This window comes from Pinus tabuliformis, chromosome 7, assembly GCF_031772625.1.
Source record: "Pinus tabuliformis cultivar Carrire ecotype Pingquan chromosome 7, CPIR1, whole genome shotgun sequence".
Classification (NCBI taxonomy): domain Eukaryota; kingdom Viridiplantae; phylum Streptophyta; class Pinopsida; order Pinales; family Pinaceae; genus Pinus; species Pinus tabuliformis.
The window spans coordinates 389,933,382-390,077,560 of record NC_142293.1 but is presented as its reverse complement, the minus strand read 5'-3'; the positions used below and the strand labels follow the sequence as shown (position 1 = coordinate 390,077,560).

The 144,179-nt window shown below is 36.9% G+C and overlaps 1 protein-coding gene across 2 annotated transcripts; it reads left to right on the top strand.

The window, feature by feature from the left end:
* The first annotated feature begins 29,638 nt into the window (after positions 1–29,638).
* Positions 29,639–126,032, top strand: LOC149247635 (bifunctional nuclease 2-like). 2 transcript variants are annotated; one of them, XM_089458255.1, is made up of 10 exons: positions 29,642–30,509; positions 33,266–33,436; positions 75,737–75,786; positions 75,950–76,006; positions 76,131–76,196; positions 76,295–76,369; positions 124,824–124,945; positions 125,033–125,124; positions 125,210–125,268; positions 125,436–126,032. In XM_089458255.1, the coding sequence occupies exons 1-10, from the start codon at positions 30,215–30,217 to the stop codon at positions 125,439–125,441; spliced, it is 993 nt and encodes a 330-aa protein (XP_089314381.1). In that variant the 5' UTR covers positions 29,642–30,214; the 3' UTR covers positions 125,442–126,032. The 2 variants fall into 2 exon arrangements, with proteins under 2 accessions (XP_089314382.1, XP_089314381.1); XM_089458256.1 differs by lacking the exon at positions 125,436–126,032 and having other exon boundaries at positions 29,639–30,509; positions 125,210–125,274.
* The last annotated feature ends 18,147 nt before the right edge of the window (positions 126,033–144,179 follow it).

The following is a 144,179-nucleotide window of genomic DNA, read 5'->3' as shown; positions in this document are numbered from 1 at the left end:
CTTGCACGCATGAAAACACTACTTCAATGCTCAATTGCAACTTCACATTTCACTCCTTCACAGCTTTACATAGATTCATCTCAACAACAACCACACAATTCGATATAGGGACTCATATGGACTTAAAATCTCGCTATGCTCAACTCACATAATGAGTTTGTCTTTGCTTAAAAAAATTGTGATTCAAACTCAAAAAGATCTTGCTTGTTCACCATTGTGGTCTGTCATAGACTCCCTTTTCTATTCATCAAGTTCTTCTTATCCAATCCACTACACATTAACCTCTTCAAGCAAAATGTATATATATTTGGTTGAATGAGTGAGGAGAAGGGTCATGCCACTTCCTATGGCATTCCAAGTTTACTTATTAGAATCGACATTGCCAGTTTGATTATAACACCCTATGAATCAATAACATCAATTCTTCTGCATTGGTTTCTTCAATGTTGACGTGGTTTTCTGCAAATTTTGTGCATGTGTTTGATCATATGCTTCAAAGGGTTACTATGATCGAGTTGATCTCTTTATCACAACGATGCAATGAAGTGCCATGGTCGTGATTTTCACCATTGTAGCTTCATATGACTTGCTTACCTTTATCACGGAGATGCGATGAAGTGCCTTGGTGTAATTTTTAGCGTTGTAGCTTCTAAGCTTGATCATTTTTTATTGGTCGACCTGGTACAAAATTAACCAATCATGGAATACACACTCTACATTTGTCCTTTTTCATTTGTCATCTCACTATTTCCAAAACATCCTGGCATAGAATTATGAGGTTCCTCGCAAAGTTGTGGCAAATAACCATGTTTTTCCCATTGACATTATTGAGGAGTAGTGCGTGCAATGTTTTCCAACCAGTGAGACGATACTAAAAGTTATAAGGTGGATCCTAAAGGTGTATTGTTAAAATGGAATTTGAAATCAACTAAGGATAGGTTACATTTAGAACCTTGGGTATAAAGCTAGGATGACATGATAGTGCCTCTTACATCTCACTATAGATAAGTAATCTAACAACATTTTAATTTGACCATGGTTGGTTGCTTTGACATCAATGACAACATCTCAACATCTTTAAGAGTGGTTTTGATTATTTCCATCCACAATATATTCTATAATATATTCAAAACATATTATAATGTTATGTTGTATAACATATTGTAATGTTATGTGTTATTAATGCAAAATTATTCAAATCTAATATATTTTTCATAATTCCATGCAATAATGTTATGGGTGATTGTTTAAAAAAAAGGAAACAAAATTTCATTACATAAAACATGTATGTGTCTGGGGGTTCATTTTATGATATAAACATTTATTTCAAAGTTTTTTTTCTTGTCATATTAATTATATATTTAAAAAAATATATATATTATTATTGTTGTTATTATTATTATTTTAAAGTATAACTAGGGAATTTTATTAATGAAAATTTATGGCTAAGGCATGCAACATGATTGCATCTTTGAACAGACTATAACTATGACTTGATCTTCACTACTTTAGACAAAGATAATGCGTTAGGAACAAAAAAAAAACTAGGTCTTTGTGTATTGAAAGCTTCTTATATAGTAAATACGATAAAAGGCTCTGAAAATGACAGACATTAAACAACATTGATATTATCGTTGAGAAAATGTAATGACTTGCCCCGAATCATGGGCATCATAGGAATATTAGCATGCATATGATAGCTACATATGCATACACTGCACTAGTATACATTATAAATTGACTATAAATGTTCAATAACATAACACTCCTTCAAATAGAAGTTACACCCTTACCTATCACCACACATATTGCGTATTTTGTCATAATTAATAAGCAATACTCTAAAAATAATCTCAATGATATAAATTTAAAGTATAAAGTAAATATGTTTATAAATATAAATATATAATTTAAAGCCAATTATAAATGTGGTATATATATATATATATATATATATGTATAAGTCAAATAACAAATTAAACTAAAGTGCAATACATAATATGGGCCAAGGGCATTTATATAAAAATAAACACTAATACTAAAAGTAAACCTAGCACACTTGTAGACATACAAATTACCATAAGAAAAATGTGGTAATGCATTACATAGATGATTTTAGGTGTCAGTGTGTAATGCAAAAGCGAATTTAGCTGGTAAAGAAAGCAATGACCGCCATGGGGTGAATGTAGAAATTTTGAATAATTTAACACATATTCAATGGAGATTATCTTGATCGTGTACTATTGCAGAATACATACAAAATACATAAGCTCCTCTACGTTGATCATCAATTTAGCAGCATCAATAACAATAAAACATCAAGAGCATTCACACATTAACACAGTATGTAACCCGGGGAAAGCATCTCGCTAAAAACCCCAACTATCTGTATATTAATGATTGAGACCATGTAACATTACAAAGTACAATGCTTATCATAAGCAATCCAGTACTAGCTCCACCTGTTACACACAATACAGCTAAGATCTGATCTCCAAATCTATTCCACTGCTTGGCTGCCTCCACTGCTCAATACCTGCTCAAGAATGAATAAGAATGGTTTACCAAACTCGTATTTCACCTCCAAAGAATCACTCACATTGTGTAAGACGTGAGCAGAGGCTATAATACTGGGAAAATACATGAGCAAACTCATTGGCATACTCAATCCCTTGATTGTGCAAATCCTCATGCACAACTATAGTCACAACTGATAGGAATCTGATCCTCTAACACCTGTCCCTGTTGAACTGAACATGCACTGACATGCAACTGAGTTAACTGATGTATTCTATAGTTGTATTATGAGTGAATAATTAGTTTAACAACTCATCATTAGTCTATTTGCAGTTAGACTAATTACAACTAGTTTAACCAAGTCAAACTGAACACAACTCCATCAACTCCACCAAACTCAACTGATTGAGTTCTAACTGAAGTCATGCATGCAAAAACTCAACCGACTCATAAGAAAAGCGTACTTCCTTCTGATAGTTGCATGGGCCACATCTGTAGCTCAAACTGAAGTGCTCCAAGAGAATAAGATCAAGTTTATAGTCCAAATATTATTATGAGACAATAATATTTGACTTTTCTATTTTGGACAGCCAGTCTAAAAATAGACTTTGATCACTCCTGCTGTGATCACTCTTGCTGTGATCACTCCTGCTGTGGTCACTCCTACTGTGATCACTCCTGCTGTGGTCACTCCTGCTGTGATCATCCATGTTGTGGTCCAAAAATAGAACTTGCGCCATAATTTGCCTGCAGGCCCACTTAGTGAAGGCGACTCTTTTCACTAAGCTCCATCATCTTGTTGCAATCTCAACAGTGAATATACAAAGGCAGAGGGGAGCACGAAAGGGGGAGAATTTTGCGGGTAACATTTTCATTATTTCCAAAGGGAAATGAAATAAAAGAAGAGTCGATTCTGATGGTGGACTTATTAGAGAGATTGAGATTTGAGCATTGTTCTTGGGGTTTTGGGCACGTGGGCCAGAAAACCTCAATTTTGAAGTCTTCTAGATCTGGGAACCAGATAGGTTGATCCTAGATAAGCTGGGAGGAATCGATTGGTCTGGTAGTGAAAGAGAGAGTAACAATAGTCCAGAATCAACTTCAAACAGAATATCCAGGTATGTATCTTCAATTAAATAGGTAAATTTAGGTTAAATTTACTGCCTAGTCAATGGGAAAAATTCAGGGCATTAAAGAAAAAAACCATTAACTCTGTGAGAAGCATATTGCTTTTATACCTAAGTTGCATTGTTCAAGTCTAGAAGGATTGGGGTTGTTTGTGCCTATTGAGGATAAACAAGGAAAATATAGGAAGAAGAGGATTAGGGAATTGGGTAATTATGTAGCTTAACCTCTTCAAATTGGTTATAATATATTTGTATTCATCCTCAAGTTGCTAGAAGTGCTAGTGATGTTGAACTGGTATGTCCATGGATGTTGCTATTTGGGTCATGAGTTGCTTAATATGAATTTGCATGCAACATAAGGAATTTTGAATATTATCTAGTTCAATTTTGAAGGCCAATGAGGTGTTTTTTCCCTTCCAATGATGTATGTGTGTCATTTCTTTATGGGGGTGGGGAAAGGACCAAGCAGGAAATGCCTAGAGAATGAATTGGAAAGATTGCAATGATGGGCAAGAGACTCCCACAATAGCCATAAGGAAGTATGAACACCTTGGATCCTTAGACATGGGGAGCCCCATGATGTCATTCTTAGTGCAACTATGAATGATATTGAACCAATACCTATTACGGGCATTGGGGGAAAACATAGAACTATTGCTATAATAATTATGTTCCTATATCTGATTTTTGTTATGCATGTCAACCACTATGAGCCAGACATTATCACTCACCACCTATGGCCTCTAGTGAATGAGGAGTGTTAACATGAGCTTCATCGTGGTATGGTTAGTTGCATGAGTAAGCATTGATGCAAATGGTGCCCTTGGGAATATGAACCGCTTGGTTAGCTAAGGCATCGACCAACCAATTTATGTGCCTCAACACATGTGAAAAAATACACCTTCGAGAGAGAAGAAAGGGCCAACTAAACTTTCTTGAAGATTTAACTAAGCTTGGGACCTCCAAGAGAAGAACCAGCTCCTAAATGCCTAAATGTAGTATTTGAATTTCCGAGGATGATCGCAGAGTGAGTATTTAGAGAGACAAACTCATTCACCCTTTGAAGCAAGGAATATGATTATGCTTAGTTACTAGTGGCTTGCCCCAAGCTTTAGGTGAATGAAAAAATGCATTTTCGTTCGAGGCGAAGAATAACATCCCCCTCAGCCTTGCCACTCTAGGGTTCTACTTTGATGCCCTATCAACACAGAGGACATAAAATTCTTGCTTTGTTATCCATATTTGGAAGTTTTAGTTGACAAAGAGAGTTTCCAATGAGGATTGATTCTAGAGGGAACTATCATTTTGAGATTCCATTAAATTCCATTGAACCAAACCTCCTCCATAGGATTTAACAATTTCTTATATATAATCTTAGGTTGTCTTGTGAAGAGATGTTTTGCTAATAATGTCCTTTCCCTTATGGCGACTTCTATCAGATGACTATTAAGGTCCTCAAATATTACTTTATTTCATGCTAGCTAAACTTTCCAACAAAAGTATATTTTGGAATTGCAACCATATCCTCCTAAAAATTGGCTCACCAAAGAAAGAACCTCAATAAAGCTTTGGCCAAGAACCAAAGAGTTAGTTTACAAAATTAGGCTAGTGAACCTAGGAAGACAAGACTTCAAGGATGTGATCCAAAATTGATTATGAAAACTAGCATTCAACAAAAAGGTGAGTGGATGATTTAGAATGAAGCATACATAGTGCATAGATTGAGGGACCTTGGATGTTCCTTCTACTTAGATTTTATGTTGTAAGGATCTTTTTATGAGCTAAGGTCTAATAGAAAATATGTTGATCTTCAGTAGGCCATCAAGATGTTAGATATTGGACCAAATACCTGATTTAGGTGGAGTTCCATTAAGATATGACTAGCAATTTTATCCTTGAATGACAATGTATTCAATGTCCTGCTAACCTTTGGAGTCTTATTCCAACTTGTGACTTGGAGCACAACCTTTCAACAATGATAGGAGAGTTGTGAAAGTAGGTTCAAGATAGGTTGGAATGTTTCTGAAGTTCCAACCCATCCAAGGACTGGAACTTAACCATTTTCAAATATCAAAGAGGTCATTCTTGTCTTCATTAGATAGTCGTTGTCACCGAGGGAGAATTCTCGGGTTGGAGACTAGGTGGGTTTCCTCATAATATTGTCTTCCCAAAAGTTGATTTCTTGGCCATAACCTAAGATCCAAGAGAGTTGATCATGTATTAGAGGACGCGAAGAAATTTCCATATTTGAGAGCCCCATTTGATAGATGGGACTTGATCTAGGAAACATAAGTGATTAACCTCAAAAAAAAATTGTGGTTGGATTTCTTCCACTAGTATTTTCCTTAGAGAAGCCTCCATAATAGTTTAGCTCCTAAGGCCATATTCATAAGGGATTAGTCCCTGACACCTAGTCCTCCAGGAATATAGGGGTGCAAACTATGACCCAATTTACTAAATGATAATGCTTAGAATTTTCTTCCCCCCCTTGCCACAGAGACTTGCAAAGCTCTTGTGCTATAGATTAATACATACCAAAATGGGCTAAGAGGCCCAAGAGTTGGAGGAAAGGTAGGGAAGAAAGGGCATAACGAAGAAGGACAACACAAACAATGGTATTTAACCATTAAGTACCCCATTGTGAGAATTTTTCCTTTGGCTTCTGAAGAATATGGAACCACAATGGATTGGAGGGAGAGTGTAAGCAAAGAGAGATGCCTAGATATTAGAAAGATTGTTAACCTTTATACACTAGGATTTGAAAAATACTAAAGATGGATTCCATGGTTCCTTTACCTGTGCTCTAGGGGTAAATTGGCTTTTGGCCTTGTTAATCAATCCCCCCGAATTGTATATGAAGCAATCGAGGGCCTCTTTGAACCTGGAGGCAATCATGGAAAAGGAATCTCCCAACAAGAGAATTTCATTCGCAAAGTGTGGGTGATTAATGGGTTTGACTACCCTTACAATTTAGAGACTTAGTAGGTTGCCACTTATTCTTTAATGCTTGAATTTCCCATTGAGTGAATCTGCCATGAGCATGTAGAGTAGGGGAGAAAATGGGTAGCCTTGACATAACCCTCTTGTAGTCATGAAAAATTGTGTGGATCTCCATTAACCTGATGAAATATCCAAGGGTTACTAATACCAAATGATATTCAAGCAATAAAATCCAAGTATAACCTAAATCTTTATAAGAATTAAATAAAAAAACTAAGACAAACATAGTCAAATGCATTAGCCATGTCCAATTTAATGATTATACCTTTTTTTATTTATGGAGCAACTCAAGTAGATTGCTTCCTAGACTAGGATTATTGTCTACAATCTAATGTTCTCTAACAAAGCCCCCTTTAGAAATGGTCCTTGAGAGGATATGTTTAAGGTGGTTTACAATAATTTTAGAAATCATTGTTAGTTTTTGTAGCATCAGATAATGTTCTAGTCTCAAACTTTGTGGAGAGGCTAAAACATATGAGTTCTCCAAAACCCAAAAATCGTTTCTTGAAATTCCACCTAGAGATACCTCAATTAAATTAATTGACCATCATTTAAATTTTTCCTAAGTCTAACTTAGGAAGACTCGCTAATTAATATCAATTAATTGAGAAATGTGAGAATTATTTAGAAACTCACTCTGATTGACATGGAGATGATCTCAACCATCGATTAATTTTTAATCTTAGTTGTTGAAGTATCAACTAGAGATTATAAGAAGAGGACGATGGGTAGATGGAGAACACATAGTGTAGATACTTAGTGATCTAGAAAGTTCAATTTTCCAATGCAAGTGATTCAACAAGAGAGATCGAGTAGCAAGTGGCACAGGAGTGAGACAATATTCCAGTTGAATTTTCCAATGCTGGAAGAGTCAGTTTTAGGGAGTACAAATTTTCCTAGATAGAGACTCGCATGCAACATGCAGAACCAATTCGATCTATCCAGAGGAGGGTTCAATTCAATTGCAGAAGGCCAGGAATCAATCCAAAAGGTCTATTGAAACATCTTCAAAGGCAGAGACAACAACAGTAGCAACAATCAACAGTTACCAGAGGCAGAACAAAAGGGCCCGCATAGAGGCTAATGCAAGGACTAAGAGGATGGCTTGTAGATCGAGTTTTCGGAGTTGATTTCTATCGTGGGGTGAGGAAAATTCCTAACAAGAATTTTGCTAGTGATTCTCTCATATTGGATTACTAGTTTGGCATCCAAATTATTGAACTTGGATTTATTGTTGCGTAATAATAATGAAACCCTCATTTGTTTCATTGGTTTTCCCGCATTGGGTTTTTCGGGTGAAATTTATCCAAAAATAACGGTGTCATTATTTTGTGTGTATGTTAGCATTCCTCAGTTTCTAGCATTTTATTTTCCACCACGTTTTTATGGTGAAAATTGTAGTTGTGATTTTATTCATTGTTTGTCGTAGCAAATAAACTACATAATTAAATTTACAGTTAAAAGAATAATTTGTAGTTGCTACAATAGTTGAAATTCTCACATGGTATCAAAGCACAGTTGATAAAAAGGAGGCTCATGTAGAAATTACCACTGTACATCAACAGATTATGCAATATACTAAAGCAAAATACAATATCTACTTCTACAACAAACTTTGCGGAAGCTTAATCGAATATGAGCAAGATCAATTAGAACACATATAACTGAGAATGAGAATTCAATCACACATAACACAGAAGAAATAACCCGGGGAAAGCCTCAGCCTAAAACCCCAATCTCTGTATCATCATACAAGTGGAAATATGTTCAAGTTACAAAAAGAATCAGCTCTCAAGCTATCTTGCTCTCTCTACAATCAAACAATGTTGCTCATAAACAGTCAAAGGCTCTCATAACCTTCTCCTATGCCGTCCAAGCCTCCTATTTCCTTGCGCAATTTTTTCTAGGGTCCAGTGCTTCCACTTGTGTGAATTCCCACCTCACACTGCTCACTTGGCTCAGAAATAATTGCACAAACCTGAAGGAGATAATTCCTTATGCATGGATGAGTTTCCTATATAGGAAAAATCCTCCAATTGATAGTACACTGTCCCTTCCTCTGATCTCAACTAGGTCTCTGACTGAACTGACATGCATGAGTTATTTATGAGAGAATATTCAATTATCTGGAGAGCAGCAGTTACATGCATGCAAGCATTAACTAATTGAACTCACAATTAATTCAACAAACTATTGGAACTAATCTAACTGGACTTAACTCAGTTAACTGAGCTAACTAATTACAACTCAAATACAACTCATCCTTATCTCCTTAATTAAGGGATAATTTCCTCAATCAAAGGGATAACTCTTGCATGTCTTCACATAGATTTCATGTTTGATTTTCTCCAACTAATTAACTCAAGATGAATTAATTAATTATTTTTCAAACAACTGTTGAGACCAAATTCGAATTTTAATTCAGGGACTAATTAAAATTGGAATCTATCCTGAAATTTTATTTATAGCAATGCTATTTTTTTCTATTTCCAACAGAGTTGGAGTATATCCTGAAATGCTATTTATAACAATGTTATTTTTAGCATTTCTTGTTGCTATTTTCAACAGCTCAAACATGAAGAGGAGAATTCCATGGCTTATAGAGAGCAACAACACAAATTTTACAGGGGTTGCGCATTGCCTAGCCAGGCAGTGCAAATTGTTGGATAAGGGTTTGATTTTCCAGTTGTAGGTAGCAGGAAGGGTTGATTTGTTCGGGATGTGATTCAAGCAGGTAGAGGTGAGCAACTTAGTATTTTTACACAAATATTGACTTCACAAGGTTCTGTGTGAAGGAAGGCAATAGAATAGAGTGGAAAACTCCTTATGATCCACAACAGAATGAGGTAGCAGAGTGAAAGAACAAATCTATAGTTGCGGTTGCAAAGGAAATGTTATATGACCATGATTTTCCTAGGATCTTATGGGCAGAGGCATGTGACACGTGTATAAATTTCTTATAGATTCAAATTGCTAATTATAATTTACTAAAACAATAGACTTGAATCTACTCTACTCATCAACAGAAACAATTAAACGATCGCGAAATTACGAAGCATACAAGAGAAAGAATTTAATCAACACATTACACAATGATTTTTTAGGGAAAGGCACAACTAAAAACCCCTGCTATCTGTATATTTCATTAGTTAGAAAATATGAGAAGATTACAATGCTTTGCTCAAGCCCGAGCAACCTCTACACTATCTATATTTGTCTCACAACTTCCTAGACAAGTTTAGGCCAATACTTAACCAATTTTATGCTTGCCCAAGTCCCTATTTCCTTGTGCGTGTTCCTTGGGAATTAGCCCCCTATTAATTAAGGAAATTGCTCAATTGGAATTGCGCAATCCTCATAGGCCTTCCTCTCACTACATGCACCACTTGTACAAATCATATGATTATACAACTGATAGTACATTGTCCCTGAACTCCAATCTCAACTGGGCAACCCTTAGGTCTGACATGCATGAGTTATTTATGAGTGAATCATCATTTATCTGGTTGATCATTGTAGGTAGCATCACACAACTAGACATCCCACTAGTTCCTCCAAGAGTTGGAACTAGTTTAACTGATTTTATCTCAGTTAAACTGAATTAATTAATTACAACTCAAAATAAACTCAATCGGGGCTCCTATAATGTAGGAGACGCTCTACATGACTCAAATAAGACCTTCAACTCGAAATAACTGAGCCAACTAAGTCAAATTAACTTAGTTAACTAATACAAGTTGTCATGAGATGTGGAATTACAATTTTATTCCTAATTTAATTCAAGGACAAAATTAAATTAGGATTTTCTTGTTGCATTTTCAACACTCCCTCTCAATAAGAAAGGGATTATCTGCTACCCCAATCCTACCTCTATGAAACTCGAATTTGCATCTTGACAATGCCTTTGTCAAAATATCTTCATCTTGTTCTTTTGTAGGAAAGCACTCTGGCAACATGATTCTCCTTTTCACACAATCTCGTAGATGGTGACACCGTATGTCGATATGCTTTGACCGATCATGAAAAAATGGATTCTTAGAGAGTTTGATACAACTCTGGTTGTCAAAGTAAATCACTATAGGATCCAAATAACCCAACAAGGATGTTCCTCATCAAAATAGCCTTACAAGTTGCTTGAATAGCAACCATGTAATCTGTGTTTGCCAAACTCGGTGTAATTGATCTCTTCTTCCTGTTGTACCAAGAAACTGTTACTGACCCAATATTGAATATTCCCCCTGATGTGATCTTCCTGTCCGATGGACTCCCTGCCCAATCTGCATTGTGAAGCCTTGAAGATTCACTCCCTATGTCCGTCTGTACCAAATACCAAATTGAGTGGTGCCTCTGGGGTATCTCAACACATGTTTAGTTGCCTTCCAATAAATTTTGGTTGGCTTAACCATAGCTTGACTAAGTTGGTTAACTGCAAAACATACGTTTGGTCACGTGTTCACCAAATACATAAGTGAACCCACAAGTTTCCTATAAATAGTAGCCTCCGCTACTTCACTTGAAGTAGCATCTTCCTTCCTCCAATTCCCTGCTAGAGGAGCCTCCATGGGTTTGTTACTCTCCATGTGGAACTTCTTCAGTATCTCATTGGCATACTTGCCTTGAGAGACAAACAAATCCTCATCTCCTTGACATACTTCCATACTAGGGAAATAATGCATGAGCCCCAGGTTCTTCATCTTGAATTCTCTTGCAAGATCCTCTTTGTAAGAATTTACCAGCTTTTCATCACTAGAATTAAATCGTCGATATATAATAATATAATCAACAATTTACCTTCAACCACAATATGCTAAAGGTTCGCATCTGCTTCAATTTTGATGAAGCCCAACCTGGTGAAATAATTGTCATTCTTGGTGTACCAAGCATGGGGTGATTGTTTCAATCCATAAAATGCTTGCTTGAGTCTGCACACATGCGACTCTTTGTTGAAGGTCTCAAATCCTTTCGGCTGCTCAATGTACACCTCTTCCTCAATCACACCATTGAGGAATGTTGTCTTCGCATCAATTTGATGTATCTTCCATCCCATCTACACTGAAAGTGATAGAATAGATCTGATTGAAGAGTACCTTGCTACTAGAGAAAATGTCTACTCGTAATTAATTCCCTCCACCTAAGAGAACCCTATGGCCACAAATTTGGTCTTATGTTTCTTCGCACTCCTATCTGCTGCTTGATTTACCTTGTAAACCCACCTGTAACTCACCACTGACTTGTCTGCTGGTCTTGGGACCAATTCCCAAACATTTTTTTTGATAATGGAGTCATACTCCTCAACCATGTCATCAACCCATGATGGTTGTTGCATTTCTTCCTCGAATGAGGATGGATCAATCTCTACACTCTCGCTCATCAGAGGCATGTAGACAGTGTACCAAAATGGTGACCTCCTCTGCTTGCGATGTGATGTGGGTGCTCCCAAATTCTCTCTAGCATCATGCATCAATCTTTCAGCCTCTATAGTGCACTTCCTTCCATCTCTGGAAGTCTCTGCATGAGTGGGTGCTTCCATTCTCTACGCCTCTGCATGTGGTTGCTCCACATCATCCCAAGGTTCCTCCTTTGGAGCTTAAAGCTCCTCATCTTCATGTAATTGAGGATCCCTCTCAAGTGAACATCTCATGGCCTTCGCTTCATCGAACTTTACATCTCTACGAACCACGGTCATCCTGTGAGATGGCAGGTACACCTAATAGTTGTGAGGTGTATCAGTGTACCCCACAAATATGTCCAACTCAGCCGTTGGTTCTAGATTTTTCCTTGCATCCTTGGTAACATGATAGTAAACTGCTGAACCATAGATCCTGAAGTGTGTCATATCTAGTTTGTTACCTGAAAAAGCTTCTTTTGGTTTACTCGTCCCAAGAATTCGATGAGGACTTTGGTTCTGCACATATACAGTTGTGTTGCATGCTTCAGCCCATAAGTGCAACGGTAGGCCCCGATCATGTATCATTGCTCGTGCAACTCCCACAATACTTTTGTTCTTCCTTTTAGCCACCCTATTATGTTGTGGTTTATGGGGTTCTATTAACTCCCCTTGAATGCCTTCTGATGCACATAAGTTCTTGAATTCATTCGACACATATCCTCTACCGTCATCACTACTGAGAACCTTCACTTTCCTTCTAGTGTCTTTCTTAACAAGTGTTTTAAATTCAAAAAATTTAGCGAGCATCTGATCTTTCTTCTGCATGAAGAAAATCCAGCATTTATGTGAAAAAACTTCTACAAATATTACATAATACCTGTGCTTGGCCGTGGAGGCTGTCGAGAATAGTCCACACACATCTGAGTGAACTCTTTCAAGGATCTCTTGTGCTCAACTGTCCTTATCATGAAAGGTGGATTTGGTGTACTTCCCCAATGTACACCCCTTTGCATGTATCTCTCCGCTCTAGTGTACCCTTGGGAAGTCTTGTAGAAATTTGTTGCATGATCTTGAAATCTCTATGGTGCAAGTGACCCAATATTCTATGCCACAACTCATCGATGTCTCAGATTTACACCTTCTCTACTTTTGTGCTTAAAGAAGCCCAATCTTCTACATCCAATTTGTAGAGGTTCTTCACCCAAACCCCAATCCACTTCATTTGTCCTGAGGCTATGTGACGAAGGAAAGCCTTTCCCTCGCTAAATATCATATTGTAGCCATGGTCCTCCAACATAGCAATTGAAACCAAATTCTTCTTCAGAATTGTAACATACATGACATCTTTTAATGTGAGAGGAGAACTAGACTCCATATGAAAAGTAATAGTATCGATGCCGATCGCATTATTCCTTCCATCATTTCCCATTTCTGTGTTTATTTGGAGGTCCTTCTCCTCTAAGTCACTAAAGAATACTTTGTTGTCGTTCATATGGAATGAGGCTCCATTATCTAGATATCACACACTATCCATCACTGATGTCACCATGCAAGCGATGAGGGTGAAATATAGCTCGAATTATGAAGTAAGACCTTCACCTATCGCTCCCCTTGAGGGATTCTAGTTGAATTTCTTGTGCGGGCACTTCGTGGCATAGTGTCCAAGCTCATGAAAGTGAAAACATTTAATATTCGATATGTCCTTCTTGTTGCCCTGACTAGAATCTGATTTGGAATGGGATGACTTCCTTTTCCCTTTCTTTGCCTTTCCAGCCAAGCCACAATTCTCCTCATCACCATGCTTGGACGAGGATCCATCTCTAGTGTTCCACTAAATCTCTTCTTGCACAAAGTAATACCATAAATGCTCCCACTCTGGTACCTTCTACCTCCAATTTACTTAGCCTTGGTAGTTGCGCTAACTCTTGGGAAGGCATAAAAGTGCTAGGTTGACCAAATCATCTTTAGAAACTGTAACCCGACATTGGGTGAACTTGGTCAAGTACGTTGGTATTGTGTCGCCCTTCTCCATATTGATTTTTTTGAGCTTGTCCTATAGCGCGAGCTTCTTCTGGTCAATGTTGTTTTGAAACAGGTCTATCAAGGTCTTCCACTTTGCATATGGAGTCTCCTTACCATGGAGGTTCAAGACAATATGATCTCGAACTCCTTCTAGGATAATCCTTCTCGCCTTTGCAACACATTTTCCCCACTTTTCCAAATATTGAGCATCAACTACTGGAGGCTTAGGAATATCTTTGTCTATGAATTACTTAAGCCCGTTGTCTTCCAAAACTACCTCCATCCTGTCCTTCCAAGCAATATAGTTCGAACTACCCTCAAGATCATATTCGAGACTCAATCCGTAGAACAACATCCTGTTAGCTTTGAAGTATGATACTGCAAATTTGATTTCACCTGCAAAAGACAAACTTGTATTATCCTCTTCTAGAGTGATTTATGCTCTGATACCATGTAGAAATTCCTTATAGATTCAAACTACTAATTGTAATTTACTAAAACAATAGACTTGAATCTACTCTACTCATCAGCGAAAATAATTAAACGATCGTGAAATCACGAAGCATACAAGAGAAATAATTCAATAAACACATTACACAATGATTTCTTGGGGAAAGCCACAGCTAAAAACCCTTGCTATCTGTATATTGCATTAATCAGAAAATATGATAAGATTACAGTGCTTTTCTCAAGCCTGAGTAACCTCTGCATTATCTCTATCTGTCTCACAGCTTCCTAGACAAACCTAGGTCAATACTTAACCAATTTCCTGCTTGCCTAGGTCCCTATTTCCTTACGTTGGTTCCTTGGGAATTACCCCCTATTAATTAGGGAAATTCTTCAATTGGAAATGCGCAGTCCTCATAGGCCTTCTTCTGACTACATGCACCACCTGTACAATTCAGATGATTATACCAGTGATAGTACACTATCCCTGAACTCCAATCTCAATTGTGTAACTCTCAGATTTGACATACATGAGTTATTTATGAGTGAATCATCAACTATCTGGTTGATTACTGCATGCAGCACCACACTACTAGACCTCCCACTAGTTCCTTTTGGAACTAGCTTAATTGATTTTAACTCAGTTAAACTTAATTGATTAATTACAACTCAAAATAAACTCAACCAGGGCTCCTATATTGTAGGAGACACTCTACATGACTCAAGTTAGACCCTCAACTCGAATTAATTGAGGCAACTAAGTCAAATTAACTTAGTTAACTAATATAAGTTGTCACGAGATGTGGAATTACAATTTTATTCCTAATTTAATTCAAGAACAGAATTAAATTAGGATTTTCTTGTTGCATTTTCAACAACATGTTTGTGTATATTTAGAACTAGGTTGCTCACAAGGCGTTGGGGAAGATAACACTAGAAGAAGTCTTCTCAGGGAAGAAGCCAAGAGTTAGTAACTTCAGGATCTTTGGTAGCATAGATTATTGTCATGTACTAGATGAGAAGCACACCAAGTTGGATCAGACTATAGAAAGAGGTTATTTCATTGGGTTTAGTGAAACCTATAAGGCATACAAGATCTATATTCCTAGTAAAAGGAAGATCATAGTGAGATGGGGTGTGAAGTTTATGGAGGACGAAGCCTTTAAGAAGTCTCGTAAAATGCCAACCGATGATTAGAGTGAACCAGCAGAAGCTCCATTGGTCCAACAACAGGGGCAACCAGTGGGACCACCAATAGGATAGTCAGAGGGATCCAGTACAATTACCAATAATAGCATATCCTCAGGTGCAAGAAATCCAGTGAGTTCACAGCAGACAGAGAAATAGAGGCAAGATGAGGAGCTGGTTGAACCTCCCACCACTAGTGGTCGAACTAACAAGGAAGTTCGCCATACATTGAGAGATGCAAAGGAGTTCATTGGAGCTCCTAGGATGAACAAAAGAGAGCGCAGACAACCTGACATATACTAAGCATTGGTGGAATAGGTTGAAGAACCTTCTAGCTATCAAGAGGTTGCATAACATCAGGTTTGGGTAGATGCCATGGTAGGGGAGTACATCTCTACCATGATGAACGATGTTTGGGAGTTGGTGTCGAGGCATGAGGACAAGTCAATTATAGTTTCTCGATGGATCTACAAGATCGAATACATTGTAGATGATAACGTGGATAAGTACAAGGCTAGGTTCATGGAAAAGGGGTATGTGTAGAAGGAAGGTATATATTACGAGGAGACCTACCACCCAATTGCTAGATACACTTCTATTCGATCAATTATATCCCTAGCAGCACAGATGGGATGGTAGATTCACTAGATGGATGTCTAAGACAACATTCTTGAACAGGGTGATAGAAGAGGAAATGTACATAAAACGACCATAGGGCTTCAAGATACATGAGAGGTGCACACATGTGTGCAGACTGAAGAAATCTCTATGCATACTCAAGTAGTCTCCCAAGGCGTGGTATGGTCGAATTGACAACTACTTGCAGCAGATGGGGCTTGTCAAGAGTGACGCAAGTCCCAACCTTTACTACTTGATGGTAGAGGATCAACCACTCATCCTAGTATTGCATGTGGATGACCTCTTCTTGATAGGGTCATCAAGGCTCATAGAGGGCTACAAGAGGCGCATGACAATTGAGTTTAATATGAAGGATTTAGGGTTGATGCATTATTTCCTAGGTTTGGAAGTGTGGTAGAAGGATAGGGATATCTTCCTTGGTCAAGGGAGATATGCTACAGAGATTTTGAAAAGATTCAAGATGTAGGATTGTAGACCCATGTCTACGCCCATGATCACCAACTGGAGAAAGATAGATGCATCAAAGGACAAGGATGTTGACCCCACCTTGTATAGACATCTCATCGGTTCTTTCATGTATCTAGTCAATACTAAGCGAGATATTTGGTTTGCGGTCAACACTCTCAGCTAGTTTATGTTGGAGCCGAAGAGAGTGCATTAGACAACAATGAGGCACATTCTAAGGCATTTGCACACCACAATAGAGTATGGGTTGAAATATACCTGATGGGATGATGTCAGATTATGTGGATTCACAGAAGCAGATGGGGCAAGCAGTTTAGTGGACAGGAAAAGTATCTCTAGGTACTACTTCAACGTTGGATCAAGGATGGTTCTTGGTGCAGCAGGAAGAAAAAGTTAGTAGCACTAAGCTTTGCAGAGGCAGAGTACATGTCAGCTAGTGCAACCACATGCAAATTTATATGGCTTTGAAAGCTATTGGTGAGCTTCTTTAGGCAAAGGATGGAAGCGACTAATGTCTACTGTGATAATCGGAGTTGCATCCAACTCTCTAAAAATACAACATTTCATGAAATGTCAAAACACATAGATATTCAATGTCATTTCATTAGAGACTATGTGCAACGTGGAGCAGTCTAGCTATAGTATGTTCCCACAGAAAAGCAAGTTGCAGATATACTCACGAAATCTCTAGGATGAAACAAGTTCGTCTATTTTAGAGAACATATGGGTATAGTGGAGAACTCATTTTAGTGGCAGGGACACAATATTTTGGATGCTTCTTAGTTGTAGTAGCAACAACAATAGTGAGAGGGAGTGTTAGTCGGGTTGCAGAGCAGATGCAAAGTTGGCAGCATTACAGGATGTACAATGCAGTGTCAACAACAACACAAATGCAACATGGTTCAACTACATTCAGTGGTAGATGAATCAGAGTTAGCACAATGGTTGATGGACAATGGCAAGCAACTACAATTGTCAGACATCAACAACGTTTACGGAGGGTGATGTCGAGATAGGGTGTTGTAGCAGTGCAATGCTAGAGAACACCTTCATCGCTAAGAGGGAGTGTTAGTTTTTGTAACATCAGATGACATTATAGTATCAAACTTTGTGGAGAGGCTAAAACACATAAGTTATCCAGAATCCATAAATTGTTACTGGAAATCCCACCTAGAGATAACTCAATTAAATTAATTGACCATTATTTAATTTCTTTCCTAAGTCTATCTTAGGAAAATTGGTTAATTAATAGCAATTAATTGAGAAAGGTGATAATTCTCTAGAAACTCACTCATATCAACATGGAGATGATCTCAACCATCGATTAAGTTTTAATCTTTGTCGTTGAAGTCACAACTGGAGATTAGAAGAAGAGGTCAATGGGTAGATGGAGAACACACAATGCATATACTCAGTGATCTAGATAGTTCAATTTTATAGTGCAGGTGATTCAACAAGAGAGATCAAGTAGCAGGTGTTAGAGGAGTGAGGCAGTATTCCAGTGGAGGTTTCCAGTGTCGAAAAGTCAGTTTAAGGAGTGCGAATTTAGCCACAAAGAGATTGTGCATGTAACACATAAGGGCAATTTGATCTAGATTGAGGAGGGTTCGATTTAGTTTCAAAGGTTGGGAATCATTCCAAAAGGTCTAGAAAATCACCTCCAGAGGTAGAAACAACAACAACAATAAAAAATTATCGGAGGCAGAGCAGAAGGGCCTGCGCAAGGCTTGCGTAGAGGCTGATGCAGGGGTTGGGAGGACGACCTATAGAGCCAGTTTTGGGAGTTGATTTCTATCGCAGGGTGAGAAAAATTCCTCGCAGGAATTTTGCTAGTGATTATCTTAGATTGGATTTCTAGTTTGGCATCCAAATCATTGTACGCAAATTTACAACTGCATAATAATAATAAAACCCTCATCTATTGCATTGTGTTTTTCCAGGGACATTTGTCCAAAAATAGCCGTGTCATTATTTTTGAGTGTGCTAGCATTTCTCAGTTTTTGGTATTTTATTTTCCGTAGCGTTTTTATGGTGAAAATTGCAGTTGTGATTTTATTCGTTGCTTGCCGTAACAAATAAACTACATAATTAAATTTATAATTAGAAGAATAGTTTCGAGTTGCTGCAATAGTTGAAATTCTCACAATCATCTTATAGGAAATGTTACATAGAGAAGTGGGCCTGAATCACATGAATGAAGAAGGATTTACCTTTTTCATAAGCAAAGCAAGAAAGACTAAGTTGATGTCTCTCCCCATCCATGAAGATTTGTGGACACATTGAATTATTCAAATTAGGTCAAACTTGATTGTGTGCCAAATTCATGGACCAAAGGATTTAGTGATGGCTCATATTTCCTCTTTTGAGATGGGGAGCATGAGATCGTCATTTTCATCTTTGTTGATAAGAGATAGGATATATTCCAACATTTTTTTCACTTCCTCATTATTCAAATTGCCTTCCTCGGTGTATAGATAAAAAAAATGGTGAAATGTTGCATCTTTGATCTTGTCACAAGTATTGAGTTGCTCTCCCTCAAAGGTTGTGATGACTTTACATTGTTACACCAAAGATGTGAAATGACTTATCGGTCAAAAATTTTGGTGTTTCTATCTCCTATTGGGAGCGATAGGTATCTTGAATTTAAATGTTGCTTTTCTTCTTTCGCCCTTAATGCCACTTGAAGGTGAGAAAAGACTTTATTTTCCTCAAAACATAGGCTAGCTAAGACTTCTCCTCGTTCCATTCTACTTTGAATTTTTCCCAAGTGATCTTGGAGATTTCCAATTTCCTTTTATGTGGGTTGAAAATTTTCCTTTTCCCATGCTTTCAAGGCCATTTTTGTGTTCTTGGTTTTTTTTCTCCCATATATACATGGGGAAGCTCACTATCTAAGGGCCTCAAGATTTACAAAACACTTCGAAAAAGGATGGATTATGGGTCCAAAGTGTTTGAAGTGGAATGGAAGAGGCGCGTAATCTTCTTGATCTAAGAGGAGAAGAGAGACAGGGTGATGATAAAATCCACTCCGAGCCAAAATGAGGGAGGAGAGGAAGATAAAGTCTTCTAGGAATGAGCTATGAAACATTAACTAGTCTAGACATGTTGCGATATGCCTTAGACCCATTCTTCTATTTTTCCATGCATATTTGTCCTTGGCTTAATGAATGTCTATCAAATCATGCTAAAAATGAGATCCCCCATTCACTTACAAAAGGGATCATGAACCACATAAACTCTTTTTTTTCCCTATGAACCAGGTGTGATGTTGAAATCTCCAACAAATATATTGCTTGTACCAAAGGGTGACACCTTCAAGGTGTCAAAAATGTTCCAACATTCTTCTTTCTCTGAGTAAATGTTGGGCATGTAAACATTAATAATGTTACATTTTTTTCTCGAAGGAATGTGGGTTAGGGAAATCACTAACTAGTGAGGTGAAGACTGTCAGAGATAAATTGAAGATTTGCAATGTAAAATGTATTTTTATATTATATTGAATTGAATGAATGGTGATTACATGCCTTCGTGGTGGTTGCCTATATAGGCATCGACTAGCTACAAAGGTGAATGACCATTTTATTTTACCTTGACCCTTAATAAATAACAAACTAATTAATTATATTATATTATTTACTTATTAATTTTTTTCATAACATTGCCACCTTCTTAGAGATGCTTTGTCCTCAAAGCATAAGCGGGGTTTTCTCTAGTTGAACATGTTGTTATGGAATGACTTCTATTTGCTTTTATGAATGTGACTTTGTTTGCGCCTTGTGTGTTGGTGAAGTTCTAGTATGTATTTGCACCTTCTTTGAAGTTGGGAGTGCCAACATCCTATAATTAATAGTGTTGACCTTTCCAATTAAACTCCATGAATTGCTCTTCAAGGTTTGTAGTATAGTTCCCTAACTGCATTAACCATTCTGCATCTAGCACTATATCCATTTCTTTCAGCAGTAGGGCATATAATTTTGTTCGTAGTTCTAGTTCTTGTATATGGATTGGAACCTTATGACATTCTCTTGTCTCTTCGAACTTTTGCCCAATAGCGACAATCATGGTCAGGTCCTTGATTGGGTACACACAAAGATTAAGTTGTTTAGCAAGATCAATCTTTATACAACTATGAGTACTGCCAGAATCTACAAGTATATTAACATTTCTAATTCTTATGATCCCTTTAAGATTCAGGGTTTTAGGGCGTAATCTCCTCGTCATGTTTGTTGGTGGCATTGTAAGCTTAGTGTTATTTCTTCTTGGAGACTAGGTTCTTTGCTTTTAAAGGTGTGGTGGAACGTATTTTGTAGTCGCTCGTTGTTTTTGATCTTTTGAAAAAATTGCTTTCTTCACACTGATTTGGCCAGGCACACGAGATTGCAACTAACGATGCTTCTTGTGATGTTTCCTTAGGGTCTGAATATGCATTGTGTGTTATAGTGATTACTTCACTTGGTTCTTGTACTTCATCTTGCCTTCCATCTACTATTTTATAGTAGCGTAAGGACATGTCTTCACATTTATTTCCTGGTGTCCGATCTTCTCCACACTTGTGACAATTTTTTTTCTTCTTTATCCTTTTCTCTGACTCATTACTCGAAGTGTTTGATTTTTTCTCAACTTCATAAATATATAATTTCTTGTTAAGGCATTTGTGTCCCAATGACCAATTGTATCCACAATATTTGCATTTGTTTTTCTCTTTCTTATCTAAGTATTGTTGTTGGTTTTCATATTCCTTGATGAACGATGGCTTGTTGGACTTTTTTTTTCATTCAATATGCCTCGTTGCATGCCTAGCTTCATCAATAGTATTGGCCTTGCATAGTTTCAATTCAACATGAATATAGTATTTTAGTCCACAAATATACATCTTCAATAGTTGATCCGCAATAAATTTGTTGTGTTGTATTGCCAAGACTTCCCATTCGTGGGTATAATAAATTACCCTTTTGTTTGAGATATATAAATTTGTTATATATATCGTCATTGTCTTTGTCATGAAATCAATTTAATAATGCTATAATGAAACCTTGCCAATAAAAAGAATGAACATCACACTCTTTTGTCTACCAAAGGAACCAATCATATGCTTCGCCCTCTAAGTTATTTGATGTAGTCATTATATTCTTTCTTTCACCTAATGGTGGATTTGATCCAAAAATTCTGTACATTTTGTTGACCCAGACAATTGCTCCTCTATGGTATTTTCCATCATATTTTGGTAACTCATTTTTAATTTGTTGATGATTTCTTTATAGAATTTTGGTCTCGTATTGGATTCCTAAAAAGTATATTTCAGCCTGCTTTGGTTGCTTAAGTTCACTTGCTTTGTGTGGGCTATTCATCGACTCTTGATAGGGAGAACACTGTGACATCAACGTGTCTACCATCTCTATTAGTTTATTAATCTATTCACCATGTTGATTGAGTTTTTTGATAATCTCGTCGATTCTGAGGTCTCCCTGTAGTATTTGCTCCATCATCGACACCGACTTCTTTTGTCCTTCATTAAATTTTGGTTGCGTTTTTTCTAAGTCACCAAGATGATATCGCATGTTATTGACTTCATCCATATAGCGGTCAACGTCAGCTTGTAACTCCTCGTTGCTCACCATCTTGTCCTTGTTTTTCTTGGCGGAACCCACTTTATAAATAAATAAATAAATAAATAAATAAATAAATAAATAAATAAATAAATATATATATATATATATATATATATATATATATATATATATATATATATATATATATATAAACTTTACTACATTAAAATTAAAATTATATATACTAAGTCTATATAATATATACTATAATCTATATTATATATATTATAAACAATATAAGTTTTAATACTACATATGTCTGCCAAGGCAGGGAAATATGACGACGGACAATCTGACAACTGATAGACTTAGTCGGAGGATGGTCGAAAGGGTTTGTTGGAGCGATGTGATCGGTGGAATGGACGCATTGTGCATGGAATGTCGACATAGTCGGTGAATACACAACAGTGCCTATCAATGAAAGTGACAGGGCAGTGGTTGGATGTAGAGACAGGATGGCGGTGACGGATGGCATTGAACAACAAGCACAATGATGATCTGAGCAAACACGTTCAGTCGAGCGATGAGCTAGGGGATAATGGACAATAAGTCCAACGACAACAAAAATGGCTACAGGGATTTGTTGAAGGGATGAGACACATACTATGAGTGCAAAACAATGTAAACTTTGAAACAGAACTATAAAATCAAAACGGGAACTCTGGCCAAAAAACCCCGAAAAAACATCAAAACAGAGCTAAAAACGAAAAGTGTTGATGTTGGAATAACACCTTTTTTTTTTAGAGTAAATTTTCAACATGTTTTAAAAATGGCGGTGAAAACCAATTTTTTGTGCAAAAATTGTCCAAAAAACACCCTCAAAACGAAGTGTTGATGTTCGAATAACATTTTTTTTTCTTCAATGGTAAATTTTGTGCAAAAAACACCCTCAAAACGAAAAGTGTTGATGTTGGGATAACAAATTTTTTTCAAGGGTAAAATTTCAACATTTCGAAATAATAGCGTAAAATATTTTTCATGACCTCAAAAACATTAAAATTCAAAAAATAAAATAAAAATTAAAACAATGAAAAAACAAAAAACAAAACAAAACATAAATAAAAATATATACTAAAAACAAAGCATAAAATAAAAATAAAAACAAAAAAAAAATCAATCATAAAAATGTAAGAAAAAAAACAAAACAAAACAAAATTAACCTATATAAAAAAAGAATTAAAAAACTAGAAAAAAATTACAAATTATAAACAAATAAATAGTATATAAAAAAAAACCAAATATATAAACCATAAAAAAATTGGGAAAAGAAAAAAACACACATTAAAAAAAACTATAAAATTAAGTAGGTAAAAATAGAAAATTAAAAAAAACATCAATAAAAAACTAAAAAAAATTGAAAATTAAAAACAAACTAGATTTAAAAAAAGAAGAAGGAAAATTAACCAAAAAAATTAAAAACTAGTGAAATTAAGATCAAACTGATGATTACTTAAAAAAATAAATGTAAAAATATATATATAAAAGACAAAAAATAAATAAAAAATGTTTCATAAACCATAAAATAATTTGGAAAAGGAAGAAAATATATATATATATATAATTAAGTAAGTAAAAATAGAAAGATTAAAAAAGTCATTAACAAAAACTAGCAAAAATAAAAATAAAAACAGTCTAGATTAAACAAAAATAGAAAATTAACCAAAAAATATATAAATTAAAAACTAGTAAAATTAATATTAAAAACATTTAGAAAAAACTAAAAAAACAAAAATAAGCTTAAATTAATATATATATATTTTAAAAATCTACATATTTTCCAACTAAAAATAAAAATAAAAATTTAAAAAACATTTTAAACTTAGAAAAAAATTTGTGTTTTTGATTTATAAATAAATAAATAAATTTTCATTATTTATTTAAAAACAAATATATATATATATATATATATATATATATATATATTAAACGATTTTATTTATTTATTTATTTTTTAAATTTTAATTTATTAAACAGTTTTAATAAAAATTATATTTTAAACAATTTTAATAAAAATTAAATTATTAAAAAATTGTATTAAACAATTCTAATAAAAAATATTATTATTATTTATTTATTTTTATAGAAATAATAATAATAATAATTTGGCCCCATTGGGCGGCGGGAGCGCTGGAATCGCCCCACGGCCCGTCCGCCTCCCGGTGGTGGCGCGACCGGGGGCCGAACTCCTTTTTTTTTTTTAAAAAAAAAAAATTTAAAAAAAAAAAATTAAAATTTAATTTTCATTAAAATGGTTTAATAATTTTTTTTAATAATTTATTTTTTATTAAATTTAATAACTTTTATTAAAATTGTTTATATATATATATATATATATATTATTACTATTATTATTATTTATTTTTTAATAAATATTTAATAAAAACATTTTTAATAAACATATTTATAATTAAAAAAGAAAATTGTTTAATTTGGGCGGAGGGCTACCAAATTTTTTGAAACTAGCATTAACTTTTAATTTTTTTTAATAATTTTTTAAATTTTAAATTAAAAAATTAAATTTGTTTTAAGAAAATTAAAATACTTTTTATGATTTGTATTTTTAAATAAATAAATAAATGGTTTAAAAAAATTTATAATATTTTTTTTAATAAAAGAAAGATGGTTTAAAAAAATGTATTTTTTTTAATATAAAATGTAAGTTTAATTAATTAATTAATTTTTTTAATATAAAATATAAGTTTAATAAATTGTATTTTTAAATTAAAAAAATAATAATACTAAAAATTGTTTAAATATTTATTTATTTTTAAATAAAATATGTATGTTTAATAAAAAAATAGTTGCATGTTTTTTTTTTTTTTTTTAATAGGAAATAGGTTTTTTTTTTTTTTAATTTAAATTTATTTTTGTTTTTTTTTTTAATATTAATTTTATCAGTTTTTTAATTTTTTTTGTTAATTTTCTATTTAGTTATTTTTTTCCCCATTTTTTGCTAATTTTATTTATTTATTTTTCTCTATTTTTACTTAATTATATATATATTTCTCTATTTTACTTATTTAATTATATATATATATATATATTTTATTTTATTTATTTATTTTTTAATCGTTTGTGAGATAATTTTTTTTTACATTTTTTGTTTTGTTTTTTTCTTAATATTAATTTTACTAATTTTTTTAATTTTTTTTTTGTTTTTTTTTAAACTAGTTTGTTTTTAAATTTTATTTTATTTTTTTCCTAGTTTTTGCTATTTTTTTTAAATTTCTCAATATTTACTTTTATATATATATATATATATATATATATATATATATATATTTATTTATTTATTTATTTTTTAATTTTGTTTTTTTGTTTTTTCCAAATTCCTTTATGGTTTATGAGATTTTTTTTTTAACATTTTTTATTTTTTATTTTTGTCTTTTATATATATATATATATTTATATTTGTTTTTTAGAGACAATTATTTCATGTGGATTGAAAATTTAATTAACGATGTATAAATATGTAGAATATTGAAAATGCAAAATATCGACCTTTTGGTTTAAATATGCAAATCAATAAAAACCCCACTACAAAAAAATAAAAATAAATATAAAAACTAGAAAATATGAAGAATAAAACCACTTCCAAAATTACTAAATTTAGGAAATAATTATTTACATTTCATACATTAGAAAATTTAAAGTCAAAAAATAGGTCTTTTAAAAAAAGGGTCTGATGCAGAATAACCACTTTTTTAAATCAGCATGAAAATCACTATCATTCTAAAACGCAATGTACATAAAAACATTAAAGTGCCAAAAACTATGCTCTAAAAAAAACATGTGTGTTTCGCATCACCCCTTTTCAAAATCGGGTCACTTTTTTGCTATCTCTACAAAACGGGTAACAGTATCAGTTCCCGTTTCAAAGTTTACATTGTTGCAGGTAGATAGGAGGAGTCTGTGTAGTTGATGCGAAGCTAGAATCATGTGGATCTGATACCATTATCAGAGGTAAAATGAGGATCTGTATTTTTGTGTAATGTAAGATGTATTTTATATTATATTGAATTGAATGAATGGTGATTACATGCCTTCGTGGTAGTTTCCTGTATAGGAATTTACTGGCCACGAAGGTGAATGATCATGTTATTTGACCTTGACCTTCCATAACTGATTAATTAATTAATTATATTTATTATTATTATTTATTTACTTATTACTTTATTCATAACAAAGACCTCACCCAAGAAAGACTAAAGAGAGATGAGTTCCAAAGGGTGCACAAACCTTCAGAAGCACCGCGATAACTAATTGCTTTTCCTGATTCATTTTGCCATATGCTTTTACACTTTTGAAGAGTGTTTTGCTCTTTCAATTTTGAATCCTGAAGAAAAAAGATTTGGGGATTTTCATGTTTGATTAAATCTTGGACTAGAGTTGTTTTTTGGTGCTACCCAATCCCCTACAATTCTAAGAGATCAACTTCATTATTTATTGGTATCCTTAAAATTTCCTTCCCGGGGAGGAACATATCCACCTTGATTTCTTAAATTTATGGATCTTCTGTTGTATATTCCCTCAATTATAAATTGGGTATTTGTTCCTCTCGTTTTTCTTGGTTGGGCTTGCAACCAACCTTTCTGAGTGACATGTTTGCTATTGATTCATTTTCTGTTTCCCAATCAGATCTGTTATTTGTTGAGCCTCGGTCGTGAAAGGAGGGTTAACTTGATGAATAAATAACTTTAGTAGGGGAGAGGTAAACCTCGTCATTAATATTTGGCTCTAGGATGATATCAAAGGAGAGGGGAATAAAAGTGTGTAGGGGGGCATTTTATAGGGCTTCTCCCCCATTTTGATCAATGGGTCATCCACCATGATAAGATTGGGTAAGTGTGAATTTCATATCTGTTAGTGGAGGAAGAGTTTTCTCTACTTGCTCCTGGAGTGAGATGAGGAGCCCGAAGGAGGAGAGGAATCAGAGGGATCTTGTTGGGAAGGATCGAGAAGCCATGGGGGACTTCTCGGTAGGGATTGTTTTTTTCCTTTTTAGGCCATTTCCACTAATTGTCCCTCTTAGGATATTTTTGAATAAGTGTAGATTTGGGGCAGTTTTTTTGAAGTGGTTCCATTTAAATGAGAGGTGGTCATAATCCACAAGTTGGGATGAATTTCTAATTGTCTAGGGTAAGTTGCACCACCTTTAACAAATATTTCTCTAGAGCCACCTCTACATAGATGCATGTAGATGCAAAGAGGCCATCTCATGACTTAGAATGATCAATGTATTTCCCTCTAGAGTTACCAATGTTTTTGACTATTTCCTCATTCCAACAATATAGGGGGAGGTGAGGGAGATTCAACCATACAGGAGTTGTACATGGAATATCATTTAAAAAATTGAAGTCAAGAGTCCAACGATTCAAATACATACATTGAGATCCATAAAATATTGTTTGCATTAGAAGATTAGGCCTTTATCCTCCTTTTCCTCAAACAAGAAGGCAAAAAACTCTTTCCGTAGAAAGATAATGAAAGCTTCCCTTTTATTAAGGGTTACCAGTTTTTATCCATCCACATTACCACATGGCAAGTAGAGGGATGATCATAACTTATTCAACAAGATAGAGGGCCATGGAGTGTGATTGTTTGGTGTGAACAAGGAACTTGAGGATTTCCTTAAGGAACTTGAGAAATTGCAATGGATATTGCTTCATTGAGTGAGAGAGAGGAAACTAGAGCTTGAAAGGCAATAATGTTGAGGAAGGAGGGGAGGATGCCCCTCTAGCTACTGTAGCCATGGGAGCTAGGAGGGTGGCAAAATTTATGCAAAGTGGTTAGGGTTTCTATATAGCTTATAGGCACTTGACACACACACACACATATATAAAGTTCAGTTGGTAAACCATGTCTAAGGGGATTGAACTTCTGGTCACTTGGATACACAAGGTCCTGTCAACATGCTTTTTGCCAATTGTGCCACCACCAACAAACAACATCAATTTATATATTATTATGTACAACTAGGTTCTAAAATGTTTGAGATCCTTGAGTCTACAAGAATTTACTTCCTTTCTTTTCAAAATTCATAAAGTTATTGTCAATTAGAAAGTGAAAGTAAAAAACCATTATGAAAATAGTAAATGGATTAATAATTTTAATTACATTATCTTTATCTTTACTATATAATTAAGATATTAATACTTTTATTTTTATTTTTAATTTATTTTGTTAATCTAGTCATCACTCACTAGACTAATGTATGGTATAAGAAAGTACATTCCCACAACATCTAAATCTTCAAAAATTACAATATTTTTAAAATTGTTATTGTTATTAATAATATTAAATATAAATATATAAATCATCCTTTCATTACATTAACATCCCATTTGTTCGTTTAAAAAGTATGATAGTTGCACACTTTTTTAATAATACAAAAGAAATATCAACATTAAAGAACATTAAAATATTACATTGAGGAATTCAACCCTACATGTTATCTACAACAAAAAGAGTTCATTGGAGCTGGCACTTTGTGGAGGGCAAAGGTTCTTATTGCTCAATTAAGGACCAACTCACATCAATTTTGGTGTGAAACAAGGTGGTGGAAAAGCCCTAAAGAAGCTTGGGAAGAACAAGTGTGTACATTTTGCATGTCTAGGGCTGTGGAATCGGGAAAACATTTCATTTTGGAATGTGATGCATTCTAAGACATCAGAAAAAGTTATGAGAACATGGTAGCATCAGTTTCTTGGCATTGTCTTTTTAGCTAGGAGATTGTTGAAAGATTGGGTCAACTCATCATCAATTTGAATCTAAAAAAATTGAATTACAAAAAACAAAAAAACAAAAAATTAATAATCTCATAAACTATTTTTAATCTCAAATTTTAAAATATACGACTTTTAAAACGCATTATTACATATAATATATAATCCACTCCTCCATTTTAACCCCAAAAAAAAACCTGTAACATGCAGTAGATAATCCACTCCTCCATTTTGACAAAAGCCTCAATTACTGCGGGGAAGTTGAAAAGAGAACCGAAATTGAGAAGGAAGCATTTCTATGATTGTGATAATATCAACGTTTGCATGGGAAAAACCCATTTTGGATAAGCCTCTCCGCATTAAAAAATACCAAAAAATCCGCGGATATTCCCACCAATAGCAAGCAACTCCCCCCGCCGGACCGCAAAAATCCGTGGAGGCTCAATTATCCACTCTGGTGGGTCTCACCAGTTCATCGTGTAATCTGACGAGTGATTCGGCGACTGCTCTTGGCCCAGGCGTCGAAGTTAAATTTATTCATATATGCGCCGCGGTTATAAAAAAACAGTATCTTGAGCCTGCGGAAGGGCTTCACCTGCTTGTAGGCAAATCACGGGATCCGTGCATACCCATTTCTTTATGCCTGACCCATTTAAAGATCACATTTCGGACCAGTTCCTTCGATTCCTGGTCAGAGCGTGGAGAGCTCGATCCCCGCTTCAAGGCTGCGGAAATAGACGCAGAAATCTTTCGATTTAACCCTGATTTGGTCCAATTTGAACCTGATTTGGCCCAATTCGACCCAGTTTTCAGTTCTCTGTCCCTGTAAATTGTTTTGTATATTATAGACATCCAAGATATCTGAGTCTTTTATTTTTGGGTACTTTGTATGATATTTTAACCTCTAGAATCTCCGTACACAGTCCTGTTGTTTATTAATACCAGAAGAGTTTGTATAATTGTATGAAATTTTGTGTATATTGTCTGTAATTTTGCTACCATCAAGAATCCACGAAGATTTTCCGATTTTGAAGTGTCCTGTGTTCGATTCTTGTAAAGAAATATCGAAGCCAAGAAATATTCCCAATGGGTGCTTTGCAGGGGCCTGTAATATGTCCAACCGTGTCCGTCAAGAATGAAATAATTGTTTCTGTGTTTCCTTTGACTGTTGCCCCGGCCAAACGATCCAGTTATTTGAGAAGCAGGTTTTGGGGTTTCAATAAAAGGAACTGCAAGGCAAGAATTTGTTCAGAGAACTTGTCGAAATCCCCTTACAGCGGTGTTCAATGCAGCTCAAGCATGTCCTCTAACAATGGGAGCATGGCCGACAGCTTCAGCGAAAACGACGAGGATTATGTTAATTCGAGTGTTATCGAAGCAGGTACTTCTGTATAAATTGTTTCGTTTTTCGTGAAATTGAGCCTTCAACGATGGCCAGAAAAAAGCTGGGCTTCTTTCCATAGATTTTGTTTCTGAAAATTCGATGAACTGGTTTTTGGCACAGGTTTTGAAGTATTACACCTGGACTGTGTGCTTTTTGTCCCTTTTTTCCCGATATATTCGATGTGCCGATATACCATCTTAACCCCAAATCTTATTATGTACCAAGAGCGATTAAATTCCTGTAAATAACATTTAGTGTTTTTGCTCCTACTTGGTTATGTGCCAAGAGGGATTAAATTTCCGGAAAGAACATTTACTGTTTTTGCATCTAACCTGGTTATGTGCCAAGAGGGATTAAATTCCTCGAAAGAACATTTAGTGTTTTTGCGCCTACTTGGTGTGATTGACTGACCTTTAAGAGATTGTGGGTGCCGAAACATTGATTTACACCTCGAGAATTAGATGCCACCAGGACCACATTTTGTAATTTTAGGTTGCTGTAATTCGAAGATTTGTCAGGGAATTTTTCCGATTAACTGCATGGAAATATGCAATTCGATGGTTTAGGTTGTCTAATTGTAGCCCATTGTCAGGAAAGATAGATACACAGAGAAAACTAGGTGAAACTTGCTGACTGGCTAGTTGAAGTTTCACCTAGTTTTATATGTTTATCCATCTTTGCTGATAATGGAACGCAATTGGCCAGCCCATAATGGCAAGTCGCATATTTACTGCACACTGGATCCAGAAAAAATTTCAACAGATTCACAGTTAAAAGACGGATATATGTTAGTGCAATGCTTAAAACGTACTTTTCTCTTGGATATGTTTTCGCGGTGCCCAGTTTGAAATAGAATGCCATTTAATACCTGATTTTCTTGTAGAATTAAAAAGCTGCAGGGATTGGGAGCATCAGAAGAGACCGATCTGGATCCATTTTATACCTCGTACTTATAGTATGTAAACAGCTTACACATTATCTTATATAAATACCATTTAAACAATTTGGGCTAATGGTAAGTGTCTCACGCACATGTGTACAGACACACAAAGTGTTGATGGAAAACTACTAGAACCCAATGTTTTGTTCTTAATGGAAAATTTCATAAAGATTGAAAACTCTGCAAAAATAAGATAAATAATTTTCCTCAGCTGTTGAAACATTATTTTAGAACTGTTGAATTTTTTTATTATCTAAAATTACAATTACCCTTGCGTAATAGACAAAACGCATCCTAATCTGTCAAGATTTAGGTTTCTTTTCTTTTGCAAATTTCCAAAACCGTTGAATTTTTTTCTTTATTGCTTCAAAGGCTATTCAAGTCCACCATTGGACATTTTTTTGGCAACAGTTTTTTCTTGGGATTGTTTTCGTCATTTGGCTGGCATACAAAGAAGATACAAGCTTTGATAACAAGTTTCCCGGAACTTGAAAATAATTAAAAAATATGTTTTCTGGAAATAACCTATTGCAACTTCTTAAAGTGGCGATATATGTTTTCTGCTTCAGTAACGATCCAATTGTTACGCAGGCATTCGAGATTTCAGTGCTACTTCTAAGTTTTAGTCAATCAGTTTTTTGCTGAATCCCCCCATAAATGGATTCAACATTAAGCGAAACCCCTAAATGCGTGCGTGAATTGAGCTATAATCATAGTAGCAAAAACGTTCGGCTATATTGGCCTTTGCTGCAGAGAGATTCGTCTGTATTACGAAATTCAGCAAATTTCAGTTAGTCTGGGTACGGTAGGGTTAATTTTTTTTTGAATCTCTTTGATAAAATACGTTATGTCTTCGATACCCGTTCACTCATTAACCCCCCAAGTAAAGGCTCAAACCATTTTTTAAATTATCACTAAAAGACCTATAGATATAAAGTTAATCCTTAAATTTTCAAGGAATGAATTATTTATGTTTTATTTAGTGCATTCTCATGAGGTTGAAATTATTCTAAAATTTGGAAAAAAATGCATATTTTATTATTTTCGTATATATGAGATGTATATAATAAAGTTAATCCTTAAATTTTCAAGGAATGAATAATTATTTTATTTTAGTGCATTCTCATGAGGTTGAAATTATTCTAAAATTTTGGAAAAAAATGCATATTTTATTATTTTCGTATATATGAGATGTATACTTCTGTATTGAAGATGTACTGGATTTCGTTTGCTGTATATTTTCTCTGTAGTAAATCGTATTGGAATCATTTGACAATGACTACAATATGATAAAATTGTATAAATCAACATGTTCCTGTTATGCATAAGCAGACATCTTAAAGCTTTCCTACATGACAGTTTGCATAGCTATTATTGGCTTTTCCAATCAATGATTTTTTGTTTTTTGATAATTTTTTTTGTGTTAAAACTTAATCCCAAGTCATGTAGATCTTTTCCGTTATTTGCTGGCATTGTATAATTTCTATATTATTGGGTTGTATTGTTTCCCAGTATTCTAAAAATACACTTTTACTTGAACAGATTGATATCATCCTTAAATAATTGGATTTACTGGTTATTAGAAACATTTATTTTTAGATCTTAGAGGTTGAAGATGTATACACATTATCTGTGTTGAATGTGAGTATGTACTTCTAAGTTTTCCCCAAGGCTGAAGAATCCAAAAGTCCACTGCAAATATCAAAGTTTTCACTATATTATGCTTGTGGCAGAAGTTTGAACTATTTCCATATTTGTTCGTTATTCCTTTTTATTGAAGTTTGATGTCACTTCATCGAATTTGACTCTGCAGTTGAAGTGAAAAGCGGCGCAGAAGGTTTCTTAATTAAGATGAGAGATGGCAGGAATGTAAGATGTGTGCATAATAATCCTGAAGGTGGCCATCTCCCAGATTATGCTCCACAACCTGCGATTGTTCTCAAGATGGAGGATGGAAGCGATCTTCTTCTTCCTATAATTGTCTGTAAGTTTGTTTTCAGAGAGTTTGCTATCAATCACTTCATGTTTCTGCCCAAATTATGGCAGCTAAAGGCTTAAATGGGCAATAGTTTGTGTGGGCAAGAAATAACATTTTGAATTTGTTAAAAGCATTAAACGAATTACAGGAATACCATTTAATTAGAAAGCACAGGTGAAAAACTTTAAACAATCTGCCAGAGTGTCATTTAATAAAGAAAAAGATAGGTAGAAGACAATCAATTGTCAAATGGATTATTAGTGGCTAAGAATCGTGCTCATATAATCTGTTTCATAGCTAAAATATGGCTCTGAGAGGAATATGATGAAGGGATGTGGTAGACTTCAAGGTCTCACACGCATTCTGTTGTTTAATTCTGAATATTGTTGATGCATAGTTTATTTTTTTTGAATTTTCGATTTTTTTATTATCTACATTGAATAAGAGAAATGTAATCATTTTTATTTTCCAGTTTAAAGCATTCATCTTTCAAGTTCTTTCTAGTGGGCTTGATAGATCATATTAACTGACAACCGCTCATAAGGACATTTTTACTTTTGCTGTACCAAAGTCCAACCCTAGAAACTATAGCTTGCATGCACTTTTAATCTATAGTTTTGACAATAGTTATTATTAAGATCTCATTGCGGAGTTCATTTTTTAACAAAGTGGACAAGCTACAGAATTATAACAATATACTGCTGAATCCCATAGCTCATTTTAATTTCAATCTGGGATCATACAAATTTCAGAGGCACTGCGCACTGGATATGCAAAGCATAAGGATATTGATATGTATGATGTCGAAGAGTTCTTGAGGCTCTTAATCTATGATGCAATTGTGAAACAGGTAACCATTTATGTCTAAGAGATTAATATTAATAATTTCATTGAATTAGCAGAAAACACAGCAAGGCTAACTTATCTGAACTACTGCCTGTTCATTCAATCGCTGAAATTGGACAGTGCTAATGATTATGGTTATAAGTAATCAAAATGAAGAAATACAAGGAAGCTATATTGCTAACAACAAAATCATACTAACACTGCTGTAAGCAAAGGAATTCATCAGTTACCTCCTTTAAGTGTCCCTTTAAAGGAGACTGATGAATACTTGGATGAACTCTAAATTAGCACTACTGTTATAACAGAGTTACCATGAATAAAAAAACTGAAATTACAGAACGGTTTGATGGCCTGAATTCCTTTGTCAGAATCTGATCAGGAAGAGAAAATAAGTTTATTTGAGCAATGTGATCTAGTTAAATACAGGGGAGTCCTTGTATTCCCTGTAATGAATCCAAGAGGGGTCCTGAGACTTAACCCAACTAGTACCTAAGAATATGAAAAATGTTCTCTCAAGTAGAAGTCACTCTCACTTGTTCATGAGTCATGGAGCTTCGAACTCCAGTTTAACTATTTTGGCTGCTTCATGAGCCACTTCACATCATATTAGATAGTGCCATGAAATGGGTTCCATAATTCTTGAAAATGCTTCTTGTCCTGCTAGGGTTGAAAGATTCTGCAGCATAATATTAGTGAGGTTATCTTGTGAAGGGTTCCCATTTCCTTTATAGTGTTTTTGTATGGAGAAAATGCTAATTCTTGAGCATCATAACCTAGACCCACAATGGTAAATACGTTCTAACAATTTCTTACTGCGGCATAATGAATAACACATTTAAATCAAGGACTTAAGTAACTTCAAGCATTCCAATGTTGAGCAGTCATAAGAGGCAAGATTGATAGGAAAAGATGAGCAAAAAGGGATGATTCTGGGGTTCATCAAATGGTACAGTTCTTATATTTCAAAGCTGCAAGCAGCTACATTGCACTCTGCAAGAGAACATTTAATTCGTAGGTGCTGATAAATTACGATTTATTGGAGTTTTTAGGATGTCATTATCTCAGGTCCTTGAAACCTACAGAATGTTTACATTAGTTCCTTGAAAAATTGAAACCTATCACGCACTATTACAACAAAATCTAGCATCCCCATATGGTTTAAAATTCCAAGCATCAAAGAACTAGTTTGTTCATACGAGGAAGGTTAACCACTGTCATCTCGGTACCTCTTTCTCTCTCTTTAGATTGGCTCTTCTCCAACTCAAGTGGGGCTTTCCTAAAAGGTAGGATTTCTAGGCTTCACAAGAATTGATCAACAACCTCTTCATATGCTCCAAAATCGTAAGGAAGAATAACAAGATGTGGGCACAAAGCCTTTGCATCCCTAATGAATATTCCTGCCCTGATGCCATAGCCCCGAACAGGATAGTTCACAGAAGAGATTTCAGGATTACCAGAGTGGCATACAACTACAGGTTTCCCATCTAGTTCCGGATGATTCTTGGTCACAACTGATACAAAGAAGCAATCCATATCAATGTGGACAATAACACGACTACCAGGAACAAATGTGGTATCAACTCCAGAACATTGGGGTATGTCCCCAAATGATTTTCTTACAAATCATTTACGATACCTATTCTTCCAGGTGCCTATGAAGTGCAACCTTGAATTCTTGAATATTTTTTCAACAATATTGCCATCTTCCATCGGTGAATGTGAGGTATGATTACTTCTTGAGGGCCATGGTTGTTATATTTCCTTGCAGGCCTTGTTTAGTGAATTATTGGTACTCCAGCTTCAAAATATGGCATCGTGATCAGTTAGATGGCACTCCTCCAAATTCAATGAACAAGGCTTTTGGTGTGCACTATTTAACATTTGGGAACTTTCTTCAATGCAATTTTCTTCACGAGCATGCATCTCTTGTGCACCATATAATGCACTTGAGTTTTCTTGAAAAAACTGTGCCTGTGGCATGCAGTCATAATTCTTTTTTCTTTCAACCATTTCTTTAGGCCCATTCAACGAGGACTCTTGATTGCAGGATATGGAAGCAGACATGTTTTCCATCCCCATGTCGCCATCAGGGAGAGGATTAGACTTGACAGTAAAAAGATAGAAAGCCTTTGCTGTTGTGGATAGTCATTTGCAAGACGTTCAAGCTGGTAGGTTGCCATAGGTAAAATTTTGTTGGCAGCAATACTATCAACTATCCATTGTGGTTTCACAACCGATAGTCCCCTGCTGAAAGACCTTAAATTTTTTATCTTGCTGTCAGGAAGATTGCTACAAATAATGTGTGTAACCCAATCTCTGGAAAAGTAATTCTCAAATCCTCCTCCATATTCTATCATATAATTACGTAGCTCCTGATTCAAAGGTATGTTGAAGCCATCAACAAATATAGAAATGCCACTGAACAAGCCATTGGGATTTTTAAAACCAAAAGCATTCCTGGATACAACAATTAAATCAACCTTCACCTCCTTGAGTAAACTGTTTTCTGCATCGTCACTCTCATCTGAACTGTCCTCTTCATTACTCTTTTAATTAATGAATGAAAAGGCATGTCCCTCTCCGCCTTTCTTGTTTTCCATTAAGAATTGTCATTCTTGATGCATGGGTTTCATGCTCAAGGTTATTTTTATAGGTTAAGCACCCATTGAGTGCTTCTAGGGCTTGTCATTAAGTCAACAAGTCAATAGAGTTATTGTCATGTATGGAAGACCCTTTTGGGCATGTTGTATATTGTAAAGAAAATTTATTTGAGTAAAAATTAGAGTTAAAGACCCTCCAAGACCTTGTCAATGTGCAAGCAACAAGTCGGCCTATCAAACAGTGAAGTCAACCTCCTTGATATGGCATGTCAGCCTAATAAGGCTTTATAGAAGCCTATATATAAGAGGGAAGTCAACCACATTTGAGGTCATCCATGAAGCTCACAAGAAGTTCAATTAAGTGAAGCTAAGGAGACCTAGAACCAATGAAGGAGGAGAAGATTCCAAGGAAGAAGAATCTGAGTTTTTGGAACTGTTTTTTGATCATCATTCTCACAGATGCGAAGGAGAACTAGGGCACTTTGGAGTTGTAGCAAGTTCAGATTGCAGTCATCATTAAGAGCTGAATTTTGGATTAAAAGAAGTTTCCTTTGCAAGCTGAATTTCTAAGAAGAATAAGTCATCTCAAGCGAAGAGAGAGGAGGGAAAAATCACCATAAAAATTTCATACGTGCCATCTAGGGTTTCTGCAACAGGGGCTGCGAATTGCAGGTCGAAGTTGCAGGTTTGAAGTCTAGGTTGAAGGAGAAATTGCAGTTGCTACAAGGCAAGGTTGATGTGGTTTGACTTTGCAAGAAGAGGAGAAGTTTGACTTGGTCTTGGAGGAGTCTTGGTCAAGGGTCATAGGTCTTGGAATTCGTCATTTGAAGTTCTATAAGAAGAGAAGAGTTCTTGTGGGTTTTCCTCTCAAGAGGAGATGTTTTGGCCCTTGCTTATAGCCTATATGTTGTGTCTTCTTGTCTCATTATTCTTCATTGTTTGATAGCTGTTTGATGATCAAGAACAATAATAATAAAACAAGTGACAGAAGAAGCTCATCAAGTTAATTAAAACACATCACAAGCAATTATCAAAGAAAGAGAAATCACCCTAATCTAGTTGCCCTAGATTTCTCAACATAAAGCATAATCACTAAAGTAATTTACTTTAGCCCAATCAGCCAACATAATACCTATGCGCTTTTTCTAAGTCTAACTTAAGCTAAGTTACAAAAACAACTTATGCACATTAGAGCAAGTATCTAAGGAGAATGTGGGCGACTTCTGCATGCGTAAACATTTATCCCTGTGCAGAAGCACTTGCCTGAGCTACAAACATCAATACTCCCTCTTAGCGAGGGAGCTACTTCTGCAACCTGGAATTGACTTTGGTCTTGGAATTGCATTTGTTTCCTTGGTTGCTCCCTTTGAACTAGAAGCCTTCATTGTCATCTAGTCTGGAAACATCCTGGAAATCTTGCTATCTTTGGCCTGTTTCTTAGAGGCCTCCTGCTCTTGAACATCTTGTAAGGTCATCTCATACCAAGAGACCTTCATGACAAATTGGGAGGAATCTGTCGACTGCTCCTCCCCTCTTGAATATGACGGTTGACTCCCTCTGAGCTGCTCAACCTTTCGAGCTACTTGCTCCTTGTTCTCTGTCACAACTCTGCGTTGTGCCTTCGCTTGAATAGGTTGGCCCTTCAACCTATACATGTTTCTCTCTCTAACTCGTATGACATGCCCCTCATTAGAGCTAGATCTGTTGGGTCTGATCATCACCTTCCCATCTTGGAAAGCAACACAAAACTCTTCCTTCTCCATCGTGGAGACTACGAGTAAAATCCACCCTAGTTTCAACATCTATGACACGTCCTTCACTTCCATCTTGCCTTCTGATTCAAGTTGTAATATCATTGTTCCAATGCCACTCGACTAGGCTGCTAAACTGATTCCATGCTCTTGTCATATACCTTGTGGCTTTGCTATCTAGCGTCCACACACCCATTGGTAAGGTGCCTATAGTAAGGTACGAAACAAGCATGAATTCCATCTTGAACTTCCTGGCAAACTCCTTCTGAGCTTCTACTGACAAAACTGTAGTTGGCCGTGTGCCCTTTCCCCCTTTCTTCCTCTCTAGACATTGTCAAGCATAGTGTCCCATCTTATGATAGGGGAAACACTTGACTTTAGTCAAGTCCTTCTTCTTCAACTGTGAGGCTGACTTCTCACTGTTGCTTGAACTCTTTCCTTTTCCCTTTGCTATTAGATATAGGGTCTCATCATCTTCCTGTTTGTTGATTTTACCTGTTGCCTATAACCTGATTTTTTCTTGTATGCAGTCATTCCTGAGCCTATCAAATGTGGGTAGTTTACCTCGAGCACATACTCCTCTGATGAATGCATATCCCATGCCTTTGAGAATCTATTCAACTCCACATTCACTAATTCAGAGTCTTCTAAATTTTCTCTCATGGTTGCAAGCTGATCATGAATATGCACAATCCTCATTAGATAACTCATCACTGAGTTAGAACTTATACTTGGTCAGCTACATAATCCAAAGCATATCGTTCAATATCATCTTTCTATTTATTGTCTTGCTCTGGTATAATCCTACCAAGGCTTCAAACATCTCCTTGGATGTCTGCTTCTTGGTTAAGTGAGGGACCAATTGATCCTTCATGGCACCCATGAGTACCCTCCGCACCTTTATCTCCTTCTTTGATAGGAAGACCTTTTGTTGAGGATCTGATGGCTCTGGGATCTCTGTCTCAACAATCTCTCAGAGATCGTTTTCCTTGAGTACCAAGGTGACCCTAGCCTTCCAAGCTAGGAAGTTTGACGCTCCGTCTTATCTATCTTCGTACCGAAGAGCTACTACAGTCATTTTGCCAAATCTCGTTGAATATTTTTTGAAGAATTTTATGCTAGGTCCTTTGGGCACCCAAATTTGCTACTGCTGTAACTCCCATACACGCTATGCAACTTTTGTACGTGTCCTTGGGTTGCTATGTGGCACTATACGAATTGTACAACCACACCCCCACACTTGTTTGCACACTTACTGTTGTTGTTTCCGTTACCTCTTAGCCTATGACTAGCCTGACTAGTCCCCAACAAGTTCTACAACCAACCACTGCACACAACACTGCTTTGTCAGTTGTCTCAAATCCTCATACTTGTGGATACTTGCTTCTGCAGCCTGCAACCTGCATGTTGTGGGCATGTGGTTGGATCCTTGGCAGTTGTTGTCCCGTGGGCAACCCACTGCAGTGAGTTGTAGCCTAGTGCTTTATTGCTGATGGTGTGTTGCCTCTTGTTATCCCCGCGACCTTCACCACTCATGCAATGGCTGGTTGTACAAACAATGGTTCTTGGCGGCTCTATCCCTCCACAAGTTACAACGGCTCGTGTCCTTGGTTTGTTGTTCCTACTCGCAGTGGATCACTTGAACACTTGCAATCCCTAACTTGTTGGTTGAAAATTGCCCCCCCGTTTGCACCTAGTCTCTTGTCAACAATTTTTTCTAGCAGTGGTTCGGTGGCCCACTTGCCCTTGCAACCTTCTCCACTTGCACGATTGCCCGTGTCCCTTGTTGGTTGAGTGCTCCTCACCAACTTATTTCTACTGTTGTCAGTGGCTACGACCAACCCTTGTTTGTGGTTCCATTTGTGCATGGCTTGTCGGCCTTCATTGAATCCACATCGCGACCTCCTGTCATAGCCCTGAGCTGCCCATGTCGTGTTTTGTCAATACCCTCGTTGCTTGACTCAGTTGCTATTGGTTTGTTATGGCGACTGCAAAATCTACACATGACTGAGCTTTTCAGTCATGGGTTGCCTTTCCTCATGCAATGAATTTCCTTTGACATCGTCGACAACTGCTGACAGCTTAGCTGTTGGCCATTAACAAAGTTTATATATTTATTTCAACAGTTGGCGTCATATGCACCATATGACCTTTCTTGCATACAAACCTCCCCTTTTTCTTTGTCTTCAACGCGAGCCCAATTGGGCCTGTTAGCGCTCTATTTTATTTAGCCTTCAGCCCCACTTGTATGGCCCTGAAAGTTTTCTCTTCTACTGTAATTATGTACGACCTTTGTACAAGATCACTAGTTGAACTTGGCCCCTACGAGTCCTGTACAAACTTGGTGCTTTGTGTGATTCAAAGATTTATCCCTCGAAGTTTTGACTTTGGTACCATGTTAATTTTTCTTACCCTAGGAAACCAACAATTAGTTCGAAGCAAATTTACTTCTACTGAATAAAAGCATTAGCTAGGGTATTAACAACATAAATTTAGCGGAAAGCAAATTTACTAATCTCAATCACAAAAGTCACATAGTTTTGAACTTCTTTGGGCTTCTTTCCTGGGAAAATGGCCCAACTGAGGAATTACATACAACACTGGATTTGATCTAGTTGATCAAACCTTTTTTGGTTGATCTGGATCTCTTTGCTGCCCCTTCCTTGGAACCATCACACTAGAGTATCATGCTCTTCAATGAGATGCCTCTCTCAATCTTGTGTTGTTGTATTGTATCTTCTTCTTCTCCCTAGCCTTGCTTTTATAAGTTTACATTGAGCTAAACCCCTAACCCTAATTGCCAAAGTGATTGATTGTTGAGATTAAATCTTGCCTCACTTGAAATCAAGGGTTGATATTAAAACATGATCATTAAAGTAATTTACTTTACTTTTCCTATGTTTACTTTAGTTCAATCAGTTTATTTATTATTATTTTTTTTTTGAAGAAAATATCGTAATTTTATTCATCCTGAAAACAAGGAACAAAATTACATTCTATAGATGCTCTTAAGCATTCGATCATGTTAGCCTTTTGGCTGACGAGCAATTAAAAAAACGATAAAAAATTAGATAAATTGTATTGGGGTTAAGTGTGATAAAAATCGGCCAACTTGCCCCCTTTTTCCTCTTTTTTTTTTGTTGGTTTCTCTAAAACTTTTTCCACACCCCATTGTTGGGTTCAAATGTTACTATTGCCATTTCATTTCCATCTAATGGACTTCTTTATCGAGACAAAGCTATGAGATATATGAATTCTCTTTGTACCCCCCATGTCTATTTCATTGAGTGTTTCCTCTTTCTTTTGCTCTGTTGCTTTATTCTCTACCAATTCAATACTCCTCTACACGTGGGTCGTGGTTCTTGATTGGTCCACGCACCTCCCTCGGCATGGGTGTACCCTATTGCACCTATGCTTATTTTTTTGGATCGTATTCCCATGTTCACTTCTTCTTCATCTTCTTTAGAAAGGAAAGGGTCAGATATTTTCCATCCCTTAGGCTTATGTGCCTACCTCTTTTTCTTTTTTTTTGGGTTCTTCTTCACCCGCGGGCAAGTGTTATGCAAGTGTCCCGTTTCAAAACACATTTATGATTTGACATCTAAATGTTGTGTTCTCATAATCTAAAACTTGAGTCCACTAAATTATTTTATGTTTTAGATAGATGCGATCAGGTAGACCTTTACTGAGGTCTATCTTTACACAAATTCTGACAAAACTAAAGTTACCTTTTTCTGGTTTTTCAAGGTCCATGTTTTTGAATTTACCTAGAGTATTTCCAATATCTTCAAGGACTTGATGGTGCCAAAAAGGAAGAGAGAGATTTGGTAATCTCACCCAAACCGACATTGTTGTGACCAACATGCTTGTGGCATTAAAATTTGGGAACCATGGGGTAATGAAGAGCCCTGCCTCGCCCCAAAACCATGGCCCCTCATTTAGGATGTTCTCTAGATCTTTTTGTGTATCAAATTGAACTATGAAGAAGCCTTTGGAACATAAGTATATGTCATAGTTGGGTGTCCAAGAAGAAAAAACCCACTGATGTAAATCTTTAGATCTCGGCCAAAATCCATTAAACCTACAGATTATAGCCTTGGATTGAAGATCGGGAAAAAGCGAGTAACTTTGTGTTTTTAACTTCCATGGCTAGAGCTTGTTCCATTTGTTCAACAATGTAGGGTTGTGGCATATTTTGGATCTAGTCTACAGCAATGGAAGCCTTCCCTTTCACCACATCCTTGAATGAGACTAATTTGCTAGGGTTTTTGAAGCCTGAAGATTCACCCATGGGGTTTCTGGATCCACCAACTTCCTTATAAGATGCTGAGGCCTCTGGTTTTCTAGTACCCGTAGCTCCACCACAGATCCTCACAACCATGACAATCACGTAGTTCCTTGAAACACCATAGCTGTGCAACAAAGAAAAATCCATTAACTGCTTCCCTTCATGTAATAATAGGCGTTTCAAGTTTTCAACGACGCAGGAATATTGGTTTGATGCTTTTTCTATAGTTTTACATCCACAACACAGTCAATTCCAAAAACCTAAAAAAGGATCGTGTTCCCATTTAGGGTTTTAACAAGATTTGAAATCCCTCCTTCAGATCCGGTTTGTCTTTTTGAGATCCTTTGATTTGAGGGAAGAAAGGCTGTGGGAAACTACATCGATTACAAAAACACCTTTATCGGATATAATAAGACCCTGACAGAAAGCATTCACTCTAAGGGGGCCACCTTGCTGTAACAACTAACAGATCCCATAAAATTATGTAAGCAGGGAATCCCCATTTTGGTGGATGCAGGGATATGAAAAACGACCCTGAAAATCTAACTCAACCTCACCAACCTTGATAGACTTCGCTGCCATCCACAATACATGTTAGGAAAAACCATTCATTATCTTTTGGATTATGGAGGAACCAATGGCATGTTATATTTGTATGATGCTTGTGATTTGAATCAAAACAATTTCGTGATTCCCCCATCACTCTTCTTCCACATGGATAAAAAAGACTGTCATTGCATTGTTTGATGTCTGAGAGGATCCAAGAGTCTTCGCCTTCACTCCACACTAGGCATTTGAGCAATTTTGCAACCTCTGGATCGACAACGGTGCCCGGGACAAATGTGGAGGTAGGAAAAACCCTAGCATTGCTTGCGTACTCCATTTGCTCGTTCCATATTTACCTCTTTAGCTCAATAAGCTAACATAATACTTGTGTGCTTTTACTAAGTCTAACTTAGGCTAAGTTACAAAAACAACTTACTTACAATAGAGCAAGGGTCTAAGGAGAGACTCTGACTTTTGCATGACTAGACACTTAGGCCTGTGCAAAAGTAATTGGCCGAGCTACAAACATCAACACAACCTCCTCCAAAAATAGCAAGAAGTCCACAAGATGCTCCTAAGGCTCCTAAGGCAATCAACTCCATGGATGAATGTGCAAGATCCCAAGTAAATGGAGTGCTCTCTCTCTCTCTCTCAAACAATAATGGGACCAATTAAATGCATGCAAAATCCACACATGTGGCCCTCCAAGTATGCCACATGTCCCTCCATAAAACTCCTCCATAACCACCTTCAATAAAATAATATATAATGCCAAGTCGAAGAGGTGAGGGTGTTCTCCAATGAAAGTCGAATGATGACAATTTTTGTTGAATATCCATGTAATAAAGATGAGAGAGCATTTAGGAGAGGTGCACCCTTGAAAACTATGCCTTGTAACTACCTCAACCACACACAAATAATAAAATGCTCTTTGGTGAAGTGTGCCCTAGGAGAATATGCCAAGGTCGTTAGAACTTGTTAATAACACATTCTTCCATATGCCATGTCATAAAGATGTCCAACCAACCTAACAAAATGCACCTTAAACCTAAAGAAGTGCACAACCTCTCAAAAAAACAAATAAAATATTGCATCATTTGGAAATAGTGCCCAAGAGGGGTGCATACCATAGAAAGCTTGAACCAACTCCAACTAACCCCTTCAAAGGTGAAAAAGAGGATAATAAGGTAGGGCGTATTGAAATCTTAAAGTCCTCTTCCTTTTCATCAGAAGACATCACTGATCCCATGGAAAGAAGAGACTTGGAAGCATCATTTTGAACCCCAAGCCTTTAGGAAGTTAGAGAATCTCAAAGAAAAAGTGAATGAGGAAGTTGGAAAAGTATATGCCAATTAGACTCTTAACCCTCTTTCAAATCAAATCCCTATGAGCAAAAGACCAAAAAGAAAAGGTATATGGTCAAAAGGAAACTTGATCACATGTCATATAGTTTTCAAATTGGAGACCTTTTGTTGGTAGGGGACGACCCTTTCATTTATAAGATTAATGGAAAAGTTGGCTTTGATTATTTTTATTTGGCCAACCTTGATTGTGTTAAGTTTCACTTAACATTAAATGGTAAGCTTCTTGCATTGTATATTGGAACTTGATTCTTTAGTTTAGATAGTTTAGAGTAGGCAGTGTTGAAATTATGTAGCTACGATCAATTTAAGTCAACAAAGTAAAAAAGAAATAAAATATCACTTTGTAGTTCATGTCGGCCCCACCTCTAGAAGGGGTTTGACACCTGCTCAAAATCCACATGATAAGACAGATATAAATTGACATTTTGATCTCCTCATTTTGATATATCATCACCATTTTCGGATTTGCTTAAGAAGGTTTCTGTTCACACACGCAAAGGAGGAAGACACTTTGACCAATGAAGTTTGACCAATTTTTTCATTTGTTTGTACATCGTCGACTTTGGCCAGTTTTCTAGGTTGCATAGACCGAATCTTTGACTGGTTTATTGGAGCGAATATTTTGGCATCTTTGACTGAAGGTTGATCTATTTTTTGGACATAAATTTTGGCATTGACTTTTTTGTTTTGACTAGCTTTGACCACAGGTCAAACTGGGCAGTTTGGTTGAATCTTTATGTGGAGCGGCATGACCAAAATTTGGCCAGGAGCAGTGGAAGGTCGAATTTCAGCCTCTTTGACCAGATTTGACTTGTGAGCAAAAGTTTGATTTTCTCTCTCTTTTGACTTGGTTTGACTTAGAATATAGTATGGTCAATGGGATGATATTTTCACTGAAAATCAGATGTACATTTTGATTGAATTGGACAATTTCTCCTAAGAAAAGATTTGCTGGGTTTTTCCCTGGTTTGGGTTTTCTCAGGATAAATTTTTGTGTCTCTTGTGCATCATTGTTTTATTATGATCTCTACTGCCCTACTGTATTTATGGTTGAATTTTTTTGAAGTGTAATTGCTTTATGATTTGGAATGTGCTAAAGAAGTAATTGTATCATTGGAAGTAATGATCTAAAAAAAATTGTGCTTGTTTTAATTGCACTATAAAATCAACAGGTTGGATTGTGTGCCTTGCATTCTTGATTTGCCTCCTTCCTTGCTTTCTTCATGCTAATTTTCTTACATAATTACATAATTTTATTATCTTTTCACATTTTAGTTGAAATTACGACTTTCCCATATCACAGGGTGACAATTAGCAGCCTTCCCTTTTATTTCTAATAGTTTCTTTAGAGTGATACAAATGATGGGTCTGTGAGCACTGGGGATTATTGTGATTCTTATGCACTTTTTGTTTGAGCACATGGATCATGTGTTCTACGGTGAGCACATGCCCCCAAGTTGGAGTCAAATGTTACCCACCCTAGTGGGTAACCGCCTAGGAGAAAAGTTTTCTCTTATTTGTTTAGGTTGCTAACCGACAACCCTATGATGATCTACATATAGCTAGCCTCAAAGGCCTTCCATCCATGCTCCAGTCAGTGCTTTATTTCATCTAGCTTACTATGCAAATGAAGGTGGCCATCTATTGCAAGGTACCCCAACCATTTTTTGTCAAGTGCTTACATTTAATGTTTAAGGGCATTCTAGTATGGATCGTAGGTTCAATTGGACGATAGACCACTTTTGGTTGTGTTCTTGTTCCTATGTTTCACCTTGGTGGTTATCCCTTCCCCCTAGTCTAGTTTGACCTTCCTTGAAGCCTTTCTTTCCATTGTCTAAGAAGGACACATATAGGAGGCACTGATTTATGTTACGTGTCCATGGTAATCCATACTTAACACGTTCCATCTGCCCCCAATATCCACATCCCATCTTTGCATTGATTGCTATCTATCACTAGTGTTGGTTCCCTGTTTTTCTCATTGTCGAATAAGGGCACGAAAACTTTACCCTAAGAGGTTGATGCAACAAAAAGAAAGGAAAGAGCATGAACCATGATGTTAAAATGCAAAATAATGGCTAGGATATAATAAAGTGCGTGGACAAATGCCTACCCTGAGCTCTACCCCTTTGTTAGCTCTCACCTAGTTCCCAGCGAATGCATTAGAAATCAAAATGAAAAGAACTTTGAGTATCCCTACCCCAATGAACAATACACTGTTTCATCTTTAAGGGGTAAATGATTCGTAAATGAAAGCTTGCAACCTAAGTTACACAAGAAAAAAATCAATGAAGAAAAAGGTGCATAAGAGGGTTGGTAAAAATCAATGTTTTAGAAGTTGGACTCGGAATTGATCGAGGGTCAACTCCGACTTGGTATTGAGTTGGACTAGTTGATTCCAATGACTCGGTCTTTGTAAAAAGTACATTAAATATTTATTTTTTAATGAAAAAACATATTTTTAAGATTTTTATTCACGTTTCGAAACTCAAACCATGAGAATAATAGAGAGAAGACAACGTATGATCAAAGTATGCTCATGATATATCTATTATATCAAAATGGCACGTAGTGCATTGTCCAATACATGTAATATATAGAAATCAGAACAAAAACACATAACCAAGGAGGCTCTAAATGGCCTCTACAACAAAACAATACAATTGTAGGACTACAAGTCACTAGTATACATAATACTATCTAGTGATCACGAGTCATTACTACTAGACATGGCAACATCATCTGACTCATAATTTGAATCAGAGTTAGACGAGGAAACCCATGGCTCCTCCTCCTGTTCGTCAAGATCTCCAACTGCAATTGTAGTAGTAGCACTAGCACTAGCTGCACGTTGAGATAAACGAGCTATGTGCCTGTGTTGTGGTTGAGTAGAGGAAGTGCCTGCAGTTGGAGGACTTGGGGTTGGTACTAGTGGATCTGCATCTAACCGAACAATACCTAATGCATCCAATTCCAAATCAACATCAACATCAACATCAATATCCTCATCCAGGTCAAACTATGTTGGTTGAGTCTCCACTACCCAATCTGGGGTTTGATCAATATCTTCCAACACAATGGGATTTGTATCAGGGCTTTTGTTCAACAATTGGTTGCATCTTAGCCAGAGGTTGTATTGGATGAAGACTAGATCATTTATTTGTTTTTGTTCCTAACGATTTATCTTCGTGTGAATCCCTCTCAAAGACAGACCGATTGTGTTCACACCCAGAAGCACTACAAGTTTGAGTTGAAATGTAGATTGCAAACTTCTGCAATTGAGGCATTGGCTAGCAAATGCCTCCCACCAGATTGCTGCAAAAGACATAGTTGTATAATGAGTTAGTTCAACAAATTATATCCAACTTTTAAATTATAAACAATTTAACAAAATAAGAATTTAAAAATTGAAATTGTTTACCTGGCTCATCTGCTTCCCTTGCAATCCTTGTTAGGTTTTTGCCAAAGGTACCTGTGGCAGTACTAAAACAAGTGATCTATCAGTGTATCTCCAGCTGCTCACTCTCATTAGGGACCATGCGCTCAAGGCACTCATACGATCCATCTTCCACTTCCTGAGTTAAATCTTCTCTTAGATGAGCTTTATAATGATACTTGGGGTTCAGGAAATACCCAATTGCATGTATAGGGCAATGGAGTTGATTGTTCCATCTTTGATCAATGATTTCCCAAATGGGCCCATACTTAGCCATTCTATGCTTGTATGTTGCCTTTATTTGCTCCTTTGCCTGATCCATAGCCTCATAAATGAAACCCATAGCCAATTTATCCTCATCCACCAACCGCGACAACTTAACTAGCGGCTCAACGGTTTTCACAATCTTTGTTGCCTTTTTCCAAATGTGTCATCATTAACTTTCTTTCTTATGTCTTTGCCATCTTGTTTGCGGGCCCATTGGCACCCATTCCATTCATCACTGGAAAACATCTTCTGCAAGTTTTTATGTTGGGAAAGCATAAATTGCAATGTCAAAAAGTGAGTTGCAACTCTAGTGATGGCAGGCTCTACTAAAAAAACTCTAGTGATGGCAAGCCTAACAAGATCCTTGCCCCCGTGTTATTCCTCATTAGGTTCAAAATCCACGAGTGATTGTAGATATACTTTGTTATGCTTTTGGCATGCTCTAGAGTGTTCTTGATCCAATATATTTTACCAATATCCTCAAGCATGAGGTCTATGCAATGTGCAACACATGGGTCCAAAAGATGGTTTTGTATTTTTCCGCTAACATTTTCCCAACAAGAACATAGTTAGATAATTTGTGATGATCTAAACAACATTAGCCACCCCCATCTTTTCAACAACCTCATCCAAATGTTGAAACAACAAGTGTGCATCTTTAACGTTATCAGATGCTATTAGAAAATGCAATGTGGCCTGTATTAATTCCAATTTTCCTTAATCTTAATACTTGCTTGTGAACTTTATTATTCTTCTTATGTTTCTTTATTAGATCTTCTTCATCAAACAAATATCAAGAGCGCAATAATAAAGACAATGGACATAGAAGTTAGGTTCCAAGTGAGGGCTAAACCCCTCCAAGGGGAAAACCCAAAAACTCTTCTCTTCTTATAGAATTTGCTTCAAATGAGGCAAAAAAGACCCAAACCTTAGACCAAGTCCTCCTCCAATTACCAAGTCAGCCCTTTACTTTATCACAATTCAATCTTGCACCAACCAACTTCTAGCTGCAACTTCGACCCTGTAATTTTATCCTCCAAGTTTGTCCTGTACCTTTGACCAATAACTTCGATCTGCAGAAACCCTAATCCACCAATGAAACAATTATTCAAGTGACCTTCCTTTGAGCAATACAATATCTTCCAAGGTCAACGAAGTCAAAATAAGATACGCTCTTCCAGCAACTAGTTGTTGCAACTTGATCTTTTTGCAATTCAGACCTGTAGTTTTAGCCTCTTTTGGAGCTGCAAAAACCCTAGTTTTTCGCACATGTGAAAGAGATGGAGCCCAAAAGCAAGTTTTTCCCTTCTTGCCTTCTAAACCTTTGCTCCTCCTTCCTTGCTTCTTTTAGCCTTAGATTGAGCCTTTTCTTGATAGATCGAACTTGTTGATGAGTGAGTACCAAATGAGGTCGAATTGCTCCTTTATATAGCCTTTCCAAGGGGTTGAATTCTCTTCTTCAGGCCGACTTGTACTTTGGAGGTTTCCAAGATTTTCTAGACTCAAAATAAATTCTTGTTTCCAAGATTTTCTAGACTCAAAATAAATTCTTTCACAAGATATATTTTGCCTGGAAGGGTCTTATAAACATGATGTTGACTCTCTTGACTCATGACAATATATCCTATGACCTAACAAACCCTAGAAGCATGAATAACATGCTTTTACCTAGAAGACCATCAATGAAGAGCATGAAACCCATGCTTTAAAATAATAACTTTTTCTTTTCTTCTTTTGTTTGTTACATAAGATGCTTATTGAAATGAGTAAAACACAATAATGAAGACCGAAACCAGTTACATTTCCAACAGATGCATTAACTGATTTTAGAAACATGGTTCCCTATGGGCAAAAGATAAGAAAATCTATGATGGTATGGTTCTTTTGATCAGTCCATCCATTTAACATGATGGTGCATCTTGTTTTCACCCATGAGCTTTTGAAATCTTTGAAATATTCCTCAATGGACATAACCTCTTTATGCAAAAGAGATCCCCTTAATTCATGCATAGTAGGGCCTTTGAAGCCTTACCAACAACAATGATGGCATCAAACATTAGTTCATAATACAATAAATGGGCAACATTGAAGGGGATATCAACATCATACCACCATTTAGCTATGTAATCACAGGCAATTTCTATCAATTCCTTCTTCCAATGGTCATCTAAAGCAGACTGGATTTGACTTCGATTAGCTTGAGGACCATGTGCACTATCAGAGGGAGAGGAGGGTGAGAAATAACTTTTGATACCACCCTTCTTTTTACCCTTACCTTTTTCTTGAATAGACTCCAAAGAGGGGAACAAAGTGAAAGGGGTTGGATGCATCAATACAAGGGACACGTGAAGAACCCTCATAATCAAAATTTTGGCTGGCAGCCATCATTTGTTTTAGACTCCTCTTCCTCCCTATTTCAGCCTCTATTGCTTTTTGCCTAGCTTTGTCTTCCTCAAACTTCTCAACATTTTCTATTAACTTCTTTCTAATTTCCCCAATCTGTTCTAGTGGTGCTACGCATGGGACAATTTGGCCTCTAATACCAGCCAAGTGTTGTTTCAGCTTGTGAATGCCCCCTCCGCCTCCCATAATTTTTTAGTGACAAAATTTGCAATACATTTGATTGTCAATAATCTCAGCATATGCCCAAGCAACGCCTTTCACTCTAGGAGCCATTTTCTAATAATTGGAATTGGAAATGAAAGGGCAAAAGTTTGAAAATGAAAAAGAAAAAAAAAACAACTCACAATTTTTTCTAGAATATTTATTCATTTCAATTTCTAAATCTTAAAAAAAAGAAAACAAGGGCAAATTTGAGAAGTGAAAAAAACATACTTGTGGCCTCCTCAATGATGCTCCAAAAACCAACTCCGTAATGGAAATGTTGCTCCAAAAACCAACTCCTTAATTCTACTCCAAAGATCGCCCAAGAACCTCCTCAATGTTGCTAAAAAAACCAACTCCAACTGTTCACAAACTCCTCACAAATGCTCACACAAATGCAATGAGATAGCTGTAAGGAAATATTATGTTGAAAAGTGTAACTAGGTTCGGTCTTCATAATGACATGTAATTGTGACTTTTGTAAATGATGTAATGAAGAAAAGTGTTCTTAGCCCCTAAGGGGAAAGATAACTCCCTGGTACATCCCTCAATCAATAGGTTTCATGTGAATAATGATGGAACAGAGGGGACAAGGGGTCTCAGGGCCATATGCCATGGTCAAAGGGATAAAAATGATGAGGAATTCCACACTCTGGGCATAGAAATGCAAGGAGGGAGCAATTGTGGATGCATGAGTTACCTTGACCTTTGTTTCTCCACTCCTCTGATTATCTTTTGCCTTTTCTTGATATTTCTTTGTATTACTGCCAGAAGCTCTAGGAAATGAGAGCATGCTTTGAATGGCGTGTAGTAATGATCACCCCCTTAGTGGTGGGGCGATTCATTGCCCACCAGGGTTTGGGACATGCAAGGGTTCCTTTTATGATGCGACGAGGCAACATTGGTCCTAGGAACCGGGTGACGACCATAATGATAAGGGTAGAGCTCATGCTTGGCTCTTTCCCACATGCTATTGTTAATGTCCTGACCATCTTTTGCATTTTTTTAATTTTCTTTCTTTTGTTCCTTGCTTGTGGCCATGATATGATTTTTACTTTTCTTTTCGCTGCATCAACCTCCTGGGGCAAAGTTTCCAGGCTCGACACAGATATGTGAATAAGGGGAGGGGGTGTGCTAGAACCCAGTGGACCCATGGTCATGTGGACCTAGAGGTGGGAGGTGGAGTATAGGGCTCGTAATGTATGGAGGGAAGTGACAAGTACAGAATGGGGAAAATGGGACCACGCTATCTCAATCAAGATTTCCCAAGTAGTTCCCTTCCTAAATCCATGCACCATTAGGGGAGGTCCCACTAGACTAAGATTGAAGATTAACCCCCCATTTAAGGTGAGGGAACAAAACCACGGTCAAAACCCTTCCTTTTTCCAAGTCACCCAATAATCCATGCCAAATGCCCAAATGAAAAACAAGCATAAGCACCCGATTGCACAATGAATAACATACCTTTTGGATTGGATTTCCCACCTTCTAACATGTGCTCTTGACAAATGGGCGAGGAAACATATGGCTGATGCAGGTGGCGGAGATAAAATGGCACATCACATTGGCTACAAGGTGGTTGTCAGGGGCTGCTGGTTAGAAGAAGATGATTAGGAGAAAAATTCTCCTAGGGGTACCCCACTCTTGGTGGGTTACAACGCCTAAGTGGTGTAAAATCCGAATCTAAAATTTGTTCCGTTAGAAAGTGCACATTCTGATATTTTTTTGTTATATTAAACATTGTAAGTTCTTGAAAATTGTCAAAGTTATGATATGTTGAATCCACCCTTTTGTTTTTTTGTCAAATATTTAATTTGGGTTTCTGAAATGGGGGTTGCAAGATTGAAGGACTCGCAATTCTCATTTTAGGACACAATGGACCAAATATATTTGAAGGAACCACAACTTTTAGCAATGGGACTTGTAAAGACCCCATAGCGATCCATTTGTGGGACTCGCAAAGACCTAAATCCCCTAGTTTGTAGAACCCAAGAGGCCTATAGCGTGTAAAGAACTTCCAAGTTTCAATTGTAAGAATCGAAAATCCTTGCAATCCTCATTTTTGGGACGTGCAAAGCCATGGACAGGGCAAATCTCATCTGTAGGTTGAAAAGGCACACAATGTTCATTTGTAGGACTCACAAAATGTAAAACTCTTTTGTTGGTTACAATTTGGAAGAAGTTTGGAAGATTCAATCTCAGGGAATTAATTGACTTCTAGTTAAATCAACATAAATTCAAAAGGCCTACAATGTTCACCTATAGGACTCACAAAATGGAAAACCCTTTTGTGAGCTGCAATTTGGAAGAGATTTGAATGATGTTCATGTAGGGAATTAATGAACTTATAGGAAAATCAACATAAATTTGTTCATCAAATCAAGTTCTTATACTACCTTTTTTGCTTGAAACTAGATTAAAAAGCATATAATGGAATTGGTTACAAGTTAAAATTTTGGAAACAATTGGGAGCAATTTGGCTTGAAAGTTTTAATTGATTAACTTGCATCAAAGGGAGAATCGACTTATAGTACTAAAATGGCTATATCTTCCTCATCCAATCATTGGTATGACTCATTAGTGACAATGTTGTTTGGTGCACTAGGGAGCTCTCAAGAAGCCTAATACAAAGGAAAAAATTGCAAATGGAGAATGTCTTGTTTTAGTGTTCTAGATTGAACATACATTGGTTTTGGTGAGAGTTTTTCGATTTTTTGGTAAATAGTTTTGACATATTGCAAGTTATTAACAAGACACTTGTATATAGTTATGAATATAATAATATAAGCTTATAGCTTGTAAAGCACTTCCAAGTTTCAATTGTAAGAATCGAAAATCCTTGCAATCCTCATTTTTGGAACATGCAAAGCCATGCATAGGGCAAACCCCATTTGTAGGTTGAAAAGGCCCGCAATGTTCATTTATAGGACTCACAAAATGTAAAAACTCTTTTGTTAGTTATAATTTGGAAGAAGTTTGGAAGATTTTGTCATGGGTAATTAATTGACTTCTAGTTAAATCAACATAAATTCAAAAGGCCTACAATGTTCACCTATAGGACTCACAAAATGCAAAACCTTTTTGTGAGCTGCAATTTGGAAGAGATTTGAATGATGTTCTTGTAGGGAATTAATGAACTTATAGTAAAATCAACATAAATTTGTTCATTAAATCAAGTTCTCATGCTACCTTTTTTGCTTGAAACTAGATTAAAAAGCATATAATGGAATTGGTTACAAGTTAAAAATTTGGAAACAATTGGGAGCAATTTGGCTTGAAAGTTTTAATTGATTAACTTGCATCAAATGGAGAATCGACTTATAGTACTAAAATGGTTATATCTTCGTCATCCAATCATTGGTATTACTCATTAGTGACAATGTTGTTTGGTGCACTAGAGAGCTCTTAGGAAGCCTAATACAAAGGAAAATATTGCAAATGGAGAATGTATTGTTTAGTGTTCTAGATTGAACATACATTGGTTTTGGTGAGAGTTTTTCAATTTTTTGGTAAATAGTTTGACATACTGCAAGCTCTTAACGAGACACTAGTATATAATTATGAATATAATAATATAAATAGTATAAATAAGAATAGTGGTTAATTAAATAATATATATATATATATATATATATATAGTTTTAATTATATTTTTATTTATATGGGGAACCATCCTCCCCAGATATATGATATATGCAACATCTTGCAAGCCACATATATCAGAAACTCATAGTTCAGCTTAGGACTGAGACCTCTGGAGACCACCAGAAACTAGAGTCGGGATCCTAGACACCAACATGACGACTATCCTTTCAGACTTACTATGACGGGCCATGTTGCCGGAGACTTGAACCCGGGTGGATGGGATGGAAAACCACCATCTCAAACACTCGAGCTGAGAACCATTGACAAATAATTAAATAATAACTAGTTATTGAAGAGACATGTCTCTAAGGACATGCCCATTCATGGAGGGGCATGAAGGGGCACTTGCCTAGGTATATAAGTGGGCCCTCATTTGTAACGATATCATATTATATCTCTTGTACATTCTTTTATATAATATTACTTATCCTATTATGGATATTTACATATTCCAGATATTCTAAATATTTCGCTAAGTATACACTCTATTCATTACATTGGTATTAGAGCTATTCGACCCTCTAATTGCTCAACCGCTGTAAAGAGCTAGTAATTTGGCCTTTGGTCATCAATTCTTCGTCAAGTTTGTTGTCGTTGAATTGAGGCTTTTAGCCAAACAAAGATTTTTGGAGGTTCTCCATCCTGCCATTGGGCCTTTGACCATTACAAAAAATAATAATTTTTTTTTACATATATATTTCTATTTTTTTCTATGCGGAAAGTCAGGTTAGGCCACCCGAAGGGACCACACCCCCAGCCAAAGCACTGCTGTGTATATTGACTTCAAGAGGCAACGTGGATTAGGAGAGACTCTCCTAGGTGGACTGCTACCCTTGAAGGGTTGAGTTGTCTGATAGCATGTAAGATTACATGACTTCTTCTTGTGCCCTATCTAAAATTGCAGGAGCAAGCAATCAGAAGTACATTGCAAAAACATTGATGATCAACCAAAAAGGATATGTTATAGTACTCTTCATGAGTGTTTGAAGTGTGTCGGTGCTGCATCCTAGAATAGTCATCATTATTAGAATGATGGACTTACTACTGTTTTCATACAATATTTGATTTTTATATTTGTACTATCTCTCTCTCTCTACTGAACTATTGAAGAATATAAGAAGAATTGATCAAGGGTTTCCCCACATTGGGGTTTGTCCGTGGCTGGTGCCACATCTTGTGTCCTCTTGCCTTGGCTTGTCTTCTACTGTTTATGTTTATGTTCTATTTGCACTTTACTATCATGCTGATGTGATTGCTAATTTGAATATTGTCATTAGGCTAATATGAAAAATTGAAGTAATTTGCTCTAAGCATAAAACATACCTAAAATTAACAATTTGCCTCTGAGACTTTGATTCTGTCCTCCTAATCTCACACCCCGACTTTCGGCTTCAGAAATGGACCTCTCCGACAAAAATACGAATCTCCTCAAGGCTCTGCATTGCCTTTGCATTAGCCTACGCTACCCAACGTAGCCTCTGCGTTGCCTCTCCCAGATCTCTCTCTGTGTCCTCTACTGAGTATTCCCGAATCACGAGAAATCTCCAACCAGAACTATCCCTGCCGCTCACTGCAAGAAATCACTTCGAACTTCTCTCTGACAACTGCTGCGCTGCTCTCTTCAGAAATTCAATCTCTGATTTCTCACTTGATGTGTTTTCCAAATGCCCATCAGGCCTCCTCTTATAATTCTTGAGTTGAGAACCAACGACCCAGATTAGATTTTAATTAATGGCTTAGATTATTTTGGCTTGATCCTCGTCTTGTTCTAGAAGTTTCACCCATAGTTTGATTATTACCCTTTAATTATTTTAATTTCCTAAGTTTAGACTTAGGCACCCATTAAAAATAATTAATTATTTTAATAAAACTGTCTCAGGGTGGAATTTGCCAAAAAGATTTCTGGGTATTGTGGAATACATGTGTCCAAGCTTCCCTGGATATTTTGAGGCTTAGAGCACATCTGATGTTAACAAAAATCAACATTCTATAGTGCCCAAGTTCTTGACATCCATAGCATCTTACCTTAGCCATGTTTTTCCTTTTCTTTAGAGGACCAAACTTTCCAAATTTCCCTTTTCTTTTTGCCATAGTAGCATATGCTTGATTCGGCTCATTTGGTCCAACATCAACTTTTGCCTTCAATCTTGTTTCTTTGATCTTACAGAGTGACCATAGATCTTGAAATGGAGTAGTCTTTTTCTTCCCATATAAACTTGAAGTGAAGTTACCCCATTCTTGCGGTAGTGCATTTAGTACCACTGTGGTCATCTCTTTATCAGACATGACTTCTCCCAGTCCTTGTAGTTGATCTCGAATTTCTGATATCCTCATAAAGTATGAGGCTATTCTATCTTCCTTAGATATCTTCAGTTTGTAGAGATCTTGCCTTAATGAGATTACTTCTTCTGCAGTACTTACAGAAAACAACTCTACCAATTTGTCATATATAGCTTTTGCAGTGTCCAACTTTGATACATATGGGATTAGAGTCTTTTATAGGTTCTATAAGAATCCTCTGGGCTCTTACTTCTCCCTTCATGAATCTAGCATGTGCTTGAGTATTTTCTTTTGGAGGCTGAGTTATCGATCCCTTGATGTGATCCATGACCTCATTCTTAATAAGATTTAGGTCGGTCCTTTTCTTCCATGCAAGGAAAATTTGCAGCCCGAACCAATTTATTGCTTTCCTTGCAAAAAGGCATTTTGTTATTATTAGATATAATCATAGACTTAATTGAGAGATTGATGCTTGCTTCCTCAATCTTGATGTTTATACATGATTTTCTTCTTGAGAGATTGATAAGGGAGAGCTTGATTCATGATCCTTATTGAATGATTTTGTCTTCCTTATATCTTGAAGATAGTTTTAAGATTCTTGCTAGTGTAGATTTCTTCGATCTAGGGTTTTAAAGATCTTGACCTTAGTTGCCCTTGAACCTGCTACGATCACTCCTTGATGTCTTCTTTGAATGCCCCTTCTTGTCTTTAGCACCCAAGCTTTGATACCTTGAGAAATCTAGGGCATGAATAGTTAAACAATTTCTCTGCTTGGTAATTGCTTGTGATATACTTATACTTCTTAGCTTATAGTCTTTTCTTTGTTATGTTATTAGTGTGTTCTTTTCATCAAGACAATTACCAATATGCACAATAAAAGACAAGTGACACAATATGTAGGCTTGACAATCAGGGCCAAAACCTTTCACTTCTTGAGAGGAAAACACGTTCAAAATTCTTCTTCTAGATCTTCAATTGATGAGTACCAAGACTATAACAAAGACCCTTGACTCTAGTATCCTCCTAAGAACCTTGTCACTAACGTTGATACTCTACCTCTTCCCTTTCTCGACTTTCTTCTTTATCTTGAACAACTCTCCTAGGCTCCTTTTAGAGAAACTCTGTCTCTATTCTTCACACTACTCTTTTTTGACTTTCTCTAGAGAATCTCGGTCTCTAGGATTTCACTGGTCTCCTCTAGAGAAACTCGGTCTTTGGATCTCTATCTCAGTCACCCATAAGAATCCTTCCTTCGCTGCCCCAGAAGAAACCTCTTTTTTGCTGCCCCAGAAGAATCTCTTTTTCACTGCCCTAGAAGAAACTCTTCTTCGTTGACCCCAAAAGAAACCTCTTTTACTTGCCTAGAAGAATCCTATCTTCGCTCTTTGCTTTGTAGCCTCTTCTTCGCACTACTTTTTCACCTCTTCTTCGTACTTCTGCTTGACCTCTTCTTCACACTTCCTGTTGAGATGCTTGTCTTGTTTCTTGCTTTGAGAGAGGCCAAGTGTCACTTATATATACACCTTTCCTCATGTCCTTTAGGCTGACATGATTACTTCTAGTTAGGCCGACTTCTTCTAGCAGTTTCTTTCATTGTTGAATGCGGACATGATTACTTGTAGTTAGGCCAACTTCTTCTAGTAGTTTCTTTCATCGTTGAAGTCTGACTTGAAGAGGATAAGTGACAAGGTCTTGGAGGATACTTTGTAGGGATTTACAGGGTAAGTTTCTCAAATAGAACACCAAAGGACACTGCTCACAAACAGATCATAGATTAATACACCAATATTTTTGACGTGGTTAAAACCCTCAAAGAGGGAAACAACCCACGGCCTAAGCCAACGCGACCACTTCAGGGAATTTATTAATGTAAAAAAAAGAAAATTTACATAAGCTTCTCTCATGAATGGTAACCTTACAAATGACCCTCCATGCTTTTTAAATAGAGATCATGGACCAATCAGGTGTTAAGCCACGGATCAAGCATCGGTAATACCGAGGAGAGAATGAACCTTCAGATCACTTCATGTCTAGAACATATCGTGACTATCGGATTGTAAGTTACAAAAGTACATAATAAAGAAACACACTTTACACTATTTCCTATGTGTCAGAATATCCTAACATCCCCCCTTAAGAACAACTTGGGATAGGACTGAAGGATGTACAAATATGACACAATAAGAGAAGGAAGGAGGCATTAGAGCCTATCCCCCCTTAGTGACAACTTCCTGAACTCCAACCATAAACCGAAGTTTAGTAAACTTTGCCTCTGTGAGAGCCTTTATAAAGATGTCTGCAACTTGATAATTCGTTGAACAATTTTGCACTTCAAGAACATGGTCATGAATGAGCTTTCTGATGAAGTGCATGTGTAGTTCAATGTGTTTGTTGCACTGATGTTGGACTGGATCTTTGCACAGTTGAATGACACTTTGATTATCACACCAAAGTGTAGTTGGATGCTGTTGCTGAAAGCCAAACTCTGACATGATCTTGCGAAGCCACATGGATTCCTTACTAGCTTCTACGACGCCACAATACTCTGCTTTTGTTGAAGAAAGAGAAATGGCACTTTGTTTCTTGCAATTACATGTTATAGGTCCAGAACCAAGAGTGAAGACATAGCCTGCAGTAGTCTTCTAATCATTAGGGTCACTAGCCCAATTGGAACAGTGAAACCAACCAACAGAGGAGATGCTTCTGCACTGTAATGAATCCCAAATTGAAGATTACCTCGAACATAACGAAGTATTCTTTTAGCTACTTTCTAATGACTTTCATCTGGGCTTTGCATAAACTGAGCAATAAGGCCAACAACAAAGGAAAGGTCAGGACGAGTATGGGTCAGATACAAAAGTTTTCCTACAAGCTGACGGTATAAGGTAGCATAAACTTCAGGGGAAGTACAAGTGACTGAAAGTTTGGCTTCAGACTGAAAGGGAGAAGGGGCTGACTTATAATCTTCCATGTGAAAGTGGCATAGAAGATCACAAACATACTTGGACTGGGAAAGGGAAATACCTTCCTTGGATTGCAAGACTTGAAGATCAAGAAAATAATGCAGGTGTCCCAAGTCTGTCATTTCAAACTGCTTTTTAAGGCTGGACTTCACATGGTTTATAAGGTTGGGATCACTACCAGTAAGGATAAGATCATCAACATAAAGAACAAGAATGATAAGAGACTTACCCACTTTCTTGGTGTAGATAGTATTGTCAGAATGACACCTAGAAAGCTAGTATCTAAAAGAAAGCTATCCATTTTGGCATTAAGAATTTGATGTCTAGATTGTGTTGGAAATAACACTAGGGGGGGGGGGTTTGAATCGGTATTATCAAATCAAACACTTTTTCATTTCCATACTTAGATTCATATATGCTACTTCAGTTAAGGGAACCTGCGTGTACACGCAACTTTGTCTAATGAAACTAGCGTATATCCAGTAACTTATGATTCAGTTAATCCATTAAATGTTGATCTTTAGTTAGTGCATCAAAACTTTATTAACCATATGAACAGTAAATGGGTGCAGTAAAACAGAACAAATCATCACACACAAGAAGCACACATGAACACCATGATGTAAAGTGGAAACCCAATGTGGGTGAAAACCACCTGCTGCAATTTGTCTCTATCTTATTTTAATAAGAAACTTCTTTTTACAATATTTCTATACTGGTGCAGCCTTATACCAGTATGCAGGCTTCTACCTGCAGAAGGTTACAACCTCCTTTCGTTCTCCAGCTTCTCCTGGAAGGGAGCTACAACCCCCTTAGCTCTTGCACTAGCTGATCCTTTTACTAGTATGTAGGCGCTAGCCTACTTAATGCTCCAACCTTCACTCATTTTTCAGCTACTATTGGAAGGGAGCTACAACCCCCTTAGCTCTTGTACTCGCTGATGTACTAGTACATAGGTGCTGACCTACATAAGGCTACAACCTTCTCTTTCTTCCTCCAGGTACACATTTCATAAATTTTCAGACTGGATACTCCTGAAGCACAACACCATAATCTGAAGGCCGCGTTTCATCCAATTTTCATACTGGACCCATCAATATCATTGAAGCACACAATCAATCAACACTAGCATCATCAATCTCTGAATCACCCAATATTGAATCACTGAAACCCTGTCAACAAACTGCGGTCACCACAACATAGAGCATAACACAAAACTCTGCAACAATATTCAGATCTAAATGTATCATCAAAAATCATGCATCAGAGTGCATACGCTACTTGGAAGAGCCGAACCAACGTGTATACGCAACTTCACCAAAGCGAACTAGCGTATATGTCATTAATTACTTATAACTTCGCTGCACTTCCTGACTTCAGACATACCCAGATCATTACATATACAAGGATAATATGAGTGTTAGCAACCAGATCTAGTCCATCAGATCACATAAAGATAAGTCATTATGATCCTGATCCATTATAAAATCTCATCTATCAACACTGAAGCTAAACACAATCAACCAAACTGAATATGTAGAATACTGACACCAGTAAATAGTCATTAGAACTCATCAACAACCAAAACCACCTATAACTTTAACATCATAGTTCATAAGGTATACGCTACTTAGATGTATCTAACCTGCGTATGTACGTGCTTTTATCATAGTCAACCAACGTATACATTTGTAAATATTCATTCATGGTTTGCAGCTGTTCCAAACTTGAGCTATACCCAGATCATAATATTTACAGAACATTACATGCATCAGTATACGGATTTAGAATAAGCGTGATCAAACCGTATAGAGATGTTTCATTCCAAGCCATTAGATCCAAATCTATCCTTAGATCTTGTTCTCCGTCAATCGCTGAGATTCCTCCTTAGCTCAGATCAAGCAAAGCATTATGAACCCATAACCTGCATACTAGATCTCATACTTCATCAGATATTCAGGACTTTTTGACTGCATTTGCCTAATAACCTTCTCCTCCTTTTATAGTCTTAGGTCTTACTCAATACCATGGTCCAAAACCACTTAGAACCAATGTTTTAAAACTCCGACTCCGACTCCGACTCGGCCGAGGATCGACTCCGACTCCCTCCGAAACGGTAATGACTCGGCCGGCTCGATTTCAATGACTCGGTCGTTGTAAAAAATACATTAAATATTTATTTTTTTTATTAAAAAACATAATTTTAAATATTTTAAACATAATTTTAAAGATTTTCATTCATGTTTCCAAACACACAGCATTATAATATAGATGGAAGACAACATATGATCAAAGTAGGCTCATGAACCAATCCACTATATCAAAATGGTACCCAATGGCAATACATAGTCGACGACCTCCAGAGACGTGTCCCTTCAATCAAGCAACAAATTGTGTATAAATAGAGACCTTGACCTTGTCACCTTTACAACTGAGGGAAAACAAACTGGCATGCTGAAAGTGGTGGCCATGTGTTCGAATTTTCCACATAAAGCTATGCATCCTGTATGTTTGAATGCTAGTTAGATTGTAGGGTCAGCATTTACCATCTCTAAACTTCTGGTCTCAAAACGAACCACCTTTCCTCCCTTGGTTTTTCATTTTCTCCCTGGGATTTCCATCTGATTATATAAGGTGCAACATACCCTTTCAACTTTGATCTTGTGCCTACACTAGGTATGTGGAAAAGGGATTGAATGACAGTACAATTAAAGAAATGATAACACAATGAAGTGGGGTGAAAGCGCGATAAATAGATCCAACTAACATGTTTTTCATAAAGTTTTAATGACTTTTGGGTTTTGGGAAATATCCATTGCTTTGACAACCCTTTTCACATGCCAAATTGGAAATGTGGGCATATAGAAAGGAAATTAGGTCAAACTAACTTAAATTTTGTCTGATTGGTTATGTTGGACATATATCAATGCATTACATAAAAACCCTTATCTTTCAAAATATCTCAGACATAGAACAATAACACGCGGGCATTTTCACAACAATTACGCAACAAACACACATACATTCATTTACTGGGCAATGTCTGGTCAGTTTTCTAAGAAAATATATGGCTAGAGAGTAGATTTCCTACCTTAGACAACATGAAAACTTGAAAACTGCATTAAACATTTGAAAAAATACCAAAAAAATGATTTTTTTTTTATGTTTTTACGCTGCCCAGCCGTCCCCTTGTGACTCGGCCGAGTCATATCGGACCCGGCCGGGTTGACCGAGTCACACATGACTCGGCCGAGTCATGTGTGACTCAGTCAACCGGACCGGTTACTTGGCTGGGTCAGTCCTCAAGCTATTGAAACGGTTCGACTCGGCCGAGTCGGTTTCGAAACGGCCGGTTTGTAAAACAGTGCTTAGAACCAATACCTTGGACCAAATACCTGGGGTCAATACGTCGGACAAGATACCTTGGACCAATACCATGGATCACAATACCATGGTCCAAATACCCAGTGTTTTACGACTCCGACTCCGACTCCGACTCGGCCGAGGATCGACTCCGACTCCGACTCCGACTCGGCCGAGGATCGACTCCGACTCCGACTCCGACTCCGACTCGGTAATGACTCGGCCGGCTCGATTTCAATGACTCGGTCGTTGTAAAAAATACATTAAATATTTATTTTTTTATTAAAAAACATAATTTTAAATATTTTAAACATAATTTTAAAGATTTTCATTCATGTTTCCATTGTCCAAAGTTCAAACACACAGTGGGGGAAGAGTCGAAGACAGTTTTGGAATTTATTGAAGGTGCTTGGCCCTTTCTTCTAGACCACATATGAAGTATCTGTGGCTCCATTGAAGCTACCTGGAACTATAATCTTGAGCAGTCACATAAAATGCTTGAATCTCCATGTTCATTGCACATGCTAAGTATGAGTTCTGTTGAGGGTATGACAATGTTTGCATTAACAGTTTTGTTGGTGACTCTTCATCCTACAGCAGCATGTAAAAGTTACACAATTAACCAGTCCTATTGTTTGCAGCATTAAGGTGAGCACATACATGTGCATTGATCTTTGGATCCTTGATCAGAATTTCTGAAAGGGTTTGAACTTTGTATTGTTGATATGAGTATTTTCATAAACATTATTGTCCATACTGTGATAGACAGAAGATGCAGCCTTCTCTTCTGTAACTTTTGATCCATCACATGTGAAGGTTTAGGTCTAAATATTGACTCTACCGTAGTCACTAATCACTATCAGTAAAACTTGGATGATTGGATCTCTCCTATTCTATAAACTATAAAGAAGAGATGAATTGCAGAGCTGCAGCCAAGAGAGTTGATTCAGAGTGAGGTTGGAGAATCAGAGACATGAATTTACCAGTAGCAAGATGCTATTGCTGTGTATGAGTCTAAGAAGACTAGAAAGCATGAGTTTACTAGTAGCAAGCTTGAAGACTCAAAGGCATGAGTTACTAGTAGCAAGGTGCCATCCATGAATCTAAGAAGACTCAAGGCATAAGTTTACAAGTAGCAAGAATCAAGATGCAGCCTGTATGGTCTTGTTGCCACAAGCATACTTGCAAAAATATTGGAAATGTTCCCAAATTAAGAACAATACAAAAACAATCCATGGCTGCATTTGAAACTAATCAATCTTATTCTTTACTAGATACATATTACAGACTATTCGGCATATGTCTTAGAGAAATGACGAGCTAGTTGCTATGTAATTTTCATGTTTTGAGTTAATAGACAGTGGTGGAAATGGTTGCTGCAATATTAGCTTGCTGTAAAATTATAACACTTATATTGTGATTTCACAGTTCAGGAGTGACTCGGCCAGCTACCCGGCCTGGTTGACCGAGTCACATATGACTCGGCCGAGTCATTGGATGACTCGGCCGAGTCATTGGATGACTCGGTCAACCGAACCGGGTAGCTGGCCGAGTCACTCCCCAGGCCTTTGACTCGGCCGAGTCGGAGTCGATTCGGCCGTTTTGTAAAACAATGCAAATACCACAGACCAAAACCCAATATACGCGCCTTCCCTTGCATGAAAGTGCGTGTATACATATACGCACCTTTTGGTCGGATAACCTGTGTGTATACGCGGCTTTATCAAGGGGAACTTGCATATATCTCTTTTTCTTCATTTTGTGAGCCTGAACTGTGATCTGTCACCTTAGTAAGTTGCGATCGAGGACAACACCTGTATCATAATGCCAACAATCTTCCCCTTTGGATGGCCAAGTTAACTTGCCAGGACTATCATCTTCTGATCTCTCTTCTATAGATTCATCTAGTTATATATAAGTGAGATGTTCTGCTACAAGTGGGTTGCCATCAAGTACAACACATGCATCATAATGCCAACATATTATTTCTCAACAAAGGCCTTAAAAGCCAAGAACATGTTAAAGACTTCACTCTTGAGTTTTAAGAAGTATACTTAAGTGTGTCTGGAGAAATCATCAATGAAAGTTAAGAAATACTTGTAGCCAAAGAATGAAACAACTGGAAGTGGACCACATAAATCACTGTGCACAAGCTGTAAGGGGGCTGAGGTGTGGCAAGAGGCACATTTTTCGAAACTATCCCGATTCGAGTACACATCTAGAACAAACACCATCTCTGCAAGATACCATAGGAAGACCTGTCACCGTATTTTCCTTACATAGATTTTGAAGGGAGCGATAAGTGACCAAATCGCTCATGCCAAAGTTTGCTCACTTCATCATTATGAGCAACAAATACCGAGGTAAGAGTTCATGACCCAAAGTTGTTAAACTTATACAACCTTGTAAAATCATCAACAATGCCATTAGCTAAAATCTGTTTAGGATCTCTTAGGTCCTTAATTACAACATCGTGAGGTGAAAATTAAACGGTTTTACCTTCTCCTGAATGAGTTATCTGATATACAGATAGAAGGTTGTAGGATAAGGTAGGAACACATAATACATCATTAATTGACCATTGTCTAGATGAATAGTTCCAGTCCCTACAACACTAAGAGATGTATCATCACCAACATATATCTTTTTGGTGTTACAATCATTTAAAGAAGAAAACATGGCTTTGTTTTTGGCCATGCGATAAGAAGTTCCAGAATCAATGAGCCACTCATGAGAATGAGAAGAAGAAGATACATTTAGTGCATAACTAGATTGAGATGCTTGACAACCACATGCAAAAAGCGCTATTCCAGAAGATGAAGATGAAGTTGAAGTTGAAGAGTGCTCCAAATGGATGTTATGCTTCTTCATTGCTGCTTCCAAGGCTTCCATTTCTTAAAGCATTTGGATTTTAAGTGGCCATCTCGATTACAAAAGTTGCAATGTCTATCAGTGTTCTTCCCTTGGTTTTTATTTGCTTTATCATTTTGTTGAATTGATTTTTCATTTTGAGACTGAAAGTGCTTAGGACCCTTGGTTGGTTTAGGACCATTCTTTCTAAGATGCTGCTTCTTAGGATTCTTTGAACTTGGTTGCTGTTGGGCGGCTAAGGCTTTCTTAGAAGAGTTTCCAAGATTAAGAAGACCAAGATGTAAGAGTTTTTCTTGTTCTCTTATTAAAGAATCACACAAGGCATCAAAAGAGGGGGACTTGTGGTCTTGTCCTTGAGAAATAAAGGCTTCTCTAGTAGAATGGAAGGTGGAAACAAACACAAAGTATGCTGGTCCCAACTTTGTAAGAATGGAATAGATAAGACTACCGTCTTTTTTCTTAACTTTAACACCTTCCAAGAGAAGTCTAAGGGTCTTGAACCTGGACAAAAAACCTTGAATGGAAGAAAAATTATTGGGGTCCAACGTAAGCAACTCATTTTCGAGTTGATGGGCTCTAATTTCATTTTTAATTCCAAAAACTTTGTTGAGCTGTTTCATTGCTTCATCAGGGGTATCAAGTTCTGCGATATGGAATCTAAGGTCTGGAGAAATAGACATCCCTATCAACCCACGTGCTTGATGTTGCCTATTTTCCCATTTGGCTTGCTTATCTTCATTTTAGGTTTAGACTCTTGGCTTGAGGCTATTCTATAAAGACTTTTACTTTTAAGTAAATCGTCCATGTAGAACACCCATTGGAAGTAGTTGGTGATGTTAAGAATAACTTGGCATGGACTTTCCATTTTAACAGAAACAAAAACTTTAGATGCTGAAACTAAGTGTTCGAATGGAAAGACCCTGAAAAATTAGGCCGATAAAAAAAAACGACTTCTAGATGAAAAAGTTATGGATTTTTGAATAAAAGTTGTTGAAGATGTCGACGAAGTATGTGAATGTGTGGAAATGAATGATAATGTTATATTTAAAACGCCCCCCCCCTTTCCAAACTTAATTTAATTAGCTCTCTTTAAAAAAAGATTTTATGTTACCCACTTTTATAAATAAGTTAAAGTTACTTTTACAATGGTACTTTATGAGCTACCCACTAAATTGTAACTTAAATAAAAGATAAAGAGACTTAGAATTATAAGTGACTTACTTTTTATAATGGGTGATAACACTTTCACGTAAAGTAACTTTAAAACATAAGTTACATGTGCTTTTAAAAAAATAACTCAACAAAAAGAAAGACTTGAACCCAAGACCTCTATTATCATAAAGTAAACTTTGGACCAAGTGAGCTAGTTTAAAAGGTTAGTAATTTTTTGGAAAATAGGAAGGGTTTTTTTAGTCACTGAAGCTTTGGAGTGCGTGCTTACTTGAGAAAACCCTTTTTGCTTACAAAACCAAAAACCACACAACCCAACACGGACATGCAAAAAAGACCAACCCTTATGGCTTGAAGTTAGCTTTTGCCAGAAACTAAATATTTTCCTCAATGTTTCTGATTTTCCGAGATCACACTAAGACGCGGTGGAAAAGAGCATATGCAAGAGAAAAATCATTCTTTTCGGTTTTTGATTTGCCTAGATCGCACAAAGTCACGGGGCAAAGAGGATATGCAGAAATGAAAGGTATGAATCCAGTAATTAAAAAAAGAGAGATAAATAAACCGAAATAAATAGAGAGATAAATACTAAAATTTCAAATAAAGACTATATACTTCCAGATCTTAAAAATGACGTAGCTAGGGCTACCGGAAACCTTTTCGCGTGAAACGAAAAGGGTTTCTCACTGGAACATATGCTCTTAACGCAATAGAGCAGTCCTCTTGGCCTGAAAGTGGTCAGGATCAATAGATTTAGGAAACGACAATCAGATGCAGTTGTACTGACTTCAGATTTGGATCACCAACGGATGCGGCCCTCAAATAGCTCTGATACCATGTAGGAATTTACAGGGTAAGTTACTCAGATAGAACACCAAAGGACACCACTCACAAACAGAGCACAGATCAATACACTAATATTCTTGACGTGGTTAAAATCCTCAAAGAGGGAAACAGTCCATGGCCTGAGCCAACGCGACCACTTTAGGCAATTTATTAATGTAAAAGAAAGAAAATTTACATAAGCTTTTCTCATGAATGATCACCTTACAAATGACTCTCCATGCTTTTTAAATAGAGATCATGGACCAATCGGGTGTTAAGTCACATATCAACTGTCGGTAATATCGATGAGAGAATGAATCCTCAGATCACTTCATGTCTAGAACATATTGTGATCGTCGGATTGTAAGTTACAAAAGTACATAGTAAAGAAACACACTTTACCTAACTCTACACTAGACCAAGTTATACTTAACTATTTCCTATGTGGAATATCTTAACGTACTTCATAGACAAATTTGACCTTTTACAAAGTGTAACATGATTTCATTACATGACAATGACTCTATCATTTTATGACTAGATGACATATAATTCCTAAAGACTCTTAATGGGAGTCTTGACTCAAAAGCAAAATCTCTTCCTCATGAAACCCATGAAACAAGTCAATATAATAATTTTATTTTTCTTCTTTACATCTCATTACATAAAAGCATAATTACCTGTCCTTATGAAAACCAAACCTAGTTACACTTTTCAACACAACTTGATATTTTAACAGAAAATGGATTGCAAATAGAGTGAATAGCAAGAGATTTTTCAGTAGAAAATGGGCTGGAACAACACTTGTCTTCTTGACTTTGTTTTCCCCAAAGCTTTGATACCATGTTAAAATTCTGATATTCTATGTTGTAATAATCACTTATTTTAAAACTTATTTTTGCTGCAATATTAGATAAACAATTGTAGATAGAACATAAATCAAATGCACAATAGAGGACAACCAAGAATACAATGAGACATAGAGAATTTAGGTCCAATGACCAGGGGAAAACCCAACCAGATTCTTCTTCTAGTAGAAATCAATTGTTTAGCGGAGATACAAAGTACAATGAGGGATCAAGAAAATGAGTAGGTTCATCCAAATTTGAACAAGTTGTAGCATGAAGATCACTGGTAGCAACAACAGATGCACACATTGAATCAACCTTCCCTTCAACTGAAAAAACACTCAAGCACTGAATCAACCTTGTCTCACCAAGTTCTTCTCTTATTCTCCAAGTCTCCCTCTCACAATCTTCTTCAACTCTCCCCAACTCCGTCTCAAGTTCGAATTCTTCTTTCACAATGCACAAATAATGAGGGGAGAAAGAGCGAGGCACATATATATAGCAGGAGCAACGAATCCATGCCCTAAAGGAGGAGTAACTCGCATGCCAAGAGGAGTGTAACTCATGCCCATCTGGGAAATGTAACTTATGCCATTAAGGAGGTACATATGCCTTTGTAACTTATGCTTTTAAGAGAGTGTAACATATGCATTAAAGAGAATGTAAGAGGAATCTTTTATGACATGCTTTTATTGAGTGTAAGAGTGTAAGAGAATCTTTTATGACAAACTTTTATTGAGTGTAAGAGAGTGTAAGAGCATTAATGAGAGTGTAAGAGGAATATGCCATACCAATAATGAGAGTGTAAGAACAATATTGAGAGCCATGATTGAGTGTCTTGAAATTGCTTTCAATAATAATAATAATAATATTATAAAGAGGATAATAACAAGGCAAAATAGCCAGTGTTCCCTGCCGTTTAGTTTAATTATTGAATATTGAAAATTATGAACCAACTCTCATATTTAAACAAGGGCTACAGAGCAACTAATCCGACTTGGTTTAAATATAGTTACATTACGCTTAAAAACCAATAATGACATACAACTTTATATTAATAAAAATTACAATTAAAATAACAAAAGAATTTATGATTGCATTATCTCTACAGTGATAATAAGAATTCTATTTGTAGATGGGTTTTTTCATAAACTTCAAGCTTTTCGTGATTATAATTTATTGTACACTTTCCTTGACTCATTACAAATGTTTCTCCATATATTTGGTATACACAATAATATATCTTTAGAATTTTGATTTTTTTCATTATTAAATTTTTGTATATAGGAACTGGGTTAAATTTGATAGGTAATTAAGTTCATTAAATTAATTGAGTTTTTTTATTAAAACTATATGAATCTAATGATATTTAATATCTATTTTACTTTACCTAATGTTTTATATATTTATTTTCACTTGTTAATTAATAATTATGTTTGGTATTTGTTTTTTAATTTTTTTTTTTTATGAATATAAATAATTTATATTATATTTATTATAATCTTAAAGCATATATAATTATTATCAAATTATATTTCAAATCGAATATAAAATTTGTGAAGTAAAGAAGAGATTGGCCTCTAAGGTATATATTTCAAATGACAAGGAGAATGATTGGGTTCCCAATCATTCTTTCTCTCCATAGGAGATAAACTCAATTGACTAATATTATATTTTTATGTGTGAAAATCAAGTTTATATCAAATGGCGAGAGGAATGATTATTATCCTCGACACTTAAATTTATTTTCCACAACTTAAATAAGATAATTTAATTAAATTACTACCTAAATTAAAAATTTATATAATAAAATCTGTAAATATGAAAACATATTTTTTATAGGTACAAATTAAATGCTTTTCTATTTAAACATTTCCTAATCCTCATTTTATTTATTCAAATAAACCATGAAAATTATTCATTCTAAAGAAATATCATAAACTATAATTAATAATACACAATACATTTAATTTCTTATCTTGTAACATAGATTTGTAAAAGCCCAAACACCTCATCTTTGTGAATAAAAAGAGACTATTTTTTTCCAGAAAGAAAATCATGATATTATATTGAGGATATATATACAAGATATTCAGATAGTTCTGTATGAGATTGGAAACTCATGAATACTACCGATAAGCAACATAGCACATCATGTAAAACAGATTACCATCATGCTGCATGTTCATATGATCAAATCCCAAAATCAGAAAGGACAAAAACCATTGCATCATTCAGCTGATTGGAAGATAAAGAGCAGAGATGGAAGAGAGAACATATTTGGCAGAGATAGAAGAATCCTCAAAATTTTTTAGGTTCCTCCACTTCCAAAGAGACCATAAGGTGATGGTAAGAATAGGCCGAAGTGTGTTTTGTCGTCCCCACCAGGCAAACGCTGCATCAACAGAGATGAAGTTAAGATGCTGAAAAGAAAAAAACTGTGCAAGTTCATACCAGATTTGTTGTGAGACAGAGCATTTGAAGAAAAGGTGGAAGTTTGTCTCCTCCATTTTGCAGAGAACACATCTACTGGGATCGTGCCATGATCGCCTCCTCAAGGAATCCCAAGACAAATTTTTGTTGAAAAGCACCAGCCAGGAGAATAAGGTCACTTTGAGGGGACATCCAAGCTTCCACCAGAAGACTGGAAAGCGCTGTCTGTTCGATTTGATTGAATTCGAAATGAGGTCGAAATATATATCTTTTACAATTGCATGAGAGGAAGAGTAGGGAAGGGACCATATTAGATGATCATCATTTGTAGAGCGCAGGACTTCTCCCAACTGGAGAGAGGAAATAAGATTGGTCCAAAGTGGGAGCAGGTCCCGTGGAAGACCTATGTCATCAGCATCTCGAAGCATGGGTGAAAGTCCACACCATTCCTTTATGATGCGGTCCCATGTGAAGTAGCCAGATCTGCGAAGGAAAAAAAGAAGAGGAGGAGGAACCTGTAGCATGCCCTTGAATCCAGCAAAGGAGTCCAGGCCAATGAGAATCTTTCTGCCTGTGTAGATTTTCCATTTAAGATTCCTGAGAAAGTATCGTTGGACCCTTCTGAAACTGAGCCATATGGCGGAGCCCTGTTGAATGCCAATAGAATCAAATCTGAACCAGAATTCAATGCCTCTTCCTCTTTGATATTTCTGTCGAATGATGTCGCTCCATGGGTTGGAACCAAAAATACCCCTCCAAAGGGATTTACAGAGAAGAGCAATCCCAAAAGTCTTAATGTTCAGAAGACCCCAACCATCAAAATTTTTTGGTAATGTGAGAAGGTCCAGCTTTGCAAGATGAATTTTCCTACGATCGGCCTTGGCTCCCCAAATAAAGCTGGATATAATCCTGTTGATAGCTTGGATAATACTTGCCGGGAGGAGGAAGAGGTGACCCCAGAAAACTGAGAGCTGGGATAAAACCGATTTGACGAGCACAATCCTGCCACCTAAAGAGAGGGAGCGGAAACTCCAGAGAGCAATCTTATTGAGAAAAGGGTCGACAAGCCAACGCCAGTCCGCCAACTTGTAGGAACGAGCTTTTAATCGAAACCCAAGATACTTGATGCCATCTGATAGAGGTTTGGACTGAATTTCGATGAGCTGGGATATCCAGAGAATCAGGTCCTCATCAGAGCCATTATGGTAAAGAATTGATTTAGCTTTGTTGATGGCAAGCCCAGAAGCTTTGTGATATCCTATTTAGAACCATTTAAAAAAAATAATTACAATTTATTTTGTTCCATTAATATTATTTTGAAGAAAAAAGAAACTGAATTTTAGTAATTTTAATAAAATAAAATAATTTTAATACATAGTTTTTAAATAAAATATTATTATCTAAATATTATAAAATTTAATTTAATTTATCAATAAATTTATTAAAATAAAAAATAAAATAAAAAAAATTTCAATTCATAAATATTCCTAAATTATATACATATGGAATGTTAAATATTTTGTATTTCAAATGATTAAACAAATTATGATTGTCCACCTAGCAAACTTTGAAATGATCAAACTTATGAGCAATTTGAACCAATGCCAAAACCATGAAACAAAAGGGATTTTAACTCTTCTTGATTTTTATTGGGCCAAAGTCTTTCAATTTTTTTTTAATAATTTTTAATGAATTTGAAAAAAAAAATATCTATTGAAAATTAAAAAAATCCCTCAATCAATGAATTATAATTTTTTTAAAATATAAATATATATATATATATATATATATATATATATTTTTATAAATATAAATGAATAATTATAATAAAAAAACATTAAAATCCTATATTGCCTTCAAAGATTTGCACAGTGAACGATGTGTCGTATTCTATTAAGTTGCTTCTATATCTAAGTTCAGCATTTACTGTGTCATAAAACCAGAGAATCTACCACGGGGATAGTCTTGATACAAAGGCTATATACGAGGATACGATGGCTTAAATCTGTTGTACGAGGCATGTTAACCCACCACCATTAAAAATATTTAATTTTATTTACGTACTGGCATGGTTGTACAGCAGTCGAGCCCGTGAGGAGTACAAATTATAATCATTATACAATAAGAGAAATAAAACTACAGCCAATCAAATCTACAATAAATAAAATAAAATATTTTTCAAAAATAATTTGAATTACTTTATTAATGTTAACTTTAGAGAAAATAATTTAATTTTTAGTCAACTCTGAAACTAATATAAAGTCCACCCAATATCGATTGGGTTTATCCTCTTGCCATGCCGCAGGGATAAGTAAATAATATTGATGATAAAATAGTAAGTTGATATTGAACTATTAGGATTGATTAATGATAAAAGTGACTTTTTATCAACCATATTTGATTACCAATTGTTGTGATTACCAATTGATGCAAGGTGATTTAATATCTTGAGGCTTTTTAATTTTAGATTTTATTTTTAGACTTTCTATTCTGAGAAATTCATCCCTAAACTGCCAATTTTCAACAAAGGCCGAGCCCTAGAATAGGTTGAATTAGCCTCAGACTTGGAACAGAAGTGGCGAGTTGTCTCAGGCAGAGTTAAGGTCAGTTGGACAGTGTGTAGGCTGATATGTTGTTGGAGAACGATTGCTGAGTGTGATTGCTAAAGTCTGTTCACAAAGGAGTGCTGAACAGTAAGGGCAAAGAGCTATGTTTAAGAGCTGATGTCCAGTGATTTTGAAGGGGAAAATGCATTGTTAGAAGCAGAGCTGATCTTGGAGCTGAATATGCAAAGTATTTGAAGGAGCGAATACTGTGTGAGCAGCTGGTGGGCAGAGGAGTATAAGGAGGTATTTCTCTGTGGTCAAAGGAGGCTAAGGATCTGCTAGGTGTCAAGACAAAAGAGGATTGAAAGGGTTGTTGGTCAGGGGTATCTTCAGCAAGTAAGTTTATCATTTTTTTCATTGGTCTTTTGGGCAGATTGAGGCTCAAAAGAGGTTGACCTCAAGCCCTAGTTGTCTTGTATCAGTGCTTTGTAAGGGCCATGATTCCTATGATCCCTGGTACGGGAGCCGTATGTTTGTTTTATTAGAGGACTAATAAAAACAAGTTTTGGGTCATTTATATTTTTGTGTATTTCATTGATTCTGTTACGTTTCTGCTGTGCAAAGTGCTTGTAGTTGTGTATTTCAGTGTCTTTTATGATTGTGATTAGGCATAGACCTGATCTGAGATACTAATAAAAATCAACATGTTTACCATCATACATGCTCAAAATTGACATGCCTATGGCAACGGTAAGCTGTGAAATTACTCTGTTATTTCGAATGCTGAGAACTTCTATACATTTATATGTTTTGTGAAATACTTTCCTGCATACATAAATAGACTGTTCTAGGGTCTCACACATACATTACACTGGAACTGAAGAGACAATAATACAGAGTTTTGCGGGAATATGAGTGTTTTTACCAAACTTTCAAAACTAACTGGATTACAGTCCTGAAGTAACCTATTCTGTTGACTTGTTTTGGTTTTATGTATTCATTTACACACTTATGTTTTTAAAATGTTGTTTAGGACATCATACATGATTTCATAGAACTTAGATGACATCAATTCAACAAACATTTAATTTCTTACAGATAACATTTACAGGTAATGATCATGGATGCTGATAGATTGCTGAATATTTTGTATTGTCTGGTTTTAAAATGTTGCTATTTAGGATATCACTACAAAGTACAAACATCATCCTAACATGTATACATAAGAGTGAAAAATTAGTGCTTCGGCCAAGTCTGCAAGAGTCCGAATTTTACGTGGACAAATTGAGTCAGGGGTCTTGATATGTAAGCAAAGGGGTTATGAAGGCCATAGTCTTTGTGAACAAATGATGGGAAATTAATGCGTCGGCCAAGTTTGCAATAGTCTGAATTTTACATGGGACAAATTGAGTCCATGGTCTTGATATGTAAGCTAAGGGGTTATGGCCATAGTCTTAGTCAACAAATGATGGGTTCAGCACCTGGCTTGTATTATTACTAATAATTTATTCATTAATGATTAGAGCTTGAGCATTGTACTCCGTTTAAATGCTTACTAAAAATTCTGTACCATAGGCATGAAGAATGTCAGGTCCAAGGCATGTTTTTTTTCCATTTCATTTATGAAATTCAGTTACTGAAGTATTTCATTGTCTTGCAGTAGAGATGCCCAGTGTAATGTTGATGGCAGCAATTCGCAATGTCCAAGTTGTGAGTATTGCAGTGGATGAATTGTTTTTCTGTATTTCAATGTGCCTGTTCTTGTAGCTATGCCCATTAAACTATTTATTTCCTAGTTTTTGCCTTTTACACGAATGTGAATTTATGAGTTGGTGGAGATAGCTAGTCAACTGAATCCAAAACTTTGCTGCAGGCTAGACCAACAGTTTATCAGATTTTGAAGGACATGATTGAGAAGATGGGATATGAAGTAAGTTAGTAAGACATCTAGAGAGTAGGTGATATCTGTCATATTTTTCATGACTGCTGGATGTCCTAAAAAATTGTGTTATTAGGCTTCCTTTTAACAACTTGTGAATAAAATTCTATTGTAGGTAAAACTTGTTCGAGTAACGCGAAGAGTACATGAAGCTTACTTTGCACAATTATACCTGGCTAAGGTATATGCATGAATTATTTGATGGAATATCTTGAACTTCTTTAACTATTATCTTTTATTAAACATATTATTTTCGTTTAATGTCTTTTGAAATGACAGATAGGAGATGAGACACAAAGAGTTAATTTTGACCTCCGCCCTTCAGATGCCATCAATATTGCAGTAAGGTGCAAGGTATTGATATCCTCTTGAAGCAATCTAATGACTTATAAGGAGATGCATGGATTACAGTTCACACTATATATATGATTAAATATTTGTACACCATCTATGACATGTGATAGGATGTGTGTTGATGTTATTAGCTTGGCCTGGTGCTTTTGGATAGGCTAAGTATCAAGCATGTAGAAGATATCTGTTAATTTGAGATAACAATGGTATGTTCTATGCTTTAACACAATTTATTTCAATGTTCCTTATTGGCCCAATGACAATTTCCAATTATTTCCAATAGAAATCACATTAATTTAAACACATTGACAGTAAATGCAGATAGAACATAAAAACATGTGCAGAAGACAAGCCAAGACAAGAGGACACAAGATGTGGCAATTGCCAGGGAAAAACTCCAATGTGGGGAACCCTTTGATCAAATCTTCTTATTATTCTTATATAGTTCAGCAGAGGGAGAGAGAGAGTACAAATATCAAATTAACTTGCCCAAAACAGTCCTGTCAAGTCAACAGTCAACAACAGTCAACTGCAGCCCTAACCAGAAAGTAAACGGTGGTCAAAGCAGCTCCAAAATGTTCTCCAAGCAGCTCAGTCAACAGCAGATAAGTTGGGCCTTCCAAGAGGGTCAAAGTCAACCCAAAAACAGTTTGGTTAACACAGTCAAACACTGCTGTAATTTCTGCGGTCAAAGGCTGAAGTCAATGCTGAAGTCAAACCAATCAGACTGTCCCAATCACCTTGAAAACTGTGCCAATCAATGCGGCCTTTAAAAATCAAAATTCTGCCCACTAGAACGAAGTCAATGCGGGTCAAAATCACCCAAGTCAACGCTGACCTGTTTCCTGAAATTTTCGGCCTCCAAAATAGTGCTGAAATTCATCCTTATTTCACGTGTGCGAAGTAGGGAAGGCTGCCTCCAAGCTGTATGAACCAATCAAGAGGGGAGAGAGAGAAATATCTGATGAGATAGTGATGTCCAAATGAGAGAAAGGTCACTCTAATTTATACACTCCGTTGAGGGTGAGGAGACACATCTATTGGGCTTCATGAGCCTACAATTGACTGAGACCGACCTTGACAATTTGTACATGAAGGAGAATAAATTCAAAAGTCCATTTTTGCTCGTCAGAATGAGATGATCTTTATATCAAAATTGGACCTCTCGAAAAGAGCAGTCCAAAGCAATAATCATCTCCATCATATGAGCTGTCCTAAGGTGGAATTTGGCCCTAGTTGCCAATTTTAACAATGTTAGATTGCCTTTTTAGGTGCTTGCTCATGAGGAGTAAGTGATTATTATGATTCCTTTCCTAAGTTTAACTTAGAAAAATACATTTATTAATTTATTAATTAATGTTGACTATTGAGCCAAATTTGTAATGATAACTAATTTAATATTTTAAGTGACTTAGATCTAATCTCTACCATCAATCTCAAGAGAGGCCTAGGAGCTAATCCTAGCCATTAATCACTTAGGAGATTAGGGTTAGGGATTTGGCTTAATGAAATTATAAAATAAGGTTAAGGGAAAGGTGAAAGACACATTGTGATTGAGAGAACAATTTTCTCAAGAGAGTGAGAGACTTGAAACTGAAGAGGAGAGAAAGGTGTGCAGTTAGAGGTTCGAGGAAGCACGAGTTTTGCAGGTTGAGCGCACACATGAAGTGGACGAGTTTGCTTGGGGTCAAGGCTGAGAGTTTGCTATTCACAGGAGGCCGAGAGTGTTGAAGCTGAATTCCAGGAGGCAGACAGCGAATGTGGGTAGGCTGAGAAGGTTGAGGCTGCATTTGTTGGGGGGGAGGCGGGGTTGGGCTGGCCGCTGAACAGCTTCAGGTGTGGCAAAATTGTGGAGACAACCGACATAATAGCAGATCGAATTTCTTGGGGCCTATTTGCAAGGATCCATTGCTGTAATTTCTGTGGGTTGAATTTCTTGTTAAAGGAGGCCCTAATTTTCTAGAGTAATACAATGTGAAGGAAAATTTGTTGGGCATATTTTACTGTTGTGTTATGTGACTGATTTTCCATTTATTACCCACTGCAAGTTTATTTAAAATTTAAAAATACCAGTGTATTTATTTTCAATTTTTTTCATAAAAACATTTTATTGGGTGAATATTTTCTGGTATAAAATAAACACCTAGGAAAATCAAATCAGATCTGGTATTAAAAGTTAACAATGTGGCATTTTGTATGAGAGCTGGGCCATCTAATGGGGTGTCATAAAGGATTCAACCATTTCCATTGAAGTATTCCTTTTTTTTGAAAAGATCATTCTATGATTCATTACTTTCAAAACTTTAAATTTGTGCAAAATTAAAATTGGGCGTGGTTATCATGTAGCCTAATCTTAAGGTCACTTGATTATCTGCTGTGAAACCACAGCGTTGCTCATTGAGCTCTAATGATTCCCAAACTTCAATATTGACTATTCTACACTCACCATGATTGTAGTAATCAGCCTTACAGGCAAGAATATGAGACTTGACAATGCATATTGACATTGAAGCTGAATATGGATGACACACTAGAGTAGTGAGCTGCCTCATTGAATATCACTCTTCCTAGGTAGTCATTTGTTGCCTAGGTGATACTGTTAATTGCTTCAACATCATACCAAAATCTGAAACAACTCCCATTATCCATAGCCATCTTGTGCTGCTGAGGTCCAACATCCAAGGCAAGCAGATCATAGTGGAGTTTGGAAGTCTATCAAAACCTTGTACAACCATGTCATATTAGAATTAGGAATAACTGTGTAACCCCAAAATTTTGGCAAATCATATATGGAGACAATGAAATGCTTAAATGCATGCCTTGTACAATGCTCTTTTTTTTTGAGAAATGCATCATATATTGCTTGATGGAATGGATAATTACATCATGTAACAAAGAAAGTTCCAACAACCTAAAAGGGTTATAATGGAACTCTTATCCTAAAATAGTCAGAAAATGTGAACATGAGAGCTTGTGCCCCAATAACAAGGGGTTCAACATCTTTACTTAAATAAGTTAGTTTCAGTTTAAGTCAATTCTCGCTTAAAGGTTCTCAGTTTTACTATTTCAAGAGGAGTTGATTCCTCGTGAAAAGCAGCATTACACTGATATTTCCACTTAATTCTGATAACACACAAACAAATTCTGTGCCATAAAGATTTGCAGTTGTCCCTAATCACTCAAGTATTCCCTAGGAGAGTATTTTTCCAAGAAAGTGAGGAAGTGGAAAAGGTTAAATTCCCCCACAAACCATGCCTAGAAGATCTTGGAAGGTAGGGATCCCTAGATGACATGGCCAATTGTTGAATCTCTACCACAAAATGTGTATGCAACATTCATAATATCAAATTTATGAATCGTGGTCTTCATAGCCAAAGCTTGCTGAAGCATAAACCACTCCCATACTTAGTACTTGAAAGAAGAGTGAGATTCCAAATGGATTGGTTCTTGGGGTTCCACAAATTTCTTTCAGTAGAAAGGACCTTGGCCAATATTTTTCCTGCAAACATAGTTGAGAGACTAAGCTGACTACTGGTAGATTGAATTGTTCAAATAGGTCCTCAAATTGCCATGTGAGAAAGGTAGTTCCATGAAACTATCTACCATGCAACACACATTCCCTTTAAGTGTAATTGAACCTGAAAGTGCAAAGTCCTTAGCATTACCAATTATGTGACATGGTTTAAAGGAGCCTTTAAAGCCCTAGTTGTGATTAGCATACTGAATTTGGTCACAGATTAAATGCTTCCACAAGTCACTCTCATGCATTATTAGTATTAACATTGACAAAAAGGGTTTGGAATTTGGATGTTGATAACATTAGTGGAAAATTGGCAAATTGCAACAAGCATGAAAAGATGCAAAATAAATTTATATTTTGATTTTTTTTAACAAATAAATCAACAACATCAATAGCCATATTGCCAAATAATATAACTAAGGCATTGTTATATAAGACATATATGATGCAAAATGATATATAAAATTCAAAACTAAATCTTGATAGTTGTCCATGCAAGGACTTAAAATTGAATACACAATACAAACATTACATCAAATGCATAAAAATTGTATATCATCATCATGAGCCATCTACAATGATCAATCTAGAATCTAGCTATCAATTCCCTTGACCCTTTTAAAGGCAAAGGTAATGGTTTGTTTTCTACTAGAAGGCCCTATGACAACAATTTGATGGCCATTAGTGGGCGTACGAGTATCAATTTGTGTAGAGGTGGTGTTGAGGTGAGTTTTAGAACAAAAAGTCCATCGTACATTCAAATTTTCAAGATGTAGTCGGTGGATAGTCGATTGATAGGCTAACAAGGTAGTTGATTTGTTGGTTGGGCCAACCAGGCTAGTGAACTAGTCCATAGGTTGAGGTAGAAAAGGAGTTCGTTGTGTGCCCCAACCAATCAAAGTTGACCATGTCTTCCTCACTTTAAGGGGGTTAGTTTGATTTGTTGATTTTGAAGCTTCAGAAGGTCTTCTGCATAGGCTTGTGTCTTGCATGTAGGAGAAGAAGTTCTCTTTAGGTGGTTGTGCGAGAGGAACAACTAATATGATCTCCTTCCTAAGTTTTAACTTAGGAAAAAGTACCTTGATTAATTATTTAATTAGTGTTAACTTTGGGTTAATGTTTTTCTAAGGATAAATAATTAGTTATTTAAGTGATTTAGATTTAATTTCCACTGTTGATCAAGGAAATCTAGGATTTGATCCTAGTCCCCAATCATTTTAGAGATTAGAGATTTGGTCCATGAAGAAATCATAAAGAGAACCCATGGGAGAGGATGAAGACACATTACATTACATTGCTATTGTTGAAAATAGTTTTCTCAAGGAGTGAGAGACTCCAAGACTTAAGAGAAGGGAAAAGGATTGCTACAGGGGAATTTTGGGAGAAATTTTCAGGGAGGTAAAGGCTGAATCACTGAAGAGGAGGGTTAAGTTTTGGAGGGAGGTTGAATTATTTAGGGGACGATCTTTTTCTCTAGTGCATAAGCGCTATATGAAGAGAGAAAGGGGCCAATTTAGCGGTAAAGGAAGCTGATTTTCGAGGGCCAAAATATTCAAGAGGGGCGATTTCTTGGAGGGTTGAATTCCCTGAGGCCGATTTTCTAGAGGGGCTGATTTCCAGGTTCTAGCAGGTGTAATTTTTTGTGTATTCTCTATGGGTCTAGGCCCTAATTTTCTTGAGTAATATAAAGTGAAGGAAGATTGTTTTTGGCATAATTTTTCTGATGTAGTGTGACAAATTTTCCCTATTTTATTTCTGTTGCAAATTTAATTTATGAAAGTTAAAATACCAGTGATTTTATTTTCCAGCAATTTTCAGATTTTATTGAATAAATAATTTCTAGGTATAAAATAATTGTTAAGGTATAAATAAATTAGATCTAGGGTTAGAGATTTAACATACTTTGGTGCTATATATACATGGTCTTATGGCTCGATCTATTAGTTGAAATGACATCAAATGTTTTTTTGTTTCTATGTATGTTGAGCTATGTTACGCTTGTGATTTAGAGTTTTAATGTTGTCTTTATACAATAACTTTTCTTAGAATTTCTCACTTTTTATATCTACTAATTCCTTGGTTGTCCTACATGGTGTCATAATTATTGGTATGAGACCTTAGCTTGTTATCGAGAAGTCCTTTGGAGGCTATTGCTTGCATGTGCTTTTGTTGAGTCCAATCCCTTTGATAGATTGACTTGACATTTTGACTAGAACATTGATGAGGGAAGGGATCTGTTGATAAGATCAGGATAAGATCACAAGTTTCAAGCTAGAACCTATCCTTTTGAATGGCCATAAGTATGGTATGTGGGCACAAGATATGGAAACATAATAGAAGAGTAAAGTGCTTTCACATTTTACAAGGACTATGGTTCTAGATCTGAAGGATGGTTAATAGCTTAGTAGAAGTTTATCATCAACAGGAGTTATAAGGACCTACATCTCTAGGGAGATTCACTTTCATATAGGTAGGATTGATTGTCCTAGTCAAGTTTGGAGGAAGTTGAAGATTTTATTTGACAAGATTGTCAAAATTAAAGTTGTGTAGGTTGAGAAAATGGTCTTTCTTGAGCTTTTCTCCTTTTATAGGATTGATGATTTTTGGCTTGTGCGGAAGAGCTATAGTTGAAATTGGGTGGATGCAAGAAGAAAGATGGTCAGCTCATAGAACAAATTTTGATGAATTTGAAGACACCCTATGATGTATTCTATTTGAAATTTTGTGCTAGTCAAGCTTCTAGGAAAGAAGATAGTTAGGATTAAGCCTTTGGTTCTTTTTATGGTTTGCTAATTAGGCCATAGTTAAAATTGCTTAATGAAGGGAAACCTGAAATTGAGAAATAGGCGCATTTGATTAAGGGAAAATGTTGACATATCTATAGAGAAAGAAATGGCGATTGCAGTTAGCAGAAGGAAAGGGATTGCATCAACTAGACTATAAAGATCACAAGTTTCAAGCTAGAACCTATCCTTTTAAATGGCTTTAAGTATTGTATGTGGGCACAAGATATGGAAAAATAATTGAAGAGTAAAGTGCTATTGTAGTTTACAAGGACTGTGGTTCTAGATTTGAAGCATGGTTAATAGCTTAATAGAAGTTTATCATCTACAGGAGTTACAAGGACCTACATCTCTAGGGAGATTCAATTTCATAGAAGTAGGATTGATTTTTCTAGTCAAGTTTGGAGGAAGTTGAAGACTTTATTTACAAGATTGACAAAATTCAGGTTGTGTAGATTGAGAAAATGATCTTTCTTGAGCTTTCCTCCTTTTACAGGATTGATGATTTTGGGCTTGTGTGGAGGAGCTATAGTTGAAATTGGGTGGATGCAAGAGGAAAGATGGTCAAATTAGAGAACGGATTTTGATGAATTTGAAGACACCCTATGATGTATTCTATTTGATAGTTTGTGCCAGTCGAGTTTCTAGGAAAGAAGATAGTTAGGATTAATCCTTTGGTTCTTTTTATGGTTTGCTAATTAGGCCACATGTAAAATCGCTTGGTGGAGGGAACTGGAAATTGAGAAATAGACCCATTTGATTAAGGGAAAAGGTTGACATATCTATAGAGAAAGAAATGGAGATTGCAGTTAGCAGAAGGAAAGGGATTGCATCAACTAGACTATTAAGAAGCAACAAGACAATTATACATTGACTAAGAAAGGTAAGAAGAAGAGGACCTGCTGGTATTGTGAGAAATTAAGACAAATGAAGAAGGCTTGTTGGAAGAAAACTAAGGACCTTGAGTATAAAGTTAATAAGCTTGAAGGAGACGTGTTGAATGGATGGTTCATTGACTTGTAGCATTAATCTTTAGAAGCTAAGGTAGATAACTATATGTTCTTGTTTAGCACTTAGGCCATGCATGCTCATACTTCTCAAGGTGAGTGGATGGTCGACTTTGGTTTGTACCCATCCCAAGGCTAAAGATGCTTCTTTCTTTTCTTCATTAAAGTTACAAAAAAATAAATATTTGTGGCAAATAAATATGCACTGATTGTTGATGGTTTTGGTAAATTGAATGTTATAATGGCAATCTTTGTGGTAGAGGTCTATGCATTGGTAAATTGTATGTTATAATGGCGTGATCACTAGTGTGTACCACACACCAAGATTGAGTGCTAATTTAAGGATAGACTATAAATCCCAACATTCCCAAGAAGGATACATGACCAACTACGCTCAAAGAGAAGATTGATGACTAGAGAAAAGTTTGGCATGAAAGACTCAGATATTAGAATTTCCATAGCACAAAACTAATGATGAAGCAATATATGGTTATTGGACTACGCAAGGTTAAACAATAACTTTGCTGTTGTTATTGATGATATTCATGACCTAAGGATAGACTTTATAAATTTTGCAGATTTCCCAAGAAGGATGTAGGACCAATTGCACTTAGACAAGATTGATGATTGGAGCAAAATTTGGCATGAAATACTTGCATATCAAAATTTCCGAAGTATGAAATTGATGGTGAAGCACTATATGGTTACTGAACTAAGATTGTTCTCCTCGATGGTGTATGTGAAGGTTGTGTGCTTGGGAAACATCACCACATTGCATTTGAAACAGGGAAGGCATGGAGAACAAAGAATTAGTTAGAAATTATTTGTAGTGACCTATGTACCATGATCATGCCATCACTAGTAGGTGCAACGTATGTTTTAACTTTCATTGATGAGTTTTCCATGTATACTTGGGTATATTTCTTGAAGAATAATGCTCATGTTTTTAAAAAATTCAAGGAATTTAGGGCATTGTGAAAATCAATGCAGTTGACCTATGAAATGTTTAAGTTCTAGTTGTTACCCCTCATGTTGTACGAGGATCAATTAGCTTGTTACAGTGATATGTACAAGACATATTTTGATGACATAGGTACTTTAAATTTAAGATGCAATTAGGGGTTTTGTTATGGATGCACACATTTTCCTAGGAATTACCTTTATGGTAATGTTGTCAGTGACCACTACTCAATGGTGGGTGTTGTGATGTCTAGAATAAATTAATTATTGCAAGTGGATGTGTGTACCTATCGGTATTGTGGGAAATTAAGACATATGAGGAAGGCTCGTTGAAAGAAAACAAAGGACCTTGGGCATAAAGTTAAGAAGCTTGAAGGAGACGTGTTGAGGGGATGGTTGAATGACTTGTAGCATATATTTAGAAGGTAAGGCATATAACTATATGTTCTCTTTTTTGTACTTCTTAGGCCATGCATGCTCATACTTCTCAAAGTGAGTGGATAGTCAACTTTGCTTGTACTCATTTGAAGGCTAAAGATGCTTCTTTCTTTTGTCATGAAGGCTACAAAAAAAGAAGTCTTTGTGGCAAATGATTATGCACTTATTGTTGCTGGTTGTGGTAAGTTGAATGTCATAATGGCATGATCACTAATGTGTACCACACACCAAGATTGAGTGCTAATTTATTCTCTGTACCACATTTGACCTAGATTCGTAGGAAGGTTGAATTTTGGCTAGATTGATTAAGATCTAAATAATAGCCTTCTTGTTATTGTTAATGGTGTTCCTTGACCCTAAGGATTGACTCTATAAATTGCAATTTTCGTGCCAATTTATTCTTTATGCCCCAGTTAACCTAGATTAGTAGGAAGGTTGAATTTTGGCTAAGATTGATTTGCTTGGGATTTGAATAATAACTTTGTTGTTATTGTTGATGGTGTTCCTTGACCCTAAGGATTGACTCTATAAATTGCAATTTTCTCGAGAAGGATACACGACTAATTGCAGCCATAGAGAAGATTGATGGTTGGAGCAAAGTTTGACATGAATTACTTGAATATTAGAGTTTCCATAGTATGAAACTAATGGTGAAATAATATATGGTTATTGGACTCCCTAGGGTTGAACAATTACTTTGTTGTTGTTGATGATGGTATTCTTGACTTGAGGGTAGACTTTATAAATTTTGCAATTTTCCCAAGGATGTAGGACCAAATGCACTCATAGACAAGATTGATAACTGGAGCTAAATTTGGCATGAAAGGAATTGCATAACAAAGTTTCCAAAGTATGAAATTAAGGTGAAGCATAATATGGTTACTAGACTATCTAAGGTGGTTCTCCTTGCTGGTATGTGTGAAGGGTGTGTGCTTGGGAAGCATCACCATACTACATTTGTGCAACAAACAAAATAAGAAATAGTAATTAATGAAAAGGTGTAAATGTGTGTCTTATCAAAGAGACACATCCCTTCATATGAAAGGGCACCTCGCCTAGTATTTATAATGGGGCCCCTCATTTGTAACATCACCAATCCTATTCATCTTATTATTCTATCAATATATATTATTTATAGTGCATTTGTGTATTTTGGATTTTAAGAACAAATAGCTATAATGTTTGTTTGTTATAGTGGTATCAGAGCGTATACAAACTGTGTTCATTACAATAGTATCATAGCGTATACAAACTTTGTTCATTACAATTTGAAACAAGGAAGGCATAGGGAGCCAAGAATTAACTGGAATTTGTTTGTAGTGACCTATATACCATGAACATACCATTACTAGTAGGTGCAAAGTATGTTTAACCTTTTATTGATGACTTTTCCATATATACTTGTGTATGTTTATTGAAGAATAATGCTCATGTTTTTAAAAAATTCAAGGAATTTAGGGCATTGATAGAAAAACAATGCAACCGTCTTATTAAATGTTTATGTTTTGGCTGTTATCCCTCACACTGTATGAGGATCGATTAGCATGTTACAATAATATTTACAAGAGATGCTTGATGACATAGGTACTATAAATTTCAGATGTAGTTATGAGTTTCCTTATGGATGCACACATTTTCCTAGGCATTACCCCTATGGTCATGTTATTACTGATCACTATTCATTTGTGTGGGTTGTGATGTCTAGAGTAAAATGATTACTGCAAGTGAGTGTGTGTACCCCATTCGTTTGATAACTGGTTGGTAGATAGTGGGGCCTCTAGACACTTCAATGGTTATCGTGAAGTCCTCTCAAACTTGGTTGAGAGGGAGACAAATTTGAAGATCATTCTTGGGGACAATTCCACCTATCCTATGAAGGGCTTTGGTTCTGTTTCATTTCATTTAGATTATGGTGAAACTATTCATCTACAGGATGTTCTGTATGTGCGAGGATTGAAAAAGAATCTTGTATCAATATCTGCCTTGGAGGACAAGGGAATGAGAGTTTCTTTTAGAAGAAGAAAGGTTCTTACTTGGTCTATGGAATCTTGCTTGAGGGATGCCTTCACTTTGGGATCAAGGATTGAAGTCCTTTATAAAGTCAATGGAATACTGATCCGAGCATTGGTTCCTGATAGTAATCATCAATGTGCACTGTGGCATTGAAGATTCACTCAACTTTATTATTATACCTTGCCCAAGGTAAGGAAGATGGTTTCTGGAATGCCTGAGGTTCGAGCAAATCATGATGGAGTATGTCTAGGATGTGTTTGTGGAAAGAAGTCGAGGGAACCATTCCCTTCTAGTAGAAGCAAGATAAATGGGATACTTCAACTCATACATTGTGATCTATGTCGACCTTTTGTCGCCCAAATTATACAGGCAAGATGTGACAATGCTGAAGATAGGGGCTATCACTCAGATCCTTGCCCTCTCTGTTCTAGCTGTCTCCCTACAACAAGCTATGGGAGGTAGTCCCTATGAAATATGAAGATGGAAAGACCCATCGACAACTGACAAGTTCGGGAAACACAATTGAATGACCTAGCAACTTGGTTAATTTAGCAAGTTTAGAGATGTGATTAGATTATCTTGAAAGACCAGTGCCTTAATGGAGTCAAATACTTGCTTAATAAATTATTTACCAAGTAACCGGATGAACAGTTGCTACCTTAGGATGCTCCACTATCTTAAATGAGATGCAACATCTGAAATCTAAGTGAGATGCAAAATATTGGTTTATTTTAAATTAGATGCCTACTTAAGTGAATCCTTTCAACTATTTTGAAGCTAGTCTCTAGAGTAGGTTGTGAAAAAGAAACTCAGGGAAAGATAATAGAGGTTATATTAACGATACCCCCACTAGGTTCTAACCACTCGATGCCTCCGACACTGCAGAGACTGTGGCTTTAACGACTGCAGGGTCACTATGTTAACCACTAAAGAGGATCTAGACTTCGGAAGTTGGGTGAGAAAGGTGGTCCTATCTATCTATTAGCCAAGCTTATGCTTGGAGGTAAGTTAGTTAATGCAAAACTAGTCCTACAATGCAAATGCAAAATATGAGTGATTAATCTTAAGATGAGATTGTTAAGGTTCTAAAGTACTTAATGATATCTCAATTTAGAACAATGACTTAACAATAAATAGCGACAATATTCACCACAAGAGAAGGTGGTCAAATAAATGACGCCAAAAAATGTTGCCATGATTACCAATAGAGAATTGCTCATGAAGTAGACAAATCCAACGCTTCTTTTGACAATGAGATAAGGATCTTTATGCACAATTAGCAAATCTTCAAAATTATAACAATGGAACGCCAATATGCCAATTAGATACACAAGAAAAATTGAATTCCTTATGAACACAATTTGATTTACTTCAAGATTCCTCTTATCACAATTATGATTAGACTTGATTAAGTGTTTTAAGAGTGACTTAGATCAATCAAGCTAGTAAATCCTCGAGAAATATTTATCTCCACAATATCAATGAAGAGCAATGTATCCACTTACCCAATAACCAATAATAGCAATGACAAACTAGAGTTATTCTTTTAGAAACAATGTCACAATAATACTAGCTATCAATGATGAAAGAGAGCACTAATTCACAATATATTCTTAGAGAAATTAGCCAATCTCATCAAACAATTACCAACTCAATTAGAACACTAGTGTTTGTTGATGCAATGCAATGAAATGCAAGATGGGGCAGCCAAAAGACCAATATTTGCAGCAATAAGAAATGTTGGGAAATCCAAGGAGTTGGCAGTGAAAACGATTTCCCTTATTATGACATTAACTTGTGATATTTTCATTATTAGTATTAGATTTTTTAATTATATTTTCTTATCATCAAGATTAATGCCAATCAACAAAAGAAGAGAACACAAGATATAGGCACGCTACCAGGGAAAACCCCCCTCGAGGGGAAAACCAAGTCACAAATTCTTCCTTCAGTAGATTCAAGATGAGACGACCAAGACCCTTACAAATTAGATTTGAGACTTCCTCCATCCATGAAGTCAATAGTTCTAGTAGCATTCATTCTTCTTCACACTTCGATCCTTGCAGTGGCACCGAACTAGTATCATTACGATATCACCAAAACACTGGAGGACCATGACTTCATCACTGAGATAACATCGTGTCATATATTGTGGCAGCAATGTGATAACACTGAGATACATCACCGAAACGTTAAAGCACTGAATTGTGGTATCTTTGAATTGTTGAGGCACCGAACTGTGATTCTATACCCTATTCGAATTCCTTTAAACTTAGACTAAACCCTGATCCTTCTTCATTGCTATGGCACAAAGTTATTGTAATAGCATTGCACTTGTGGCAATTCGACCTTCACTTTCAGAGATATCCACGCTTCTATTTCAGAGATAGACCAAGCTACATTTCAGATATAATTGAACTTCTTTCCTGAGACATCTGAACTTGTTCTTCTGTAATTCTATGCAAGCTTCTGTGTTGATATAATGCGAAATCCTAGCCCTCGTATATATATTTGTTTGTCCATAAATGAGCCGACATGATATCTTGAAGAGCAATGTCATTGTTATGAGCCGACATGAGTTATTTTGAGGATAGCTGACTTGATGAGGGTTCTTTGGACAACAAGGAGACTTCAATGGATGGAGGAGTCTTCTCATTTTGACTTTGACAATAACCTAGAGCCTTTAATGGTGGCTTGACCTATACATTTGACCCAACTATGAAACCCATGCTTTAACAAGTCATATAAAATAATAATAAAATTCTTTTTCACTTTCTTTTAACAAATATATTACATTTGACTCAAGTACAATAATGAAGACCGAACCTAGTTACATTTTCCAACACTCCCTCTTAACTAGGGAGGTATTCATATTTTTGTATAACCAAAGTGGTACATGGAAGATCTCAACACATCATCTATGAAGAAGTTTAGGCACCACAATGCCATGGAATAGATTCCTGACCACGAAATTCTATCCATTGGTCTCTCGACAATTTAGGGATCACAATGCCATGGACTAGATTCCTGACTAGGGCAATCTATTCGGGTGGGAATAAGATGGACTCAAGCTTTCAACCTCTCTAGGTACCATCAGGTTTACTTGCTAACCATCAACCCATAAATCCAGGTGCGTGTCAAAGCTCAAATACCAACACCACCCTTCCAACATCGGGACCTAGACATCAACACAATGTGCCGACCAAATGTCCTCCTAGGGAATGCTTCACTCACAAAGCGTCAACACCCTTGATCCAACAAATCAAGGACAACAAATATCTCCTGAGCAAACTGATTGGTAACCAACATGTTATCAAAAATCCTTCGAGAGATTTACCTGTACAAACACAACCCCAATCAATAATATACTTTCATATGTACATAATCAAATACAAACCTCTGGGGTGTTCCAGACAACTTAATGTTGCTTTTCAACTTTTCATAGTAGGACTATCAACGAAATCTTTGACAGAAGATTTCTCAATCATACACTTTGCTTTCATACTTCTCATGCAACAACATATCCTTCAATCGGATCCTGCTTTCCTTTTTTCAGCAGCAACTCAAAATGCATTCTCCAATTTCCTTCTCTCACTCGTGGCCTTCACTGAGACTTACAACTGTTAGTTTTGGTCCAGTGCATGACACATGGAGTAGAGAATTATATCGGTCACTCCCTCTTAATCAGAGAGAGGATCTAATCATTCATGTACAAAGAATATTCTCAACCATCCTCTTATCCTAGGGATATTTCATCTAGGCTCCCGCTTAACTTAGGGAGTTCTACTACTTCTTTACGACATCAGAGAATCTTTCATGGCTTCCATCCTTCTTATTAGAATCATTCATAGATCATGCTTATCATATCAACTTTATTTTACAATCATCTTCACCAACTTGAAGATAATGTACTTGCACAACTTAGATAGCAAGTACAACCAAAATTATAGAAGCATGAAGTTAGCCATATCAAAAAAATTTATAATAGCGGAAGCATTTACAAACATAATCAACAAGAGACTATACTTCAATACTTAAACTTCTTGCCCAGGTTTTGTTACAAACTTTAACTCACATTCACAACTCATTAATTGAACTCATTATATCTAGGGTTTCAGTATTCTTTCAACAACAAATTCCTTCATATGACAAACCCTAGAAACAAACCAAATCAATGAATCTAACAAATTCCAAATGTCATATGTTAGACTCCTCACTAAGATTTTTATACATATCCTAGATTTCATATATGAGCTTCAACAATCAAATTCAATCACGACTTAATCATTAACATGACCAACATCCACTAGGGTTAGTTGCAAACCCCAGATTTTCAATCAACCATCAATCCCAAACCAAAACTCAGATTTCAACAATCTTACACAAATCTCAAATCATCATATCAAAGATTTTACTTCTACTAAGGTTCAACTCCAAAACCCTAGAGTTTCATTTTCACAATCTCAACAATCAACAATCATACACACTAGAGAATTTAATTACTACTAGGGTTTAGCTGCAAAACCCTAGATTTACCAAACATCATTACCCTAGAACATCAAACCTTGACTAGGGCTTGTTTCCAAACCGTAGGACTCATGATCATTTATACTTAAGTCAACTCATATATCTAGGAATTCATTAGAACATCATAAGCATATCATATGTCAGGGAATGTTAGACATGTACCGTCTTAGAACAAGCTAGGGTTTCAACCAATGAACTCATGCCTAGGGTTTCATGGTCCTCCTCCTCATGATGACCTATATTGATGTTTCTATTGAAAGAAAAAACCCTAGCTCATGAAAGGAAAGAAACTAAGTCACAGGGTTCGTTGAACTTGAACCTTGGGGTTCGAAGTTTGACGAACCCAAAAACAAATTTTAAATTCTGCTCGAATTCGGCTTAGGTTCAGCTAATTCAAAATCACGCTATTTAGTCTTCTGTGTTACTGTCAAACCTTCAGACCTCTGTACAACTATCAAGTGTGCAGTTGAAAGAAACATTTAGACATGTGCCCTCAAACCTCCATACAACTGTTAAACGTGCGCCCTCCAAATTCGTGTGTTGAAAAATTAGAAGTGAGGGTTTGAAGCCTGCGTCGCATTTTGGCCGCCGCATCAACAATAACCTGTGAAACTCGGGAGTTGATGCAAACAAGTTGAACACTGCTGGCATGGTTTATGCGTTACTTGGGACACAAGCAAGCTGTAGATGCCAGGCGTGATTTATGCATTACTCGAGACGCAAACAAGTTGCAGACGCTTGACATGGTTTAGGTTTAATTATGTTTTAATTTTTTATTATATTTAAAATGAAATGATAAAATGTTTAAACATATTCCGCCAAGTTATGACAAATATTTGGCGGACTAGTTGCAAATTAGATTGGCCATAAATTTATTAATCACAAATAATGCATATTATAAATGAATAATGATATTTATTAAAAATTAATAATATATGTTATAATGGAATAATGGTATTTATTAAAAAAATAATAATATATCATAATAATATTATTAACATTATTTTTGTATAATGGATATAGTAAATTAATAAAAATTATATATATATATATATATATATATATATGAATTATATTTATTTATAAATATATTTAGTAATTTGAAAATTTTGAAGTATGTATTATATTTATTTATAAATATATTTAGTAATTTGAAAATTTTGAAGTATATATATATAGAATCTCAATCAAATTTTATCACAAAATTCGAATTCAAATCGAACTTGATCATTGTCGAACTCTAATTTGAACCCGAACCGTGTGACATTGGAAAGAAAAGAAGCAACATGTTGATGATGAGTTTGTAGATGGATTTCAATGATTTCTGTAGAAGACAAGGATCAAGAGGGAGTTGAAAATTCTCTACAATCGTTAGATCAAAAGATAAGTACTTTATATCTTTCTTCCTTGATTTTTTTTTTTTTTTCTCCGAGTCAGGCTCTTATACTTTTATCTTTTTCTTGGTTATAATCATTTCCTCCATGGCTTCCTAATGAGGGTTGCAAGTACATCATGAAGGTTTCCATGACTCTGGCAACAAATGGAAGCATTGGAAGAACAAAACAAATTTTGTGGCAAGAGGATTTTCCCATGATTAGTGATTTGTGTTGCAGAGGGAGAAATTACATTGACATTGTGCTTGATGAATAGAAAACCTCCTAGTTTAGAGGAAGTAAGTAAGCCAACAAGTTTGAAGGATGTCATTGTGCCAAGATCTATGGAAAGTCAATAGTTATAACTTATAACAACATAGAGAAGTACAAAGCAAGGATTCTCCCAAGAAGAGGGAGAGGACTATGAGGAATCGTTTGCTCCAGCTGTTAGGTACACTTCTATTAGAATAATTATTTTTGTTGCCTCTATTATGGGTTGGAAATTACATCAGGTGGATGTGGAGACCGTTTTTTCAATGGAGTAATTGAAGAAGAAGTGTGCATAGAGCTACCTCAGGGCTATGAGGTACATGAGAGGGAATCTCATACTAAAGAAGGCTTTGTATGAACCTCGGGCATGATATTCTTAGATGGATGGATATCTGATGAGTCTTGGTTGATCTTGTTACCACATGCCTTGTTTTTTACGGGAGCAACAATGGCAAGAGGATTTGCCTTCATGATAGAGGGAGTAGTCAAACTCTTCTTCAGTGTCAGAGGGAGTTGACCTCTGAGTTCGAGATGAAGGATCCTTTGATTGGATACATTACTTCTTGGAACTAGAAGTATGGTAGAAGTCAGGTGAGATCTTCCTTGGTCAAAGGAAGCATATTATCATGATCCTTTAGAGATTTGGGGCGATGGACAGCCAGTCCACTCCCATAGTAACTAATTTGAAGAAGCTAAGTGGCAGAGGGAGCAGCCAGGATTGCTACAACAATATCTGCTTTAGTGTTAAACAACTGTGGTGATGGATCTATTGAAACCGATTAGTTTATGGTTGAGCTAAGGCATGCATCACAACATTTGTTAAGGTATCGACATGATGGATTGAGATGTCTCAAATGGTGAAGTACAATTGCAGAAATATACAAGTTTAGATTGGGAGGAAAGTGCAAAATACAGGAAAAACACATAAGGATGATGATTCATCTTGGGGTTTGCTATGATAAGTAGGAAGCTGACTGCACTATCGAAGCAGAGTATATTGCAACTTGTTTGGCAAGTTCAGAAGCAGTGTGGCTTCAGAACCTATTCTCAAGTTTATTTGATTAGACGTTGGAGACGACTGTGATGACATGTCAAAGCACATTGAGATCAAGTATCGAGACATGGTAGATACAAGAGCAGTGAGGCTCCAATGCATTTCTACAAATGAGCAGGTTGCTGACATTCTCACAAAGCCTCTATCTCTAGATGAAGTTGTATATTTCAGGGACAAGTTTTGAGTGGTTGAGAATGCTTCCCTTGGTTAAAGGGAGTGTTGATGTTGTAGCATAAAGGGGTGGAGATTCTCCCTAAGTCAGGATATTGACAAATCATGGGTATTCACTGGGGGGCCATGTAATGTGGCTAGGGAGATTGGCCCAATGAGCATCAAGGCCCATAGTACTCCCTCAGTTAAGGGTTACCTGACCATATTGCCAAGGTTTACTTGGCTAATGGGTTGAGTGAGTGCCTCATAACTTCAAGCAAGTATTTTTACCATTCAATAGCATGTGATGACATGTGGGAATGGTAAATGGGCCTAGGGTTTCACCATTTGTCAGGGGGTAGCTAACATGGTTCCAAATGACAACTTGGTGGGTTGGTGAAAGTTCCAGTATTGTGAACATCTCGATAACATCCCGATTTTATCTTGAAATCACTATTTTTTGGCCTAGCTGATGTTTGCCGATTTTTAAAAATATTCTAATGGTATCTTAATTTTGCCCATGTTGCTGATTTTTTATTGATATTTTCCTGATTTTCCCGATTTTTTGGTTTTTCGGACCCTTGCTGATTTTATCCCGATGCCGATATTTGCAACATTGTGTAAAAAAATAACTAGTCTTGTATCGAGGGGTACCTGACTAGCCAATGGGTAATTGGCTTGTGAGTGACTATATCCTTTGCTGCGACTAGTGGGTAACTAGATCTCTTTGCATGATGTTGATGCAGGATGCTTTCCACATGTAGTGTTAGTATTTAATCTTTTCTCGGGATGGAGAAATTGTTTCAACAAAATATACATCTGAGGAAATCAAGGTGAATACCTCCCTAGCTAAGAGGAAGTGTTGAATTTTAGGTGGTTGTGTGAGGTATTCCCCAACGACATTACCCTACTAAATATCAAAGAGGGAAAATCCAAAATTGTACCCAAGTTGAGCTACAAAAGGAGGGAAATTAAATTTCTAAAGTTGGCTCCAAATAAGGACATCTCTCTTCAAAAGGATATGTCAGCCCCATTATAAGCCTCCTCAAGTCGACTATAAATAGACCTCGACCTCCCTCATTTGATCAACAATTTGGATCATCTTTTGCTCTGTTCACCCATGCAAAGGAGGAGGATTTATGGGCTTAATTACACATTCGAAGGAGGATGATTTCTGGTCTATTCACACATGCATCAAGATCTTGTTCGTGGATATGTTTTGGGAGGGCCGAAGCCCCTAGAACGCTGCTACACGTTGCTTCAGGACTGAAGGCATGAAATAGAGACTGGGCCACAGACAGAGAAGTGTTAGTATATGTATCTCAGACATGTGTTCTAGTCTCAGATAGTGTCTATGAGGCTAAGGAACATGTTTTTTCCATTACCCAGAAAAGGTTTTTAAGGAAAATGCCTTGATTAGAATTAATTAACTAGTTGATTAATTTTCCTAAGTCTAACTTAGGCGAATGGATTAATTAATCAGAATTAATTGAGGTGAATCGATTTTTTCTAGTAACTTCTAAAACAATCATGAGAAGAGGTCAAGATGATCTTAGCCATCAATTGAGATTAGATCATGGCCGCGAGAGATTATAAGAGGAAATCGATGGGCATTTGGAGAACACATTGAGACACAATTTTGCAGTGATTGCAAGGGTGCATTGTTAGCATGGAGGACACTATTGGGAAGAAAATTTCCAAAAAAAATTCTCCACAGAGAAGGAAGGAGGTCGAATTATTTTGCAAGAGGGAGGTTGATTTAGCTAGTGCGCATTGCCAGTTTTGGAGTGCGAGTTGCAGAGGCTACAGTTTGATTTCTAGTGTCAAAATTAGCTATCAAAGGAGGTGCGAGTGGCTTTAGAGTGTTGTAGGAGGTAGTGTATTTTCCAAAGCAGGTTGTGTGCATTTTTTAGTCACTAGTGCGAGCATGAGGAGGAGGTGCGAATAGCTAGAGGGAGGCCGAATTGTTTTTGCAAAAGGAAACTTGCATTTCCAGTTCGATTTTGCTAGTAGGAGTGGAGAAAAATATTTGCAAAAACTTTGCTAGTGAGAGGCAAGCAATTGTAATTCTCAATTTGTTGAAGATTATTAATAATAGAATCCTCATCTGCAAAATTTGTTTTCCCCACACTGGAGTTTTTCCAGGGACAATTGTCTATAAATATTGGTTTTCAGAATGTGTGCGCAATAATTTTCTCAGTTCTTGTGGTTCGTTTATTTTTTCTGAAGTTGCAATAGTGTTTTATTCACTATTTGCCACAAATATTTTGTAGAAGACAAATAATCAATTGATAGGTGAATAATAACCAATTAACTGCAACAACTTTAAAATTTCACATGGTATCAGAGCGGATTTGTGGGCAGAAGGAGGATCTGCGTAGGTATAGGAAGAGAAAGATCAAGGGTTTATGACCCAATTTATATTCTCTAATTTATTTGGGCTTCGCTATATTTCCAGATTTTCAGAGATGGTCGCAACAAGTTTGAGAGATAGAGATAGATTGGATGGAGCCTCTAACTTTGGCGTTTGGAAAGCTAGAATGTCGTTTTTATTGGACGAGTATGGACTAAAGAAGTATGCAAAGAATTTTTTAGCATACCGACAGACCCACAACAACTAGCAACCTATAGAAAGGCGAATGCCAAAGCCAAGAGAATAATCCTAGATGGTGTCAAGGGCCATATAGTTCCTCATATCGCAAAACTTGACATAACGAAGAAAATGTGGGACGCAATTGTAAATCTCTACCAGAATCCTACGAAAAATAGGAAAATGATTCTTAGAGGGAAGCTGAGGACTATTAAGATGCAGAAGAGTGAAGACATAGTATCCTATCTCACCAAAGTTTGACTTGCCAGGGATGAATTGACTGTAGTAGGAGACAAGCCAAGTGATGATGAGCTAGTGTGAGTAGCCCTAAATGGGTTCTCTAGGTAGTGGGATGTCTTTGTCCAAGTTGTTAATGGACGAGACTAGTTGCCGAGTTGGTATCGCCTATGGAGTGATTTCACTTAGGAGGAGCTTAGGCTCATCTTAGTCAGTTATTGTTTTTATTTCAGAGGGAGAATGGCAAGCCGATCCCGATTGATGATTTCTCCAAGAAGACTTGGTTCTACTTCTTGAAGACCAAGGACGAGGTCTTCAGTCACTTTTAGGAGTTTAAGGCTCTAGTGGAGAATTCGATAGGCAAGAAGATTTGGACTCTTCGGTTAGACAACAAAGGTGAGTACACCAGTAAGGAGTTCCAGGAGTTTTGTACCAGGGCAAGAATCGAGAGAGAGTGGATTGTTCCTTACAACACACAGTAGAATGGGGTTGTTGAGAGGAAGAATTGCTTTATTTTGGAGGCAGTGAGAGTGATGTTGTATGACTAGGATCTCCCATGCTATTTATGGGCAGAGGCATGCGGTACAATATCTATATATAGAACAGAGTCTCACATAGAGCGATTGCCAAGATGACACTTGAGGAGGCATTCACGGGGGAGAAGCTAGATGTCAGTTATTTCAGAATATTTGACAACCTAGCATATTGTCACATTCCAAGAGACACGTTCGAAATAAGATCAGACTACAGAGCGAGGTTATCTCGTTGGTTACAAAGAAACCTCCAAGGCTTATCAGATATTTATTCCAAGGACCAGGTGGATCATTGTTACGAGAGATGTCAAGTTCATGGAGGACAACGCATATAGGAGGTCCAACGGTTTGCCAGCAGTTGATGATCAAAGTGAGAAGCCAACAAAAGCTCCTAGACTTGAGCAGTAGATTTAGGGGTAGCAGAGCACGAGTACAGTTACGAGTACGAGCACTAGCTCAGGTGCAGGTGTTCTTGAGACCTTGCAGAGCATGGAGTAGTAGATGCAACAGATCAAGGAGATGCATTAGGAGGATATATAGGTGGATATTCCTAACTCCATTGTTGGCCGGAGGACCTGTGAGGTTTAATAGACACTCAGGGATTAAGGAATTTGTGGGGACTTCTACGACATGCATGAGAGAGCAGAGACAACCAAAGAGGTACATTGGCTGCATGGCATTAGTTAGTTAGTTGGTAAATAGCGAGCCTTCCAGCTATCAAGAGGGCGCATAGTAGCATGTGTGGTAGGATGCAATGGTTGAGGAGTACTTGTCAATCATGCAGAACGATGTGTGGGAAGGGAATGGTTGGATCACATTGGATCTATAAGATCAAACACGATGCAAATGGCAGCATCGAGAAATACAAGGGTAGGTTTGTGGCCAAGAGGTTCTCTCAGAATTAGGGAATAGATTACGAGGAGACTTTTGCTCCGTTGGCTGAGTACACTTCTATACGAGCCGTGATCTCATTAGTAGAACAAATGGGATGGCAGATCCATTAGATGGATGCCAAGATGGTGTTCCTGAATGGTGAACTAGAGGAGGAGGTGTACATTCAACAACTTGAGGGCTTTGTGGCACACAACAGAGAAACCCACATGTGTAGATTGGAGAGAGCTTTATACGAGCTCAAGCAGGCTCCCAGGGCGTGGTATGAGTGCATCAACAGATACTTGCAAGGCATGGGCTTCGTGAAGAGCGAGGCAAATGTGAACCTCTACTACTTGGTGGTTGCGGGTGAGGTTCTCATTCTTGTCTTGTACGTGGACAACTTGTTTCATACAAGTTCACTAGGGTTCATAGAGGAGTGCAAGAGGGATATTGCAGCTAAGTTCAAGACGAAGGATTTGGGGCTCATGCAATATTTTCTAGGCATGGACATATGGCAGACAAATGGTGAGATTTTCCTTGGACAAGGGAAATGTTGCATCGAGATCCTGAGGAGCTTCAGGATGGAGGATTGCGGAGCCATGTCCACTCCATCACTAATTGGAGGAAGATAGATGCACCCAGGGAAAAGGATGTGGACCCCACCTTGTATAGGCAATTGATAGGCTGTCTCATGTATTTAGTCAACACTAGGCCGAATATATCCTTTGTAGTAAATTCTCCAAGTTAGTTCATGGTGGAGCTAGAGAGAGTGAATTGGACGGTAGCTAACATGTGCTGAGATATTTGGGTGACACTATCGATTATGAGATCCAATATGCTCGAGGTGATGGTGTCAGGTTGTTTACATATACTGATGCAGACTGGGCAGGTAACATAATGGATCGAAAAAGCACTTCAGGGTGATGCTTCAGCATGGTATTAAGAGTTGTTTCTTGGTACAACAGGAAGAAAAAGTCTATGGTAGTGAGTTCTACAAAGGTAGAGTACAAAACAATGAGCATGGCTACGTGCGAGGCTATATGGCTTCGGAAGTTGCTAGTAGCCTTGTTTGGTCAAAGGGTTGAGATGATGGTGATACACTGTGACAATCAAAGTTGCATCAGGTTGTCAGAGAATCTAGTGTTTCATGACAGGTCCAAGCATATAGACATCAGATACCACTTCATCAAGGATTGTGTGCAACACAAGATTGTTCAACTACAATATATACCCATAGATGAGCAGGTAGCAGATATACTGATGAAGGCTTTGGGGAAGGCGAGAGTGATCTTCTTTAGAGACAAGTTGGGTATAATGTAGAACACCTTCCTCACTAAGAGGGAGTGTTAGTTTTGTTGAAATTGTAACTAGTATTGATTATCATAATGTATTTTATGACATTTGTAAAATTCGTTTTGGTTAAAAAGAATTTTATTGAAAGCATGGGTTTCATGCTCTTTATTTCTAGTCAAAAGAAAGTTTTGAAAGACATGTTCTTCATGACCTTTGCAAGCAAAGAAAATTAAATTTATGTATCTTTTTGGTCAAACCCCAATTGTTTAGTCGACCCTTCAACTATCAAGTTGGCCTGCCCAAGAAAGGCTACCCTTTCGTATGGATATAAATTTTATGTTGTCTTTTTGGACATACCCTAACTATTAAGTTGACCCTTCAACTGTCAAGTCGGCCTGCCCAAGAAAGGCACCCTTTTGCATAGATATATATATATATATCCTATTAGTCCTCCAAAGAGCCAATCAATCATTTGATCCATCATCCAACCGAAGATCCGAGGCATGATATTTTTGAGGCTAATACGAATATGAGGCACTCTATCTCTATAAAAGTTGTGAAGTCTGGAGCACAAATTGAAAATCCAAAGTACAATGTTTCCGAGGCTAAAACGAAGGTCTGAAGCACTCCTTTCTTGTGGTTTTAAGGTTGGATTACAGGCCAAATTTATGCCCTATTGAGAATAGACAAGTGACATCTTATTAACAGTACTGTAGGCTAAAATATGGCATCTAATGGACAATCTTGTGGACAAACTTGTGGCAGATTTCATTGTTTTGGTGAAGGGTTGACTTGACACTTGGGTGATTGGTTGTCATAATGGTCAATTTGTCTATGACTTGGATATATCTCTCTTTGATTATGATTCTATTAGGAAAGGATTGTTGGGTTTTCCCATAGTAAAATTGTGTATTATCCCTTGTGCACTATTGTTTCCCTAGGAAAAATCCTAATTTTATTAATGAAAACAAAATTACATGTTGTAGATTCTTATAATGCATTCAATTAGACTAGTCTAAACTGGTGTTCACATAGCCAAAAACATTAACTTCGAAATGGAAATAGGCATTATGCTTTTCTCCATTTCTTCTTTTCTACCTTTCACCATTCTCCTTGGGATGGAGTGGTTGATACAAGTGCTAGTTGGGATCCTTCATTCTTTCTTGGATTTTCCTTGTCTGAGTTTGAACTATTAGTTACATGATGATGTTTAGATCCCCTTGTCTCCTTTGCTTTAGTGATGGTTTCCTGCCTCGAAGAGTGTGCTGGGGTTCTTGAGTCTTCATGATTTACTCCTTCCTTTTCTACGTTGTCTTGTGGGTTTTGAGTTTCTTCAGTGGTAGGGGGTGCCATTTCTTCTTCATCCTCTTCATCTTCAGGCTGCTGCTGTGGGAATTGCCATCCCTTGGGCTACTTTCCTGGTTTCTTCTTCCTTCGGGGCACTTTCTGGTTATCAGGACATGTGCTTTGTAAATGTCCTGTTTGCCAGCATGTTCGACATCTAAATGCCATGTTCTCAAAATCTAGAAACTGTGTCTAGCATTGCTTGTTATGTGTAAGGAGAATACGATCTGACAATCCTTTGTTGAGATCCACCTCCACACAAATTCTGGCAAAAGTGAAGATTCGTTCTTCGATTCTTTGTGTGTTTGTCTTAATGTATCTCCCTAAGAGGTTCCCAATGCCTTCAAGCACTTTATGGTGCCAAAAATGTAGGGGGAGATTATGCAATCTAACCCATACTGGCATTCTTGATACCACCATTGTATTGGCATCAAAATCGGGGAACCATGGGGTGACAAAAAGTCCCGCAGAACCCCAGAACCACGGGCCTTCTCGCAATACATATTCACGTTCCTTTGATGATGCAAACTTTACTATGAAGAAGCCCCTGGAGTAGAGGTGAATCTCACAATTTATTGACCAAGTTGTGAGAATCCAGTGAAAAAGATCCACTGGTTTTGGCCAGAAACCATTGAACCTGCATATAACAGCTTGTGATTCATAAGTGGTGCATAAATCAATTGTTTCTGTAAGATCTACAATCATAGCTGGTATTTGGTTTAGTTGCTCCACTATATAGGCACTGGAAAGCTTGTGGGTTTGTTTTCGTTTTGTTGTAACTGCAGATTTTCCTTTTAGGATGTCTTTGAATGAACGTCCTCTAAGTACTGGTGCTTGATTCGATTTTGATCCTTTGGGGAGACTAGATCTGGGTACTCCATCAAATCCCTTTGGATTGCTTGGACCAGGGGAGCCTCCTCTAAGCCCGCAAATTTAATATGATGGTGGATGACGAAAGGATGTTGGATTCTTGTATTCTCAGATCATCTTGCATCACTTTGCCTTCGTAGATCAGGCTTTGGAAGGTTATCAGAATATCCCTGCTTTAGATGGAAGACATTCTCAGAGGCTTGAACCCAGAAAATAATTGATTTGCCTTCTGGGGTTTTAATAAATATTTGGAATGCTGAGTTATTTCCCCGATCCGGCTCCCAATTCCAAGGATCATGTAGTGTTTCATCCATATCATAATTGAGACAGGGATCCATGAGGCGTGGGAGGGATTGATTTGAAGAGGAGGCTGGTTACCGAAAATCCCAGACACCAACCATCGTTACCTGATCCTTCAGAGAAAACCCCATTGCGCTTTTCCTGTGAGACATCAGATTGACAGAGGGCCATGCCAGAAAGAGAAATGCTTTTCGGATCTGGCCAAAGAAGAGGCCGATCTATCAACTGGATGGCTAGATCTGGTAGATGATGGCCCTATCAATGCAAGATGCCTTGAATCAGGAGGGAAAACGTTAGCTTTGGCCAAAGAAGAGGCCGGGCAACCACTGAGGGATCGTAATCTGCAGCATAGAGGAACAGATCGATTAACTGATATGTCGAAATCATGTGCACTCGATGGAGACACCATTCTCCTAGCTTGCCATCTCCAATGATGATCAGAGTGTGCTTGGTCTGAAGTGTGGCTCCGTTGTAGAAATTACCCTCAGAAACCCTTGCCATTTTCTCGCTCCGCTCGCAACTTTGGCGTCTCTTGTGCACTATTGTTCTTGTACATGAATGATTGAAATGTTGAAGTATAATTGCTTGATGAAGATTGAATAAAGCCTAAAAGAATAAGAATCCTCACAATTAATTATCTTGTATTGGAAATTCATGCTTGCATTTGAATTTCCACAAGTTTATGTAGCTTAAACATGTGTTCTAGTCTCAGATAGTGTCTATAAGGCTAAGGAACACATTTTCATCAATACCTAGAAAAAGTTTGTAAGGAAAATGCCTTGATTAGAATTAATTAGCCAGTTTATTAACTTTCTTAAGTCTAACTTAGGGAAATGGCTTAAATTAATCAAAATTAATTGAGGTAAATTGATTTTCCTCTAGTGACTTCTAGAAAAGTCATGAGAAGGGGCCAATATGATCTTAGCCATCGGTTGAGATTAGATAATGGCCGTTGATTTGTCAACAAGAGATTATAAGAGGAAATCGATGGGCATTTGGAGAACACATCGAGACACATATTTGCAGTGATAACAAGGGCACAATGATAGCCTGGAGGACACCAACAATGAGGTTTTGACAGAGAGATTGAGAAGAGAATTTCCTGAGAAATTCTCCACAGAGATTCCAACATTCTGAGAGAAGGAAGGAGGCTGAATTGTTCTGTAAGAGGAAGACCAATTTGGCTAGTGAAAATTGCCAATTTTCCGAGTGCAAGTTGCAAAGGCTATAGTTCGATTTCCAGTGCTAGAATTAGCTATCAGAGGAGGTGCGAGTGGCTTCATAGTGTTGCAGGAGGTAGTGTATTTGCTAGAACACATTTTTGGAGGTTGAAGAATTCCCAGATCAGGTTGTGCGCATTTTCAAATCACTAATGCGAGTAGCAGGAGGAGGTGCGAATGGCGAGAGGGAGGCCAAATTGTTTTTGTAGAAGGATACTTGCATTTCCAGTTCGTTTTTTTGCCTGTAGGAGTGGAGAAAAATATTTCCGAGAGCTTTGCCAGTGGGAGGCAAGCAGTTGTAATTCTTAATTTGCTAAAGATTATTAATAATAAAATTCTCATCTGTAGAATTTGTTTTCCTCATGGTTTTTCTAGCGACAATTGTCCAATAATATTGGTGTTCATTATTTGTGTCTATGTGCAATAATTTTTTTTCTGAGTTCTTGTGGTTCATTTATTTTCTGTGAAGTTGCAGTAGTGTTTTATTCAGTGTTTGTTGCAAATGAATTGTAGAAGACAAATAATCAATTGATAGGTGAATAACGACTAGATAATTGCAACAACTTTAAAATTTCACAAGAAGGACAAAGATGCTGTAGAGAATCGTGATCATTGGAGAAGGGTTGGTTAAACCCTTGGAATTTCTGGGTTATATTATAAAACTCAGAATTTACTTTTGATGAATTGATCAATTTCTCCTAAAAATAGATTGATGGGTTTTTCCCATCGTTAAGGTTTTCCAAGGGTAAAAAATTGTCTCGTGTTTGGCTGTCTCTTCATGATCTTACTGTCATTATTATTTTTTCTATTGAGAGTTTTCTATGTAAAATTGCTTAATGATAAATAAACTTGGTTAGGAAATCATTGGAAGTAATTATCAGTGTAGAAAATCATGAAAACTCAACACATGCTCCCAAACAAGTTTGTTGCAATGTGCAGGTTATAGGTCTGCGCTCTAAGGGATTTCTGTAGTTCTCATGAACTCCCCGTTCATGTACATGGATGATGCACTCTATGGTGAGCTCATGTCCTAGTTGGTGCCAGACGTTACCCACCAAAAGTGGGTGACCCCATAAGAGAAAAAAATTCTCCTACCATCTCTTCTAGTTAGCTAGCCAACAACCCCTTCATCCACCACTAGCAGAAGACAATGTGCCATTTGTATCTCCGCCACTTTTATTAATCATATGTCTTCCCACCCATCGCACAAGAGAACATGAACGAAGGCGGGCTTTTGATCAAAGGGTACTTCGTTCATTTTGCAATTGGCTACTTATACTTGATTATATTTGGGCATTTGGCATGGATTACAGGGTGACCTAGAAGGAGGGGTTTTGATCGTGATATTGTGCCCTCACCTTAAATGGGGGGTTAATCTTCGATTCTATTCCAGTGGGACCTCCCCTAATGGCCCAATGTGTATAGGAGGGGCACTACCTAGGAAGCCCTGATTGTGATAGCATGTTCCATCTATCCTTATTCCATACTTATTTCTTTCCATCTTACATTATAAGCCCTATATTACACCTCCATTCTTCGGGTTCAATAGACCATTGGTTTTCTGGGATTTGACACCCATACATCTTCATACCTAGGTAGGGCCCGAAACTTGGTCTCGAGAGGTTGATGTAGCTAAAAGGAAAGGAACAAGCGAATAATGGCCACAAAAGAAAAATCAAAGAATATCAAAATGCAAAAGATGACTGGGACATACACATTAACACGTGTGGGAAACCCTAGCATGAGCTCTACTTCACCCTTTATGGCCATCACCCAGGTTACTGAGCACATTATTGCTCCTATACATCATAAAAGGAACCCTTGCATGTCCCAACTCCAATGGGCAATGAATTATGTCATCATTAAGGGGTAATACAAGTGTTATGCATCATACAAGGCAAGCTCTAACCCTTTGAGGTACGAGCAATAATACAAAGAAAAAATCAAGAAAAAGGAAAAGGCGCACAAGAGTGGTGGAAAAACAAGGTTGGGTTGGTAACGCATGCAGCCATGATTGCTCCCTCCTCATATCTATACACAAGATGTGGATCTCCACCGTGCTAGTCCTTTTGACCATGGCACTTGGCCATGAAGCCTTCTCCCCTCCATTTCTATCATATTTCACATAACATCTATTGATTGAAGGGTGGATTGAGAAAATGTCACTTCCCCTTGGGGGTTAGAAACACCAAATAGGGTTATCCTTTATCCACTCCTACCTAAGGAGGTAACACCATTGTGAGTTCAAAGCCCCAAATTTGGAAGGGAATCCTTGTTGGGAGTGTCAAATAGCCCATTAATTTCAAGCTTGATCCACTTAGATGCAAAAATGATTATTGTACTTGATGGTTTGTTACTTTCACTAGACTTTGTGATGTGATCGTTAGGTGGTTCCACAACGGGACCTAGCCACCTTAATTGGTACCAGGATTCCAAAGAAGCATGTTGACACCCAGTGGTGAGGCATTGAGAGCCATGGGATTCCAAGCAACAACAAAGCATCATATACACCCTTGGGCACTTGCAACACCCACAATGTTTTGGCTCTTTGCTCTGCATTTGATGATTCTTGGGATGATCCACTTGGACCCGACATGCCCCCAGCTGATGTTAGCACTTTGTTAGCGATGGCAGTTGATCCAAGGCCTAGATGAGGATGGTCTCAAGCCTTGAGACATGGGAGGGCTAGCACCACTGTAGAAGCCCTCAATGTTGGAGTTGAGACAGACACTATGGCCATTTTGAGACCTATGAGACTACCTTTATTGCCCCAAGATGAATTTTGGGGACCACAAAGGGAGATTAATAAATATCTCAGGGCCAACCTTGAGAGGAGGATTTTAGAGAGCTTCTACACCACTCTTGGCACCCTAAGCCCTCAATGCATGCCCTACAAGGGCCAATGCATGGATGCTGTCAAGATATCTTGCCTTGCGACTCACACATGTAGGTATGCTATTAGGTCATCTTGTGACCTAACTTGTTATTGAGGCAATATTTTATTATTTTAGGGGACTTTGGGCTTAAATAAATGTCGTTCCAACTTCCTCTTCATATAAATAGAGGAGAGGATCTTTTCATTCACCATCATCACTTGCACTTGAGTATTTCAGCCTATTAGAGGATTTCAACCTTCTCTTCTTGTGGATAATTTGGATCTAGTAATGCATTTTGACATTTGGAGCTAATTCACTTATCCTTGGAACTATTGTCTTGAAATAATGGATGGATTTCTCATGCATGCTATCTTGTAAGTTAACATTTTATTGGATAAATCTCTCTTTATGTCTAATGTATGGAATGTTTTAAATCTAGTGTTTTCTATTGTGCCTTCAATTATTGAAAATTTATTTGATGGAATATAGATATCATTATTGCATAGATTACTCATGAATGACATTGTTGATATTTGATGACTAAAAAGTTTCCTGCAATCCCAACCTGGTTTTAATTTCATCTTATCACTCTCATTCAGTTAAATGCCCTTTCCCATAAACATACATTCAACATAACTCATGGGACTCTCAACACATGCTGAAAATAAATATGGACATAAACAGACCAACAACACACATAAAAATACATAGATTTTTGGTCAACTTAGACCTAGGCAAAACCCCTTCAATCTTCTCGGCGGAAAACCTGTTAGAGAGCTCTTCAAATTTATTTATCTTTCAAGCTCAAGAAAAATACATTTGTAGACAAAACAAAACAACAAAATACAACTTATCTCTTCAGCCCAAAACTCCTTGAAAATTGTGCCCACTTTGCCTCGATTTCCGTGCCCACTTGAAGATGAAAATATGTATTGTACGGATACAAATTGTCCTATACAGATTCCGTACAGACTGTACGGATCTCTGTACTGCTGTACAAACTGTACGGTTTTTTTTCATATATATATATATATATTTCTTTCTCAAAAACTTCTCTCGAACGACGTGCAACTCACAACATTAAATGATTTTTGTAGTGTACCTTTTGTTGTCTTCCATGCCTTGATTTTTGTGCCCAACTTTGCGCAGAAATCACTCCTTCAGCTTGCTGCAACAAATTTCTCCTTCATAACTTTTCTCCAGCTCTCAGACTCCTTTCTCCAATCTTTTCGTGAAGAATCAATGCAGCCTCTGTTTTCTTTTCCCCCTTTTGTTTCCCTAAATGACTTCTGGGCAAGCCTAAGATCTAATGGCTCAGATTCATTTAGATCAAGGGATGAGAATAAATGTGCATTTAATTCTCACTTTCTATTTTTTAACTCACCCATTAAATAAAGTACCCACATTGTACTTTATGTCTAAAGTCACTTTTCACTTTATAATTTAACATTGACTTTACCACTTATAAAGTCACTTCCACTTATAAAGTCACACTTAGGAAAATAATTATTTTGGACACTTTTTCGTAGGTAGAGACTAACCCATGGGAAACCACTTGTCCAAGGTACATTAAAAATCAACACTCCCTCTTACCAAGGAAAGTGTTTCTCACCACAACCATCTTGTTCCTGAAATGGACATGCTTGCCTCTTGGCAAGGACTTCGTGAGAACATTGGCCACCTTCTCATTTGTTGATATATAGTCTACCTTCACTGTCCCCTTCTAAACATAGTCCCTGATGAAATGATATCTGATGTCAATGTGTTTTGACCTATCATGAAACAATGGATTCTCCGTGAGTTTAATGCAACTCTGAATATCACAGTGAATAATCGTTGGTCTCAACTCCTGATCAAATAGGCCATACAACAATTTGCGAAGCCAAATGGCCTCACAACTACCCTGGCTAGCAGCGATATACTCAACCTCAAAAGAGCTCAAAGCAATTTACTTTTGCTTTCAACTGAACCACGACACAACTGCCGAACCCAATCTGAAGCAACACCATGGAGTGCTTTTCCTGTCAGAAGCACAACCTGCCCAATCTGCATCTGTGTAACCTGCCAACCTCACTCCATCTCGCCGCTTATAGTCCAGACCATGATCAACAGTCCCTTGCACGTAGCGAAGAATGTGCTTTGCAGCTACCTAGTACACCCTCCTGGGCTCAACCATGAACTAGCTAAGTGTGTTCATTGCAAAGCATATATCTGGCCTAGTGTTGACTAGATACATCAAGGACCCAATAAGCTGCCCATACAATGTGGGATCCACCAAACTAGAATCTAAAACACGAAGCTTCTTCCAATTGGTGATCATAGGTGTAGACACGGGTCTACAGTCTGCATGTGAAATCTGCTCAACACATCCACAACATACTGCCCCTGCCCCAAAAAGATATGCCCCTCCTCCTGCTACACCTCAAGCCCCAAAAAGTAATGCATTTGCCCAATGTCCTTCATCTCGAATTCCATAGCAAGATCCTCCTTGCAACCGCTAATCAGTCTCTCTGCCCCAGTAATGAACAAGCAATTAACATACAACACAAGAGAGGTAGTCGTAACTGACTAATTTCTCATGATTTTTGAATAGTTCACTTAGCACTCATTGCATCGGGTGATGCTCACAGGGGTGAAGAAATTAGTCAGTTACGACTACCTCTCATGGAAATGGTCATACGTTTGAATGACTTACTTAACGCAGTTGAATCCCAAAAATTCTAATATAATGCACTGCGTAAATCCCCCATACTTAAATTCAAAAAGAGTCAAGGGATCTCTACTTGAATGGTTCATGAGGCACAATACTTGCTAAGGTTTTGCCAAGCTAAGTGGGCACTCCACAGTTAAGCGCGCTTGAGCCAGAGGAATGGGTGACCTCCAGTCCTGGTTACCGGGTGCAAGCAAGTGATGATGATGCTATGTGATTCGTTCTCCACATTTCACTAGTTTCAATCCCACTTCTTCATATGCAATGAGTGCTAAGTGAACTATTCAAAAATCATGAGAAATTAGTCAGTTACGACTACCTCTCATGGAAATGGTCATACGTTTGAATGACTTACTTAACGCAGTTGAATCCCAAAAATTCTAATATAATGCACTGCGCTTATATACAACACAAGAATGAGTGGATCATCCCCTACAATAATGTAGTATAGGTTCGGATCCGCATCACTCTTCCTGAAACCCATCTGCTGCAAGTAATATCAATCCTCGAATACCAAGCTCTTAGAGCTTGCTGAAGTCCGTAGAGTGCTCGCCCCAATCGACATACATGAGTCTCCTGCCCAAGTACCTCAAAACCCCGTGGCTGCTCAACATACACCTCCTCCTCTATAACTCCGTTCATAGATGCGGTCTTTACATCCATCTAATGGATCTGCCAACCCATTTATGTAGCAATAGAAATAAGGGATCGGATAGAAGTGTATCGAGCTACGGGAGTGAAGGTCTCATCATAGTCAACTCCCTCTATATGTGAGAACCCTTTAGCCATAAACCTCGCCTTGAACTTCTCAATGCTGCCATCCATAGCATGCTTGATCTTGTAGAGCCACTTGGAAGTCGCAACTGACTTGCCCTCAGGCCTAGGCATCACTTTCCAGACATTGTTGTTAATGATAGAGGCATACTCTTCCACCATAGCCTCTCTCCATACCTCCTGGCTGACAACCTCCTCATAACTAGTAGGCTCAGAGTCAACAATGCTGGTAGCCTTGGCTACATAACTACAAAACCGCTCAGGTGACACACTCTCCTTGTTCACCCTCTTCGGAGGATCAACAAGCTCCGCTTCCTTCAAGGTGTCTTGAAGCCACTTGGGTCTCCTCTTCCCTGAAGAAGCTTCCCCATAGGGAACCTCATCCTCTGCGCTCTAGTCTGGTGAACCTGAAGGTCTGTCAACTGAACCTGGTGTGCTTGCACCAACACCTGTCCTCGAAGAACTTGTACTCGCACTAGTACCTGTGTCAGCTGAAGTGCCATGTGAACTCTGTACCAGTGGACTCCCTAAAGAAGTGCTCAGTGAACTCGCCATTGGTGCCCCAGATGTCACTGACACTGAAGTACCTCCTGTATCAGTGGATCCAAAACCTTGAGGTCCTACTCCTTGTACCTGACCTCCCTGTTGAGGAGAAGTCTGTGACTCTCTCTCATCATACTCCCGTGATCTTCGATAGGCCCTCTCGTCCTCAAACTTCACATCCCTCCTAATCACCACTCTGTTTAGAAGGAATGAAGATTCGAAAGGCCTTCGAAGTCTCGCTGTAACCTATAAAGATACCCTTCTTTGCGATGGGTTCCAGCTTTGTCCTCTGCTCCTTGGGGATATAAGAATATGTGAGACATCCATAGATACAAAATGTCCCACATGAGGCTTCTCTCCAGTGAAAGCCTCCTCTGGAGTCATATTCCCCAATACTCTATGAGGACTCCTGTTTTGAAGATAAACAATAGTACTGCAGGCCTCAACCCACAAAAACAAAGGCAACCCCTGATCATGAATCATTGCTCTAGCAGCCCCAACAATAGCTATGTTCTTCCTTTCAGACACCCCATTTTGCTGAGGGTTGTAAGGAACTGTGAATTCTCTTCGAATGCCCTCTTGTGCACAGAAGTCAGAAAACCCATCATCAGTGTACTCACCACCATTGCCTGACCTCAAGACCCGAATCTTTGTACCTGTCTGCTTTTCCACAAGAGCTTTGAACTCTTTAAAGCGATTGAAGACCTTACCCTTGGTCTTCAGGAAATATATCCAAGTCCTCCTAGAGTAGTCATCAATGAATATGACATAATACTCATAACCACCCAAAGACACATGAGACATACAACCACTAACATCGGTATGAATCAAGTCTAGTATACCTTTAGATCTGTTGTCGCTTGCTGGGAATGGTAACTTGGTGTACTTGCCCAAAGCACACCCTATGCAGACCTCATAATGCTCAACACTGAAATCAGGAACTCAAGCAGTGATCTCCCTCAGTACTCTCAAAGCACCATGATACATATGTGCCATCCTCCGGTGCCATAACTCGCACAAGTCTCTACTGCTGGTGGTACTAGTGTGAATGCTACCAGATGTGCTACTCACCAATGCTTCTGTCGACTGAAAATTGAACGTGTATAGTTTCCCAGAGTGGACTCCAATCACTTTGGTCGAAGTGATGGAAGCTCCCCTGGGATGCATCAATATCTATCCTCCTGAGAAAGTGACGTCAAACCCCTTCTCCTCCATAACAGACACTGAAATCAAGTTCTTTTTCATCCCTAGAACATACAAGACATCCACGACCTTCAAAGGAGGTAAAGACTCCCTCTCAAAGGTCGCAGTCCCCACACCAACAACTCTCACAATGCGGTCATCTCCTAGTACAATCTCAATATCAAGTGCCCTCTCTGCAAGCTCTGAAAAGAACTCCCGTGCACTTGTCACATGGCAGGAAGCCCCACTGTCTATGTACCACACATCGGATGATGTAATCATACTAGGTGTAGAAGTAATAAATATTAAATGCACAGTCCTCGTCAAATTGTGAAGCAAACTGCTCCACCTTTGTTGAAGCTGCAGTACCTTTCTTCCCCTTGTTCTTCCTCTCAGGACATGTAGCAATGTAATGTCCTATCTTCTGACATGCCCAACATTTGACTTTGGACATATATGTATCTTTCTTCTTCTTCTTCTCTTTTCCCTTAGCCCCATTTGATGAGGCCCCTTTCTTGGCCTTCCCTTTGTTCTTCCCCCTCGCTGTCAAGGTTACATCCTCCTCATCTGCTATCTTCACCCCACCACTGCTAGTCTTCTGTACCTCATGCTGCACACAATCATCCCAAAATCTGTCCCAATTGAGAAGATTCTCCTTGAGGTAACAACATCTCCAAAGACCTCCCAAGACTTAGGAAGTCCCGCTACAACTAACCTGACTAACTCTGTGGGTGCAACTGCCTCACCAATAGCAGTCAAATTATCACGTACATGTTTGACCTTGACAAGATAATGAACTACACTTTCAACCTTTGTCATATTGATGTTCTTCAATTGTTCTTTGAGTACCATCTTCCTGCTCTCATTGGTACTCTAATAGAGAGTGGTTAGAGCTGTCCACATCTTATATGCATATGTGTTTCCTCTCATCTAAGGAACCACATGATCCTTCAGACTGTCCGTCAAAATCCTTTTTGCCTTTGTATTATTTTTTGTTATTTCAGCAAGTTCATCTGCAGTAGTAGGAGGTACAACCACTTGCCGCACTATGTCCCAAACTGCTGCCTCCTCAAAAACTGTCTGAATTCTGTTCTTCCAAACGACATAGTTGGATATCCCATCCAGTCTGTCCTCTGCCCTCAAGAATATGGCCATGACTGCTGTCCAAAATTTACAAAACCAAGAAAATGGAGAAATGAACTTTCTAGCACACCTTGTTGTCCCAAAAGTTCAATCTGTCTAAAATTTCACCTTGCTGTCCCAAAATATCAGTTTGCTGTCCAAAAATTTAGTTTGTTGTTCAAACCACTGTTTGCTATCCCAAACTACTGTCTGCTGTTCAAGCTGCAATTCTCAGCCTGTACCTCTTATACCGTGTTGAAATTTGATGACTAAAGAGTTTCTTGCAGTCCCAACCCAATTTTAATTTCACCTTATCACTCCCATTCAGTGAAATGCCGTTTCCCATAAACATACATTCAACATATAGAATTTTGGAAATGAAAATTTCAGATTAAAACACATGGGACTGTCAACACATGCCGAAAATAAATATGGACATAAACAAACCAGCAACACACATAAAAATACACAGAGTTTTGGTCAACTTAGACCCAGGCAAAACCCCTTCAATCTTCTCCGGTGAAAACCTGTTAGAGAGTTCTTCAAATTTATTTATCTTTCAAGTTCAGGAAAAATACAGTTGCAAACAAAATAAAACAGCAAAATACAACCTATCTCTTCAACCCAAAACTCCTTGAAAATTGTGCCCACTTTGCCTTGATTTCCGTGCCCACTTGAAGCTGAAAATGTATTGTACAGATATAGAGTGTACATCCGGTACTGTATGGATTTCGTACACTCTGTACAGATTTTTGTACCAATATATGGTTTTTTTTTTTCAAAAACTTATCTCGAACGACGTGCAGCTCACAACATTAAATGTTGTTCTTCTACTGTCTTCTATGCTTTGATTTCCGTGCCCAACTTTACCCAGAAATCACTCATTTAACTTGCTGCAACAAATTTCTCTTTCAAAATTTTTCTCTAGCTCTCAGACTCCTTTGTCCAATCTGCTCGTGAAGAATGAATGCAATTTCTCTTTTCTTTTCCCTCTTTTGTTTCCCTAAATGACTTTTGGGCAAGTCTAAGATCTAATGGCTTAGATTCATTTAGATCAAGGGATGAGAATAAATGTGCATTTAATTCTCACTTTCTATTTTTTAACTCACCTATTAAATAAAGTACCCACATTGTACTTCATGTCTAAAGTCACTTTTCACTTTATACTTTAACATTGACTTTACCACTTATAAAGTCACTTTCATTTTATAAATTCACACTTATGAAAATAAGTATTTTGGACACTTTTCCCTAGGTAGAGACTAACCCATGGGACACCACTTGTCCAAGGTACATTAAAAATCAACAGACATGTGAATGATAATCCTAGTGGTGAACATTGATTATCTCTCCCATAAAACTCCTTGATTCATTGCATAGGTAATTGCTAGGGGTGTTGATGCTAGGGCATTTATTATCCTTCCTCCTTAGCAACTTTTAGCTATCCAATCAACTCATAGACTCCATACTCCCAAGGAACAAGGCACTGGCTATCTCATTGGTGATCAAATTCATCAATAAACTTTTACCTTCTTTCTTCTTGACCTAATTCGGTCCCTTTAAGGCCAAGCGTCCAAGGTAGGGTTTGGTGAGAATTTCCAGGAGAGATTTTTGTTGTTGTTGTTGTTGTTGTGTTGGAGAGTCTAAATGCCAAGAGGATAGCAGTTGCCACAAAATCACTTCTTTTGGTAGGAATTCAATTCAATTTCGTCCATAAATTTCTTTGCCCTAGGTAAACACTAGTTTGGTGTTGCTCAACTTAGGGGCTTATTTGAGGGTTTCATGTGCCTTTGTTTTGTTGAAAGTCATTGTTTGAAACCCTTTCTGCTCACTTTGAACTTGGGCCATCCGAACTCTTAACCTACTAATTCAAAGAAGGTGGGAAATACCCTTTAGGCTTTTTTGATGGGGCCAACCAATAGATAAGATGCGGTTGTGGTGCCTTTATTGTTCTTTAACCGGGGCGTTTACACCAACAATATCATTGCTTGGGTAAAATACACACTTTTTAGCCTCCCTATTTTATCCAACTGGATGATGCACACTAGGACTTTGGTAAGTACTTTTCAAAGCATTTCCTTCCAACACATCTATAGGGAACAGAACAAGGTTGTCGATCTACTTTCAAAGAGGGGTATCAACACCAATCCTGGTAAGTTCTTCTTCGCTGCTTACGTACAAGACATTGTTATGAATGCCAGATCCATAAGCTTCACGTAGGGAGTAACTATCTACCCGGGGGATCACTTCCCCATTTTTTTGGTTTGTTGATGATTGTTGAACTAATAGTCACATAACACCAAGCTCATAGGCTCTCATATTGTGGATATCGAATAGAATTTTTGTAACAAATGTAATGAATGAAAAACAAAAGAAACTCATAATTTGGAACAAACATGTAAAAAAATCTTTGAGAATTGAAGACCCTATGAGAGAAAACTCAGTGAATGTACTCTCTTTTTTATCAATGAAAAGAAAGTGTTTTTTTTCCTTTGAAAATACTCTCAACCTACTAATCAAACCCTAGGTCTTGTGAGCCTGAAATTGGTTTCTCCAAGGAAAGCAAATTACCTCTCCCTATTAGAGCCTTGTACTTAAGTTGTCTCTTCTACTTGGAAGCCCTTAGGTCACCTCATACCTCAAAACTAGAATACCTATTAGGTGACCATACACACACTGAGACTCCTCCCTGTTGAAGAATGTAACTAGGTTCAGTCTTCATATATTGTATTTGAGTCATAATGAAATGTATTTATCAAAAGAAAGTTTTATTATTATTATTATTATTATTATTATGACTTATTAAAGCATGGGTTTCATGCTTGGGTCATCATGTTTTAGGTCAAAGTCCCCATTGAGGAATTTTAGGTTCTATATTGTCATTAGAGTCATTGTCCATTTAATGAGACCTTTCATGGGCTTTTGAATCATGTAAAAGTAATTATTATTGAGTAAAATAAGTCATTTATCACCTCCACACCAAGTCGACCCTTGCCTGATGAAGTAGGCCTGCATAAGAGCAATTCGGCCCACAAAAGGGCTATATGTAGAAGTGTAGTTCGATCCATTTGCTCATCCACTCAACAAGTTCGATATGCACAAGAAGAAGTGCAGGAAAAAGTGCGAAGTTCCAAGATAAGGAGTGTTGCAAGAGAAGAATAAAATCGAAGTTTTGGGCTATCTCTCTCTCTCTTTCCTATGAGGTTTCTGAGGTTGAAGTTTTGCAGTGGCTGGGCTCGAAATTCTGATGCTACATAGGCCGAAATTCTACTGCTACTTCTGGGTTGAAGTTGTTGATGCTAGGGTCGAATTTGCTGCTGCTAAGATTGATCCATTTGCTCATCCACTCAACAAGTTCAATATACACAAGAAGAAGTGCAGGAAAAAGTGCGAAGTTCCAAGATAAGAAGAGAATTGTAGGAGAAGAATAAAATCGAAGTTTTGGGCTCTCTCTCTCTCTCTCTCTCTTTTCTATGAGGTTTTTGAGGTCAAAGTTCTATAGTTGCTGGGGTTGAAATTCTGATGCTACATAGGTCGAAATTATGTTGCTACTTCTAGGTTGAAGTTGCTGATGCTAGGGTCCAAGTCGTTGATGCTAGGGTCGAAATTGCTGCTGCTAAGATCGAAGTTGCTACAACATCAAGGTCGAAGTTGTTACTGCTACTAGATTGAACTGTCTGCTGCTATTAAATCAAAGTGTTGTTGTTATTGTTGCTGCTGTTCTAGGTCGAAGATATTGCTGGAAGGTTATTATTTGCAGAAGAAGGGAAGGGAAGGGTTGACTTGGTGACTGGAGGAAGTTTGTGTCCAAGTCAAAGAGCCTTGTATTATCTCATGAAACTATTGAAGGAAGAGTTGATTGGGTTTTCCTCTAGATAGAGGTTTTGCCTTGACTGTCCGCCTACATTTGGTGTCCTTGATCTTCGTGTTATGGTTTGGTAATTGCTAGATGAACTAAGATAAAAGAACATAAGAAAGTTAATAAGAACATAAGAATATCACAAGTAATTATCAACTTAAAGAAAGTCTTTTTGCCTTCCTGATTTTCTAACATGGTATCAGCGCTAAATTGAAGAAGAAGGAAAAAGACAACTTGAAGATCTATTGAAAGGAGAATAAGGAGTTTTAAGAAGTTTAAATAAGGGTCATCAATGAAAAGGGTCATATAAGAAGTCAAGCCTACTATCTTCAAGAACAATGTCTAACTCAATGAAGGGAGAAAATAAATTAGAAGGAGCATCCAATTACAGGGCAGGGAAAAAGAGGATATATCTCATCCTCGAGAAGAATAAAGTCTTGGATCTAGGGAAAGTAAAGAAGCCTACAAATGAATCAGATGATGCGGAAGAGACAAAGTTCAGAGAAACAGAGATATTGGCCATGACCCTAATGGTGGATGGAATAAAAGACAACCTCATCCCATATATATCCAACATAGATTATGCTCAAAAGATGTATGAGGCCTTATTCAAATTATTCACAATCAAGAATCTTGGTGAAATTGCAAGTCTTAAGAATGAACTAAGAACTATGAAGATGACAAAGGAGGACACTGTGGCATCCTTCTTTGTAAGAATAGCTAGAATCAGAGAGGAACTCTAGGCAATAGATGAGATAGTACTTGAAAAAGAACTTGTAATAATTGCACTTCTAGGATTACCAACATCTTGGAGTGCCTCTTCACCAGGTAACAACAGTTGGAAGGAATCTCCTACATTCAAACTATTATGGAATGCAGTTAGTCAAGAAGAAGTCAAAATTTCACTAGTAAGCAACAAAGAGAATGAACAGGGGAAAATTTCAAATGCCTTTTCCGCTCATCACAAGAAAGGAACCTTCAAGAAGTCTAAAGGGCCTAGAAGGAAATTAGAGCTATCCAAGATTGAATGCTACAATTGTCACAAGATGGGTCACTATGGGACACTGTGGCATCCTTCTTTGTAAGAATAGCTAGAATCAGAGAGGAACTCTAGGCAATAGATGAGATAGTACTTGAAAAAGAACTTGTAATAATTGCACTTCTAGGATTACCAACATCTTGGAGTGCCTCTTCACCAGGTAACAACAGTTGGAAGGAATATCCTACATTCAAACTATTATGGAATGCAGTTAGTCATGAAGAAGTCAAAATTTCACTAGTAAGCAACAAAGAGAATGAACAGGGGAAAATTTCAAATGCCTTTTCCGCTCATCACAAGAAAGGAACCTTCAAGAAGTCTAAAGGGCCTAGAAGGAAATTAGAGCTATCCAAGATTGAATGCTACAATTGTCACAAGATGGGTCACTATAGAAGCAATTGTCCTGAGAATTTGAGAAATAAGAATAGAGAAAGGGAACATGCAAATGTTGTTGATGAAGGACCACCAAAGAAAAACAAGATGGAAGAATCTGAAGTCAAAGACTTACTTGCTAGGGACTCTTAGGACCCTATCCCTTATATATCCTTCTACTCTAAAGTTTTGAATTATTTTCCTTTATGCTTTGATTTTTAGTACTTGCAGGTTTAACATGCTCTGGAAAAACATTTTTGAATTGTTTTGTTAAAGTTATAAGTATCCCTTGAGATTGGATTGAGAGGGAGCCCTCACCATTTTTCAAAGATAAGTATCCTATTCCTTGTATTATCCTTTTTATATTTGGTTTCCTTCTCTTATCTAAATGAGGTTGTACTAGATGCTAATAACATTTCTTTTCATATTTTCCTTGTTTAGGAAAAGCTAGGTGATATGCTCAAGGGTTGTGGAGAAGATCTTACAAGACAAAGCATGATAAAAGTTCTATTGGAATTGATGGCTTGTAAGGTTTGTCTAGAAAACAACTCAAAGGTATGTTCTAGATCATAAGTTTTGTTCTCTTCGTAATAAAGGTATATTCATTCATTCTAATAAATCTGCTTTACATTATTAACAAGTGTTATGTCTAGGACCTTTGAATCTTAAAGATTCTTATTTGGGCAATTATTCATTAGATTGAATCTACCCTCATTAAAATCATCATGTTTATGGAACCCTCAAAGGTTCTTTGTAAAACCATAACCTAAGGGTATTTCAACGCTAATGTGAAAAACCTACTTTAATTACGGCTATTGATAAAATTTAGAAAATATTGTTCTTTTGATATTTGGGGTTTTGATGATAATGTCATGTTTAAGGGTTTGGTATTGGTATGGTAACCCTAGTCCTTTAAGGTTGGATAGTAATGTATTCCTAAACCTTGAGGCTTGGGTAAATTAGGGTTTATAAGCAAAAATCTAATGTATCGAGAGGAAGCTCCTAAGAATGAAACCCTAGGTGTATGTTTGTTTGATCAAAACCCTAGCCTAATCAATATCGTTATATGTCTGACTTTAAATGTATTGATGTTTGTGTCTTGGGCTTACCTTATGGATAGTGATATGCTTGTGCATGAAATCCTAGATATGTATATGTGCTAACCTAATCGTTGATGCTCATAGTATGTAAATTCTAGGGTTTGTAACTCAAGCCCTAGTTGAAGTTTGATATTCTAGGATATGGTGGTATTGTTTCCATTATGATGAATAAATATAGGGTTTACAAAAAGGTTGTTCATATTGTTGAAACCTTAGATTGTGCTGTGATTTGTTTTGATCGCTGAAGCTTAGTGTATGGAATCTAGTGTTTGCATTAAATCCTAGTAGGAGTCTAACATATGAATTCTAAAGTAGTTGGATGCATTGTAGAACAACACTTGTTTGAATTGGGTTTGCAATATGAGTGTCTATCATTTCTCTGATAGAGATATGGAGACCCTAGATATAATGAGACTAATATCTGGATTGGGTTACTGATGTGATCTAGGGTTTGTGACAGAAACTCGAGCTAGAGGTTGAAGTATGGAAGTATGTGTTTCTTGCTAACTATGAACCTAACAAAGTTTAGGTATTTGATGCCTAATGCTTCCATTATTGTATGATTCTGATATAGTTAACTTCATGCATCTATATATGTATTTGGTTGTACTTGCGGTTTAGGTTGTGCAGGTACATAGTCTTAAGAGGTTGAAGATATTCATGAGTAAAGTTGATTTGATAAGCATGATGAAGGAAGTTATATGAGTGATGTTGATCAAGATGACTTTAATAAGAAGGATTGAAGCCATGAAAGATTCTCCAATTCTATGGAAAAGAAGTTGATCTCCCTAAGCTAAGAGGGAGCCAATATAAAAGAAAGAGTATATCTCCCTAGTTAAGAGGGAGGGCATATTAGAGTCATGATGGATAACTTGAAGAAGAAATTGGAGAATGAATATTGAGGTGCTCCTAAAAGAAGGAAAGCAGGATCCAATTGTAGAATATGTTGCTGCATGTCAGGTAGGAGAGGAAGCTATATGATCGAGGAATCTTCTGCCAAGATTTGTTTGGAAAGGCTCTAAGTCCTATTGTGATAAATTGTGAAGCAGTATCAAAATGTTTGTAGACCCCAACAGTTTGTGTTTACTTATATATTTGAAAGGTTGTTACTGATTGGGGTTGTGATTGTTCATGTAAATCTCTCAAAGTTTTGGAAGCATGCTTGATGTTATTGATCTATTTGATCGGGAGAGATTTGATGTGTTGAGGCATTGTGTATGCCTGGGAGGACATTTGGCCAACCTTTGTGTTGATGTCTAGTTCCCGAAGTAAGGACGGTGGCGTTGGTCATAGAGTTGTAATCTTACATTGCGCACCTAGTTCCCTAGGTTGATGGTTTGCAAGTAAGCCCGATGGTACCTAGAGAGGTTGAAAGATTTTGTCCATCTTAGTCCCACCCAAATAGATTGCCCTATTCAAGAATCTAGTTCGTGGCACTATGAGTGCTTAAACTCTTCATGATTCATGTGTTTTGAGGTCTTCCATGTACTTGTATATGTATGTATGAATACCTCCCTATTTAAGAGGGAGTGTTGAATAATGTAACTAGGTTCGGTCTTCATAAATTGTATTTGAGTCATAATGAAATGTATTTATCAAAAGAAAGAAAACTATTATTATTATTATTATTATTATTATGACTTATTAAAGCATGGGTTTCATGCTTGGGTCATCATGTTTTAGGTCAAAGTCCCCATTGAGGACTTCCAGGTTTTATATTGAGTCATTAGAGTCATTGTCCATTTAATGATACCCTTCTTGGACTTTTCAATCATGTAAAAGGAATTATAATTGAGAAAAATAAGTCATTTATCACCTCCACACCAAGTCGGCCCTTGGCTGATGAAGTCAGCCTACATAAGAGCAATTCGACCCACAAGAAGGCTATATATAGAAGTGTAGTTCGATCCATTTGCTCATCCACTCAACAAGTTCGATATACACAAGAAGAAGTGCAGGAAAAAGTGTGAAGTTCCAAGATAAGGAGAATAGCAAGAGAAGAATAAAATCGAAGTTTTGGGCTATCTCTCTCTCTCTTTCCTATGAAGTTGTTGAGGTCGAAGTTCTGCAGTTGTTGGGGTCAAATTCTGCTGTTGCTTCTAAGTCGAAGTTGCTGCTGCTAGGGTCGAAGTTGTTGGTGCTAAGATCGAAGTTGCTACTGCATCAAGGTCGAAGTTGTTATTGCTACTAGATCGAAATTTCTGCTGCTGTTAAATCAAAGTGTTGTTGTTACTGCTACTGCTATTCTAGGTCGAAGATATTGTTGGAAGGTTATCATTTGCAGAAGAAGGGAATTGATGACTTGGTGATTGGAGGAAGTCTGTGTCTAAATCAAAGAGTCTTGGATTATCTCGTGAAACTATTGAAGGAAGAGTTGACTGGGTTTTCCCCTAGATAGGGGTTTTTCCCTGGTTGTCCGCCTACATTTGGTGTCCTTGATCTTCGTGTTATGGTTTTGGTAATTGCTTGATGAGCTAAGATAAAAGAATAACATAAGAAAGTTAATAAGAACATAAGAATATCACAAGTAATTATCAACTTAAAGAAAATCTTTCTGGCTTTTCTGATTTTCTAAACACTCCCATCAGTGAAAGTCAGTAAAAAGCAGGGGGTTTTGGTTGTGGCAGTGGGCCACTACCCCATTCTTGTTTCTTGGCTTAAAAATAGCCTTGTAGGGTAACTCTCTCCAAGGCCTACTAGATTTTGCAGCAACAAGATCCAAGATCGAACAAAATTGTCTTTGTTGGTTATGATGATGTAGTGAAGGGATATAGATAATGGGATCCCACTGGCCACAAAATCATCATTAACAAAGATGTAATATTAGATGAATCCCTCATTAAGTTCAGTGTTCCACAGGGTCGTGTCGCCCCACTTGGGGGTCGAGTTTCCTAGCTCCCTCGCGCTCAAGAAAATAATTGTGAAATTCGGTGTCAATAATGTGAAATTTGTAAATATCCCTTTAGCTTCCCATTTTAAGCTTTGTTATATTTATGTATCAGTAGTGAGGAAAAAATGATTAAATGTCTTGTAGTGAGAAAGAAAGAATTATATGCTAACGCAGTAGGAAGTTTGATGTATGTGTTGGTATGTACTAGAGCAGAGATTGGACATGCAGTGGGTGTTGTCAATAGATACATGGAAAATCCAGGAAGAGAGCATTGGAATGTATTGAAATTGGTACTTCAATATGCACAAGTGATTATTGCATCACCTTTAACGGTTATAGTGACTCATCTGTGGTTATGTTGATTAGATTTTGTAGGTAATTTGGATAGGAGGAGAACTATTTAAGGTTGTCTTTACTCTTACAAGAGGATCTATTTGTGGGATGTCAAAGCATTAAGAAACAATTGCTTTATCCATTACTGAGGTAAAATATATTGCTGCGTCATATGCATGCTAGGAGGCAATTTGGTTGAAGGGCCTTTTGGGTGAGTTTGGAAGAAAGTAGGACATTGTGATTGTATTCTGTAGTAGTTAAAGTGCTGTCCATTTGGCTACAAATCCAACTTATCATAGTATGACTAAGCATGTTGATATTAAGTATTATTTTGTAAAACAGGGTATTGATGGAGGTGGAGTAGACCTTAAAAAGGTCCTCACTCAAGAAAATTGTGTTGACATGTTTACAAAACCAATGTTGTTAGAGAAGCTGCAGTGGTGTTTGGTTTCTCTTAGCTTACAAAAGAGGTGATGAAAGGGGTTGGGCAAAGGTATTAGGTAAATTGTTGTCAAGGTAGAGATTGTTAGAATTAGTGCAACAATTAAACAGAAATTAGAAGAAATTGTAAAAACCAAAATTTACTTAATGTAAATTTTTGGGTTGTTTCTATAACAGTGTTGGTTTACAAAACAAGTGGTAGTTTGTATATTAAATGTAATGGTGCCGACTTAGATATATCTATGTAGCTTGAAAGATTGAAGTTGGTTGTATGCATTATTTTCTTCTTGAGCAATAAAATAACATGCCTTGTGGATATTTCTTTGACACATTTTCAGAGTTTTACCATGTAATTTTCATGTTGTGTGTGATTTTTATGGGTTATTATTTCTTTGAAGTAATATTCTATACAGGTTTGTTAATACCAACATGGTTTTATCAAAGTCAATTATGATGAATAGCAATTTTTGCCTAGTCAATACTTCCATTCTGTAATGAGATTGTCTGGGATGGATCTTCTCTTGATGAATCCTGTGGCCCTAGCCTGACAGTTCTTGCCGCTATATGTTCTCTATCCTTTGACCACCCCCCTTGTATATCTCTTTGGAATACACTTATTCAATCTTGTGTTCACTTGGTGCCCATGCGATGTGTCCTCATGGCTGCTTGGCACTTCTTCATCAGATCACTCCCAAGTATTGTCTAATGGTATTTGTGAAACTCACAGGGTAGGCCAACCATCGTAAGCAATTTTTGATTCATGGTCTTGAGAAGTTCATTTATCTCATTTGTACTATTATTGCATCTTGTAGATCTTGAGATGATCTGAAAATGGTTCTGAATGGTCTCCCTTCTATGGGCTTCATCTTTCATCAATATCTCTTAAGGATCTCTGAGAACTATGTTCTCTCAAAAGTGTGCTTCTTTCAGGTGTTAAAGATGAAAGGTTGGTGTCGTATTTGGCATCTTATCCAATTAATTTTTTCTTGAATCTTACCTGTAGCGTTATATTCTCAAGAACTCTGAGTTGCCTCTCCAAATCTCCCAGTCTTACAAACACTTGCATTTTTTACTACCCTGTAAGAGCTCCAATTGTAGCTGGTTTGGCCCAATCTAAGCTTGTTTTCCAAGTTGGCCAATCTAATTTTTCTCCAGAGGCATACCACGGAGTAACTCTTTGGACGCTAGGATCAGGATCCAAAGAGTTACCCTGTGGTATGCTTCTGGGAAAGCTTACGAGCTTCCTTTCATGCCATGCTCTGTCTCTCGGTTGAACCCCTAGAACGAGAATGAGGTTTAGTTTCAGCTGGGCCATTACAATGGGTCAATATCTGCCTTAAGGGAAGAAATTCGATGTGATTGACTATTGCAAAGGGGCTAATACTAGCAACGATATTAAAAATTGTGCCCATAAAGTTGCTTTTGTGTTCCTCTATTGGTTGCTGATGGTTAGTGTCAGATGAAATCGAAATTAGTATCGATAAATTTGCTAGTATGCCCCAAGGTTATTTGAAGTAATAAAGTCATCAAAGAATTTAGAACGTAGGTGGATCTATCCTCAAGAAACTTTTATCGAAAGAAGGCTTCATCACCTTCTTTCGAGTCATAACATTATATGTGCCAACTGATGTGCTGGTCTGTTTCAAAACGTCTCAATTATGTGGCTTTGTAAATGCTTAGTTGCACACTTCCAAGTCCTATAGTAAAGTTTGTTAATGTTCTTGTTTTCCGATGCAAGTTTATTTATGGGATATGCTCTGCACTCAAGTTGGATATCTAACTCTCACTAGGCATCCATTTGTTTTACGTTTCCTGATAATATCAAAGTAGGTCATGTTTCTGATATGATAGTATCTGACAGGTACCAATACAAGTGAATAAATATCTAGCTTACTGTGATGGTGTGAGAATTGTTAGTGATCCTGCTAAGCTACTGTCACGAACCTTAGGGCCAGAGGCTTTAAGAAGTAAAGAGTTAGACAGGTATTATATTGTTCTATTTCTTCGTTTACTAAATCAAAATGACAATTTGATACCCTCATTCTGACGTTAGCGGAGACATATTTGAAGGCCTGATGGCAATCCCTGTTTTGCTACGGAGGAGTTTGACCTTGTCCAGAAAATGATAACTGCTGCCATTGAAGAGCGATATGTTGATGCAGGTATCGCTTGTAACAAATTTATAATTATGTTTTAAAATTAATTATGATAGGCAGCTAATGTTTTATCTTTTATTATAAAATTCAGCCCAGTGGAGAGATGAACTCAATCAACTCCGTTCCAAAAAAAGTGACCGGACAAAGCAGGTTTGATCACTTTCTGTTATTTGTCAAATAAGATGCCAGCTTCAAGGACTTGTTTACTGTGTAACTCATTCCTAATTGTTATTATTTCATTTTTGGGCTATTATTTCATTTTTGGCTTTAGGTGATGGTTTCTTCAATTGGAAAACGTTGCATGTTTATTGATGCAGAAGTAATCTATCTCGAAGGACCAAGGCAATGGCAACCTCTGTACATAGTTGCTTTAGGGAGCACATATTCCGAGTTTCATAGGATGATAACTAATCCTAAATAGTACTTATATATATTGTAAAAGATTTGCCGTATTATAAGAACCTAATATATTACTGTTTTTGGTTTCTACTATTACATACGATTAATTAAAATATTTACCCAAATGGATATTTGCGAATTAATCCATTCAGCGATTTTTTTATTTGCTTGGGTCTGCAACCTCGATTTCTGTATGTCAGCAAGATTGTGCGCATGTAAACCTTCCAAGCCACTGTAAGAACATAGGTTTCTACTGAGCACGGAGTTATGGTTGAGACTTGAGCTTCATCAGCTGAGTGAATCAATTGTGAAATTGCAATCTGGCACAAAGTTGTTTATTTCATGGGCGTGGAATATTGTAAATATGAAAGTATTGCCAACTGAAAGACCCCTGGTCATTTATTTATATTTAACAATGCATGGCATTTACATTGCATGCTTTGACATACGATCATTGCCATCTGAAAGACCCCTGGTCTTTTATTTATATTTAACAATACATGGCATTTACATTACATGCTTTGACATACTAGCATTGCTATCTGAAAGACCCCTGGTCTTTTATTTATATTTCACAATGCATGGTATTTACATTGCATGCTGTGATATACGCATATGATAAGGAAATTAAGCATTTGTTTTGGTTTTCGGTACAGTCTGCAGTGTGTTGGTGAGAGGTTTTCATCTGTTTAAATTTAAGTATGTCATTTTTGTAACTAAGTTGTCTATTTTTACCATGCTTAGATTTCATGGTAAATTCAGAAAGAATCAATAGGGAAATAGGAATTTCGAGGTGTGTTGTTTTCGTATGTGTTGAGCTTGAAAAAAACTAGCGTTATTATGAACCTGTGGATGAATTTACGACTCAGCATTCCCCTTTTCTAATAGTAGCCGATTCAAGGAAAGGGGGCTTTTGTTCGTGCTTCCTTGGGCTATACATAACATACTATGATAACTGTTGGAATAATGCCAGATTATAACGCTACAAATAAGTAATTGTTAAACTTGGAGAAAATTAAATGTATACAAGAACCCACCATGTGCATCTCGCTAGGGGTTATAAATCTGAATACAATAAAAGTTAATGATGCCTTGAAAACTACCATTATGGGCCCATCGATTAAAAGCATAGATGTTGGCACCTCATTAAAAAACATAGAGTTAACAGGAAGTTAACTGGTTGCAACAAACACATTACAAGCCATTCCGTTAATATGAAATTGACAGTGATTGGAGCTTGGTTTTCCAAACCATTATTTCCATGCCCTTGTACGTTTGTCCATATAAGCACAAAATAATGCCAGATTATAACGCTAGAAATAACTAATTGTTAAACTTGGAGAAAATTATATGTACTCACACAGAAATGGAGGATAAAAGAACCCACCATGTGCATCTTGCCAAGGGATATATATAAATTTAATGATGCCTTAAAAACTACCATTATGGGCACATCGATTAAAAGGCATCTCGCTAGGGGATATATATAAATTTAATGATGCCTTCAAAACTACCATTATGGGCCCATCGATTAAAAAGCATAGAAGTTGGCACCCCATTAAAAAACATAGAGTTAACAGGAAGTTAACTGGTTGCAACAAACACATTACAAGCCATTCTGTTAATATGAAATTGACCTTCATGATGTGTATGGTGTTCTAACAAAAGTCCTTATATTTTTTTGTTAAATTAAATAAATTTTTGATTTTAGATATATTTAGTAAATCCGTAGGTGTAGACTAGTGTGTCTCACGTGAGGGGATTGAAATGTGGCACTTGGAGTAATGTGTCTCACATGGGGGATTGAAATGTGGCACTTGGAGTAATGTATCTCACGTGGGGAATTGAAATGTGGCACTTGTGGACATAGAACTAGACCAACACCATATGATATCGATAACCAAGAGTGAAGTTACCCTTTGGGCTTAAAAAAGATAATGGATCTATAGGAGGATGTGTCATATGCCCACAAAGCTATGGTCTTTTTGGTGCACTTCATATTTTCATAGTGATGAAGACAAAGTCAACATCTTAGCTCAGTCCCAAGTTGGACATGGTCCTTTTAGCTCCGCAAAACTAAGAGCACTTCATTTGCATCCCAAATCCTAGCTTCGGTGTTTACCATCATAAACACCATCACAAACCTAATTGCGATATAAAGACTAAAGAAATCTTTCCATCAAGTTCTACAAACCAATCCTTTCATTTGCATCCCAAATCCTAGCTCGGGTGTTTACCATTATTACAAACCTAATTGCGATACAAAGGCTAAACAAATCTTTCCATTAAGTTCTACAAACCAATCCTTGAATATTCTAAACAAGCCAACATGACAACGACAACCATTCTTTATCATTAGGTTTGTTTATCATCATTACAAACCTAATTGCGATACAAAGGCTAAACAAATCTTTTCATTAAGTCCTACAAACCAATCCTTGAATATTCTAAACAAGCCAACATGACAACCATTCTTCATCATTACAAACCTAATTGCGAAACAAAGGCTAAATAAATCTCCCCATTAAGTTCTACAAACCAATCCTTGAATATTCTAAACAAGCCAACATGAACCATTTTGGGGAACCAAAAACTGTAAAAATGTTCTTTGTTTGGCTTCTATGGGACAATATTGCAGTTGTTTGATGAAGTGACAATGCATTTCAACATGCTTGGTATGCTCGTAGAAGATTGATTTTTTTAACTAGTTTGAGTACTCATTAGTTGTCAAATAACATGGGTATTCACTCAATCAGCTACATATTCATGTTTAAAAGCATCCTCCTAAAACAATATTACTAACTTAATGAGAATTTTATGAAGTTTCATTTTTTTTTGGAGGTATTAAATCATGGTTTTTATGTTGATTTTGAAAAGTGGTGATGTAACATTACCTTTTTTTCATTTCAAGGTTAAAATTCCAACATTTTTTAACAATGACATTAAAAACTAAATATCACAATTTCAAAAGACATGAAAAGTCATGTTGAAAATGCAAATGTGGTGATGTGACATCATCTTTACATTTTTCAATTATGACATTAATAACCAAATATTATGATTATGTAACACAAAAAAATACGTTGAAAAACAAAAGTGGTGATGTAATCTCACTCCCTCCTTTGTAGGGTTTAAATTCAAACATTTTCAATCATGACATTAAAGATCAAATATCATGCCTACGGAAAATCTTAAACTCAAAATTTAAAGTTTGTCTACCTTTATATTTATTTATTTTAAATACTTGTTTTTAAAGTGTTATATATATATATATATTTATTTATTTATTCTTCTGGGGTTAAAGTTATCAATGAATTGACATTACATCTTTGACCATTAGCTATCATTGAAAAAAAAACATAAAGCCGATTGTGAATCTAAAGTGCATTAGTCTAACTAATAAACGAAATGGCCTTTTCTAAGGTATTTTTTCTAATTAATTTCAATCAAAATTTGATATATTTTTAAAAACTTGAGTATTTAATTTGTAGAATTCGAGTGCCTCTAGCATTTTTTGCAGCGTGTTGAATCTATTTATACATTCAAAAATGTATTTTAAACAACAACAAAAACACAATATTGCTTGAAATTATGTCACCGAATTTGAGTGAAAAAAGTCATTTCATCTATAAGTTAGACACCATGTCATTGTGGCATTACATAATTTTTATTTTAATTATTAATTATTTATTTAATATTTCTTATAAAATTATATACATGTATATTTATGGGAAAACATCAATTAAAAAAAAGGAAAATTAATTTAAAAGAAAAAAACACTTTTTTATTTAAAAACATGTTGGAAAATGCTAATTAAAAAAAAAGAAATGAACATTTTTTTTAAATAGAAGAAAAAACATTAAAATATGAAATTAAAAAAATGGTAAAAATAAATAAAAAATAAAAATAAACAATAATAATAATAAAAGTAAAAGCTAATAAAACATTTTCCTTGATGTGATGTTGGTCTTCAAGACATGCTCAACGCATGGGCAATGAATGGTATTATACGATAGATGTTGAGAAATGACAAGAAGAAATTTCAGTTTAATTTGTCATTGAATTAGACTGTGAATTAAAATCGAATTCTATTCTCATAGCAACTTGTAAATAATTAATTAAGTTTAATTAACACAATTAGCTTAGGAATTTCGAGTTGGAAGTCTCTCTGAAGTCATGTATATGTTCTTCCTATATTATAGGGGCCCAAGATGAGTTAAGTATGAGTTGTAATTAGTTAACTCAATTTACTGAGTTAAGTCCAGTTAAATCTAATTCTACAATGTTTGAGGAACTAATAGTGAGTTAACAATCAGTTAGTGCACTAATGCATTAACTAGTGCTACTCCAGTTAGCTGAAGATTCCCTCATTAAAAACTCATGCATGTCGATTTTGAGAAAGACCCAATTGAGACTAGAGTGCATGGACAATGTACTATTTTTTGTATAATTCTCTGAGTTGTACAGATAGTGCATGCAATCAGGAACTGAACCTAGAAGGGATTACACAACTTTGGATGCATTGATTTCCCTTTAAGATGGGCTAATCGTCAATAGGAATTGCGCAAGGAAATAAGGACTTGGAGAGTTGCATAATTGGCTAAATGTTGGCCAAGAGTTTGCTTGTGAGTTGGAGATTGATTTTACTAAGCATTGGGATTGTTCTTGTGAGAACAAACATTTTAATCTCATCTTGATTTTTTGATATATGTAATACAGATAGTGGGGTTTTGAGCTGTGGCTTTCCCAGGATATTTATTGTGTTGCGTGTATTTTATTCTCTTCCTTTTGCTGATTATTGTTTTGCTCAATCTTTATGTGCTTCCGCTGTAAAGAGTAGAAGTAGATTCTTGTCTCTTGCTTTAGCACATTGCATGAGCTTGTGAATCTATAAGAAAATCTACAACAGATGGGGATGAGGACAAATAATCTAACCTCCCATTATGTAAGGTGTAAGGTGAAAGGATCTGCAAGGCGTGCAAGATTTCATTCGTCCTCCGCGGGAAGGTGTGCTGGTTAGGTAAGGTGATTAATGGTGAATGTTGGGGCTGTTGTAGGTTATATTGGGCTGGCAGTGTGGAGGCTGGTAGACTTTGGTCTGAGTAATTGCAATTTCGCTGGGTTCTTCGGCCCTCAGCAAGTCTTGGAGTGGTGGAGAAAATGACGCTGCTGCTTCCTTATGAATAGACAACAAAAGCTTCAAGTTTGAGTGCTTGTGCCTAGTTTGTCGCCTTCGTCAACGAGTTGTGGGAAGTTTACATGGTAAGGTGGCCAAACTTGGTGTTCATCCTTGTGGTGCTTGGTGGATATTTCTCTAAGTGTTCTCTATGGTTGGGTGGTGCTTGAGTCTTTTGTTTGCAGCGAGGTTTTTGGTCATCCTCCACTCCATTTTTTTCTTGGCCTTTTGAGATGCATGCATGTTGGGGTATAATCTCTCAGGCCTTGGGGAGGAAATTCACTGAAAACGGAGATAGCGGGTCTTTGGGTTGGCTTGTTTCGAGCATGGCCAAAACCCTGGCTAGAAATTTACTCAATTGGGTGACTATCATTTGGTCTTGGAGGTTGCTGGGGGGTTTGATGGTGCTTTCTTTGAATTTTACTTGGCTCTGGTTAGGCTCTCGAGGCACCACGCTTTGGGGTGAAGTCAGTCGACCCACGACTCTGCTTCCAAGTGTTTCCCCTGATAGCGAAGAGGAAGAGCAGTTGGTTTGGCTGGCACGAAATTTAGTTGTGGCCAAGGTTGTCTCCCTCTTGGCTGGTGTGTGGTGGTTGACAGTTCCTAAGGGGAGGCTCCTGCTGGTTGATTCGGGGCTGACTTCATGCTTGCTTTGGCTCATGGTTTTTCGGTAGGTTGTGAGGATTGCTCTAGGTGTCATCTTGGGGGTGTCTTCCTAGGCATTCACCATGCGACCTATACTGCAGAGTTCTCGCTCCCAACCCTCGCGAATGCCCGACTTGTCCAATTAGGGTGGCTTAGGCAGTCAGTTGGAGGTGGCATTGGGGGAATAGGGCTGCTGCAAGATCCAAGCAGGGAGGGTGTGTCATTGGTGGTGCAGACAGGGTGTTGTCTGGTGCTTGAGGTGGCAAAGGAGGTGCGAGTTTCGTGTGGGGTGGACGTGTATCTTGCGGTGGTAGGAATGGGCGTGTGGATCGTGGTCATGGAGCAGGCGTGCGAGGTCAAAGTAGTAGGAAAGGGTGTGAAGGTCTTCCAGGGCATACAACTGTTGGTTGGTAGAACTGCTCTACTGCTCAATGCGATTTGCTTCAGTCAGTTTTGGATCGTTTGGAAGCATACGACAGGATCAGAAAGGAAGAGAATGACGCTGTCATGGCCACACTAAACTAGATGCACTACTCTCAATGCCATGTCAGAGAAACGATTGTGGTGGTTTGGCGGGGACAAAATTTGCTAGTAGAGAAGATCAAGAAGCTGGAAACGTGGCTTGCTCACTTTGAGCAACATGTTAGATGTTCATACCGCCCCCCTCCCCCTCCAGGGACCGGGCCGAATAATCCAACGTCAATCACTTTTGATGATTGAGCATGGTCACAAACGTCCTTTTGGCTCTGTTTGTCTTTTGGTGCTTTTGGCCCGTCAAGCTTTGGACTTTTAATTTGCTTCTCTTAATGTTTTTTTGTAATATGGTGATAACATTGGTCGGTGAGGGTGAGACCACTTGCATTTTGATAACTATGTATTCATTTTTTGATTAATGAATAGATACTCAACTTACAAAAAAAAATAATAAAACATAAAAAATAAATAATTAAAAACAATAATCAAAAAAATATTAACCTCTATATATATTTAAAAAATTATAAAATGAAAATTTAAATAAAAATAAAAAAATAAAATTATATATATATATATATATTTTAAATTATAGATAATTAAAATAAATAAATAAAATTTAATGCAATTTGTTCCTATCACATTACGGGCTTGGTACTTTAGAAGATACCCCTAGCAGGGCCAGGAGAGGATTGGATGCACACCCACTTGTCACAGCTAAGGTATCTTTAGTAAATATAAAGATGGGTCGTATAGCTTGGAATTGGGGATTCTGAAATGAGTAGAACGATGCGATGGGAGCATACATACCCTCTTAATAAGAAGAATCATAAACTATAAGTTTGCTGTGTGGTGGAGGGTTGTGCGATTGCCAGGTCAGTCCTCCCCACTCACAACACACACATCACCTTCTTTCTCTCTTTATATATATTTTTAGTTTTTATTTATTATTTATTTTAAATTTTCGATATTTTGGTTTTATTCTAGTTTTTTATTTTGTTTTTTAATTTTTAATTTTGATTTTTTTTAAAGATTAAACAAGTTTTTTTATATATATATATATATATATTTCTCTTTAATTATTCTTATATTGTTTTTTTATTTTTATTTTGGAATATTGATATTTTTTTAAAGATTATTTGTTTTATTATTATTATTTATATAGATTTTTAAATCATTGTGTTTTTTTTACATAATTTTGTTCAAACTTATTTGCAAAATTACTTTAAAATTTATGGTTTTTTTATTTTTATTTTTTATTTTTTATTTTTTTTGGCTTTGTTTTGTTTTTGCTTATTTTGATTTGGAAAATACAATATTTTTAATTATTTAATTTGTTTAAAAAAAAAGTGGGTTACATCAATCTTTTTGAAAGGGTGTTTTTCATGATGTTGTGTACACTAATGATGATTTTATAAGCAGAGGTGGCAGGAGGGGATGGGTTTTTGTATAACCTCGAAGGAAATTGGTAAAAAGTATGCATGGGATTTGGGACAGATGACCAACAACCAAACAAAAATGCATAGCTTGTTGCAAGGTTTGGTGATGGCCAAAACCACAGGAGTGAGCAATATTAACATCTTTGGGGACTCACTCATTACTATTCCCCATTTACAAAAGGGAAATTGGCCGAGAGACAAAAACTTGGAGAACCCTTTGAAGGGAATAACACTTTTCTACGAATTTCCTCAATTTTTTTTATTTACACATCCTAAAAATCCAAAATATAGACGTTGACTGGAGTGCCAATTGCCTGTGCAACTCTAAGCTACACGATCAAAAACTAATGGATAATTGGGGTGGTGGAACCTCCCATAACCCTGAATTCCCTATTAAACTAAGTCACGACTCCATGGCCTATGTCCAAAAAATAATTCATTACCAAAGGGTATATCAAAATCAGATTATAATGTTTACAAGGAACATTAAGAAAATTAAGGATGGGGGCCAGACCACTGTCGTGGCACCTTGAATATGTTTAAAGTACACATATGAGACAACCCCAAATCAATTGCAACAAAGGAGTACATTCCAGTGACCACAATACAATTGCAGAGAAGGACACTCATTTCAATCAATGATTATAGACCATAGATAGGATATTATGAAGAACAATGTAGCCATTACTCTCCTAACATGTGGGATAGAGAGGCAAGGGCATAAATCTATGGAGTAGCAGCCTCACAGGGATAAAGGATTTCTAATTTCGCTTTCTCTTTGGTGAGAGAACATCAAAGGATTTGGAAAATTCCATGGAATCCAGGTCAATGCTAGGCAAGCGACTCACAACATGTAATTTGGACTCCCCCTTTCATAGTTAATTCTTCCTTACATATCAAGTTGAATTATGACAATTTGCTTGACCATTGCACAATTTGGCTATCATTTAAGCAGTTCCTAATTTTTGATCCTTTGGCAAGATGGGGAGGGATTTATCCCAATTTGGCTTCGGCTTGACCTTTGGAATGATGACCTAGGGGAAAATTAAGAGCAGGCGAGATTGGTAATGTCACAAACAAGCTCAATTGGGTGGCATTCAATGCAAGTGCATGCTCCTATTCACTAGTTCCTACGACTCAATCGCTTGCAAACCAACACAGTCTTTTGGTTGACTTAGTAGGACTTTGTGTCCTCGGGACAAACTTTCATCAGTCAACGTGGAAAGAAAGAATTTGTTCCTTCAGGAACTTGAGGCATACAATTATTGTTGGTACTCACATCAGGAGGGAGAAAGGACACACTAGGTGGGCACAATTGTGTGACACTAGGAGGAGGGCAAAAATCACAATGTGGAGAGGCCAAGTAGGAACAATGAGTGGATGCAACAATAAGGTCAATTAGTTGATGAAGAAATTGGATGTGCTTCAGGTGGACTTGATTGCAACAAACCTAAAAATCAAAGATCAAATGGTGACCTATGTGCAATCATTGGAGGAGATTTAGACCTTGATGACAAAATTAGCTAGGCATGAGGATGAGACAAAGGCTCTTTGCAGCCATCTAGTGGATCTCCAAGAACAGGTAAAGCTTTTGAATACCAGACTCAACAACTACAACAATGAGAATTGGAGACAAAGAGGACAGTGCTTGGACCTCAAGTGGCCAACAAGGGAAGTAGACAATTCTAACTGAAACACGTTTTGCTGCAAATTTTCCTTTTTGCTATGCAATTTCTATAGAATCTACACCTTCACGAATGTACTGAATTTTACAATAATATGTAGTATGTAAGAGTGTCAATAGATAATTCCATCCCCAAGGATTTTCAAGAAGGGGATCACATTCTTAAATTTCTTGTGTATTTGTTATGATCGAGCACATATTTAATACAAACTATACTCGTTCCTATTAAAACAAATGATGGATTTATAAGCCATAATTAAAAAATATTGCAATTTTAGTGTCCCATTGAAAATGGGTCAAGTTTTCATCCCAGGACTCGCTTCTAGGATAATTTTTAATAGGAGATGGGAGGAGCTCTGAAAACCGTGGTGGTGGCTAGGGTTTTTCCCTAACTCGCTGATCTATGCTTAGATAACATGGATTTCTTTACAGATCTCTACGACAATCTGATCAATGGTGAACCTTAGTGATTTAGCGCTAAAGACATTTTATTTTGCAGGAATGGTTGTTAAACAAGCAAATATCTTCTTCATTTTCATATAGTTCCATTCTAGAATCCAGATCTAGCCTCTCGATAGTTCAATAAGTTCCTTCCCTCAATGTTCCTTTGGATGAGTATGCTTTAAGTTGTGGGAAGTTTCTTTCGGAGAAAGGTTTGGTTTACAGGTTTAATGAATTTTGGCCGTGACTGACAAATCTATATAAACAGATCTCTGAGACATGGAAATCTTGTTTAACATATGATCTGAATATTTATCCCATGGCTTGGCATTTTTCGTTGTTGTTTTCAAAAATATATTGAGGACAAGAAGGCTATTTGTGAGTCTGCGCTGTAGTTTTGGGGTAGTGCTAGTCTCTTCATGTAGCACTGGCCTCCTACCTTTAATCTGGGAACGAAATCAATCTCCATAGCTCCAGTTTGGGTAAGGCTTCCGAACCTACCCTTGCATCTTCAGAACCTCCAATCATTATCATCTGTTGGGAATGCTCTTGCAAAGTTTTGTTGTCGCAACTTAGATACAGGGAATTATTATAAAACTACTTATTCTCAAATTTGTCTGGAGATGGACTTCAAGAAGGGTTTTCCTACTGAGATCAATTTGATGGCCCCAAATTATGTCTGGGTCCAAAAGCTCGATTATGAAAATGTTTCATTGCGGTGTAGAATATGCTATGAAACGAGGCATGTGATAAAAAAATGCCCCGAGCATCAGAGCAACATAGATAAAAAAATACTGAAGGTATAAATGGTGGGAAGGAGCTCCGGGCAATCACTATATGGTATAAAAAGAGGAAGAGTCTTGGGATAAGAAAGAATCAAAAGATCAACCGGAAACTCATATTACCAAAGAAAATGCATCAGAGGCAAAAAAAGTCAATCAGGGAAAATCACATGCCAATGAAGGCTCTCTCGACTTAACGAAAGTGGAGAAGCATCAAAACCACGTGGAAAATGGATCTCCTCCAGAAACCACTAGGAATAATGTTGGATAGGAAAATTCTTGGGTAGATCGGGCAGATGAGGAAGACTTCAAGAAAAACAATGCACACTTGTCAAAGAATGACCTATTGAAATCTGTAGAAAACATGGGTTGGACTCAAGTTGGGAAGAAAGAAAAGAAAAACAAGGATTTAGACTAAATCAAAACAAAAATAGTGAATAGTGGAATTTAAATGTCTTTGGATATTGCAAATTTTTTGGAAAACTTTTAGTTGGAAAGGGACTTAAATTTTTGTGTCATGGGGAACTCACACGAGGGTTTGTATTGTGCCTCTATGCTCAATTTCAAACTTGCAAGGAAGATTGGAATATGTAAAAGTTTATCCTTGTAATCCATATTTTTTTAATAATACAAATCTCTACCTGTTTCATTTCAAAAAAAGAAAGAAAATGGGTCTAATTATCTTACGCTAAGATCTCAAAAGAGTTATACTTTTAGCCTTTAAAAGAAAAAATGCTCTCTGTAGAATTTCTCTTTGATTTAAGTGTTGTTTTTTAAGTCATGAAATTTGATTTATGACACCATGGTTGAAAAGTGTTGAAATTTTTAAGGTTTTCCATGATCACGATTTTTGTTTTTAATGCCATGGTTGAAAAGTGTTTGAATTTTAACCCTAAGAAAAAAATCTGATGCAACATCACCACTTTTTGATTTTGAGGTGTGTTTTTCATGTTTTTCGCAAAAAAGAAGAAGATTTTTTTGGGCGGAAGTTCTCATTTTGAAGTTACAATTTTTGTTAAGTTGGTAACCTTGTTCTGAGCCAAATTGATGCACATTCTCCTTTTGCTACTCTTTGATACTCTGCTTTAGTTGATAAAATAACTTTTACATGTTGCTTCTTGTTGGTTCATGTGATTGCACTTGTGCCAAGGTTGAAAACATATTTCGAGGTAGATTTCATATTATCCATAGAACCTGTAAAATTTAAATATATGTATGCATGTAGCTTAGGGTATTTACTTCCACTGTGAATAACATTGAAGTTGTCTTACAATATCTCAACACCTTCTTTGTTACAACCCAATGTTTTACCTTTTGCATCATCACGAATCTTTAAAAATCTTGGAATATAGCTCAAATTGGGGCTACTTGTTTTAATATATAATACACTTCCCACTAGTTTCCTATAAACTTAGTCATTAATTTTATTAGCATCAATCTTGGATGAAAGCTTCAATGTTTTTTCCATAGGTGTGGATAAGATTTTGCAATTTGTGATTCTGAACCCATTAAGAAAATGATTGGCATATTTTGTTTCAGACAAAAGAGACTATTACATGTTTTCCAAACTTTTACACCTAGGAACAATGTAGGAGGCCTAGATTGGACATCTCAAAAGCTTCATTGATATGAGATTTGATATATTCATTGGTATTCATTTCACACCATGTGATAATGATGTCATCTACATGTTTAGTGGAATTCAATCATTACCAATACCTTTTATGTATATATTGGAATTTAAAGGATTTTATGGGGACCCTTGTTCAATTTTTGGTGCCATGAGGGGCACATACCTATGGTTCAGGAGTTTTCCAATAAAACCCCCAAGGACACTGACATTGACAACACCCGTAAGCACATGAGGTCTCACTTGAGGTATGTAATATGATTTCAAAACTTTTGTTGGTTGTGCAAGGAGTCAAGGGAATATGAAGCTATCTCGTCTTACAAAGACACAACCTAGATTGTCACTGTTGTAGTGTGTCATAGATATTCCCATGGCTTGGACATACATGTTCCTGAATTTTTCCTCGGGAAATTCAAATTATAGTAATTATATATATAGATATATATATAGTTTCACGTAACTTACAAACAATACAAGAATCCCATCCTTCGAAAACCCTTTAATAGGAATGCGTATTATGACTTCGACAAGAAACAACAAAAACTAGGTTCATACTTTATACACTGGCCTATGTTGGCATTGATGTGTGTTGTAGTGTTGCAAATGTGTTGGTTTGTTGGCATTGATGTCAACTTGGTTTCTTGGGTTGCAGGTGTGTTGGATATGCATATGTATTGGTGGCTTGTGTATGGTTGAGGTGTAGATGGTCCTCGGCATGTTTGCTAGATTGTAGATGTAATGGATGGTCCTTGGCATGTCTACTAGCTTGGAGTAGCTTGGAGATGATGATGATATCCTTGATCATGTTGTTGCATACACATGTTAGTGGCTGAGCCTACATGAGTTAGAGTTGAGGAGCTTTGTTGATTGGTCTCCATGTCCCACATTAGGTCTCTCATGTTGATGATGTTATACCCTGGGCTTGGAGAGAATCTACATGTATTAGTGGATGCTTGAGATCGTTGTACAGGTGCTGGAGGATGTCTAACAGGTATTGGAGCTGCATACTGATGGCAGAGATGTTGCAGAGAGGTTTGATGGCTCAAATGTTTAATATGGTTGTTGGTTGGTATCCTAGTCAACCCAGTGTGGCTTGTGATAATGTTTGTGATATTGCAGTGACCTAATGAAGTGTTGCAAAGGTGCTAGATACTTCGAGAGGTCCTACAGAGGCTTGCCAAGCTCTGGAAGAAGTTTGAGCAGTTTTTGAGCATATTTCATTGATATTTGACCACCCTTAGCACCAGTCGCATGCACGCTGAGTCATGGGAGCGACTGAAAAGCTCCAGTTGTATGGAGCCAAGCCTATGTGAGTGTCTGAGGACTTCTAGTCGCATGTAGGCTGTGTTGTGGGAGCGACTAAGGAATTTCACGAGTTTTTCTTCATATTCCTCACACTGCTCAGCTAATTTTGGTGTTGTGGCGATGTTATTGATCAAAATATTTCGACATATGGTTAGAAAATTTCGTGGGGCCTCTAGAAGATGATCAAGGTTGAAGATATCAAAGGGCTTGTAGTGTTAGTGGTTGATTTGGTAAAAAATCCTATCTCAACCAAATCTGAAGCATTTGAAAAGGATTGTTGAGTATTCCATAACCTGTAACATTTACAAAGTGACTCAAAACAAAAAAATGATAAATAGAGGAAGGCATTGAGTCTATTTGGTTGACTGATTTGAGAGTGAGTCTGTATGCCATTGCGAGGGCTTAATGAGTGAATAGAGACTGCACCATCTATTCACTCAGTATTGCAGAGATGTAGCAGAATTAAGTATGCATAATTTAGAGATGATTTATGTTGTTGAGTCAAGGAGAATTGATAGTAGTGAGTGGAGATTGTTGTGAATATAAGATAAGAAATAACCCTCTCTAGACAAAGTTTTTATTTAGTTTTTTTGCATGCAGAACAATGGAGATGTTGGTTTCTCATGTTGAGCGAATTGAGAACCCAATTTAAAAATATATCAAATGTGGTTCTCATGGAGGAAGTAAAGGCTTGGAGGTTTCAGAATAGACAATAATTTTGCGGATTCAGTAGTAGGAATAGTTTTCTCCATCTAATAGGAGTTGGACAGTACAATGGTGGTTGGGCGAGGTTCGTTGGTCGTGGGAGCTTCCAGCAGATAGATTTTTGTAGATCCGTCAGAGAAACATATTTCTGAATTGATAGATGCCAACATACTACAGAGAAATCCAAGTCTTATGGATTATGGGTGTAAGCTAATCCATGTACAATTTGTTCAGCATATTAACAAAATAATTGAGCAACACAACATCAATAGGGTGGTTTTCTCTCGAAAGGGTTTCCATAAGAAAAACTTGTGTTCATATGTGTGCATGCTTGTGTTGATATTCCTCATGGTTATTTCTCATGATTGTCATGTTTTGAGTTTATTGCTACTTATATGTTTGGATAAGCTAATGTTGAGAATGTGCATGGATAATTGATATTGTGAAAAAAATACAATTTGGAGAAAAAATTATAAGTGCCATCACTACTGATTCACCCCCCAGTAGTAATCATTGTTTCCAACAATCTAATCATAGACAATAACCAAAATAGCTATAGTAACACAAAGACTCCATGCATACTTGAATTTCATTCATGATATTTGCCACTAAACACAACATTACCCTTTAAAAATGTACGTCTAAGGCCAAAACTCCTATCGAACTCTTATATTCATATTAATTAGAAACAAAGAATTATACACAATACATAAGTCCTATAAAAGAACTTGGAGAATTCATGCTCAGTTCTTACCTCTGGCCAATGCCATAGAAATAGATCCATACAATGTTTATACAAGATATAATCTCAAAAATCGCCATCATATTCCTCATTAGACTTAGAATGTACAAAATGGGACAAAGTATGCTCGGGCATAATACTCAGACAAAAAATAACAAAAACTTAGCAAAGCACTAGAATAGAATTGGGAACATAATTCAAAACCCCTAGTTAACAATGATCCTCCCTTTTATCATAGAGGTTTCCTAGATCTGGCACGAGGAATATTTTTCTGGCTTACCCTACCAGCTCACTCAGTTATGTTGTTGCACATTTTCTCTTCAACTATTTTCCACTCCATTCTGTGTTGAATATGCCACATCACCCCATGTATAACTACCCTACATTATTGGTAGATACTTTGTCCGTTGTAGTATAAAATGGTTACTATGCATCCTTATGTCGAGTATTCATCAATTGATCCTCTGTCCAGTATGTCGAGCACATATTTTTCAAGCCTTTGTGTAGTCTTCTGCTCATAGTATCTACTCCTATTGCAGTTCTTCATACTTGGGAAAAAATTCAAATTTTTTCACCATGTCCCTCCTTTTCCAAAATGTCTCTCTTGTCCCTTCTATGCTCTAATAGTCCCCCAATGCTATTCATGGCTCATCCCCAAGCCACTTTGCTGCTATTATGTGTCGAGGGAAAGGGGGGTTTCTGCAATTTTGGCCATAAATTTCTCAGATGTGTCCTTGTCCTGGTTCGCAGTGGTCTCAAGCTAGGTTTCCATGGCCATAATATTAATAAAAATATTTAATTTTACTAGAGGAGCCTAGAAGAATGGTTCACTTCCAACTATCATATTGTGTGCAAGGATCTAAGATAAAACAAGGCCATCAATAACCAACACGGCTTCCTCTTGTAGTTTCTCTACTTTTTGTGCAAACTATTGTTGTTCTGCCTTCCATTGGTTGATCTACCACCGCAATGTTGTACTTTCCAACATTCCAGTGTGTCACTGCGATGTGGGAAAGGAGAGAAAAATACTGCAAATGGTTTGATTCCATTGTTTGGAATGGAATATCTTCACCGAAAGATCTTTCAGTTTATCACTATCTTGCAATATTTGCCATAGCTCAACCCCTGACTCATACAACTGAGTGCATTCCTTCTCAATATCGGGAGCACTATCAAGAGACTTGGCTGTGGTTTTCTCCTTTTCTCTTCTTTCAAGCTCCTTGGGCAGGGTAGTAGGTTTAATCTGTAACTGTAATTCTTATACCCATGCCTCTAAGCGATGAAGCACTTGCTCAATTTTTGATAATTTTACCTCCAGTGGAACATCCACCTCCATAGGCACACCAGGCATTTTGCTATATATGGATTTAAAAACTTGCTGAAGCGCCTCTTCCCTGGCCTTTGCTTGATGTTTGGCTTCTTGTATTTGACTTTATGCCTCTTGCAACACTTAGTGCTTTGTAGTCAACTAGAACAAGTCTACAGCTCTTGACTGTGCTCTAACTTGTATCTTGGGAAGTGGAATGCTATAAAGAATTAAGAAAGGGCATGTGCCATTTGGAGATAACCAAATCTACCTATGGTAAAACTTGCACTAGTTGCTAAGCTTTGGTGTCTGCAAAATGAACTGCAACCAACGATAAGGTGAGATTGTGCGGTTCTGAAGATGTCGCAAGGGTGACGACGGTTCTAGTCGAATTTATAGGACATGGGGCACATTGGTTGCCTCTATGACCACTATTGGATCTAGTCATTGGGTGCAGGCGTTGTGATTCACAAGGATTCTATCATTAATCACAATTGTTCTAACTACCGCAATATGCGGTCCTATTGTTCCTTATACTCCCAAGCTTCCTATTTGATAGTGGTGATGAGGGGCACAATCCGTGCTCGGTCACCTCCTTCATTTTCATGGCAAACCTATCAATATCATCCTCCTATAGATTTGGGTTAGTTGGATTAGTGGCCTTCATCTTCTTGCTAGATCTTGTTTGTTGGCTTGTCAGGGGCCTCTTTTCCTTCTCTGTCACTATGTCCACCTGTTTTCGATCCTATGGTGGCATGACTAGACATTGTTGTTCTATTTCTTTACGCAGGGGTTCTGATTGAGTCTTTTCCTAAGCCATAGTCAACGCACTTTGATGGGCATTGGTCTGTATGATCTTGGGACATGTATCCATTTTAAAATCGACATCATTGACTTCTGTCTAGGTATTTGACACAATTATGTCTAGTAGTGATACCTATGACACTAGAACTTTCCACTCTGATGGATAGTCATTGAAAATTTGTGAAACATCCTCCTCATCAATCTTGTACCTGCATTGTAGCCATGTTCCATTAGGGTTTGATTTAGCTTGGATATACATAGAGTGGAGGGTGGTGTGAAAGTGTGCCACTAGGCCATATGCTATAAAAGTTTGAATTGGTACTTGCGGCACCTTCCAGATGTAATGAATGATAACCTCTTTCCAAACATTAAAAACTACATTAGTATTCTCATGTTTCACTTTATCATATGTGAACTATAAACTTTCAAACCTTGGTGTGATGAAATCAAGCTTTTTAGCATTGGGGAAGGTGGTATCCTTCAACAAATTCCACGTGGTAAGAGAAATAAGAATTAGAAACCATGCGTAGTGAAAGTACGTGTTCTTATCCTGCACATCTATGCAGTCTTGGCGTGAACTAATTCAACATGAATGTTTCCCATTTCATTTGGGAGCCTTCTACACACTTCATGGTAGCTAAAACCACCCCCACGGAACATTGGTCTTTGTGGCACTTTCATAACAACTTGCTAGCCATTAATTTGGTGGCGAAGTACACACTGTCTTTCTCAATGTTAGATATTTCCATAGTGATTTTCATGCCCACAACCTTCAATTTCTCCTCCACCTCCTTGGCCATGGTTTTCTTGTTCCTTTTATCAAACAAAGGTTTTGAGTCTTCACCAACTGTTGGGACCCATATTATCCTAGAAATGAACCTGGTATCGATTTCTACTGGCTCGTCGAGCCATTGAAACCCTCTATGCACACAAATTTACACTAATTTGATGCAAATATTTACCTCGTCACTCGACCTGAATTGAGGGATGTTGAGGAGGTTGAGGATTCTAGATTTCTCTAACCTTGCTACCCATTGTTGCACCTCAATTAGTACTGGATGCCCTGATTGTTCAACTGTTTGGGTGCATAGCTCCTGCGCAAATTATGGAAATTTCTTTAGTTCCCCATTGTTGTGATCATTTTAATTTAAATTATCTACGAGACCCAACATCTCTCCTTGCTTAATAATCTCATTTGGAATCAAAGTCATGACCAATTTGTGCTTCGGTGCTTTTAGGATGGAAACTTTTGGTATAGAGTATTTCGACATATCTACAGTTTCAGGGGAATGGGTGCACTACCAACAATCTTAGAATTCACTTCTTTTTTATTTTTATTTTTATTTTTATTTTTTTTAATTATGATGAGAATTCCATGATGAGATTGCTTTGGGAACGTAATAGACCATGTAATTCACAACTTAGGCTTTGGTACACACTTGAGTCTTTACTCTCAGTTTTCTCTAGACTTCATAAATGTGTGAGAATGAAATCAAAATAAAAAAAAAACACTGTTGACTTATGTGCTTGGA

Coding starts and splice junctions, on each gene's coding strand:
- LOC149247635 (XM_089458255.1), top strand. CDS start 30,215: ATGGGTGCTTTGCAGGGGCCTGTAATATGTCCAACCGTGTCCGTCAAG. Junction 30,510..33,265: donor TTCGAGTGTTATCGAAGCAG/GTACTTCTGTAT, acceptor TTGACTCTGCAG/TTGAAGTGAAAAGCGGCGCA. Junction 125,125..125,209: donor AGAGCGATATGTTGATGCAG/GTATCGCTTGTA, acceptor TATAAAATTCAG/CCCAGTGGAGAGATGAACTC.